The sequence below is a fragment of the Pempheris klunzingeri genome, chromosome 16, assembly GCF_042242105.1.
Source record: "Pempheris klunzingeri isolate RE-2024b chromosome 16, fPemKlu1.hap1, whole genome shotgun sequence".
Taxonomy (NCBI): domain Eukaryota; kingdom Metazoa; phylum Chordata; class Actinopteri; order Acropomatiformes; family Pempheridae; genus Pempheris; species Pempheris klunzingeri.
In genome coordinates this window covers 10,631,867-10,740,799 of record NC_092027.1, presented here as the reverse complement: position 1 = coordinate 10,740,799, position 108,933 = coordinate 10,631,867, and the positions used below count along the sequence as shown (strand labels likewise).

The 108,933-nt window shown below is 40.5% G+C and overlaps 2 protein-coding genes across 2 annotated transcripts; one reads left to right on the top strand and one right to left on the bottom strand.

The window, feature by feature from the left end:
• Positions 1-14,292: 14,292 nt before the first annotated feature.
• On the top strand, positions 14,293-20,041 carry LOC139216058 (zinc finger protein 516-like). Its single transcript, XM_070847116.1, has 4 exons — positions 14,293-15,631; positions 16,491-17,777; positions 18,067-18,131; positions 19,907-20,041. The coding sequence occupies exons 1-4, from the start codon at positions 14,293-14,295 to the stop codon at positions 19,955-19,957; spliced, it is 2,742 nt and encodes a 913-aa protein (XP_070703217.1). The 3' UTR covers positions 19,958-20,041.
• Positions 20,042-66,028: 45,987 nt separating this feature from the next.
• On the bottom strand, positions 66,029-95,242 carry tshz1 (teashirt zinc finger homeobox 1). The gene is made up of 2 exons (XM_070846341.1): positions 95,099-95,242; positions 66,029-70,618 (listed from the first exon to the last, which is right to left on the bottom strand). Exons 1-2 carry the CDS (start codon positions 95,136-95,138, stop codon positions 67,269-67,271), a joined length of 3,390 nt encoding a protein of 1,129 aa, XP_070702442.1. The 5' UTR covers positions 95,139-95,242; the 3' UTR covers positions 66,029-67,268.
• Positions 95,243-108,933: the final 13,691 nt, after the last annotated feature.

Genomic DNA, 108,933 nt, shown 5'->3' with positions numbered 1-108,933 from the left:
CGATTCATACACTTTTTTGGGAAACACCGTAACATTTCTGAACATCACCACCTCCACCAGATGTCTGTTTGCTTACTTGATTTCTCAGCTGTTTGAGAAATTGTTTTATTTTGTTTGAAACTGAGTCAGATGTTTGGTGTTCTTTATTAAGACTTATAGATGTTGATGAAATCTTTTATCAATCCTTAAATTCAACTGTAAATAATTTCATAGGTGCTGGGTCAAAAATGTACCAGGATGCTTTCTAATAAATGTTAAAACTGTTACCTTATAGAGGAGCTCTTTTCTGGGAACTAGCCAAAGATAAGATGTTAATTTTGGGAAATGTTCTCATTAAAATCTACTAGTATACATTTACAGTAAAATACAAATCAGCTGGCCAGGATTTTTTTTGGGTGCTTGTTTAATAAATGAATTATACTGGTTTACCATCAGTGTTTTAAAGTAACTATGAACATTTATCAAGAACTCTACTTATTTAAGTACAAATTTGAGGTGCTTGTAGTTTGCACATTTCCATTTTATGCAGCTTCATACTCCACCTCAAGGAAATGTTAGTTTTTTACTTAACTGCATTTGTCTGACAGCTTTAGTTTCTTTGTTAGATTAAGATTTTTTGGTCCACTGAAAACATGAAAATTGCCAAATTTGGCAATTTTTAATGTTTGCGATAAACTGAACTAAAAGGAAGAAATTCTTCTACTTCTTGAGCTTTATAAACTATTTTAAACCGTCTTAGATTTGCTGGAAAATGAACAAAGCTTAAAACAACAAATATTTCACTGCACAATGAGTACTTTGAGTGTACTTTTCATACTTGAAGCACATTTTGCTAATAATATTTTTCTTAAGTTATAGGTTTTGAATGCAGGACTATTTTACTTGGAGTGGAGTATTTCACAGTGTAGTATTAGTACTTTTACTTAAGTAAAGGGTTTGAATATTTCCTCCATTGCTGCTGAACATTCCCAGTGTGTGAGGAGAGTGAATGAACGGCAGCGACGTGGCTTTGTCGCCACCTTTTGAGAGATGAGAATAACACTTCACTGTGTCAAGAAGAGGAGGAGGCCTGGAAACGGCTCCCTCCAGCACGTTCCCTTTGCCCTATCTCAGAGTGAGCCCTCTGGTGACAAACGTCTGACCTAACAACAAGCAGCATGAGCCCATTTGCTCTATGATGGATTGAGAAGTAGTTAAGGGAAGGAACATATCATACATAAAAAAAATTACAAACACGAAGCCTTCCCTTGTGAAATAAGATTACGAGCACATGTAAAAACACATCTAAAAACAGCAACAGCATCCACAACCAGCCACCTGCTGTGCAACAGATTGCTAACCGAGGCTTTGTTTGCCACTATTGTACACTCTGTAAATGAATACTTTTGTTGTTGCCACATACGTTATTGTTGTAAATCTTGCTGTTGGACCTTGTAATATGAAAACAGATAATCCTAATCCTGATGACGCATATTCAGATGGGTGAACCATACCAAACAAAAATCCATCTAAAAACTGTATTTGTGCTATTGTAATGATTTTTGCACCATTAAAATGAACATACAGCCCAGCGGACTGACTGAATACACGTGTGTTGATTTCATGACTTGGAAAGCACACCTACAATGACAATACAATAGGATCAGCTCAGAGAGGTGAAATCATCTCGGTCTATTTCAAGCGTTTGGCTGCAAATTAAAACCGAGCTGCAAAAACATACAGAAATACACTGAATTCTACACACACTTATTAGATACATCTATATGCAATCTAATACAACTTATTAGAGTTGCTTTTAAGGTATGTTTTTATTAACACCGTGGTTTTTAATGGTTTGATATTTTGTGTACAATGCCAGAATATTAAAAACACCTCTCAGTATGACACAATGCAATTCAACAGCACCATAAATCTCAAAAATTGACTATTAAGTTCAATCACTTTTCCAACACAGTAAGGGTTCTTTCTTAAAACAGCCAGATGTCCACGAGGCCAATTAAAAGGTTTTGCTTGGTGTGGAGTTTTTTTTTACATTCACACTATATTTTAAGGCAAGATTTAATATCATGCAGTGGGTTGTGCATCTGCTGTGTATCATTTCTCTGTTCTGGTGGCTTTGTAATGTTCCTATAGTGTTATCTGTCTGCTGTCTCCTAAAGGGATCCCTGGCCTTCGTTTTGCTTTGCTCTTTTGTTGGACTGGGTAATCTGGTCTTTTAAATTGAGGTTTAAAACACTGAGTGAAAAGATTTTTCAAAAATGCTTAGTGTTTGATATTTGTCAGTCAGTTATATAAGTATATAAGTAAAAACAAATCTGGAGCACAGATGCGTTAAGTCAGAGAAGCTTTTTCTTTGAGTCTTGTTGTGTGCTCTGCTAATCGTTGGCAGGTTTGTCTGCATGAAACACAGAAGGATAGACATCTAAAGGTGGGCATCAACTACTATTTAGTTTGTTGTTTCAGAAACATGCAGAGTAAGTAAGTAAAAGCCATACACTGGTTGTAGTTGTAGGTATTGTAGTGGCTGTAAACTGTTGTGCTGATAGTGTAGGGATCAACCAAGAGCACTGCTGACCTTCTTCATCGTGTCTAAACCTGGTGACAGCGAGGATGATGTTTTGTTGCTGGTTTTACAGAGTGAAATCTTGTTCAGCGATCAAGTCAGATCCGTGGCGTGCACCCTCCTTGATGCTGCAGCGATGCAGTGATGATGTTGTCGTTTGACAGATTACTGTGTGGATTACTGCCTTGCACGACCTCTTGTTTCTCTGTGGTAAACGAGTATTAAAGGCCAGTAACACCGGGAGGCTGGGTGTATTGTGCTGATGTGGGTGTTTTATGACTATTCTGCTAACGCACCTCTTCCCTGCTGTCAGGAGAGACTCTGGACAGGATGCACTGCCTAATATAATATACCGATATCTGAGTAGCTACAAAAGAACATACATTACTACATCCTATGATAAAATTCATAATTGGGTAATGTTAGGTACGCCATGTATGACAGACATATACAAGGCTATATGATTTTTTTTGTGAAATTAGAAAGGAAAGTACAGGTTAGATTGTGGCCTTATATTACTCTATAACATTTTCAGCTCATTGTATGTTACTAAACCATAACGACATGTCCAGACAGATACAATAGGAATACTATAGTAATATTATACAGGGCTTTAAAAGTTACTAGTTGTCTGATTTTTCTGTGATTCAGTGGGCAATTTCTATACAGTGTTTTTGGACAATGTGACTGATTCTATTATTTAGAGACTGGGGAGGAGGGCCCACAAACAAAGCTGATTACACCCATGATTAGACTGCATTAGTTGTCTCTAGGTGTTACTGGCAATTGATTATATTTTAAAGTGGATTTCTCCCTTTAAAATACAAGGTTGTTAAGGTCAAGGGTGCAAAACATTTATCCCTTTGTTATAATAATGTTGAATTATCTAAAATGTACTATCTTTAAAAAGGCACTGAAGCAATCTATGCGATCTAAAACCATAAGTTCAGTTAACATTATGTGGATGTTATATAATGTATCTCAGTGGCTGAAGGGCACTGAGTCTTGTTGTTGTTGGGTTGCCTTCACCTTTTCATTCACACCTAATCAGATAAATGCTCCGCGCGCGCCCGCCGGTCACTTCTTGGGCTCGGTCGCGTTGAACGGGGGCAGAGGCGCGCGCACGCAGAGATCACTCGCCCTTGTTATTAACGTTAATAACGTTATCTCTCGCGTCACTCATGTGCCCAGCAGCGACGGCCACTGCTGCGGAGGGAGAGGAGGAGGACTGCGGGGACTGCGGTTCAGGTGCACCGCTGTGATTGAAAGACGAAGTTTCTTTTTTGGGGTTTTTTTTTTTTTTTTTTCGTACCGCTGCGGAGAGAGAGACGCGCCCGCCGTGCAGGAAGAGCGTCCTGATTTTGAAGTGTCTCTTCGCTCCTTTATTATTGTTCATTTGTCTTCATCTGCGGCGGGATTCCTCCAGGAGCGACCTGCCGCCTGACATCTCCGAGGTAAGGAGTGAAGCTGGACGACGGTCAACTAACAAAAGACAGTGAGCCACACGGGAGCGGAGATGCTGTAGTGGGGCTGCTGTGTGGGTCTAGTGGAGTTTGCGTGGGTTTAAAGTTAATTTCAACATCGTTTGGTTTGTCAGTAAAATGGATGTCAGTTAACAGTAAAACACTAGTGTGTCCGCGGGGTCTCGTGCTGCGACCACACGAGCCCCCCCCACACACACACACACACACACACACACTATCTCACCCCCTCACTGGGATATTATTATAATTATTATTGTTATTATCATCTTTACGTGTGGTTTGGCGCAGCTGTTAGCCGGCTATCAGGGGACATTGTCAGCACACGCAAACTTGTGGTAAGTGAGTGCAAACGGGACAGACAACAAGGCTGCCATTGTACCGGATCAGCAGCGGATTAACGGAATTCCTTTTCTCTGCACTGTCTGAATGGCCTCCAGTTTCTCTCTCTCTCTCTCTCTCTCTCTCTCTCTCTCTCTCTCTCTGCCTGCCTCAGTGGGTATAACATCTTGATTTCTAGCTGCTTCAACCTCTGGCACAAACAGTAAACTAAAAACACCTCAGAGCCAGCATGGTGTCCAGCTGAGCTGTTGTGAAACATGTGGATGGGCCTGTGCTGGACAGTTGTTGTTGTTGTTGTTGTTGTTGTTGCTGCTATCTTCAGGGCTTGTGGCTTGAAAAAGGTGATTAGTGAGTCCTAGGGCTGCACCTGATAGTTATGTACATTACTGATTAACCATTTAGTCTGTAAAAAGTTAGAAAACGCAACATTGGTAAGGTGACTTTCAGTTGCTGGAAAACAGTGGAAAACAAAAAGTCATTCAGTTTACAATGCCGTAACATAGAGAAGATCAGCAAGTTCCTCACATTTAGCCACAATTACTAAATGTTTAGTTTACATTTAACCAGTTATCTAAAGTGCTGCAGATTAAGTTTCTCTCAATAGATTATTTGCCTTATTGTTTCATCTCTAGTAATCAGGGTGATGCCTTTAAACCTGAAGTTTGTGTAGAGTTAATGAGCACGAGAGGACAAATATGTGTCAAATAGGTCTTCGGGGTGTTGTTTGTCTGCCATACTGGTAAAAAAAAACTGTCCTCCTGTGACTGATCATCAATGTTAGCATTTAAGGATGGAGACCGTTATGTAGGCTGGATAAAAGTCTAATTACATCCCACAGACAGTCAGGCATGATGGAGCTTTACGGTTGTAGCACTCAAAGACAACAAACCCAGATTTTACATTTCTTACTCCTCCCCTCCCACCCTCCTCCCATACACTTGCACATCATGCACAACATGCACCATGCTCCCCTCCTCCCTCCCTCCCTCCCCCCGTATGTGGCCAACCAACATGTGGGGAGGTAATCCCAGCTATTAGGGTAATCTCCTCAGTATGACGATCAATAGGGGAGGGTGTGCGACGACTACCAGACAAGAGTAGCAGGGGGACAAAATTTGTGCTAAAGAAAAATGATTTAATCATCCAGATTAGGTCAGGAGGCTGGGGTCTGGACAGGGGCTTGTTGCTGAAAAGGGGGGAGGGGAGCAGACAGAGCAGACAGGAAGATGTGAGGGGTAAGGCCATCTCCACTTTGGGCAGCTCCCTTGTGTGACAATGGGCTGAAACATTTTGTTTTCCTTAATCTCGAGTAAATACGGCTTCACAGTTAGAAAAAAAAAAATCAAATGGTCAGTGCTAAACCCATGTGAGTGCTGGTGTAATGAGGAAGAGAGTAATAAACTGGTGTAAACATATTCTGTAACAAGAAGCCAGACTAATGCAAAAACATGCCTTGCATGGTAAAGCTGAGGCTATAGAAACGTAAAAATCCCTGACAAAAATGACCCTGTTTGGCTTTGTTAAAACCCCAGGAGAAATAGGTGGATCAAAACAGGTCAAAGTCATTATGCTGTTGTTCCTGTGAATGCATCGTGAAGTAGTTACAAACACAGCATGTGTCTGTGGCTCACGTCCAGAATATCTTGTATATCAACTTCTTTTTAACAGCCGCACGAGTTTGACCAACATTTTTAAGACTCACTCACATGACAGTGAATTATAGCAATTATGTCAATTTAATGCCAATTCCTTAAAAACAATTTTTTTTCAAATTTAACATTTAACTGTTTAATACATTCTCATTACATTTATATCTTAAGGTAAAACTGTTTAGGCCATATTTTCTCCAATCCAGCTCACTGTAGTTTTTTTTTAATCAAAATAAAAGTTTCAAAAAAAGCACGAGAGCACGTTCATCACGTCATAGATCATCTTTCAAGCACTGACAATTACATTTAAATGAAACTGCTCAGGGTCTGCAAAATGTGTGCATCTGCTTCTAAAACAGTATGTGCGCATACATGTGCACATTCTTGCTGAGTGTACTTCCTGTCTTCTGATGTTATAACCTAACAGCAGAGCATACAGATGGACCACATACTGCATTCAGTGCAATGTTAACATATGCTAGCCGTCTCGCCCATGTTGTCTTTGTCTGTATGGGGTGTGTTGTTCAAGCTACCTGACCTTGGCGTCCGAAATATTAAACAACCTGAAGTGACAACATGTAAACAGATGGGAACGGAAGCCCTCCTACAAAATAGCTTTTGAGATAATAAAAGATTTACCTAGCTGCTGTGTCAAGAAAAGTTACTAAATAATCCAGTTGATCTGTCCACACTAGTTTTAGATTTTTAAATACGAATATTTGCATTTTTCTGGGTTATGTCATTGTGAACTGAATACTGAATGGTTTGTTGGCAAAACAAGACATTTATGTAAACTTAGGCGTTTTTCACTACTTTTGTACATTTTGTAGACCAAGCTACTACTCAGGAAAATCACAGATAGTTTCGCTCCAGCCATACTTTTAATCATGCTAAGACATGTTGTTAAAATAGAACTCATCAGGGCATATTTCAAGTATGTTTTTAAAGAAGGAAAATTAGCATTTACTGCAGGAATTACCTCAATTTCCCTGCCATAAAGACAGAGTGCAAAGTGTCATGCTCTGAAAAGCACACCCAGAAAGGAAAGCTAAAAACATGAGTTTTCAGCATGTTGAAGGATTATTTTACACCCTAACCCTACCAGAGACGAAAAGGTATATTTGCATTCTTAATATTGTCAGAGTCCCTTGTCTTTTCTTGGGGAAATGCCCTCACTGTGAATGGCCAGAAGTGATGTAGCTTATAATTTTCTCCTTTGGGTGTCCACTCTGTCACCATGAACAGACTTTAGCCTGTTGTAACATTATTGTTTTCAATGTATGTCGTCTTAAAAAGGCAAAGAAAAATGTCCCCAATGTGGAACGAATAAAGGTTTAATCTTATCTTAAAACAAAACTAGCATTAACAAGCTAGCTCACAGCAAAACTATTTTAATGTCCGTAATCAAAATGGCAGAATTTACCTTCGAATCAGAGCAGAAATGAGCAAGATAGCTAACGTTAGCTAACAGGCTAAGTAGTTGATAAAGCCTCCTATAATTATACTACTATACATACATATGATTTATATTGACTTAAGTTAATACACGGCACCTTATGTTTAAGGTAACTCTTTACTTTGATATATTAGTATGATGATCTGATTAGCAATGTTTCACATTGGCAGCATATATAAACTTAATTTTGGCGTCTTTTGGTAGTACATTTCACCACAAAGCAGGTTTTAGGCTGACTGAAGCGACAAGGAGGCACCTTCACGTGATACAAAGTCAATGGAGAGCAATGAATGTTTTCCCCTCCGGTGTGGGCATGGCTTAAAAGAGCTCCGTCTCTGTTGTTTATTGAAATGCTGCTTGTTTTTATCAAGAGTATTGTAGACTAATGCAGGTTTAATGCAGTGCACAAAGCAACGCATCGCCCACTAAAACAAAATATTAGTGTAAGTGGTTATTGAATGGGTTTTGTGATGACTCAAATAGGTTACTGAGAACTTGCCCTTTAAGTCTCCAGCGGAGGAACTAGAGTGCAAACACCGGCAAAATGTCCAGATGGAAGATGGGAGGGATGAGTAAGGCGTTCACAGATCCCTTCTGCTTGGCCCCATTGAGACAGAGGGAGACGAGATTGGATGGGTCTGAGGGAGTCAGGTTACTATCGGCCCATTCTACTCCAGAGAGGCGGTGGTGTAAAAGATGCAATACCCCTATGGGAAACCTAATCCAGACCCTGCTGCCAGCTGTCATTCTGTTGCTCCAGGGTAAAATCGCTAAGCAGGTATTGCCTTACCCTTCAATCCTTACCTTAATTATAGCAGGAAATAGGAAATTACACATGTTGTTCTGTACTACAAATAAACACTGTCTGTGCAATTTGAGAATTTTGATTTTATGTTTTGATAAAGATCAAGAGATCCCAAAAGAGCAACCCCATTGCTAAACCTGCACATTTGACTCATACTCAGATTTTGAAGGAGGCTTATTGCAATGATCAAGTTCAATTCTAAAACAGCAATTGTTAAGCTTTGGCATTTGGCTGTTCTTCTTATTCTGATTCTCAGAATACACACTCAAATCACTGACTATAATATTATTGCACAGAGGGACATAATACTGCGCTTTATGTCTGAATAAATTCTTTTTGACCCTGCGCTTTGAGAGGATTTCAGCATAATAATTTTATTTAACCGTTTGAGACCACAGCCAGTTGAAAGATAACTACTGGGTATCACAATAGATGATGCTGGTTAAAATAAAATTACCCATTGTGGTTTGATGTATAACCATGCAGGGTTGCACGGTTCAATGCTATAATATATAATTGGTGTGTATAGCTGAAACAATTGCTAGATCAAGATCAATTTGCAACAGTTTGGATAATTGAATAACTGTCAAAAAAGTAATTTGTCTTCACATGTTGCAGCCTCTTAAAGAGGCTTAAATGTAAATATGTGTGGATGTTCAAACTTTTCTGTGATGGTAAACTGACTGCTTTTGGTTTTTGGACTGTTAGCTAGACAGAAACCTTAACCAAATCATTAACTGCGTTAGTGAGAAAAGAATCAGCTGATTAATAGATCATGAAAACCGTCATCAGCTGCAGCTCTATTGCCAAGTCAGCCGAATTGACAGGAATTCATTTTTAAATGTAAAATTATAGACAAATCTCTTTCAAAGCCAAAATCAAGGCATTTGACTCGTGTCATCAAGGTTTTAGGTTTTTGACTCCATTGGGAATAAATCAAATACGATTATCACAGTCTCATTTTCCAGGTCAAACCATATGAGCAAGACTGTTTCATGCTCTAATCTAATCTCACTTAAATCTAACAAACATGGTGTGGATAAAGTCAGTTTCCCAGTTTTCAGTGTGCAGTGTACCATAACATCCTGTATATTTAATCTGTGTTAATCTGCTATGGTTTAATTTTATTGACAGATCTACTGTACATTCAGTTGGGCTGAAATGAATGACGGCGTTACACTTCACACCTGACAAAGGGTAGCAGGCAGATCAAAAGATGACAGGAAACCTGATCAAGTAAAATACAGAAAGCAGAGTGTTAGAGACATAAAGGGAGACAGTCAGAGCGAGTCTGAGCTGACCTTGCCATGATAATCTAATCCCTGTCGAGAGTGCTTTTTTTAGAGAGCAAGTTAATGCCAGCAGATTATACTCCAGTGTCTCCCACACTAGCCAATCCACACTGAAAAGAGAGTGGGTCCATAGTGGATTCTTAGACCTACCACAGCTGATAAATTAATGTCAATAATAGAAGGCAAAAGTAAGTAGAGTCATTTGAAAAGGTCTCTAGAAATCACATCTCTTCATCTTTACCTTTCTGGTTTCGTGCCATTGTTCAATTAATTTTTGATGTCTGCGTTTGAGCTCCTGCATGACATATCTTGTGTATTTTTATTTAAATAACTGTTCATATTGCCACAACAGGTAAAATCTCTGCCAAGAATCTCTTTCTCTCAATTCCCTTTGTGCGCATCATAGCACTAAGGGGCATCCATGATAAAAGGCCACTCATCAAGCAGCTCATCTAATGCTATGAAGAGTAATCCCTGTATATGTTGTGTAACCGAGTGGGGAGTAGGACCAGGAGGGGGATGGGCACGAATGTGCGCAAGTTTGTCCGTGCTTGTGACTGTTGAGCTCATGTCTGTCTAATCTCCTAGGTACATTAGGCTGTTCGCCCACAGCACTGTGCTGCTTCACTGTTTTTCATGCAGTTAAGTCACTCTAGGAACATGTGGGTCTTGATTCCAATCTTTGAGTTTTACATTGGCTTTAGGTTGTGTTGAGGTGTATTAGTGTGTGCCAATCACTTCTTATTGTTTTCAGTATATTGCACAGCACAGAGCAGTGTGATTTGGGTCATATTGTGATTTTTGTGAGCGTGAAACAGGCGTTTATTTTGCTCACTGTAAGGTGCATCAGACCTGGATGTGTTGAGCCTGCGAACTCGTGTTGGATATTCATTAAACATGTCTTCTCATGCAAGCACCTGGGAGCGCGTGTTTACTCCCCTACATCTGGAAGCAGTCATCTTCGACTGCATCAGCGGTGAATCAACAGCTAATACATTTTCCGCATACTTGCTCCAAAATACAAGTAAAGAGATAAGACTAAGGACTATTCTCCCGTGTCAGAGCACTTTTACTTCATAAAGAGAACGACAGCCATTATGATTTAATGGAAAATGTAGTCTTAATGTATGTAATTTAGGTTAATTAGCAGGTTAGGGCTAAACAAATGCAGCTTTCTGTCAAAACATTTCAATAAAAAGTTTTTTTAAAGAGCATTTTAGAGCAATTCACCTGTAATGCAATTACAATTTATAATTTCCAAAATATTCTACTTTAATATTATGAACCAGTAAAAGTCTAGTCTCTTTTGCAGTGACTTTACCTTTAATATGCAGTTAAAGGAACACGACTTTGCCATTTTTATTACAATATTTTCTATAATTACCGAACAGCTGAAAGCTTTCTTTTTTAAATGAAAAACATACTAACACATTGATTATATTTTGCGTATGACAGCATTTGCCCTCAGCAGACAGGTTTCTGAGTTTTAGGAAAGCTAAACTTGAAGATAAAAGGGGGAAAAAATCTTTGTATTTGGACCACATTTACTCAGTTTGTGTATTAGTTTTGTTTTATGCCTCCGTTGTGTTCGCATCACTAGAAACAGACAGGATTATTGGACACAAAACAGTAGATGGGAGCTGAGGCTTAGCGAGTGACTATGGCTTTGAACACTAGCATAAGGACAGTCACATGCTATCTCCAGTCAGGGGTATGTTGGCACAGGCCTTGTTGCTGGTTGAGGAGAATATTTGGATGACTTCAGCACACACAAACACACACACACACACACACACACACAGGCGTGCACACAAACACTTACTCCCACAGCCACATATTCATGCACAGTCATGGGGTTCATAGATTTGCTTCTACCACACTTACAGTTGCAGAATTTTGCAGATATTAGCTATAAGTGGACATTTCTTACTTACAAAAAATAGGTATTGGATTATTTTGATGTGTTATACGATGTTTTAGGATCTTGCAAGGTAAATGAAGGAGGAATGCTATTTCCAGATCCCGGCAGGAAATTACACCCACAGTTTTGGTGCAGCAACCAGGCACACGGGCAGTGCACACACACACACACACACACACACACAAAACAGTGGATATTTTCATGTAAGTATACACACATCAGAGCACACAGGCTCTCAGCATCAGTGCCCTGACCATAGGCAGTTTGTGCTGAGCTGGTTGGGACGTCAGGATGAATCAATGCGAGGACAGCTGACTGGACATGCCTATTCATCTGCCAAAGAAAAGAGAGAGAAAAAAAGGCGAGGGATTCTAAAAGAAATGAGTTAAGCCCCGGAGCAACATGTTTGGCTATCTGCATTACTTTACAGATCCTCCAAAGGGCTCTTGGTTTTTATGGGATGAAAGCAGAAGAGGTGGAAAAGATAATGACGTAAAAAAAACTGGACGGTTCAAATTATTTTATGAGATTGATTTTTGTTGCAGTAAACAAACTCCTTGTTTGATACTATCATGAAACAAATTTTCTTGTATGAGTGAGCAAAAGTAGATATTGCAGATGCAAATGTAGAACTAACACTAAGTAGGCTGCTCCGACAAAAGCATAAGCTCATACTGTAGAGGCGGCTCACTCCATACTGATGGCCCGTTTATTCCCATCTGTTGCCCTCAGCTCTCTGACTTTATCCCCATTGTGTTAACTCATTACATTCGCCTTAACCTTAACCCCGTAATTGCCACCCTCCAGTTTCTCTTGCACATCCTCCCCCTCTTGGAGACAGTGTGCCACATTGCCCATGCACTAATCTGATGGCGTCTGCCTACCAAACACCTGCCATGTCCGGAAAACCTCCCAAACTCCTCCCATATTCCAGCTACAGCACCCATTCCAGCGTGAGCGGATCAGCACACATGACCGCAAGCAGGCAAGCAGGCATGCATGCAGACAGATGCGACCGTGGATGCAGATACAGATAATTAGACAGACAACCTTATCCCCTGAAGATCATACCAGAGTCAATCTCTTTTTCTAGCCCTAATGTGTATGTGCACCTAGTTCATCCTCACATTTAAAGACAGATGAGACAAACAAGAGTTGTCTTTTGTCCTGCCTCTTTGCCCAGACATGTATTCGAAGACAGTGACGTGTAGGCCCAGGCCTCTTTACTTTAACAATACCTCTGTCGACCCCCCAATGAGGGGTGGAGGGCCAGACATGAGGCGATGTGACAGTTCTGGTGCGGCCAACACAATAGCAGGTTTTTCTTTTGACTGCCTGGCTGGCTATATGCTACAGAGTAGTTTCTTTCACTATTAACAAATAGTCTGTTTTGCCTGAGGAACATGTTAACCACATCAGAACATGCCTGTTCTGTTCCTCAATGGTTTTATTCTAGTTTCAATCAAATGTCTCAGAACTATCAGAGTCTTCCATATCAAAGTTATCTTTCTGGCTGCTGAGATAATTTGCCTCACATTTGTGAAGGTTTAAGTTGCTTTTTATGAAGGTTTTTGATTTTAACAGCCATATTTAGACATGTACCTTGTTACCTTGACCCATAATCTTACATCAGCACTAACCCCCGAAATCAGGGCTTTCTGTGTGCCTGTATGTGAGCTTCTAAAATGAAGTTTGTTGATAATGGATTATTGATCGTGAATTAGAGTGGACGGCCCCTAAGGGCTCATCCTGGTTGGCCAGGAATGAATACATCTCTTCATGCTTCACCTCACACACTCAATTCAGGCATAGGAAACCAAAGGGGAGACACACACACATGCATGTTGAGACACTGACCCGCGCTCTAATACACACAGACAGGCGTCGCTCATCCACCGTGAGGACAAAGGTTATTCTGAAATCTGTGTGATGCAAATTGCCCCAGTGAGCTCACTCTGTTAACATGATTTGCAGTTTTCAGACATCCCGAGTGAAACTACCTCGCATGCAAGCAACCTCTGCTTTCATTGTTGGTGCATTCATAGCAGAAAGTTCTGTGTGCTTTCATACAAGGAAGCAAAGAAATGTAATTTTGTTGCTTTTTGAATAGAATAAACTGCACCAGTCTTTTGACACTTTGGGGGAACAAGACGGCACAAAAACATGCTACAGTTTTTACAGGTATTGTGGCATATAGTGCGCAAAGGATTCTTGGGGTTTTAATAGTTTCATCAGTTTCATTGGTCTTGTGTTTGTCTTGATTTGATTTGTTTTGAGTATTTCAATATACAGTGCTAAGTATGTGAGGAGATGAATGCTCTGTGATGCAGTGAAGCCCAAGACAAGGGGGACAAAGCAACATATCTTACTCTTCATACATGGAAATGTGTTTTAATTATTCATCTGTTGGAGTTACATTATCATTATTACCATTTTCCACTTCTCTTAATAAGGATTATATTATACAATTATACAACAATTTTATATACTGCTATGATATTTGATTGACCTATCTTGATGTTTGTTTTATCAGTGTTAATATGCTAATAATAATAATAATTTTGATTTCTTTTTCTATTTTCAGGTATTCTTGCCAAAACAGTATGTGACTTGATAAAGAACACCTCTTTGAAAATCAGGATGGACACTGAAGCTGTGATGTTTTGCAAGTTTTTGATGCCTGTTCTGAGAACTCACTAACTTTTGGAAGATAAAAACCTGCATAATTAGAGGATTTATTACACAGCTGTGGTTTTTGACGTACTCAGGCGCCAGGAAAAGAAATGGAGACGGAAGAGAGGGAGGATGTACCACAAAAACCCTCAGTTAATATAAAGGCAGAGGCTGAGGAGGAAGTGACCTCTGGCCATACCTGTGGGGTATGCGGCCGCAGCTTTCCTCTGCTCAGCTCTCTGTCCCAGCACATGAGAAGACACACACGGGAGAAGCCGTACAAGTGTCCCTACTGTGAGCACAGGACGGCTCAGAAGGGCAGTCTGAAAGCCCACATTCGAAGCCATAAGCTCGGTCTTTTCAGCCACAACCTCAGTGACAAGGAGGGGAATGGAGATCAAGAGCAGAAAGACGCAGAGACACCTGTCCCTCCTGAAATCGTCAGCAAACCTGACAAAGCTCATAACGTTAATGGGAAGGTGAAGAAGAAAGGAACCAAGAAAAAAGTTAAGGGTAAAGATGGCCTTGAGGTCGATGATGAGGGTGACGGTTCCTGTTCGTGTACCATCTGTGGCCAGGTTTTCCCTCAGGTACTACTCCTTAAATCCCACATGAAAAGGCACCGCAGCTCCCAGGATCACGGCTGCCGGATTTGTGGACGCCGTTTCCGCCAGGCATGGTTCCTCCAGAGTCACATGCGCATTCACCGGGTTAAAGCCCAGCTAAGAGGTGGAAAAAGCAATGAGCCGCCTGCCACCATCAATGGAGTTCCTCAGGATCCAGCATCGCTCATAAATGAAGAGTGCCTCTATGAGCTCTGTGCTGGCTGTGGTAACTTTTTCGCAGATCGCAAAACATTGCGAATACATGAAAAGTTACATAAACTGAACCACATTCACACTCAGACACAAAGTCCACCACAGGAGGACATTGAAAACTCAGAGCTTCACGTTGCTAAGAGGGATTTTTTGGAAAGCCTGAACCTCACATGTGTTGGACAAAACGAGACTTCTGAGGAAAACAGCCTGGGCAGGCGAATTCCAGAGCTGGATCCAGTTTGTAGTTACCAAGCGTGGCAGCTGGCCACAAGGGGACGCCTAGCGGAGGTCACCGAGAAATGTCTGGGATGGGAGGAGAGGCTAGCAGATGCTGAGGTGGCATATGACACAGAAAAAGGGGAGTATGTTCCCCTGAAGCAGGAGAAAAAGAGGAAGCAAATCGACACCTCCAGCTCCGGCGTTAAGAAGGTGAAGGGTGATACAGGCCTTAATCAGACATCAAACAGCTTGCCTCACGCTAAAGGTGGTGACAAGAAGGTTTGCCAGAAGGACCGTATTCTGTTGAACGGACTGGGTCATGCGTTTTATGAAGCGCTGCAGACTAAGAAAGTCAAAGATGTTCACTGCACACCTAAACAGACCAACAGCATCAGAAACCATGACAAGGAGGGTAAGAAACACACACACACCTCACTCTACAAATGGGAAGGTCTGGAGGACATTCATTTTGTGTGTAATATCATCAAATATCAAATGTTACATTAATAGACATGCAGATGTGTCACTTTTTCTGATAAAACTGGCTTTGACTTATACTCCCTTATAATGCTGTAAAGGACGTTAAAGTTAGTATGCCACTTGTGTGGTAATTAAATACTCAGAAAACTCTGTATTGGGTGTAAAAACGAGTTAGAGTTGTACTGTGGAAAAGGGAGACCTCTAGTGAATTTATACCTGAATTACAACAACTGTAATTGTACTTGTTACTACCCATTATCCTTTCCTTACCTAAGCTTCAGAAGATTTTTAGGGGACATGCAAAGCTTAATTCCAAAATGTTTTAATTAGTTATATATCTTTTAATACTTTCTTGGCTGTACAGTAATATATGAATACACAACAATATGAAATACCTGTAACACGTGAAGTAAATGAAGAAGCAGCTTTACTGAGAGAGCATGTGCCATTTTTTTTTTTACCATTTTTATTTTTGAAAAGATAAAGAAGAGTTTATTGTGTTTGTGGAGAGTATAAATCCTGCTTTTTGGCAGGTAATACATGCTACAGCTTACTGCTGAATAAACACCTAAAATCTTATTTGTTCAACTAGATTTAGAGCTCTGCTTGGAAGAAAGGGCACCTACCTGGTTTTCCTACCCAATTCACAACTTTGTGTTTAATCAGCATAAGATAGTTAAGCAGCACTACCAGCACTGCTGGTGGTCCTGAGTTGTGTACATACACATACTGACACAGCACTTAAATGTTGTGCATTACCTTGACATTTCTACTTCTGCTCTTGCTTACAGATAAAAAACCATACTTCTGCGAGCACTGTGATTTCCACACCGTCGACGTGTCACTACTCAGGTCTCACCTGCACAGGCAGCACCAGGACTTCCTTAGTCCCTTCAACAAACATAGCACCATTTTGGACAACATTAGCCAAAGTGGTTCCAAAGCCTCAAGATACATGGACTACCTCAGAAACAGGAGCGCGCTGCTCAGTCAGCCATACTGGAATCCTTACACGTGTCTGCCTGGCCAGGGCTCAGCAGAGTCAAATATTAAAACAGAAAAGTCAAATGGTACTGAGGTCAAAGGGCAGGTACATACTACTAATGACGCAGGAAGCCTCCTTAATCTGTCTGCATTACCTGCAAGCGAAGGAGATGTAAACTTTCCAATAAAAACAGAGGGCCTGGTGAAACATCAGTGCCCATACTGCGCCCACACTACCAACTACCCAGAGGTTCTGTGGATCCATCAGCGGGTTGCACACAGAGTGGACGGCAGCAGCTCCATGGCACCCAAGTGGGCACCTTGCACTAACACCCCTAAGAGTTTAAAGGCAAGCGCTTCACAGTGGAGACGTACAGGGCCTCCGCCGTTCCTGGAAGGCAAGGACTGCCCTGCTTTACCTGCTCCAAGAACTCAGCGCACACAGGCCCCAGGATCAACAACCCACAGCAGCAGCAGCAGCAGCAGCAGCAGCAAGAACTCAGCCCCCAAGACTCAGTCAGGTGTCCCTAAGTCCAAGCACCAGCCAAAGGACTCACGCTCTTCAGATGGGACACAGCCCAGTGGGAGGATGGGACTCCTACCTCAAAAGAAGTCTGGTGAACATAACCGGGCAGTGGAGGGGGGAACTAAAAGCTCCAGCGCCCCAGCTACTTCATCGAGCGGTGTCGTGCACAGCAAGAGTTCCCCCAGTTTCCAGCCTACAAGCAGCCCCAAACACAGAAGCCACAGAGCTGCAGTGGAAGCAAACTTCCCACAGGAGGGTTTGGGTTTCATGTTAGCCAGGACTCATGGTGGGACTTCATCCCACACAACTGCGGATAGAGCCCATTCCCGCAGGCAGTCATGTGACTCCTCTTCAGGTCCTAAAGGTCCTGATCTGTGGGCTGCCATGAACATGTGGGGTCACAAGGCATATTTAGAACCACTCCGTTTTGCTCAGGGAAAGAATGAATCGACAGGAGAAATGCCAATGGACATTGATATTTTAAGTCTCCTGAAAAACTACAGTCCCCACGATCTGGCTGCTCTCTACCAGCAATGGGGATTTGTTGATCCCAGGCTTGATCCACAAGGTAAGAGGGAGCTTTTTGAGAGTAATTTAGTGTAAATGGACAAATTCATATTGGAATATTGATTTGTTGACAATAGGGAACTGATTGAACGCTGATTGCTAAAATTATAATTTTAATGGATTAAACAAAAGTGTCTTTCTGCCCTGTGAGAGTTTCCTCTAATGTTACGATGTCTTACACTGAAGGATGAGTGATGGTCACTAGTAGGCCTTTAAAACATGAAAATCTGAACGAGACGTTACCAGGATATTTATATTTACATGCTCTTTTTACATCCCTGTTTTTACAGCAATGTTGCAGTTAAATGGAAATTTTGGAAAAGAAGTCCATTCCACCTCTGAAGCTTCCAAACAAGTATGTTTTTTTTTTCTGCAGAAGCCACTGATATTGTAGTTTTGGATTTAATTAACAAATAAGATGGATAAAGAATGTGTCCTGGTCTTCAGGCGACATGTGAATCACCTGACACATCTATCCATTGTCTATACCGCTTGTCCTTAAGGGTCGCAGGGGGGCTGGAGACAATCCCAGCTGACATTGGGCGAGAGGCAGGGCACACCCTGGACTGGTCGCCAGTCAATCACAGGGCGAACACTTAGAGACAGACAACTATTCACACTCACACGTACAGGCAATTTAGAGTCACCAATTAAACTAATCTGCATGTCTTCGGACTGTGGGAGGAGGCCGAAGTACCCAGAGAAAACCCACACGAGCAACATGAAAACATGCAAACTCCACAGGGAAAGGCCCGAGGTTCAAACTTGATTTCAACCTGGAACCTTCTTGCTGTCAGGCAATTATTAAATCAAAAGGCACCATATGATTTTGTATTATTTACATCCTTTTAATAGCAACATAAAAAGCAGCAAAAAGCAAAACATCTTACATTTACTAACTTGGTGAGATGCGTAAGGATCTGGGTGGTCTACCACCTCTACTATTCAATATCCTGGGGGAGACCCTGTTCTGTGTGTACAAACATCACTAATGTAAACAAACCTGTATCCCCGTAAGAAAGCCATATATCTTAAATTAGTACATGTACTACAGAAACTGCTGCCAGCTAGTGGTGGGGCCATGCTTTTGTCTTAATTAAAGTTAAACTTAAATACATACCTCTCAAACTTTCCAAAATTAAGAACAGCATAAAAGTCCTTCTGTCCCTCAAAAGCATGCACTGTATGTCTTCACCAACTGTGCGCGCCTGTTCTCGAGTCTGTGTCTCAACACAGTATGCCATTTCTGTGCACACGTGCGTCTGCGCATTTTCATGTGTTTGCGTGCTTGGCTGTCAACTTCCACAACCTGGCTGTCTCTTCCTTCTTGTTTTTGTAAGAGAGGCTGACAGGGAGGAGGCAAACACATAATAAAAAAACATTGTTGTCCCCCTCAGGGTAAAACTCGCCCAACATCTCCATATGGTGTGTCATCAGCCTGTCAGTCAGGCCTACCCTGATGCTACCTACAACTGTTCTCGCTTTCCCCTCTTTCCCCTAGCCTAGAGTAATATGTGGGCAACTTTTTAAACACCGGGCCAATATCTCAGTCTGTAGGGTTGAGGAGTTAGAAATTAGATAAAACCAATATGGATAACACTGTGGGGGATGTTAAACAGTAATACTGAATATTATATTTGCTATGATAGCTGAGAAATTATGAATTTTATTTTCTCTTTTGCCTTTTTATGTATGAATTTACAGTGAGACCTTGTAGGTCAATTAATACATTAGCATAAAATATAGCATAGTGTGACAGGTCCTGCACTACATAACATGTCATCATTATTCTGTTCTCACCAAAGTGTAGAGGTATTAACACACAGTGCACCCTAATACTGGTTAGCTATATTTATATTGTATTTCATTAAGGACATTAACACTAAATGGACAAAAGAGATTTAAAATATTTTCACTGTACAAAAACATTTGTCAATGTAAATATCTCAGCATATATTTAATTGAAATTATGATGTCAGATAACATAGTTGCCCTCTAAGTGTGTATGATTTTGAACAGTTATTCATAGTTTGACAGTGTGAGTATACATTATTTACTCACAAATGTACACATCATTCCCTCTCAGTGTTGTCAGATCTAACGGGTATGCTTCGCATTTGTCTCCTGCAGGTGAACAGCCGCTCCACTTCATCCTCAGGGTCTCTTCATAAAGGAACGTGAGACACTTGGTGTTCCTGTTGGTCTCCAGCCTTCACGGCACTGCTGAACAGAGAGGCCTGCTGTTCTTTAAAGGAACCAGCCATTACTCTTGAAAAAGGACAGAGGCACTGGAAAATGCACAATATATGCAAAGCAACGAGGTGGACTCTTATTATTTCGTAACATGGTTGTTTAATTTGAAGTGTTATGCATGCTTTTTGTTTGTTAAGAGTGTAGATATGTTAGTAACCAAAACACACATGAAGATATGTTCTATGGAAATGAGGTAGGACTGTTTAAGCTTCTTGTAGAAAATAGCACGGCGGACCATAGTCTGGGTGGAAAGTAAATGTGAAGCTACTGTTGCAAGGATAAAGAGGACATAATGTCGGCTAAAGGCCCACTGATAAGTGAAAAATTAGCTCTATCTAGTGAGATAAAGCAAAACAATAAAGCACCAAAATCTTAAAAACCAGAATGCCACTAGAAACACATCGAAAGATATAAGCTGTGACCTGAACATTTTACTTCTTTTACCTTCTCTTTATGTTCTTTTTAATGGAGCCCACAAGCTTGTAAAATGTACTTTTTAGATTAGAAGATTAGCATTAACATACACAACATGCAACGGGGCCACTTAAATATAAATTGTAGGTAAAATATTGTCTTATATTGACTTTTCAGTTTTAAGCCCACATTCACATACAGAGGCTTGTCGGTGTAGTGCTGGTACATTCAGAGGAGTCAAGCAAAGCACTCAGTCACAGTCACTTTCTTTTCAGTTACAGTGAAAAACCAGCAATGGTTTGTTCATTTTTAGTTGAGAACTGTGGAAAGGCAATTAGGGATAGTTTAATTAGACATAAAATCTGACCAGAATTGAGGCTTTAGCACCATTAGCTGATCATCCTACACACATTTAGAGAATCTTACTCCAGGCAATTGGAATTTCTTTATGTAAATTCAGCCTTGATCAGTATATACTCAAATACACCCACATGAGTTAGTGCTGAAGGACATCATCAGTGCATCCGCCATCTTTTCTCTCCTTCCATAAGTGACCAAGTTAACTTAACAGCTCACATCTGCTTTACAGCCGCAAATCATACCACTGTAAAACAACTACAGCAGCATTTAATTCTTGTCTTTTTGACTGGGTTTAAAATCAGGCGACCGTGTCAAACAGTGGCACCATGATCTCTTTAACTCAACATTTATCTCATAAATCCATAGCTAATGCCAAACCTAAGATCCAGAGTGGACAATCAATTCACCTAAGAAAACCAGAGAAATACACCTGAATTGGTGGCCATTGTTGTAGCCAGTCTGTGAAACAAGCTTATGTGTCAAAATGCCCAATTAACAATGAAATGTGGTGTCCAGCTTTATAATTGAAATTTAAATGCTATCATTTGTCCCTTTTTTCTCCCATCAGAGAGATAGTGTAAACATCTGCACATCATGCTAGTGATGTAGCAATTTAATTCTGTGATTTTTATTTTAGAAGTAGAAACTGTAGCGATAACAATTTCTACTGATGTGGCCCGGACTTACATCTGCCAGTCAAGCTACTAAGATGACTGCGAAATATTGGTTTTTGATTATTATTTTGAAATACACCTCATTCTCTTTTTGTTTTCATGTGTTTTCTGTTTGCAGATTTGTTTAGTATGGTTGTATTTTAGTTCGGATTCAGTGTATTCATCTCCCATAGAGAAATAGTCTATGCATTTGACAAAAAGCCATCAACTTATGGATTCTTGGGAGATCTCGAGAATACATAATTTATTGTTGGAGTATTGATCTGTACGTGCTTTTTGATAAATATTGTAAATGATTGTTTTATTTAATGGTCTTTTTTTTGTTTGCTAAGAGTGGGATTTTAACACTCCTAAGTACTTGATATTTGTAGTAACAACAGAAAATTATTTTTTAAGTGTTTTTTTTGTCAGCGACACACTTGCGGTGAGAGTGCAGGAGGTGTTATTGAGCCTGTGAACTAACTGCTGTCTGTAAAGATGCTGCTGCAGACAGATTAGCAGGAGGAGGAGGTGTGACAGTGGAGAAAACAGTGAGGCAGTGATTTTTATGCAAGCCTGAACTTTTATGCAAACCTAAAGCTTAAAGTTGAGCTCTCACTGGGCTCATTTTTGTGACTATGTAAACATGTTTCATAGTTGATAATTAAGTTGGTATCAGAATTTCTATTTTCACCAGTTCCACATTTTGTCTGACTGTAAAAATACACAAATAAAGTTGGTCAATGTAGATTTATATGTTGATAGCGCTGTTGTCATTATCACACTCACATATTATCATTCTTTTTTCTAATAAATGCTCTGTTTATGTTTTAATGGGTAATTTTACATCTTGAAAGGTGCCCAAGTTCTCAAATTATCCAATATGTGAAGGCAATATCCACTCTTATAGAATATGTGAGGATCATTTGCCCAAATTTTGATTTAGTACAAATAGTTTGTATCTTCTGACCATGGTTTCTGCAGTTTGCCATTTCTACCAGTAGATGGCAGGCAATGTCAAGAAATAAAGGAGCTACAATGGAGAAGATGAATTTCAATCCCTCTTAATTATTTGCTTGGCTACATGACTTCTTTATGTGGTAATATACAGCCATTAGTTAATCTTTTTAACCATGAACCATAACCATAAAATATTTGCCCTCAAACTTCCTCGAGAAGCTGTCCCCACATACAACTTGATTCAGAACAAAACAAAGCTTCGAATTATGAGGCGAGGCCTTTTTCCAGTCTGAGGCAGTTATTTGTCTGCAAGCATGAGTTAGACATTATCACATGTGGTAAATCCCAACTTTTAGCATTTTAACATTTAAATGTGTCAAGTGGCTAAGGTTTAGCAGATGGAACAACAAAATATGCCATAAAGTCACGAACAGCATTTGAAGTCTTATATTTTTGTGACTGTCAACATATGTGCAGCTGACCTCGTCTGGTTGCTAAAACCCGGAGGAGGAAATAAATACTGAATAAAGGTAGTACTTGCAGCAACTGTTGTCTAGCACATCAACGAGGCATGAGCACTTGCATGTGAGTGTGTATGTGTGCACACAGCATGTCCTTGTCACAGTGTGTTTGTCAGTGGGTCGTGTTATATCTTGGTGCAGTGACAGCATCAGTTAGCTGCCTGAGAGACATCAGAGATCATGTTCGCAGTGCCACCAGCAAGAGGGCTGAGAGTCGGTGCCGGCCACAGGGTCCGGGAGTGGATACTGTCAGGCAGCTCGGAGCAGGAAAAATGCAGTGGCATATGTTGTCTGACAGGGAAACGCCTGACTGTTGTTGAGCAGGGAGGAGAGACGGACTGGTGGCCGATTGGAGTGACAGCTGTCAGGACAGACGCTGTGTGTGTGCTTTGCTGTTGTACTGCTGTACTTATGAGAACCAGTGTACGCTCTATACCTCTCAAGTACAGACAGTATTGTAAAGAGACTTCACTTCAGGAGGGGTTCCTTACTTTTTTAACTGGCCGGTTATTGTATAGTAAATCAGGGTTTAAGAGATAAGTCAGAATTTGACTAAATGTCAAAGTAAAAAGGAAATTTGGAGGTAAGGCTTGGATTAAGGTTTACAATTAGACTTGACGACAATGAAGTCACACACTTAGTAACAGTACTGAAACTTTGGGGGGGTTTATTGTTATATAAACAGGAGTTTAAATTCTACATTCATAACTATTGCTTTTTCAAAGCGGATTCTTTTATATATTTTTTAGACTAAGTTAAACTGTTATTTAGCTGTAAATAAATAATCTATGGACATTAGAGTAAATAAAATCAAACAAAAAATTATATAAATTAAATTTAGAATCAATATAAATTTCTTTAGAAAGTTTTACAGAGTTTGGCGAATGATTTGTCAAAACCTGGCACCTACACACACAAAAAATGTGTGTAGGTGGGGTTCTGCGAGGCGGATTATTTCTAAAATTCTGGCTGCAGCTCTGCTGCAGGATGTGAAAACTTAAAATTAGTTGATTTAGGATTTGGGTGAAAAGTAATTAGACATGACCACCACAGTGGTGAAAATTCAGATGAAAGGGACATTAATATAGTCAGTATATCATAGATGTAAATTATTTCTGTAACATATTTCTTAGATTAAGGAGGCAGTGCATGTGTCACATAATCTAGAGCTGTGGCTCCCAACCTGTGGTCGGAATCCCATCAGGCGTCACTTGGGCAGAATTTTGCTTCTGTACACCAGCAGTTTTGTTTGTATATAGCAAACACTCAGTTCAGATAAAGAAAAACAAAAAACCTGCTGCACAAAACTGTAAATTTTTCAGTTTTCTTTTCTTCTTGTGGAATCCCATATAGTTAAGCCTCCCCATGTCTCTTAAATGTATTACAGTAAACATTTAAGAAGATAAGAGGGTAAAATCATCCTCAACTCTCTCCATCATGTTTTTCATTACGGTGTCACAAGCAAAAAATGTGGGGGACCAATGATTTCGAGCCTCTGCGTCAAACAGCAGACCTTCTGTGTGTACCTCTGACCTCTTAAACATTTTAACCTCTTCAACATCTTAAACTTTTCTTCCAAACACCAGTTCCATATTTTTCCTCATTAAATCAGGTATCTGTAAAGATTTGAATACATTTCATTAAGTCATACATGTAACTATATTTTGATATGAAATTTTATTAATTTCAGGCCCTTAAAGTGTATTGCAGTGTATCCGTTTTAGATAGCGAGGCCCCACTGAGACAGTAATGACAAGACAGCAGGCTAAAATACTGAGCGCCGCCTCAGACAGGTGGACTCTGGTGATAAGGAGATTTCTCAGCAGTCACAGTAGGTGACTGGAAATGTTGTTCTGTATACCTCCATTGTTAGAGCAAGGCATTTAAGTTGCCAGGGTCAAAGATTTTATTCCTACCTACACCAGGGTACTGTACAGTGCTATAGGATGCTTTGAATGCAAGCAACCACTAAAAGCCAGGTACATTTTTATTTTATATTTTTATTTAGAAATATTTGGAAAAACCACAAATTCAGGATTGTTATGAACTTAAGAGGTGATATTCTCTCCTACATATATTCTCTTCTAGTTGCCTTTGTTTACCCTCTTTTTCCAAACACTGAAAATTAATTAAAACGAGTTTCAAGTTCTTAATCAATAAGTCAATCCTAAATTCACAACCAAGAGTGAGACCTTAAATACAATGAAGAGAATGTGTGTCAAACCACCATTATGAACCTGCTTTAAAACACAGTAAAAGATGAAGTGTGACACTCCAGGTAGAGATGTGCAGGAAGGGAAAGGCATATCCATCAGATTAACACACAGTAATGTCTTCCTGGTCTGGCTCCCAGCATCAGTGATTTATCAATGCAAAGCTAATAGCATCAATATGAATCTAACTAAAGATCAATATTTCATTACCTAATTGTTAGTGGGAATGAAGAAGGATGATTGTAGGAGACAGCGTTTGAGAGCATCTGGAGTTCACAGAGACATCTGGAGGACAAACTCAAACATTATCTGCACACTCTGTTACATGTACAGCACACTTTTAAAGAGGAGGAAGAAAAATCAATGAGCGCGGCTTTAATATGGTAAAACACTAACAACAAACAGACAAAATCCAGTGATTTGTTGCATAATGCTTCTGCGGGGGTAAAACCATGTTACAACCTTACATACTTACACTGACATTTTATCAAATAGATCGCCACCAATAAATTCAAATTTAATCCCCTCAGCTACTTGAAGTTGAGTCATTGAATCTTAAAGTAAATCATACTGATAATCACGCTCTTACTTCCTCAAACCTTTACCGAAAATGAATGTTTTCAGTAAATATTACGTCTTGTAAAAGCTGAAGTTTGACGTAAATGTATACTATCATTAGTACATCCACCAGTGCTGTATGGTTTATCCTGCGGCCTTCTGGTTTCTACAAATCAGGTATGGTTTGCACCCAAGATACAAGGTGAATACAAGTTACTATGGTAATTCACTTGTTGGATGCAGAACCAGCATTCAGGTTCCCTTAAAGGCCTGCGTCACGTTACATTTATGGTTCAATTATTGGGACCATTTTCGGACGCAGATTAATACATGTGGTGCTGCAGGGTGGTGCATGTGAGATTAATTCAAATCAAACTACTGTGGCCTTTGTTCATGTCAAAGAACAAACATATCAGCTTGTGTAACCTGTGGATTAATTCATTATTGGCTTTAGTTTCCATGGGAATGTATCATACATATCTGGTGATATCATAGAATTCAGACGTATATGAGTCGTTAACATTTTCCATATACACTGAGATAGTCAGGGTAGCATTTTATTATTTTTCAAGCAACATTTTCTGTGTATTTTTCCTTATTTCATAGTTGACAGTGGAGATACTGTAAGAAAAGATGTGCAAGTGAGACTAAAGTGAAATACAAGACAATGTACGCTTTTGATTTTATTTAGCAGGGGAAATCCTGCTGCAGAAAACTAGAAACACAAGTGTATATACACATCATGTACATAATGTGTTGTGTTTTCCTTGAATGAGACATGTCTCGAGTTAGTTGTTTCTGCCCTGCAGCTCGTCTTTACATTTTATATCCCCCTTTGCCAACATGGGAAAGAAATACAATTTAACCAGAGGAATCACTTAAGGTTTTATTCTGAGCTATAATTATTTCTCCTTCTCGTTGTAAAGACCACTAAAAACTACGTATTTAGTCATAAGAATGGTAACTTTCTACAAATTACAGCCCCTTTCAACTCTCTAGAGTTCCACTTATTTTGAGCTAAAGATACATTACATGGAGTGTATCAAGGATATAGTTATCTACAATGCATCCTTCACATGAGAAGGTTAACAGTTGTATAAAATGTAATTTAAAAAAAAAATGAAAAGCATGATGAATGTTTACAGTATGATTACTGTGGTTCGACGAAGCACCTGAATATTTGTTTTCCTTTCATAAGACGCCACCATATCTGAAAATAATTATGCAGGCAGCATTAATGGTAAGACTGTATAAACTGTATAAACATGGTATAATTAAAGTGTGTGGTTACGTAAACCTGCCTGAGCCTCAGCAACCTGAGGTGAGCATAGACTGGTCCGGAAATTAATTTCAGCGTGCTCTTTAACTGTGATGTTGTGTAATTCACCATCTTTCTACACGTCACTTATTGAGCTTCCTTCAGCAGTTCCTGCAAATGTCAGACATTAGACCAGTTGCAATAAGTCAACAACAGATAATTGACGGAGTGTGACATTGAAGACAGGGTATCATTTCTGTGTCAGTTTCTGGCACATATGCAAATGCAATGAAAGGAATAGAGTTTACATTTTTATACAATATCTGTGTAAGAACAACTGATTTTAAATTTTCAGTTCATCTATAAGTTTTGCATACAAACGCTGGTGGGACTAAACATAATGGAGCCAACTCCAACTTAACTCTGTTAACTTTTTGTTAACTGTGACTTTTTGTTGTGGTGCGTCTCCATTTTTATCAATTATTATTTAGTCCACTCTACATTCTCCAATATACTGTTTTTTTTAAATGACCATTTCAGGTCAGTTTATATTGTAGTTTGTACTTCTGAGTCAATTGGAAGCTGTATTTTTTTTAAATATTGAGGACGTGCCCAATTTGGAGCCATCACATAGGGCAAGTAGAAACCTTTAAGGTTTCATTCATGCTTGTTCCACCAGAGACGCATTGGTTATATGGCATTTGGCACTTGAAAGGAGCAATGCGAGGAGAAACAGAATCTATGGCAAAATAAAGAGCAATCTGACTACGGGTATGAATATGGGAGATTGCATTATCCAAGACCTTGAGGATATCTCACTCAACTCCAGTTATTAAGAACACAGAGGATATTATCTTGATGGTGCCAAAATAAATCTCTCAGAAAAAAGTATTATTTGTTATGGCAAAGATCTTACTGTTCGCCCACACTTGTTAATGCTTTTGAAATTTATGAAATGGTTATTTACAAGCTCTGAATCTGTAGTGCAGAGTGGGAAGAGGGGTTTTGGTTTAATTGCTGTGGAGCAAAGTACACGACAAGGCCCGGGAACTGGAAAGAAGCCAGATCCCTCCACTGTCGGGCACTAATAACACATCACAGTGACAGAGATGCGCCTCCTCTCTACCTTGCTGTATCGATCTCCCATCTTGCTGTTAATAGTGCTGTTAAACACCAGCTCTTTACTGTGTCCAAGCCCACTTAACAATAAAACTCCCCCTTCGTTCACCTTTTAGAGTGCTTGAGAGGTAGGCAGACAGCCATGGGCAAAACTGCTGGCGGTGGTGTTATGGATTCACCTGCCTGCATGATAAGAGGTTCATATTTGTAGCCCCCAAAATGTGTCTAAATAAGAATAAGGCCAAAATGTGTATTGATTTGTTATGAGGAGAATCTACTCCTGTTTAATTTATCTGCGTAATGCCATATGTTGAGAGGCAGGATAATTCACATGATAAATGTGCCCTTTTGACAGCCACATGGCAGGACATTCAGATCTGTTTTTGACTTTTGTAACTAATCTGAATTACATGACATGAAATTAAACAGACAGTTGAGCAGCTAAAGAACTGACCTGATGCACTGATCACATCTACAGATAAGCCTGTGCATCTGGCATATCTAAACGGTTGCACCATGCTAGACGAGAGAATCCCTATAATGCAGGCTTATGCATAATGTGTGTGAGTGACCTTGACCTACGGTCAAACGTTTTAGCCATGTTAGCAGCAAAGCTAAATGGGAATGTTGGTCGGTCTGTCCACCGTTTTTATCCAGACTGAAATATCTCATTGGATGGATTGCATACTTGGAAAAAAAAACAATTGATTGTCCCATCTGCCTCAGTATTGCACCTTGTGTTAAGTCCTAATTAGCAGATGCTAGCGTATAAACATTCTTAAAGACGGTGAGCATGGTAAGCATTATGCCTGCTTAAGATAAGCATTGTTGTTGTGAGCATATTAGCATGCTGACGTTAGCATGCTAGCTCCAATGACCCTTAACAGAACCTTACAGCTGTAAACTCTTAGCCTTGATAATAAAAATTGATAATAAAAAAGAAATCATCCATGTTGGAAATTTCCTCAGCTCGTCTTCCGCTTTTTCTGAGCTTATCCTAGCACCATCCTACGTCAACTCTAATTTGCTAAAAAGACACAAAGAACCACATGTGGTGCAACACTCCTTTAAATGAAAAAAAACAAAACAAAACAAAATTTTTTTTTACAAATTTTATTATGGTGAGATCTAAAATTAGCATTCATATGAGCTTCTGATATTCCTACATATGGTAAATGAACATGTTCGGCAGTAAACAGTGCATTAAGTAATTGCCGATTTGGGAGGAGATGGAGGAGTACGTTTAAGGCAAACAATTGCTGCCCATGTAGCAGACGTCCAGAGGGAGTCCAAGTCTTTAGTCAAGGACTTGTGTTTTATTAGTTGAACGTTATAAAACATGACAAAATGCCTACTCAAAGAGAATCAAGGATTCTCAACCCTTTCCCACGGGGACTTCTATATAGGGCAAGAGCTCCTCGCATCTCTCTCTCCGTCTCTCTCTCTCTCTCTCTGGTGGTGTGTAGGCATTGTCAGAAACAGGCTTTAAAAACCTCCCCCATCGACAAACAACTATCATGAGTATTTGTAACAACATGGTAACAACATTCTCTTCTGTCACTGAAACAAACTCCAGTCCGCACGGCCTGTGTTGCTCGACACATTTAAAAAAAAAATTGTGAACTGTGGTCTATATTCTATCGTGGTTATTCTCAAAACAAGTTCGACATGGCTTTAATCGAAATTTTGCAACGCAGCATGGCATAAAATTATTGCAGTACATTAGCTAAAGCTAACCCAAAGCCTTTCTTTGTGGTGCAACAAGACAGAGATGGGGTAAATTCAAGGTAAAATAATTTTCCACAGTTTGCCAACCTTTCGTCACAAATCCACAAAGCAGAAACAACATGCTCTGCATGTGTCTGCCTTGAGCATGCTGAGATTAGAAAGGCAAAAACTGATACACTCTTACAGGGGGGTGTACGTGTGTTTGTGGTTTGAAACTCTTTTGATAGTGTCTTCTCTCTCCTGCTGGAGGAGCATTGCTCCTTTTTAGCAGAAAAAAAAACATTTGAGTAACTAAACAGGAGCATAAGTGCGACGTTTGTTGTTTTTGATTTCACTGATGCCTCAGGAAGGAATTTCTAGCTTTGCTGGTGAGGCTTTGAAGAGAGTTTTCATAAAGGTATGCAGTGTTTTTCTTGTTTAAAAACACCATTTGATTTTTGTTTATCCTGCTAATGCCACGCATCAGGCACGCACACACAAAATACACACACCCACTCAGTCATACATAGATCAGAGAACTGTTAAGACAGATATATACTGTAACACTGGGCCAGAGTATGAGACCAGAAACACTCATACGTGAGCCTGAAGGAGATTTTCTCTGCTTTTTGGGTTTTCCAATCAACTTTACATGATTTATATTCATTGTTATTTATATTGCTCTTTCTCATAGCATTACATCTTAAAAATGTAAACACTGGAGTTGAGAGCTGAGGCAGTGATATGAACTATTATTTGAGTCCTTTGGGACCTTTGGTGCACGTCATCCCTGCACCTCTCTCCCCTCATTTCCTGTTATCTCCCTGCTGTCAGCTACAGAACGACACAAAATGATCCTGTGTATTCCACCTGAATCTAAAGACTCAGTTTTTGTTGTCTAAAAAGACTCTTGAGAAAAAAAAAAGGCAACTCAAGGGCCACTTACTGTGTTTTTAATGAGCTTTAACTGTATCTCACATTTAGGCATTTAGACACAGAGGATAGGATTTCCTGACTAAGCAAACTCAATCTGTTGACCAAAAACTATGCAATGTGGTTGAAAGCTCCATAAAAACATATGGTAAGTAAACTTAAATCTTTTGTCTGACCACTAGCTCAATGGTCGAGAGTTAACCTCATTTAATGATACATGTGTTCTGCACATGTACAAGTGAATCTTTAACAATGAATCTTTAAACTTAAATGACTTCACTGAATCATCATCATCACAAAATATTCCAGTTTCTGCCCTTACTTTGAATAAGTTTGTAACCTGTTAACCTGTTTGACTGTTCGTACACAGCCTTCCTCTTTCATTCCCTAAACTACCTTCTTGATAAGGTTGGTGTTGTGATACTTCCACATATCCAAAAACCTGTTAATATCTCTCAGAACGCTGAAAAGTAGGTGTGTTTCTCCTTCATACCAGAAATGTGGGCTTTAATTTTGGGCATACATCTCAACCCGACCCTCGCAAACTGTTGGCTAGCAGAGTAGATTAGAATACACGTTAACATAGTCATTGACAGAATAAGTAGCTTTTGGCAGTAGAGCTCCTCAGTGGTGACTCAGAACAATGTTTTCATCTCAGCCTTGATGGCATTCTGGTTAAAAACGCACCAAAAGTCAGAGAAAACCACTGAAACAATCATGATATGATAACTTTGTTGCAAATAGTTCTCTGCTGAATTATTAACCATAAATCTATGCTTGTATAGACCTAGTTTTGCACTGAACTGAATGAAACAGCATGAACCACCACCAGGCTGACTGTATGCTGAACTGAATGTGTTCACACATACTGAAGTGAATTTGAACTGCGATGTGATCGCTTAGCTTGGGTCAAAAAAAGCTCATTTTAAAAGTCATTAACTACAAATCTTTGAAAAGAACTGAACCAAGTGAATTAAATCAGCAAAGTCATTCATCTTTTCCAGTTCTGTTTTGTGATTTGAGAAGAATATTGTGGAAACAGATGGCTTGAGGTCAGCCTGCAGCATGTCCATCAAACCAACTAAGCAGTGAATTATGCTGAGAAGTGCTTGCAGGCATCACATGTTGCACAATCAATCATACGATCTACATTTATTTGTTCACTTTTTATCAAAATGACACAAAACTGTGTATTTACTGTACAGTCCCTTCAAATATGTCCTTTTGACCGAGCTGTGAAATGCTACTGAACACACCGTTTCGAGGTATTGCACAATAAACTGACATTTTCCCCCTGATGTGTGTTATTCATCACTGCGGTGAGTTCCGGCTGTAAAACTCAGGTGCTCTGACTGTGTTCATGTAGTGTTACCAAATGATTCATAAACTCTGCTGAGTCTGCACTTTGCCTGAATGTGGGCATTTTTCTCCGGAAATGTTCGCCATAATTGCTCCGTTCTGAATTGCAGTGTTGCTGAAGGTGGCAATCATGTTGCCAAATTAGTCATCCTGATTTGACAAAGAAGGAGAAAGGAAAGGGAATGACAACACGAGTCTCTCTTTAACAGAAAAGAGCTTCGGTTGTGGCTTGCATGCATTTCCTTTATGAATGTAGTTGCACTCAAAGTAAAAGACGCCCTTCACATTTCTCTCTTTGTCGAATTGAGATACACACACACACACACACACACTCACTGCAAATCAATAGAACTGGTCTTAAACTGTATTTCTATCAATACCGAAGCTGTTGCAGCTGTAGTTTAGCTTTGTTTCTTTATCGACTCCTTTGAAACGACTCGACTGAGAGATGAAAGATAGAGCGAGAGAAGCGTTTCTCACAGCGAGGCCCCTGAGGCTGGCTCTCGGATCCCTCACCACTACACAGGGCTCGTCATGCTTGTCATTTCAATGTTCCTGAAGGTCGCTTCCTCTGAGAGGCCGGGAGGGAGAGAGGTGAAGAAATATTCACTGACGTCACGAGTGTAAAACACATAAGATGGAGCCATTCGCATATGATCATCATTATGCCCTTGTAAACAAACACAGTTCGTTTTGAGGAGAGAGTAACTATGATTTACTTGCAGTATCAAAAATAATGACTAACGCTTCAAAAACAATACGCCTGAAAGAGGACAAAAGCTGTTCAGAAAGAGAAAGTTTGGTGAAATCAATTCAGATGAAGATGAAATAAATAGGGAATGCTAAGTAGAGGTTTCAGATTAAAATTGATCTACTGTCAAGCGATTAATAAGTAACGGTTTCATCAACAAAGCCACCTTTATCGCCAGCTAATAAACAGCACCCTCTCAGAGCAGTGATGTGTGATTTATCCGTCCTCATTATAAAGACTGCGGCCTGTTCACATGATTTCACAGCCTGTGCCCATGTCGCACAAGTTATGAAGAATATGGAAACTAATAAACTTGTTTAATTTCTTGTCTCACATATTAGATTTGAGTCAGAGGAAAACAAGCATGAAAGAAGTTCAAAGCAGCGACCTTTGTTCATTTTCAGCTGATAAATATCTTTTGCAGTAAATTATTAATGTCATCCGAGTCATGCAGCCGTTACTCAGAGACAGTGATGCTGACAAGTCAAGGATTAATGTTGAACAGTCAAACACTGTTACTGTTGTCTCCTCTGTGTGTGCTGTTGCCGTTTTGCCGTCTTGCACGACTCGTATTACAAAGTGTGCTCTATCCACCTCAGCCCGAGAGTCTTTACCTTTATTGCTATTATTTATTTACTGGCCCTTCCAGCTCAGTATAGAATATATACATCAAGGCATGTTGCTTCAGTGTTTTTCTTTTCCCAGCAGCAGGAACTATTGCATGTCATGGTGCTTTAAACATTTTGTCTGAAAAAAGATTTTGTCCAGTGAGTCGATTTCAGGCTTTCAGTACATCAGAGTAGCACAACAGTAAACATGATGGCAACACTGTGCTTTCCTTGAGTGAGAAACGTTTCAAATGTTGCATTTCTTTGGACTAATTTACTTAATCTGCGTGGTTCTTCAAATGTGGTAAAAACAGAATTATGTAAAACAGAATTTAGTTCCTAATTTAATTCCTGAGTTTGGGTCAAACCAGTGGGATGCGAAAAGGGCGACGACTCTTGTTTTAGAGCAAACTACAGGAATTTCAGGTCACTGACTGACTGGGACCCCAGTTGATGTCTCACCATTATTCAAGATTCACTGCACAAATGTATAACATCTATTCAGTGTACTATCAGTTTCTGTAGGTCCATTAATGCCGGAGTGAGACAAACTACCAATGTACTCAAAATCAAAACTAGTCTGGTATGTTTGCACTTAAAAAGTAGCAGTTTTCTTGCAAATAACCAAGACTTGATTATGTGCTTGGATCACTGTGCAGCAATACACCAGTGGTCAACAGTGTCATGAGTTACATTTCTAATTTGTTTGTTAGCTTGTTTTGAGGAGCTTGTGAGTTATGTTATTAATTTATGACTCACAAACAAACACATCTAGTGCCACTGTTGGCGTACTGGCATTTGCTTTCAAGGCGGTATTAGACTACATTTGGAAGATCTTCTTGTTTGGAGCTGTTCCTCCGGTGATATTCGAGGGTGTGTGTCAGGCCCTTTATAGGAGGAGACAAGTACGTCTAAATGTTGTTGCAGTTCCTGCTGGTCACCAACAGAGGTTGATAAAAGTCATGGATGACCTCATGTCCTGTGGAGCACATAGTGATACAGTGCTGAACGTATCACAGTAATGTGATATTTACAGTCTGTTGTGTGTCCTGCGCTGGTTCCAATCTCTCTCCAGCTTTCCTTCAATTGTCTCCAGTTTAATTACTTTAGTGCCCCCTGAATACCCTTCTCTCTTTACTGCTTCTCTATCCTCTCTCTCTTTGTCTTTGTTTCCTTTTCCTCAGCCCTCTCTCTCTCTCCCTCTCCCTCTCCCTCTCTCTCTCACACACACACACACACACACACACAAATACACTCGTACATTTGCTCTGGCCCCGAGTCAGGGAGGGCAGCTGCAAAAGGCCTCACCAATGCAGGCTGACGAGAAGTGACAGCTCTCTGTATCGCTCCCTGGCACTGACAACTGACAGATGGATACCACTCACACACACTGCTGGGGGAGAGAGAGAGAGAGACAGAGAGAGAGAGGCAGACAGAGAGAGAGAGAGAGAGAGACAGGGCAGGAGAGAGAGAGAAATCAGAGGTCGAGGAGGAGTAAAGCGCCAAGGAGGATGATTCTCCAGTGTTATTCTCTTTCCATGGGGCTGTTGTGTGATTGAGCGCTGCGTAGAACAACAAGCTTGTGTCATGCCAACCTTGAGCTCTTTTCTCTTCCATGACATAAACATGAACACACACGCATATACAGAGTAAAGAATACCCACACTAGAGTTATGACAAGCAGATGATCAAAAGTAGAAACAACATTTAACATTTAAATTACAGACATAATTGTCTTATTTACTTTTTAAAGGTACACCAATTACTTCTTATTACCAACAATCTCAAAATATTGAAAAAAGCTTTCTAGTCATATTTAATGATCCATCTGTGTTCAGATTTCTGAGCCAGGTGATTTAAAAGTAACTGAGTGTTGACTTTACTGTCCTCCAGCCATGAGATGAGGTTGAGAGCAACATTCCTGCTCCTCAGTATTTATTCTATCGGGACATGATGTATATTCAGAGAGACACTGTTTTCTTGATCACTCATGTGCCAGATGTTTTAACATGTTGTCACTGATGTGAATACGTTGCCTGATTGATGCCAACACATCAACAATTTGTGAACGTGGAGATGTTTACAGTTCTCAGCACAGACACACTGGATCTATCAGAGCGTAGTGTCTGTTTCCCGCTTACCAACAGTATCAAGTTGCATGACTAGATGTTGATCTTTCTGACATGAGAGGCTACATCTGTCATTTTCTCAAAAGGTTTTTGGTCGTCATGACATCACTACGACTTCACTTGAAATATACAAATTATTTTTCAGTTATTGGGTTTTGGACTATTGGACGAAACAATGCATTTCATCTCAGACTCTGGGAAACTGGGATGGATGGCTTTAACTGTTTTCTGACATTTTATAGATGAAACGATAAATTGAGGAAATACTCAGCATATCAATCAATAATCAAGACAATTGGTAGTTGCAGCCCTTTGTTGGTGTGCCCTTATTTTGTCCATCACACCTACAGGGCGTAGACAAAAAACTGGGAACACAAGAAGCATCAAGACATTGGGACACACTTTGCTGTGAAAGCGGCAAAAGTCTTCCTTCTATTTCTGTCAAATAAATCCAGTATAAATATCCCAGTTATTTGAAACATTTAAAACTTTGAAGCAAATGGTGCATGACGTAAATCATTTCACAGGTATTCTGTAAGTCTGTAAAAAAACGTATTAACTATGGCATGGACATTGCTAGAAAAAAATAACAGCAGGTTGTATCTTATTGCCAGAGTCACAAAACAAATATATTTTCACCTCGGTTGTTTGGCTTGATCATATTCACATGAGAATCGATAGCCAGGTGGCGACTGTGGTGGTGACGGACTCGACTGTAGAGAAAAGTGAAGAGTGAGAAATAAGGCAGATGAAAGGAAATATTGTGGCAGTAAAGGGAATCCCAGTGGAGTGACGCAAAGTAGACAGAAGTAAAAATCAAAATGGCTACTGTGACTGCACATGACAGCAGCAGACACTTGTTCCTCAGAAATACGAAAATTGTCTTCTGCATCCCTTCTCCTGATGGTAAAATCTACCTAAATGTGCAACACTTTCCTCCGAAACAGAGAACATCAAATTAAAAGTCTCCTCTCAAATCCGTCACCGTAACTGCTGTAAACTACCTTCTACTTTGAGAAATCAAATTTTATGCTTAACTGTAAGAGCCACACAGGGAGAAGTTGGCATTTACGTGAAACACGCTCAGATTTGATTTTAAGTTGGCACACACTAAGCATCCGCACTGAGTCTGATTGAACTAATAAGCTCATGCCTGAAACCTTAAGTGACACTCTAAAATAGCAGCAGTGTCAAGTCTCAAATGTGCGACGCCACACCAAGGCGATGATGACATGAGTATTGTGTATATGAGGTGAAGAGTATGGTAATGTTGTCAGTGCACCCCGAGGCCTCTCAGCCATCATACAGCAAAACAAGAACCCCAGCAATACGCTGTCTCGTTACTGGCTGGCACATATTCTGTCAGTCTTCCTAATGCCAGACTGCTGCTCTGATTACTTCCTCTCCACTTCCTGCATCCCTCGGAGGCTGCTTGACCTTTTGTAATTACATAAAATGATATTTATTTTGCTCTTTCTGGAGGGTAAATCTCCCAAACATGAAAACTTGTGATCATGATAGCTCAAGTCTCATGTGATCACCATAACTACGGTCTCTCATGACCATGATTGCTAGTGTAGTGATAGCTAAAGGCAGCTTTTTTTTCTTGGAGAGTCTGATGAGTTTGATTCTCAGCCAGGAGGAGTGGACTTGGAGGCATGGGACTCTGTTACTGTCTGGAAACCCTGAGAATATTTCAGGCATAGTCAAATTACCTCTTGTGTTTGTGCTCTTATATCATTGCTGTCCTTCATGCCATTCTCCACTTTCTAGTGTAGCAGAAATGTCAAAACGTATAATCTCTGAAAGAAAAGAAATGCTAAAACAACATAACTCAACATTAGCAGGAATTTAAATAACAACAATGTGAACACATGGCTGCACTGTAGTCCAACAGCAGCTCATGATGAATATTGTGCCTCAAACTAGTGCACAAATCCAACTTTCTCTCCCGCGACAAGGATCTGATACCAGACTTCTCTTTTTTCCCCCAAATAAAACATTTGTAACATAATAATGCTGCCTCGCTGTGTGGAAATTATTGGGATCATCAGTATGTAAGGTAATATGAAGCTGTACTGTAGATAGTCATAACCTAACACATCATTTTTTAACCAAACAAAACCGATGAGCTAAACAATATAAATCCTCCATGGTTTTTGTTTTTCACTCCTAACATCAATCCTCATCATTCTTCGAGACTCTCTCCTTTACGAAGCTTGTTGACCACGTAATGAAATCAATTTACTCCATGAAACATTTCAAAACGACTTATTGAAAAAAAGAGCATCAAATAAACCTGTCACTTAAGTGATTAAAAACTTGAATAAATAAGGGCCAGTGCATTAGAAATAAGGCCTATATAGAATGAAACTGTGTTGGTGTTTTGCTCGATGTTGTGTCTAGATTTGGATTTTCAAAGACATGCTCTGCCCACTGCCAGTTCTACCTAACATTTGTTGGTGAAGCCCATGCTGCTGTGATGAGACTGCATCAGCTGTAGTTTCAGTACTTTACCAGTCAGTGGCCCACAAAGACAGAACAAATGTAAGTGATAGCGGAAACACTGAATTTTATGACACCGATGGAAAAAAAACTGCATTTATTGTATATCAGTTAATATGACCAACACCTGACCTGTTTAATAAGGTCAGAGTCTGTGTGGATACAGATGCAGTGAGTCATATCGGTGCTCTTACACTAATCCACTATTAGATTAATGTAGCACTCAGTGGAGGAGATTATATTGAATGTACAGTAAAATTCAGCTACTTCATTTCCCACTCTACAAAATCTGTTTTTTTCAATTTATGTTGTAATAAAGTGAAATCTGTACATTTTAGTCTTTGAAAGAAATCCCCCCCCACACACACAGACACTCTAACACACCCTCACACACACAGGAGCACAGAAGAAATCTGCCATGAAACTTAATCACAAAAGGTCATGTTGGTGAGTGAGGAACAGATTAAATTAGCATAGCATTAGATATGGAAAATGATTTCTGTCAACTCAAACTGTAGCACAATTATAATATGTTAATTACTTATTTCATTAAGGAAGTTGATTGCAGTTCACAGATGAAATCATGCGGGCAGAGACACCTGGAAAGAGGTGATGAAGCTTGAAACCCGTCTCTCTTTCGGTCTTCTGTCCCTCCACTGTGGCTCCTCTTGTTTCCTCACCGCGCCCCTCGTCATCGTTTCTCATCTATCCTCACTCTGGCTTTTCACGTACGCATTAATTGCCTAAACGTGCCACACAAAAAAATTCTTCAAAGGGCGCAGGACTCCTCATTTGTTCATCAAAGGGGAGATGATGAGTAGTGTGAGATCATATGACCTACCCACAATGATCCTCAAGGGAGTCGAGAAGCAGAATCAGTGCGTGAGGCAGCCAAAGAAAATGGAAAAAATGTCAGCAAAGGAAAACATTGACAAATTTTTGATAGAACAGGCTAGATAAACAAGATCAAATTTTTACCAATTAGTGTTATAATAACATGGAATTGTTTGTAATAGTTGAAAATATGATCTGTGGCTGTGTGCTTATTGTTGAAAGTGAAAAAAAAAATGGAGTTTAAAGCCTGACGGAACAGTTTGTGTTTTGTGAGGTTTAATCTGGGGATGTGACCAAAATTTCAGCAATTTTGTGACAACATTTAAACAGTTAAAAGGCAGCTGCCAACTGCTTTTGTTTTCAAAAGATTGATGAAAAATGAATCAGAGTGAAAATGTGAGGATTGTTGACAACTACATTGTTTGGTTTGTTTATTGAAGCAACACATGGAACATTTATGAATTTCAGTTTTCGTGAGTAGATCTCTGTGGTTAGAATGTATGAGATTGGTTGAATTTACAAATATAAATAATTTGTAAATAAGTAAAGGAAGCAAAGCTAAGAAAACAGATAGCTTCAGCATAAAGTTACTTTGGTTTTACAACATGAGACAGCTCATACGTACATGTGCCTCATAATTCACCACAAATACAGCAAGCTCAGCGCAGCAGTTTGTACAGAGCGACCATAACAAAGAACCGAATACCACATTATACACACATCCCAATATTAACTGTTATGTGTAATCTACTATCTCTGTAGCCACCATGGGTCTATTTCTCCAGCCATCGGAGGGAATATTGTGTCTAGTAAGCCGTGATGGGAAGATCTTAAGCCAGCAGTCTACCTGATACAGCACGCAGCAGCAGGCTAAAGCATGATCTTAATAAAGTATAAATAGACAGCAGATGACTGATTTACTGCATGTTCTGCAACTTTAAGACTTGAGGAAATGAGTGTGAGTGGGTTTAGCAGCAGCATGAAGAAAAGATCAGGAGCTCATCAGTCAGATGCAGCTATGAGATGAGGAATAATAAAGCGCGCTGACATAAGATTCATGCTTTGAGTTCAAACATTTACCAAAGGCTTCACTAAGCAGGAGGTGTAGAATATGGGTAGAATCTAGTTGGTAGAAAGTGACAAAAGTTGCCCATGAATCTAGGAACGTGAAAACAGGAGAAAAAAATGCTCCAAACCAGTATTTGTTTGTATGCACCTAAATCCAACATACAATTTTAACCTCTACTAGAGACGCAAGTTTGCATTGAGCCAACAGGAAACTCCAAAACAACCACAGCCACCAAGCAGGTACGTCACACACCACTTCCACCCATGTAATATGAATACTGAATACTCAAATGTGCGTATTCGTTTTCACGACAACAAATCAAGAGCGTGAAGGCAACATAATGCAGGTGCCAAACAGCGACCGAAGGCAAAGAACTTCAGTCACCAAAGAAATAATCAATACCAAAACAAGTGGCACACGGACAGCAGCTGCGTGAGAGCAGAAATAATCAGACAGCAGACACCAAGACAGCACAATCAAGCAGGTCAGCAGCCTCATTGCTTCAAGGTAATACACACAAACACAAACTGAATGAAGCTAAAACAGCAGCTCACAATCTGCATGTGAGCGCAAGCAGCAGGACCTTACTTTCATGAGGGGAAACCTGTGGAGTGAATCCCACAATCTGATGGACTGTAGCCCCAGTTTGCATCAACAGACCAACCAACCGTGAGGTGACAGGATGACACTGTTAACAGGCAATATTTCTTTCGAGCAGCAGTGTAAGAGCAGAGCTCACCTGCAGCCCTGCAGGTAACCAGCATGGCAAAAGAGTGGGTGTGGCTTCAAAGGGTTTAAATAGACCGCCTTCAGCAGAGGGTGCGCTGGATTTATGCAGCAGCAGGGAGGGTGTGTCATGTTATCTGCCTGAACCGGCTCACAGGACTCATACCACTGAATGTATTTATTCTAATTTGCTGGTGTTTTTTTCCACTGATGCAGCTGCACGTTTCGTATGGTGGGATAACATGGAGAGATCTGTCTGGATGTTTTAAATGTGGACAGTGTCAGGAATTAGGGATGATGTCACATTAGTCCTTGTGTTTATGTTTCACAGTGTGTTTCATGTTGCTTGGCTGCCGGGATATTTTTGGGTCGAATGTGCTGTACATTATTCTTTCTCACCTGCATCCCTGGAGCTGCTGAGCTCTATAATAAGTGTCATGATGGGGATAAAAAGCAGGTGTAGGTGTGATGTTGGATCAGCACAACACAGATCCATGATGTTGTCATGGCTGGAGTGAACAACCACTCAAGGTGCCAAAACAAGGTCCACTTTGATAGCTGTTCTTGAGCTTTTATACCACATCACATGATCTTGCCAGTTGCCAGTTGTCATAAAATTATAAATGCGACCTAAGGACTGCTCATCTGTGTTGGCTTGTGAGCTCAGTCTCATTAAAAAGTGAATTCTTGACCTTAAAAACAGAAGTTGACAAAACAGTCTCACATCAGTGTCTATTTAGTAGCTGTTCTGGAGCTTTCAGTGAGTGGAGATTTTCCTCCACTGCAGTCCAGCGACGTGGTAATGCACATTTTCAACAGTATTAGCCAGTGGGGACACATGATACTCAGTTACATGGCTGTATGCGTTCTCTTTATTATGTTTGTGTGGACAAGTCAACCAGTGCTTGAAGATTTGTAAACTACATCCACACTCCACCAACTTTTGAGCTGTAAATCACTCTACAAAGCCTTCATATTTTGCCAAATTGGATACATTTCTGGCATTATTTATTATTTAATCAGTGGCCAGAAAAGTTTAAGCTGATCTGAAACCTCTTTGCCTGATTGAAAGACTGACACGTCTTGTGTGAGTTACTGAAAGGGTGAAACACTGTGCGATGATGGCAACGCTAAATGACACTTGCCTCTGACAAGTGGCAAATGGAGAGGATTAACATGAGCCAATGAGCTACAGAATGAATATATGTTCAAACCTCATTTGAAGTGGCATCTGTGACATTGCCATGCCAATTTAGAGAGAATTCAATCTGCCGGCATCAACTCTCTAAAACTGTGATTGGACTTGTGAGGAGACCAATTTGTTTCGAAATGTCTGCAGTCAGGCCTCTTTGTGATTATGATACGATATCTGTATTTATTCTTGAGCTTCAGCTGTATTCTCAACTCCATCAGCACTCAAATTAGCCTTTCTTATCAAGTATTGGAGGGGAGATTAGAACATAATACAGTCTATCATTTTGAGAGGCAGGGTTAATGTTTGCTAGGATGTTTGAGAGGTTATCATCTGTCAGTACAAATTGCTAGAAAGTTGATGAAGTCTGTGTTTCATTTGTGACCAGCAGTTAATCCAATGTGCCAGATTTGTATTCTGGGATGAATTATTTTTGATGAGCCTGCCATGCCTTTTTTTTTGTCATTTTCATGCATGTTTATACGCTCCATAAATGTAACTGTCGCCGTCAGGCTTTTGCCATTTTTTCTCGATGCTGCTACTCTCAAGTTTTGTTCCGAAAATATAAAGTAAATGCTGGTAGTCTTGTTCTAAATATACCGAGAGGGTGCATCCTTAAAAGAATAGTTCAACATTTTTAAAAAGATACACTGATTGCTGTCTTGCCAAGAATTTAATGAGAAGTTTGATACCACTCTCATGTCTGTGCAGTGAATATGAAGCTACAGCCAGCAGACAGTTAGCTTAGCTTAGCATAAGGACTGGTAACAGGTGGAAAAAAACTAGCTAACCCGTCTAAACCTTCCTAGTTTAAATGTTTTATGATGATTGTTTAATCTGAGTGAAAAGTGTTAAAATGACAAGTTGTGGTTTTACGGGGACGTTTTTAGCCATGTTAACTCTGTCTCCCTTTCGCTAGCATTTATGCTGCGCTAAGCTAACTGCTGGCTGTGACCTGAAAGTGGTATCTTCCCATCCAACTTTCAGGAACAACACAAATAGTTGCATTTCCAAAAATGTTGAATTATCTAATTGTCAAAATGCCTTTGTACATTAAGAAAGATTATGTGAATGGCTGCTAGAAGGCATGCCATGTAAATGCTATAAAAGACACAAGAAAGAGAAGCTTACAAACTAAGGAATATGAAAATATTTACTGGTTAAGTTCTATACTAAAATCAATATAGTATTTTATTCATCCACAGGCAAACCACAACTTGCTGTTATTTGCATTCTTAACTTAAAAGGACCAATTTTATTAGTCTGATGTTGCAGGAAGCTGCATGAAATCCTGCGTGCGTCTCATTTTGTGATTATTGTGATGAATGATTATCATCTTTCTTGTTCTCGCAGGGCAGCAGAGTATAGGAATGACCAGTTTCTTAGACTATTATCTCTCATCTGTTTGTGCAAACGGCACTTTAATGCTTCAGGGGAGATGTGTCTGAATAAAATTAGAATAACTGGATGTGAAAGAGGAGGTTCACTCTGGTGGGGCCTGGTGTTAAAACAAATTGTGTGTGCATGTGCGTGTGTGTGTGTGTGTGTGTGTGGCAGGAGACAGGAGTCCTGTGTATGTGTCTGCTTGTGTGTTATGTGTGCAGGAGAGCCTGTGTATGCACTGTCATATGATAAATGTTCTCTCTCTTATAATCTATGTGCTTCAAAATATGATGTATGTGAGGATGAACTTTGAATTATAACCTAAAGAGTGACTCATTAATCTTCTGACTTTGGTGGGGAGTGGACCAGTGGAATCCATTTTACGTGTTTATGTTTTATGAATAATGCAATATTGTGACTGGCCAGCTGGATCTGGGCAGTGGAGTTCAGCTATATAGAAGTCGACATACAAACAAACAGCTCTGTTTGCTGGAATGAAAAGGAGGTGAAAGCATGTTAGCATTCATGAGGAAGGTCAACGGATCCTATTAGGGTTTCACTAAACCTGACCTCAGTGTTATGGCTCAGTGACGCAGTTATGGCCATGTTGATGCTCCATTTGATGATCTATTCTGTCACTCTAGTCTATTCTGAACAATAAAATAACATAAAATCACACTTAAAGTAAATGTACAGACAGCATTTAATTAGTATTCATCCAATTACGAAGTTGAAAAAGGAAACATATTGTAGAGTCCCCATCTACCTAAAATCTATGCAGCCAAAATTATGCATTCAAGAGCTTTAATGGCGTTTAAATGAATGTTGGTTGGAGATGTCTCAGAAACTGTAGGATGGATTGCCATGAAATCATTATGGTTTCTTGTAAAGCCACAATGTCAAAGATCTCTTTTATGTTTTAAGGTGTTTATCATGAAGCAACTATCCAGCATCTTGTCAATGCTCAAAATGATTTTGTGTTTTTTTTTTTGTATGTGAGTGAGTAACATTTAAGTTTCTCTTGATCACCTAATCGATTAATTCTATTCCTTACAGATGTAACTCTAATTCTGTTTATTTTGCTCAGTGAGAATCAGCAGTGAAATAAGACAGTGAAATACAGTACATCCATTCAGATCATTTCTAACGTTACAATTTTACAGTCACTCTGCATCTTCTCTATCAATTACTGTTTTCCACAGGGAGCACAAAAAATGATGCACTGCAATTTCAAATAGTCATTTAGGCTCTAAGGTCCCAGTGGTGTCCTCAACCTGAGGACACCACAAAAATCCTTTTGAAAGGGAAATGTAAAAACCTACCACGCTATCAGGTGAGCCCAGACACAATGTAAGAGGTGATTTACTCTGAGCAGGCTTCGTGTCACCAGGGCTTTCTTTGTTTCCCTGTGGTCTGATTTGAACTTAAATTGCTTCAGTGAAGACTCGGCTTGACTTCTCATTATGTTGCCCCTCCTACTGCTGGAACATTAAGGAGCCTTGTGTACTGTGCTGTACTGTATCCTCAAATGGTAATGCCCTCATTCTTTACCACCATGTAACCTGTCAACCTGCTGAGGAGGTTTTATAAGTCTTATAATCCAGGTAATCAAAAAGCAGACCAGAAGCAAAAGCTGAGAACCTTTATTAATTTGATAAAATCTACTTTACTATTGAACTGTGTTTTATACTGCACAGTTTGATATAATTATTGCAACACTGCAACACTGAATTTCTAAAATTTCAAAATGCTGATTTTTTTGTCACAATTAAACTGAGCAAATTAAATCAGATCCGATCAAATTTCAAGAGAATATCATCATCAGCATGCAGGAGACAAATTATTTATATTGAATAAACTATATCATTAATGACGTATAACTTATTACATTAGTGTTAACGCACTAAGATTTACCATTTTATTGGATGTAAATAATGAATTTCACAGAAACTCTCCGAAACTTGTAGGTGCTATCATTTGAAATGCTAGTAAAAAATGCTAGTAAAATGGCAGACAATAGGTATAATACACTATATGGCCAAGTGATTGACACAACCCCAGTCCTGCACACAAAATCCCATAAAGCTGCAACTTGTTTTTACAAGGTTTTTTTAACTTGGTTTTTGTACAGATTACACAAATGTGATTTAATGTGTTAAAGAGAGAGCTTTTGAGGTGTTGGTGGGCAAATTTTGTTACCTTTAGTCAGAGCTAAGTTAGCTGTTTCCCCCTGTTTCCAGTCTTTATTGCAGCTGCTGGCTGGACTTAGTGGACATATCATCAGAGTGGTATTGATGTTGTCTTAGGTCTAACGTACGTCCTAGGCAAGAGAATTAAATTTTTTAGAGCATATTTCATTAAAAGCAAACTAAATGGGGTTTTTTTTGTGCATTTTATCAACATGGGCAGAAGAATATAATAAAAAAAATAATAAAATAACAGTAAGAAAAAGCAAAAATACCAGTTCACTGTCTAATGCTGATTCTTGGTTGGGCATTATAATTGTATGCACATGTGCTGTATGTCACTCGCTATTTGACCTTTTTTTCCCATTAATGATGTTTTCCTATAATTTAATGAGAACGAATGTAAAAACTGGCATCTTAATCAACTACATCACAAGCTTATCTCTCAAAATGACTTTAATTTCATTCATCATCATCATCCAGCTGCTCTGTCAATTATTACGTATTCCCGCTATTCAGTAAAAGGAGATTACACACACACACACACACACACACAAACACACACTATCACCACTGTGCAGCTGGTCGAGCCACCAGAATCACCTGAAACAAGATAGAGAAGGATATGGCAGGCAGGAAAGTATGCATTAACAAACTTGTAACTGCTGGCGGAGTGCCTCTCACACTTCCTGTGTGCAGCCAGGCAGCCATAACCAGATGCATCAAACACACATTACATCCCTATACCCTGAGTATTTACTCTGCCATCCAGCCAGAAAGATTAGTTTAGCTGGAGAGTTGATTTATGGACGACAGAAAGTAATCCCTTCTTGTCCTGCGTGCTGTAGTCGTGCCTCCTCCTTTGCCACCGCGCCGAGCTCACACAGTCTGAAAGCCCTTGATACCGTGTTCGCCCTAAGGTGTAATGTTTGATAATATAACTACTGCTTCTGTCACCAGGACCCCCCACCCCATCTGCACCCACAGCAGAGCCTCCACCCCCACAAATACATTACAGCCCCACAATGCTTTGAGATTTATGAGGGAGTAGTGGCATAGGAGAGAGAGGGAGAGACAGAATATGCATTGATTGAAAGCCCCAGATAGTCCCATCCAATCCCGCCCCAAAGAACATCAGTTATTTTGCATCCTGACACAGCGATTGATAACTCGTAAATGTGTGTGGGGATGACAAATGCAGATGGAAACTGACTCTGACAAAAATGATAACAGCATCGGTCTCGAGGGGGTGACGGAGGTGGAGGCGGGATGCTGCTTAAAATATTTAATAATTGATACGGAGGCAGTGAGATTTTGTTTGACCCTGGAGGAGTGTGAATGTCATCAGAAAATTGCCAAGACTTTGAAGTGAAATACATTAATGATGCGTGTGTGAGTGTGTGCATTTGTACGTGTGTGTATTTGCAGAGCGGGGCAAGAGGTTATGGCCTGTAACGGTTACTAAATTATTGCAGCACTACAGTCATTATTTATCCTCAGGTTATAAAATTTTAGATCTTTGACTTCTCAGGGCAGGAAGCATTGTAAAACCATTATTCTAACAAGTTTATCATGCAGTATTAAAGGCCCCAAATCAGTTGTGTTCTCTACAAGGAAGGAAACACTAACAGATAAACTATTATGCGCATAAATGCTCACAGAACTTTGATTTTAAGTATGTGCACATTCTTAAAGGGTAGGATTTACTGGTTAGAAATATATCTGCCAAACTAGAACACAAAAACACACATTGTTCCTGACTCGGACTCTCATGTGCTGTAAGTGACCAACATTAGATCGGCCAGAGAGAAATGAATGATGAGGGAAAAAAATGCTTGCTATATATGATACTAATACTTAATACTATGAACATCTTAATAATTTTTTGTATTTATTAATATTTATGACTCTCGATATGACACTGAAAAAGGCTGTAATGTGTGTTGATTGGGATTGTTATTTTCACCTTTATAAAGTGAGGAAAACCATCCGTATGTGCTGCCCAGGTCAGAACTGATGAGGAACAAATACAAGTGGCTGACTGGCTGCTGCGGAAAGCTGCTCTAATCTGCAGCGATTTGATGTCTACAAGCACAAAACACTCCTCCCAGTAATGTCGTTGCTGTGTGTATGACTGAGGCTCCAGAGTAATGACTCTAGTTGTAGCCGCTCTCTGACTCCGTTTTCCTCCAACATGATATTTGTATTGATTAAAGAAACAACAAAACACAAAACAAGCTATCAAGTTAACAGCCCTGATAACATGTTGTGCTTGTGTGTCATTCCTGTCTCCTAGAAAATTATATTTATATACATTTAATTTATCAACATTTAAATGAATAATCTCATTCACTAACTTTAACCAAAGTGCTTTCGCTGCCTTAATCTAACCACTGACAGGGTTGTGGGTGTGAACCACGAAGTCCTGTGCTTTGTACCCCAACCATTTCGCTGCAACTCTTGTACAGTTCATAAATGTAGCGCTTCTTTCACTAAACAAAATGTTGCTTCACAATATAATACAAGCAGCGATTATGGTTTTCATCACAACATAAATAGGAAAACAGTTTAGTGATATATAAGTGTACTTAATAGGAGACAAGGTTGCCTGATTTCCTGTGTAGTTTACAGGAAATAACTTTGTGATTCGACACTAATAATAAGGATATAGTTGTGCCGCTTAAATGCAAGTAAATATTAACTAATTTTAAATTATATTTATTGATATTAAAATACTCATCCAGTACAGCGTAAAATAGTTAAAGCAGCATCCAAATGTCTCAGGTTAAAACATCTGAATTCGTCCTCTCCAGATGGTAAGTTGTGCACCCCTGTGGTGGACACAGTGGGACACTGGACAGTTTCAGCCCCTCATAGCTTCAGATAAGCAGCCCTCAAAATCTTTATGCTGTCTACTTTGGTATTAAGACAAATCAGTTTCAAAAGTACAGTGTGAAGCATTTCAATCCTCTTACACAAGTCTGATGTCTGAAAAGAAACAGACAATTAAGTAGCTTGAGATTAAGGGTCGCTGTTAAAGAAGTCCATTATGTAGCTGTAGAGAGGAAACAGACAGGTAAATACTTTTTAGCTTTATCAGTGCAAGAGAAGATAAAATCTTGAAACTTTTGTTTTAGTTGTAGTTTAATCGTAGAACAAGCTGATCCTCTTCATAGCGTCTTACTGGGCTGAGTCTTTCAATAAAGTATAACTGGAAACAGACAGAAGATTGTGACGGCCAAACAAAAGCCATTATCACACCCCTACATGATGAGTCTCTTGGATTGATACATGGTAGAAATGGAAATTGTGATGAATCTTTGGCTGCGTTGCATCAAAGCAATGCCAGGCCTGCATTTAGAAATGAGATTGTACATCATAAAAACCTCCAGTCTCCTGACCCTCAGCCACATGGATGGATTACAGAACAGGCCGACTGGGCGCAAACCCAGACCCACGGGCCCAAAGGGTCGGGGGCCCCTCTGGGGCTTCACCTGCAAAGTGTCACTCAAAGACACATACAGATGACGAAGAGAAGCAAAATAACCACAAAGTGACACAAAAAGACCACAAAGAACCACAAACGGACACACACAAAAAACTACAAAGAGAAGCAAAGCAGCTACATAGAAACTCAAAATGACTTTCATACACAAATAGAACACACAATAACTACGGAGACCAAATCAGCTACAATGATTTACACAAAGACTAAAAACTACAACAGAGACCCAAAACGACTTAGAAGAGACACAAAATTATCACAAAGTGAAAGAAAACTACCACAAAGATGCAACTTTGTACTGAACTTTGTAAAGCACTGTGAGACAACTCTGTTGTGATATTGGGCTATACAAATAAATTGAATTGAATCGAATTGAAAGCAACCACAAAGAGACAACAAGGAGAAACAACTACAGAGGTGCTAAACTACCTGAAAAAAGGCCAAAAAGAGATGCAAAACAACCACAAAAAGAGGTAAAACAACCACAAGGTCTTTATGTCTTGCGCCTATGTAGGAGAGGAGAGGAGCCCATTGTCTATTGGATATTAGTGCATACAGCTCACATACACGGCAGCTTCCAACGGATGAGAACTGGGAATGACTGGGTTTGTCCTCACTTGGGAATGGATGAACAGGTGCAGGTGCAGGATGTTACAAATGCCATCACTTTAATAAATGAACTTCTCCAGAAAGCTGCACTAAAATTCTGATTAAAGCTGGACTGATGTTCCTCAGAAGTTAGTTCAAGCTTCCTTTTTTTTTTTTAATATGTTTGACAACGCCTACCTCCAGAAAGAGGGGTGAGGGGACTGAAGAAGCAAAGGAGAGGGAGACGACAGGAGCAGAATGTGAAAAGACATTAAAACATTTCAAATGAAAGGTGCGTCAGAAGAGCTTGTCAGTGCATTACCGCCAAGATTAAAGGGGTCTCGGTGTCTTCTGTCGGGTTCAAGGGAGACTGCATGAGGATTTGGCTCAGACTCTTAAATACCTCTGTCGACTAAGATTCAAACAAACACTTCCACAATAATTACAAGTTGACTTTTCTTCATTGCTAGAGGAGAAGGTAAAACATTTTCAAATGAAACTCTTACATTGTCAGCATAAGAACCCAGTGCTGTTTATTCAGGTTGAAATTTGCTTGGGACCATTATTCACTGATTAGGATACATGGCATAGAAAACATAATGCCAGCACATTTACACGCCTTTGGAGTTCAAGAGGAATAAGGTATTTAGTTCAGGTATTAGTTAGGAAATGAATGTGCCATTGGTTGTCATCAAGAAATAGGCAGCCATGCCAAAGTTGTCTCTTGAAGGTATCCTGCTTATAGCGCTGACATTTTGTGCTCAACTTGCAGTTTTAGGACTTAACACACACGGAAAAAGCACTAAAAGTTACTTATACTGCACCGTATCTGAAGGAGCTGTCATGCTGCTGTGTCTCTTCTTCTTTTTCTTGCTGCGGCGTCTTTCAGCAAAACACTAAAACAAAACCCCTCGTTTAGTTATGAACCATGACCTCCCAGCTGATAGAAAACATCCCCATAATGATCAATAAACCAAAACATCATTATTGCTGCACTCAAGTTTCACGTTTAAGACGTTTAAGAAGGAGTTTAGAAGGAAAACACTCACACACTGTGTTCTCTAAACCAGCCAGTGGCTCAGTGGGAAGCCGGGGACTGCTGGTGTCTTGAGTAGCAGAAGCTGTCAACACAGACAGGGTGGCTGAACTCGAGACGGGCCTGTCAGACGTCCAAGCAGCTGTGACCGCTGCTGCTGAATGCAAACATGATTGGCCATTTGTATGAACTTGGCAGGCTGAGAGGTGACTGTCAAAACCTGGTTTGAGGACAGAGATGCAACATACGGTACCTTTCCTGCCAGTGTAGAAAAGTTCTTCAGGGGAAAATACTGACAAGCACTGATGGCATTTAATGGTATTTTGGCAGTGTCTTGACTTTTGAAAAAGCAGTCTGACAAAACAATCTCAACTCAAGGTCCACTTAAGCTTGTTGTAGAGTGTTTCAGCGTATCTCACGGTCTGAGCAGCCTCCACCTGAGGATGAAGTGAGTGGACCTTGAGCTTCTGTCAGACGTAACATGAAAGCATTAGCTATGTCCAAACAATCCGTGCATATGCTACTATCTGCAATAGAGCCGTGTTTATGATTATCAGAATAATTCAAAAGATGCCATTATCACATAAAAACTCTTGATAACACTATTTTTTTAGGTGTATTTTGGTGATAATTTCTCAATAATTTATTTAGACATTTCCTTGAAATAAGTCATTTGATACTAATTACAGACAAGACAGAAACACTGTTCAGTGAGTACATTACCTATCAATTAATCCAAACTAAATAACCTAATCCAGAGAGTCTTAGAAATCAGTGCACAGCAGGTTTGCTAAATAGACAAAATATTTGCTTACAGGCAAACATACAATTCAACATATATGAAGAATAATAATTCTCAAAATAATGAAGAAATTCTGACTTGAAGATGATCCTTTACTTTCTTAAGGCATATTTTATCAGGGAAACTAAAAAATATGCATACATTTGATGTTAAAGAAATTTGACCTTGTTGTCTGTCTTATATTATGGAAAAAATGTCCTCTGACGGGATTGTTGCTATGAGATATGAGCGGTATCTACAGTATGCATATTCATACATTTCAGATAACAAATTTGAATACTTTGCACACATACTAAAATTGTACGCCTCTAATATGAAGCATACACAGTGACTGACTGAGACTGCGTGGCATAAGTAGTGGATTTATAGTCTGTTGGTTCAAAAATATAAATTATTACTCCGCCATCATTACAAAATGGTTTATTCCTACCTCTAATGTATAGTGATGGGAAGCAGCTGAATTATATTTGGTTTGACTTTCGTGTCAGCCACAAGTACACAACACATTCCTGTTATGTTTGATGATAAAAAAGCAGAGTGCATCATGTGGATAAAAACACCACAACATTTCACTGAAGAGACATTAATTCAAATGCTTTAATGAGAGAGACAACAGAATATTCCAAATGTCAGTGTTGGGAAAACCTTCCAAAACAAATGAACGTATCTTTCCCACAGTAATGAAAAATAGCAGCATATAATAACCCTGAGTGATGCTAAGCTACTTAATGTAAATTCTGCCCTGGAGAAGGAAGCTGCACTCTCTTTAGTTGACCGGTACAAGGACATACACTCATCACAACAATGAAGACACAAAGGAGCAGGAATTAGCTGAAAAACTGTGTAGACTGAAACAGAAGTGGCTGAAAATTGATTTCAAGTTCTGTCAGTGACGGTGAAGAAAACACTGCACACAAAAAAACAACATTTCTCACAGACTGCCGCGAGAAAACAAAACTGTGCCATTAGAAATATAATAGGATTATCGTTTCTGTTTGTTTGTCACGGTGGATCAAGAAAATTACAGTTAAGAGAAGAGCTTAGAGCCACATTGTTATCACCACTTCAGAATACGAGGCGCAGGCACAGGCCATTTACATATTCATTTACTGCTTTTGAAATTCACCTTTTTAATTACTCTGTGTGTAACAATCAGTTAATATCTGCAAACACCTTGACATCGAGAGCCGCCACAAACACGTCCTCAGCTGCCGCGCACTTAACGCGGGTTCATCAAAACAGCGGGGAAGTTACACAACGCTGATGTGTGTCAGAGTGATGTCTGAGTGGGAGGAAAAGAGCTGAAAACACAAAAAAGAAACACGATGAAGGCTAACAGTCACTCACAGGGTTGTGGGAGCTGTGTTTGTTTGTTTGTTTGTTTAGTTGTTAGTGTTGGGAACAAAAGCAAGAGGAAGACAAAAGCTTCAGGACAGGAACCTGTGGCAAGAGCCCTGATTTAGATCATCCTGGTGTGTTGTCTTGTTTGTTACTCTTTGTTTGTTTTCTACTGGTGGCTTCGGAGTGTGACAGGGAAGACTTCCCTATTGGTCCTCACCTGCCACAGCACCAGACCATCCCTTCTTGTTCCCCTGTTTCTCTTGTCATAATTATCCTGGAGGACAACGGACAACTCAGTAAACTTTGTGGGATGGGGGTGTATGGATAGAAAAAAAAGTGATTCGGGACACTGCCGTTCGTGTGTGTGGAGCTTCGGGCTGAGGCGCCTCATGGCTCCCAGGAAAAGATGTTTCTAATTATGTGAAGTTGGCAGGAAGAGTTCGTTTTTTCTTCCGCCACCTTGAATTCAAGCCAAATTTTCCACTATATAGCATCAGCAGCTTGAAGAGGACAACAAATAAGCAAACATGTATGTCTGTGGGATTAAACACTGTTTTGGAGCATATACATATAATCTTATCTATAATGTAATATGAGTTTAATAGGTGGTAATGGTTTTTCACGGCAGGTCAGCCACATAGAATATATTTTAAAGGACAGACGTATACCTGAATTTACAGCAGATCCTTGGGTGTAAACCTACAATTATACACATACAATAAAATCTCCTTTACCCAATCTGAACCTGTTCTTTACCTCTTCTGTCAGATATGTCTACAGTATAACACACTTTAGCTCAAACCACGAGTGGTCCGGTGCAGTGCAGCTTTAATATTCTACTGAAATAGTCTAATTGCTAACTCATTAGTGCAATTTGCTTTCATTTTCTTTCAGTTGCGTTCAGCTGTTAACCTCTTGGGGGAAATCTATTTAAACTCCATTAAGTATTCCACATCTTATAGGCTGAGAAACTAAAGACTAAAATTGCCAGTTTATAAAAGGTCCGTGTTTGAATCTAAACCAGGTTGAGGACATGCAAATGACAAAATCAGCAGGGGAATAACATCGGACACAAAAGAATAAATATGCAAGAAGGGCTGAAAGGAAAAGGTGTGGTACAATATCTAACAAAAGATGCAGGATGGTTTACAAAACAAAGAAAATGAGAGAAGTTAAAAAGAAAATAAAGGCTAAAGACTGGGTTATAGGTTTAGTTCACACAAACTGCTGCTGATCAATAAGCACATTACATTAACTACCACAACTTACTTCTTTATCATGTAACATAAACATGTAAAGCAATACATTTTTGTCGCGTCATTGTTTCCAAAAACTCACACCATATTATTTATACTATACTATATTCGTATAAGTGTTTTATCCAAATGATTTTGTTGAAGATTTGATTTCTGGGTTAACTTTAGTTTGAGGTTTTACATGCATTAAATTAAAGATTGAAACTCAGCCTGCACTTGATTTTTTGCACTGTATGTGCAGTTAAAGTGTACCTTACATTTTAATGACTGCAAATCATTAAAGTTCAAGTTTAAGCTGCAGTTTAATTCAAATGTCATGCCAGTCATAAAAAGTAAAGAGGTAATGACAGATAAAAGACTACTCTGGATTTAAAAAAACACTTTCATGTGTTTTATGCATTCACTAAATCACTTTATAATTATATGACTGGTGTGTCACTATTGTTTAACTTCAGAAGTCACTTGGGGTAAGCTGACAGCTGCCACTCAAGCCTCTCTGATGTCTCTCAGCGCTGCAGAGTAATTTCCCAGCTGTAGTGGCCGTTAGTGTTTTATTGATGATCAGCAGTGACAGAAGTACAGAGCGGTCGGACAGAAACAGCAGCAGCACACAAATAAATGTACAACACGCAGCATACTAAGGCCTCCCTTGATGTCCTCGTTGGTTTCAATAAAGCCCTGTCATGTGATGATGGACTCTTCAGATGTGAATATCAACAGCACAAAGACGGCAAATTATATAATGCCACATACACTGTCTTACAGCTCAACATAGACTGTAAGACAGAGTGTCTTGCTTTATGTATGATGTCCCACAGGAGATGAGAAGTATTAAGTAAGTACAGCTGAAAGAGTGTTGAGGCTTCCTGTTGTTATTTATACACACTGAACTTTTGTCTTCCACCCAACCAATCTTGCAAAACTTTTCTAGCTTTAAGATACAAGGTACAGTGCTGTAAATACCTGAGTTAAAGTCATAAATGATAACAAAGCACATCTGTCCCATGTTGTAATTATTGTTTTTATGTGTGTTTATCATGGATTTGTGCACCCATTGTTCGTTTTTTTAACCCCGCTGTTAGGTGAGCTTGTAATATTTGTAAAGTAACATTCAGGTGAGCCATGTTTTGGGTCCTTGCCTAATTTTGTACAGAAAATCATCTGTGATTAAATCTGTGAACTTCAAACAGAAAATTTAGGTCACAGTAGACTTTACATGCAGCAGCTGGGTAATATTAGATAAAACAAAAGCAGATTAAAGCTTAAAAGCTTATCAAAAACAATATTACTCCAAAATCCAGTTGATTTTTCTTTAAAAATGTTGAAGCAAGTAAGACAATGTCCTCCCACCACTTTGTGCCTTTAAATAATTCAAATAAATAATGCTTTAGAGATCCCTTTTTATTTCTATTATTCACGCAGATGGCAGCTTGGCTCCTCTGACTGGCAGTTAGACTCAGATGAAATGACAGATGTTATTTAATTTCTCTGTTTCTCTGTTTTCTTCTGTTTGGACAGAGAATAATAATTGGATCTATTGAATGTAATTTTCTACGACTCAGTTTTCCTCTCATAGTCTGTTTTAGCTCCATTTTGTTTTCAAACTACTGCAGCTTTGTGGTTACTCTTTGGATTTTCAGAATATTAGTCTTGTCGTTGTGGATAAGACAAGGCACAATAGCAAGAGTGTTTAAATGTGACACACTCTCAGTACTAAATTTTCTCAGAGCAGCACATAAATCGAGCTCAATGCTGAAATTATTTTTCCAATTGCACCGAAAATACTTGTCTTCCATTCTTTGTCACTTTGCGAAGCCACTGCGAGCTGCTGTTTTGGGTTTATTCGGGATATCCCTGCAGCACCAGCTTTCACAGCCAATTCACTGTGTACTGTGTAGCTAAACCTGTTTGATTGTTAGGGTCGGTTCGTAGCATTTTCTGACACGTTTGATGCGTTCGCACGTCTCGGTGTGATGTGTGTGTACATCAATAACACAACTCTGAATATCCGTGTGTGTGTACAGTGAGGAGGGGGGCATCTTTCTGCAGCGCTGTCTTGTTGCCGCATTTCTTGCTGACAGGTCTGATCAGAAAGTGATGACAGCCTATGATTGTCAAAACGCCTGTCAGTGAGTGGCAGCTCGGCTTTGGCTATGCCTTATTTTCCACTTCCCTTCCCCCTGGTTTTGTCACATCTCTTTCCCAGCAGTGGGGTTGGCTTAACTCAGAGTGAAGGTAAGAAGAAACTGGTATAGGCAGCATGAGGGACTCAATCTCAGCGTGTTGTGTTAAGGCCGTTGTAGATGTCATGCGTTAATACTCCCACGGCGGTGGAGAAGCAAGCCAGATAGTGACAGTGTGGGAGTTAAACCAGGAGTTGGAGAGCTGAGTTTGGTGAGTGTCTTGACAAACAAAGAGCTGCTCCTCGCATTGTGTGCTGGACAGGTATGACAAGAGCAATATGTGTAGTTTCACCAGAAGGATGCTCAAACCAAGTGCTTCGAAAGGTGCACCAACACATATATTTCACAATAAAGTTCTGCTTTTATTTAGAGAGTTGAGTGGTTTTAAGACTCGTGGATCTAGTGATGTTAGATTCACCAACAAATTGTTTTTTGGAATGACTCTTAAAGGGCTGGTTCATTTGATTCACACACTGAAATGAATCCAAAAACCCACTTCTATGTGGTGCATTCACTCTGCAGGCGTCCCGAAGAACGAGCCACCCAAAGAGCTGTTCACGAGTCAGTTCGCTAGTGCACGTGAACGAAGCGAACTGGAAACGACTGGTCTTCTCATCGTTAAGTGTATTCTCTCCAATTCAATAAAGGATTTTAACAGGTGATCTCTGTTTTTTCTGCAATTTTGCAATGTATTTAGTTTTGTGAATTAGTCAACTACTACCCTTTTCTCCAACATAGTTTTGAACATAACTTGGAATCAATGTGCATTTGGTGGGTCTGCATTTGGTTTTCTTAAATTACTTTGATCAAAGTTGTTTGAAGAGCGGCAAATGAAGCCTTTATTGCCCATCCAACAAAGATGACTGCAATACCTCGTTATTTGAACTATAGATGACTTCTTTCATTCATCAAACAATATAGTGCGGGGATACATGGAGTCGTGAGTTACAGATGTTGTGATTTAAGAAACTAAGTGAATGTCATTGACCTGAGTCCTAACAAACTTGCAGTTTATTAGCTTGTTACAATGTGGTGTTACTGTACCCAGGTTTCCATTGAAATGAAGCAACAACTTTACTTGCATTTCAAAAAAAAAAAACAGCTAAAAAAATACGATTTGATGTGCGTTTCCATCCACTACTGTTATGAGAATATTAGGAGTTGAACACATCAAAATGAACAGCCAGTGGGCTTAATTATCCAGTCGGAGACACAATTGCAGAGGAAGAGGTCACAATAACATATGCAATGAAAACAGTGCAAGTCAAGCCCCAGACACTGGAAAACAATGTAAAAAACATGATGAAAATGTGACATTTATATGGTTGCATCAGTCCACAAGGATCTGATGTTTTTGTTTGCTGCCATTTTTTGTCTCTCAGATGAAGCAGAAACTTCAGTGGACGTTTGAATCACATGCTTCATATATGAAAATGGTTTATGTATTTGTTTCCATTTAACTTTGTCAAATTTTGTTTTTATGAACAAATTGAGAATGTGGATAAAAACAGAAACGCATGTATTGCAGGTTTGCTCACATGGTGGACAGCTATGCAGTGAGCTAAAACATACATTAATTAACAAATTAGTAACAATTCAATTCAGTTAAATGGGCATTGTTCAATTGGCATGAAAGTTTCAAGAACAATGTTGCCAAAGCATCAAATCCAGTTACAACATTATCTGGACACACAGTTTATATCAGTTAAACTGTAGCTGCTGAAGAACTGTGTCCATACTGGTTAACACCAGCAACTGAATGTTCAACTGAAACCAAGAGCTGGTGGCAAAGTAATAATGTCGTGCACACCAAATTTCTTAGATAAATGAACAAGCCAATAAATGAGCAAGTCATTGCTAAAAAGAAGTCCAGCAGGGCAAACAGACGGGTTGTAAATGAGCAAAAAGTTTAGCCAGATTATCTAAACCACTTTATTTGGAGGTTAAACCGAAACCATGGTTGTCTGACTGCTCGCGTTTCTTGCTCCATTTTTTTTTTTTTTTTTTACAGTGTCACTGTAGCATCCTAGTTAAATGAAGCAAAGCCTTTACTGATGGTCTAACGCTTCAATAAATATCAGTGTATTTTCATGTGTAAAGAAATAATGAAAATAAGATCCAAGCTGTAATAAAGCGGAGTTATCCTGAGTCTCGTAGCTGAGTTGTAGCTGTGTCAGATTAGATTTTACCAGATGCAGGCAGGCCTCCGTAAGAAAACAGCTGTTCGGGCGTGTTTGGCTCATCAAACTAACTCATCATATTAATACAGTTTAGTGCAAAGTCCACACTTGTCACCATGCAGACACTCCTCCACCGCCCTCCTGTCATTTTTCTGTCACTCTATTCTGATTGTGATCATGATTGTTGGATAACTGTTAATTAAAGGGATGTCAAACTCGCGCTAATGATAGCGACTTAATTTGCGGCTACAAAATAAATCAGAGACATATGCTGTACCTTTAACACAAGTAGAGAGAAAGAGACTTTGCAGGAAGCTGCTTGTGTTGTGGATCCAGGACACAACTTACTCTCAGCGGAGATGTTAGCCAAGGCAAAAGTGACAGGCCAACATCCATCCGCCTCCTCAACTTGTCTATTTATATGTATATTCATATTCATGAGCTATTGGACCATGCTCTGTTGCCGATGCATTTTGCGTTATTGGAAAAACTGAATCTCAGTCCTCCCCCTGGCAACTGACAGAGAAAGATTGCAGTGCCCAAGTGACAAAGGACTGGCAGGGCCTGGTACTAAATCATTATACTGACGTGGGCAATGAAAGAGGAATCTCATCTCTGGACTTGTAAAAATGACTCTACCCTTCACTTTGGGCATTAAGTGGATTGTTGGTTCTTCTATTAACACATCTCTTAAAGAACTGTACGTCTTTGAGCAGCTGTTTGAAGCCAGAAGAAGGCAAACACAGATGACGTGATCATTTATGACTCCCTTGCTTCATGATTCTTTCAAACTTTTAGCTCAGTGTCTGCACAGACGGGAGCATCTTGGCCTGAGAGCAGAGTGCGCATGCATCAGATGGGATGGCAGTTAACCTTTAAGTCAGCCAATAATTTAAAAAGCTCAGCAAAACTGAAGAGACTTTGAAATTATCAGTGTCTCCAGCAACAAAGAGAGTCTCACCTCTGTAGCACTGAGCACTTACTTATGTTCTTTTACAAACGCACTCATTGGCTAGATGATATTTCAGTAAGAAATGTCCTTTGTGAGCCAATAATTAATTTGTACAAAGTAAACAGAACAGGAGAAAAATAACCACAAATAGTTATTTCCTTTAAAGTGACGTGCAAACTTCAAAAGAGAGATTTTTTTTTTGTGTGTGTGAATTAGTTGGGAACAGTGCAAAGTGCAGTCCATAGTCCATAGTCCACAGGGTGCACTAGGACCTGCATGTGTGTGATGAGAAAAGAATGCCTTGAAACAGTTCAATGGGATTCCTTTCATGCATGTACCACTCAAATCCATGGAAATAGCAAATAATCACAAAAGTGTGCACTTTTCACTGGTCTGAGCAGGCAGGTGTCACACAGTTCATGACACTCATGTTGCTGCACTGCAGCACTTGATCATTACTGACACATGTCCTACTGTGCCTCTAACTTGAACACAGTCCAATTCAGAGTGATTCATCAAAATGCCAGAGGGCACAGGTGAGAAAAAAATGCCTCTTCACCGCCGCTAAGCCTCTCACTGCAACACTATAAAACACAGACCTCAGTATAATATCAAGTCAAAAAGAAAACAAGAATGCATTTGACACAATGAGGATTACGCTGTCATTTCTTTTGAAGATCACCTTCTAATAAGGTATCGTTTTTGTTTTACTGGATTCAAAAATGTTGTTTAATTTATTTCAGTCAGCAAAAAGTCAAATGATCTCATCCAATTTTTATTTATTTAAAAAAAAATAACATTGCAGTGCATAATTATTACTTAAAACAGATTCCTCCACTTGATTTTCAGCTTCTGTCTCCACGTCTGTTCCTCCCCTCTTTCTCCCCCCAGGCTCCTGCACTTCCTTCCTCAGTTCCTCCTTCAAGCCTCTGACAGTAGTGCTGCACATAAAGACACTGCTACCTTTGCATAATGCGGATGCACCTTCTGTAGGTCGAATGAAGCTCCTTCGACATGTGTCAGAAGCTTGCCGTGTAGGCTTGGACTAATGATGGCACAACGGCCAGCCCACTGCCCCTCAGCATATGCCCACTCTCACATATGTGTGCGTATGTGTGCGCAGGGGGTGGCAGGGTTCGTCATGCTGATTAAAAGCACCCCCCCCCCCACAAAGCCCCTCAGAAAAAGACAGCAGGGAACATGAACCACTGTCAGGTTGGCCCAGATGAGGACACAGGATCCGTGTCACCTGAATTTACCGGCCTAATATGACAGCCAAGTTGTGATCCCTTGTCTGGGACGTGTCACGTTTGCAGAGTTTGGGCTTATTCTCATGCAAATGATGTCAGGTTTGGACAGAATGTGAATGAGACTCGTCACACTGTCCAAGGGTCTAAACCCAACCACATGACAGTGGTTTCTCGCACAGCTCAAGATGAAATGAAGACGACATTTGACATTCAAACCTGGCAACCAATACCAGGAATAGTTCAAAATAATGAGGAATTTGCGAGAGCAACCACAGCACCACTAGTGTAACCTATTTACCTTTCCTTAGGTCCCAAATAGCACATATCCAAACTCCAAGACCACGCAGGGTCTGTTATTAAACACACAGACACACACACCCTGCTGCCCCAAGACTTTCCTGTGATTTTTTTCCTTCCAGTTTAGAGAGGTTTACCCTCTTTTCGCAAGAGCTGATCCAGGATGAAACTGTTAATTACACAAAAATTAAAAGCAGTTCTATAACTTTGGCTCATCTGAAAAATGAAGCCTACCTATATTTTCTGATCATGAAGAGATCCTTAAAGCTGAAAACAGGGGATCTTTGAATAAATCTGTTTATTCCTGCAGGGGAACCCGCACAACGCTTTCTTATTCTGCCCATTTTTTGCAGTGGATCCACTCCATCGATTAAATAAATGAAATAATACAATGGTGAAATTATGGTACCTGCAAACAAAATGACATGCTCACTCGACATACTACATATATATAAATGTCTCAATATTTCAGATGCTTTGACACATCACACCTGTGGGCTTTACAGCAATGGAAAAAGCCTTTGATAGATCCTAAAAGACACTCCATCCATTCAGCACGCTGGCAGCCGTCATTATTCTCGAAAGAATCGACTTTGTCACTTCTCCATTCTTCAAGAGCCTCTCCCTTGGCCTGATGAATTATGTCGTCTGTATCTTCCAAAACAAGGCTCAGTCCTGACAGGTACACAACACTTTACAAGATGGTTTTGACTGCCTGCAGATCTCAGCAGGGACACATGTGTCAACAAGCGATCGGATTGAACTCTCTGTCCATGATGAGACGTCTCAGGTGATTTTAAACCTTCAGCTTCTCTTCAAATCCTGTATTGAGGCTTAATTTCTTATTTTTTTTTACAAAAATGTAAGGTGCTGTATTGTTTTGCTGTCAGAATGGCTGCAGCAGAGAGAAATGAGTCTGCCACCTCAGGTATATTTATTTGGTATGTGAGAAACGTGAGAAAAGTGGGTTCACCTTTGAATTACAACTTCAGATACCATCAGCAGAGTCACCATTTGGGATGAAGTGATTATTCATGCCAGTAGTCACAGGTATGAATGTTCAGCAACACCTCAGTACTGTTTAACACTTAACTTGACCATCAGACTATTGGCTTGAGTTTGAACAATGAACACTGACAATAAAATAAAGTATGTGTTATGAAGATAAATGCCTATTTAGAATGAAATCTGTCAAGTATTTTTATAGCTGAATGGACTAATCCAGTAAACATCCAGGTCAGATGTGAAGAATAGCTACTTCTCACCACTTTATAACCTTGTACGGAATACTGTTGGGTTTTGGATCGTTGGTTGATCAAAACAAAACATTTGAAGGTGTAACTTTGGGCTCTTCACTTCTCCATCTGACTTTAAATTCGGCCAATACCCCCCCATTACAACCTCATTACACATTGTGACCAATTGGTTGATAATTTTTTCGAGCTTTCAATAAACTAATGATAAGAACAACTTTGGGGTTTTCAAAAATCTCTTAGATTGAATGGACTTCCAAATCTTGACAAAAATCCATTCATTAACAACTTATTTTTAAAGAAATGGCAGCCAAAGAGATTTTTCACAACCTGGCAACCATTTTCCCTTATTTCTGGCCAACTAATTTACAAAACATTAGAAATGATCTTTAACCACTAATAAAGCCATTATCTACAACTTCTAAACACTAACACTAAAAAGTACCCTCTTAGAAAAAGGCACTAATCATTTTTCTGTTCCAGTTTGATTTACTAAAGTCTCTCCAAACAACATCCTGCCACAGTCCAGGTGAGTGAAGCTCTGAGTTGAAGTCACCTTCAAAGATTACTGTGCACTCACAACAATACGATGTGGGACAGCAGTGAGCTGACTTTGTAACACTGTCTTTTTATTCCTCCACTCAGGCAACACACAGGCAGCCCTGATCCATTTTGATTGGTGGAGCTTGCTTAAAAAAACCACTGCCCCATCATATTTTTTTTCAAAACTATAACTATATGAATATATATCGTATCTAAAGTTCATATTCTCCTAAGACTACAGCGATTTACACAACACTTTTTTTTATTATTGATCGACCATTATTTACTTATTTTTTAAATCCGGCCTACACTCTTGTATATAGCCAGAAATATGCTTCCAGTAACAGTCGTTCTAAAGCAGCTTGTTCAGCAGCACGTTCTCCAGCTCAGTCACAGAACTGTAGAGGAGAAGGGATTTTTCTAGATATTCTCCCTGCTAGAAAGCGAGGTCCTGTCATACAGAGCTGCAATCAACAGAAGGTTGCCCAGAGAACTGTGAGGGTGGCCAAGAGAGCACGAGGTTAACTCACCGAATCCTTGCTGTCGGCATGACTACACCTGATATGCATGTCACAAGGATTCAAACACAGCCTGCACCATCGTGCGCATCTCGCTGACGTGTAATACTTCATGGATGTACAGATGTTACTACTCAGTAGCAGAACAGCTTACAGCGACTCAAAGCTTTCCATTTTGATTATTATAAATGGATAACAGGCTGCATCACGACACCTCTTGTCATAAACACCCTTTTGTTTAACATCAGATTTGTGCTGCTGTCTCGTGAGCCTCTGCTCACCTGGTAATGGTGATGACATGTAGCCAATTTATTTTGTGTTTGCTTTAAAGCAAACAAGAGTCGCGAGAGAACAAACAAAACATCGACTGCCTGACAAAGTCATATGTGGAGCTTTTGTATCTGTTGTGACAAGCCAAAGATGGCTTGTTTTAGAGGCCATGTATGAAACAGCCACGTCTGTGCTGCATGATTAAATCATTAAAAATGTATTGACTGAATGATCCTAAATGGGACAACTCAATGTAGTTAGTCCACAAACAGCAGTTTTAAGGTAGATCCTGTATGTAATGGTGTTATAAGTTTATGTCTTCAGAATTTGACTTCACAAATCATCTAATTACATTCTTTTGCCTGATTAAAAAGGAAAGAGCGGTGTCAATCAAGGCCTAAGGGTGCTACTGGTGATTCTTTTCAACGCTGCTCAATCTATTATATCCCTTCAGAGACGACCTACGCTAAAAGGTTGAGATTTCGTATAGAACCTGACCACCAGCCCACACAGACGTCAAGTATTCATTTGCAATGATATAAAATCAAAAAAGCATTTTTCCAAACTGTAAGCAGGAAATACTGCACATGTATTTGCCAATTTTAATTGATTAAAAAGTTAAAAAAGAAAATATTTTGGTGAATAGACAGCTTAGAGGCTCAAGATACTTGGGAAACGTATATCATGTATGGATTGTTATGTGTCATTGGACAGACACAAATAAAAATGTTTAGTGTTTTGAAACAAACTTGCATGTGCACGTTTGACTGATAAAGATCAGCCACCTGGTTAATAAACGTCTTGATAAAATGAAACTTTCTCAATTTAAAAGTGTCTTGATAGAGACAGTTATTCATAAAAAAGAAGTTGATGGTTCTTCCAAAGTGTTTCATGCCCTGTTTATTACGTGTTCTCCTTGCTGCACACATTAGTTAACTTTCTGTACATTCGCTCCTGCATGTTGCCGTCTATCATATGTGACTTTTATTCTATGTGACTCTTTGCATTTCCCACCGCTGCTCCTTATGTTTCATGCTGTGAGGCACTGGAACTCTATTGTTTCTTGGGAAAAATGCCTCAGGCTAGTGTTCAAGAGCTGCGTGGGGTGGGAGCATGTCGACTTAAATACCTTCAGTGGAGACATGCCATGGCCTCTTTTATCAGGTGTCTCACTAGCTGAACTATAAAAGCTTAGCTCTATGTTAAACCTTAAAGTCAAATCCGTTTTTTTTATGACAATGTTTTATTCACTTTTTTCCCCTAAAAGGGATTATGTCACTGTTTGAAATTGCTCATACACATTCACTGATTCGGGGAGTCTAAAACCTCACATTCATTTAACACTATATAAAAACACATCATACTTATGAGTCGCCATGTAGTAAAAGAAATATGCACAACATGTTTAAAGTTTAAAGTAGAAAATTCAGCAGGAGTAAATGCTAATGCTAATGCACGTTAATTACTAAGAAATATACTGTACTGCATACTATTAGTATATGTAAATTATTTGGAAAGTTAATTGGAAGATACTTTTATCAGATTCATCAAAAATCTGTCACTCTAAACTGTCTGTCTGTCAGCCAAGGGCCACAAAGTCAGTTCTGAGGTGGCTCACCTCCTTCCCTCCTCAGCTTTGATTCAGTGGCACAGCAGTAGACTGAGAACCTGCAGCCTGTACAGCCTCCTGCTATCCCTTACAAAGCACCGAGGGAGTCCAGTCTGGAAGGAGCTGCTATCATCCTCACCCATGGGACTCAGGCTCGGCCTGGCACCTGAAGAGACTCAGCTTGTAGCCATGTCAGAGTCAGAGCTCATGGCCCTTTGAGTGGGGAGGCTCTTTGAAATCTGTTGCAGGGGACACCGTTTCAAACACTTCAGTTCTCATGGAAGTTGTGCAGATTAAGAAGAGCTGTGGCTTATAGTTGGAAAGCTGCTGTTACACACATCCAGAAAAAGTCAGACCAGCTGTTTGTCTTCTCAAAGTCGGAGTAGCGCAGCTGTCAGAGAGCTGTCACAATCCAGGCTGTCACACTGGATCGTATTTATGATCCTGACAGCACAGTCGATGGTTGGATGGACATTTCAGTACAACCGGGTATAAGGTTGCACTCTACTTGTGGTATGGTGACCACTTAAGTGGGATACTTGCAGTAGGATTTACTTCCTTCTCTACCTCCACAGTAGTGGTATTTCCCCAATTTTGGTGCTGTGCCAACCTCTTCCTAATCCAAATGTAACTGCAATGCTGCAAAACTATTAATTTGTTAACTGCCAGGTGGGATTAAGCCCCTGTTCATATTGAAAATACAAGTAGATGATTGTTTGAATGTGGAGCATCTGCAACTATTAAATTAACTATCTTTTCTAAAAAAATAATTCAGTGTTCAGAAAACCTGAAAATAAACATTTAAAAGAAAACCAAACCAACCAAACAAAAATTCCTGAAAAAATATTGGCAAGAGTTTGTAGTATAATTGTGTTTCAAGTTCAGTCTTTGGCACATCTGTCTGGATTTCACACTTTCCTAAATCATTCAAACAACACCAGTTTAATCCAGGACATGGAGTTTATTTTACAACTGAGGATAAAAGAATGCCATTCTGAATAATTGGGTTGATGATAAAACCTGGAAAACTATCACTGGGTGAGAACTTTTTTTTTTTTTTTCAATATTATGTACAGTACCATGCATCGGAGAAGATGCCAGTAAAATTCTGTCATTTTATGTAAACCACATTGAAGGACCTACTTTTCACTGAAAAAGGACATTGTGGTCCGACAATATTCTGTAGTTTTATACATTTCCCCCCACATTTGTCTAGAAAATAACATTATAAAAATGCACACAGTACAAATAATGTTGAACTGTAAAGAGCAAGATATGCTGACATACATGTATACATACTTGCTGATTATTCATACAATAAGTTTTAAACTTAATTCATTTTACAACTGTAGCTTCACAATAATAAAATTGGTAGCCTACTTAAGCAAATACTGTACATGTTGAAACAACCAGGAAATTGTGTTTTACTAGAGAAACAAATATTCTAAACATTTCGTAAGAATTTCTGTGATTTAATTCCAAATACAAAACAATATTATAGTTAGTCTCCCAAATTGTCATGTTGATCAAGGGAATTAAAACCAAAAGCGTGATGTCATTGTTACCGATACATGTCTTCATAAATTTACACTTCTTTAAAGTGCTGAAATCATTTTAACATTTTAGAACATTATTTTTGATATGGTTACATGTATAACCATATACCTTCATATAAACATCTATATCCGCAATTTGCTTGATAGGGATAATCAGTTCTGTCACTGTGGTTGAAATTTCATTAAACATAATATGCTCACTGTTTTACATAAAACATGCACAAACTGTCTCATAAATAATATGCAAGTTGTGTTGAAATATATTTATCTTTAAAAAAAAAAATTATCCAAAAACAGTGATCAAAATAAGAGCATTTTTAAAACAACAGATGGACTTTTCCCAAAGGCTCAGATAAGATGCAGTGCATTAGGAAAGCAACAATCAGTCAGTGACTACATAGTGCCATGGCTGCTGCACCAATTTGGTACGTTTATGTCACCAAAAATTCAACTTTTACAATGTAGCTTTGAGCCTCTGCAATGCAAGGTCCTTTCATTAATGGATAACTGAATAATTAAAGTATCTGGTATTAAAGCTACCATGTTTTCATAACAATATGTGTCGAAACAATGCTCAATAAAGTTGTGGCACTATCTGTTATGACAGATTGTAGCTAAGGGTTATAGTGCAACAGTAATCTGTCATGCTATCACTTTTATCTTCATTGTTTGTCAAACTTTTCTAACTCTTTCACAAAGATAAGATGGTCCTCGGGTGACTTTCCATGTGTTTTGCAAAGGTGCAATTTGATTGCATGTTTGCTCACAAATGTCCGATTGCACAGTTTGCACTGATGTATTGAGCCAGTGTCTTCTTCTGTAAGTCCAGAGGAACGGAAAGTCTTGTCCTCTATTCTGCTGACTGCTTGCTGCTCTATTAAATCTATGGAGAGCTTTGAAAGGTCCTTCAGGGTAAACCCGAGGTGAGACTCCAAATGGTGAATATAGGAGGAGGGAGTCCTAAACTGGGAAGCACAGTCACTACACAAAAACAGAGGTTGACCAGACTCAATATTTTTTAGGAACTTCGTGCTCCCTGTCCGCTTTAACTGGTATTTTACATTGGCCAGCCAATGTGAGATAGTAGTCATGGAGAGACCAGTGAATTTACAGATGTGGACCCGTTCCTGGGGTCCCAAGTCACTTATCACAAGCTTTCCCTCAGGAGTCTCCCTAAGACTCGAGACAAACTGAGCCTGGAGAATAAGGAGGTGCTGGGGATTCCAGTTCGACTGTCGGCCTTTCCGTCTTTGAATGGGAGACAGTTCCTCCAAGCTGTCCTCAAAAGTACAGCCATCGATGTCTGATTTTTCAGAGATGGAAGAAGGGGTTGTAGACTTTGGTGTCAAACGGCCCGTAAGATTTTTTACCATGTCTGAAATATCCATCAAAGCATTCTCCCGCAGAGGCGGAGATGAAGATTGTGAGAAATTTTTGAAAACTGGTTTGCTGTTTACGCTGTCATTTTTGCTTGGTGTAGAAGTACCTATTGGTGTACTTCCATTGGTGTTTTTGGATTTTGTCAAGTCCATGGGCTGGTCATCATCATCATCAGGGTACTGACTCACAGGCTCTGCTGACTTAATCTGAGAAGTGTTGCTGTTCATCTTATAAAGCACTGCAAATGGGTCTATGAAGGGGGTGGGCACTTTTGCAGCTTTCCCCAAATGGTTGTTCATGATAGACTGCAAAGCACTGAGAGGGTTGACAAGTGGTTGTTCAGGCGAGTGATCTGTGATGATACTCAGGTTATTGCAGCCATTGCTTACAGGCCTTTTTGGTGACTCGACTTCACTTTTTATCTGTGTCTCTACTTTACTTTCTGTTTGTTCGCCTTCTTTGCCTCTCAACTCAGGCTGGTCTTCTTCTGCAGTATTTTTCACTGCTTTTGAGAGGTTGTCTGGATTGGGTGAAGCCTGTTTCTCCTTGGGATTTGGCAAAGGAGACTTTGTATACCTGCACTTGTTGTCTACAGGCTTTTGCTCTTTTTCATTCTTCACTGAAGTTTTCCCTGTCACTTTCTCCACTAGCTCCTCCATGGCCAGCACATTGTTCTTGTGACTTGGAGGTGGAGAGGGGCTATTTGGTGAATGGATCAGAGTGCCTAAATCAGAGGACAATACCTTCAAACTGTTGTTGCTGAACAAAGGTTGAACCTGTGGACATGAAGGCATGGTAGACTTCAAGGATCCATGGAGCTGATAGGCAGCATGAATGCTGGGGTAGCCACCCCAGGTTGGTGTGCCTGTTTGCGCCTTGCTGATTGCACTTGAAACTGTATTTTCTAAAGACTTCAATATGTCCAAGCCACCTTTAGGTGTCTCTTCCAAGTCTTCTTCTCTCAAATATTGGTAAGATCTGACCTTTCCAAGTTTATCAGCTTTTTCAGGGGGATCTTCTTTCTCCTCTTTTATTTTCTTCTCTGGCTCTCTAGCTTCCATTTTCTCTTCCTCTGTCTCTTCATCTTTCTTCCCTTCATTTTCCTCCTCAGGGCTCGTGGGCTGCAACGGGGAGTCAGGATGTGACTTCCCATTGGGTGCTGGAAGTCGTGTGGAAGTCGGTGGCAGAGGAATTGACTGAATTTTCTCCTCAACGACAGGATCAAAAACTAACTGCTTACCCTTTTTAGAGGCTGAATTTGTTACTTTGAGAAAGTGCCCTGTGACCATCATATGAGCCGTCAGTTGCTGCAAGGTATCATGTGAACTGCCACATTCCATGCATTTGAGAATTTGTGCCTTTCGTGCCTCAAACTGCCAAGTGTAACTGGCACCGTTTTGGTAACCGTATCGATTGTTTGGAGTGACGTAAGGATTCGCCACTTTTTGGTCTTTGGGAGTCTCTCCCAGGAGTATGCCAGATGAGACAGACTCTGGTGAGCTTGGGGACAGCAAGTCTTGAAATGCTCTTTTTTTGGTTGGGGGTACCAGCTTTGAGGTGAGGGCTGGCATTGGCTCTTTTAGAGGCACTTTTTGATAGTGTTTTGTTTTGATCATGTGAACACTAAGGTCTTGCAAAGATTCAAAAGAGTGGCCACAGTACATGCATTTAAGAACTTTCTGGGCATCTTCTTTGCCCTCCATCTCCATCAGAGAACGCTTACGTGGCTTGGACCACTTCTTGCTTCGATCATCCTCTGCATCTTTATTGTCATCACGATAGTGGCCCGTCTCGTTCATATGCACTGTCAGGCCAACCAAAGTGTCATAGGCTGCACTACAGTCCTTGCATCTGAACTTGCTTGCACCCGTAAACACAGGGCCATAGAGCTTATTGTTTTGCCTGTAAAGCTGCACGGTGCTGAAAAGGCTCGGCTCGGGAAGGAGTTGGTACGGGTTATGCTGCAGAGTTTTGGCCAAAGCTGCCTGGTGCCAGTCATACGTTAATCCTCCTGTGCTGCCAGAGCTTACACTGGTGCCACTGTTGCTGTTGCTTGACGCTGTTCTGGTGGTAGTACTGCTGGTGGTAATATTAGTAGTGGCTGAGGCATTGCTAGTGCTACATCTGCTCTTCGCGTGGATGTTGCCTGAGCTGTAACTGTTCAGGAACCCATTGCTCCCTTTGTGGTTGCTCCCATTGCCATTGCTAGCTGCATAATTGTTCCCTTGTTTATTTTTAAGCATGTCCAGAGCCAGGCTGGACCAGGAGGCATCAGAGATCAGGTTTGCATAGACGGCTTTCATTTGTGCCAGACTGTCCTGTAGTGAGAGGCCATTGATGGACTCTGTGCACTCCCCCTGCTTCTCCTTTACCTTGTCCTGATCATTGAAGGAGGACATGGTCTTAAGATCCACCAGATGGTCACTGGTGGCACTGAGTGGAGAGGCGTACCCAGCATCTGGGTTAGTACCATTGCTGAGTGGAGAGTTTTGGCAGCTGTAACGATCTGTTGCATCCTCCTCATCATTGAAAAGATAGTCTGCATCTTGACCATCCAGGGAAAGGCCGTCATCTTGCAGATGTTCCTCATCACCAATCTTATCCGGTTTGAATTCGTCCTCAGGTCCATAAGCTGAAAAAAAGAGGGGAAACATGGCATTAGATACTTTTTATACATACATCTTTTGATACAGGAGAATGAAACCAATTATGTATCTACTACCCTTACTATATGCAGGTAGTGTGTGCAATAATCCTAAAGAGATTTTTGGCAATAGCCCCCGCAGGGGACACAGGTTTGTGATAATAAAGTGGCAAACATCCATATCTTGACAATGACAGATAGTCCTCTTCACTGCACTGCCTAATGAAGCTATTGAACACTACAGCTCAGCAAGGGTAGGGAGCAGAGATGAGCTACAGAAATGTTTCTGCTTAGTTTAAAAACTAAAAAACAAGCAAAATTTCAAATTACACAGAGAACAAATCCTCAGAGTAGACGATTCTTATTAACCATGTGGCAAGATCTGTTACTTCACAATAGAAGTAAAGGTATTTTTGTCTCTTCACACTTGAAAAAAAAAGACAGGAAAAAGGGAATACACCACATTGATTACCCTGTTAAAGATTCACTTTGAAGTTAGCTTTGCAACATATACTGAAGTGTAACAATGAATTAATCAGATGAATTTACTGAATATGCACAAACATTGTAGTATATTCTTTTTCCTTATCAGCAAATTGAAATGCCAGGGCAGCTCACAGCCACATAGTCTATGCAGAGTATTACATTGTGTATTTTGCTGTTCTATAGTCATCATAGATCCGTTTCTCACTTTGATTTGCTCTATTCGTCCAACATGCCACACATACTATGGATTCGCAAATAAGAGATAGTGGAGGAAAATGCCAGCTGCATCAGCCTTGCCAAGCCATGGTTGGCTGGAGTCAACTTGGCATCGGTTGTGGAAGTCCTCACAGCGTGATGCTAGGAAACGGCCAGTGGACATGACAAGCTGTGTTGTTACTGCCTATGCTCCCTGAGTACTCACAGCTTCAAGTGTGCCATTTTAAAAGAACAGAGAAAGATTTATGGTATCAATGGAAAATGGCTGCCCACTCTCTGTAACTGTCTAGAATTTTTACAAACCATTTGTTTTGAAAACGATAAAATTAGCATTATAATTTGGTTTTAATCTCCAGGTGACAGATATAAAAGAAATAAGACATTAAAAGGAATAATTTCCTACAATAGTAGAAATGTGAAAAGGTGTAAATATGATCCTTGAAGTAGATTAAGAGAGAAATATTACAGTGAGGCAGTGAGAAGGAAAACTAGAGGGTTAAATATGCTAAGGCAGCTCCCCCAATCCATTCCTTGTAAGATGCTTGTCTGAGGTGCCAGAATCAGTCTCCAGTGAGGAGGCAGATGTGCTGTCAGCTTCAAACAGCATGTAGCTCTCTATCCCATAATCGGAATGGACATAATACCTGATGTTTGTGAGGTGCCAGTTACTGCTGCCTGGGAAAAGCTGGAGGTCCAACAACTGCTACTCTTAGCCTTATATTTGTGTAAAAGCATATATGTGTGTGTGTGTGTGTCTGCGAGAAAACATACATGCGGGGAACATACATGCTCATATTTTGTGCTAGTTTCACTTTTAACTGTACACTTTTAATTATGCACAGGCTACACTGAAATCATTCACTAGAGTTTTTCACTTATTCACTAAATTAGAAGATTTTAACCTTTTGTCTATGCAGCTGCACAGCTTTCTTTCAACCTGTCTCCTCCACCCTATCAAGATGCAGACCACTGTATTGAAATAAATGCAAAACTGGACCTATTCAAAGTCAATGTGGTGAGGGTAGTTAAAGACAAAGCAGCTAAGCTGACAAAGTGAGAGAAATCTGTCAGCAGTACAAACACACACACACATTCACACACGGAAAGCACACTGACACTAAATTCAAGTCTTTCCCTGCCATCCTCCGTATGTTGCCTTGACAGGCATCAGTGTCAGGAGTGTGTCAGTGTCAGCCCGAGGTGTCAGTGTCCACGCAAACAAGCCTGAGAAGAGGTGGGAGGGGATAGTAACAACAACAAACACAAGTCAGCCATTTTTCCCCCCCTACTCGAGCCTCCTCCTTCACCATCTGTGTCAGAAAAGCTGCGGGTGCCACCGCCGGCTAATAAGGCAATCAGAGATGGAAAAGATGCTGACACGGCGGCTTTCGAGCGTCACTCAGAACAAAAGAGGAAGAGGAGAGGGAGGGAAAGAAGGATAGGGAGGGGATTAAAATGGGGGTGGAGGGGAGGAATGGGGGAGAGGTGTCTGTTGTGGTTGTCAGTCAAAAACGTAAGCCCACTTTGTGCTGTCAGGGAGGATAGGGAAAAGAGGGGAAGTTTTGAAAAGAGAGGAGAAAAGATGTGTTTAGGCCAGTGAACATGAGGTGTGTGTGTGTGTGTGTGTGTGTGTGTGTGTGTGTGAGTGTGTGTGAGTGTGCACATATCTCACAGAAAAAACATGACAGGGAAACAAGTGTAACAGCATTCAAACAAACTAAGTCTGAGATATCAGGAGAGAGAAAGCAGTGAAATTTCTGCTGTGTGTGCGAGTTTGTAGGTCTGTGTAAGATAGGTGTGGCTGATCACTTGTGTGTGTGCGTGTGTGTGTCAAGTGTCACAGTGTGTCAGGTGCATGCAGGGATGCAATGTGGCTGGCGGGGGGAAAGCGAAGCCATCTGCGTCTGGAGAGGAGCCTGTCACTATTGTTGTGCCCAGAGTCCAGGATTTCCTGCTGCAGACAGGTGACACCACAGTAGGACATCCCTCCAGTCTCTCTCTCTCTCTCTCTCTCACACACACACACACACACACACACACACACACACACACACACACACACACACACACACACACACACACACACACACACACACACACACACACACACACACACACACACACACACACACACACACACACACACACACACACACTCCCAAAACTACATCCCTCCCCCAAGGCAGGAAGCTGTGTGAGGTCCACACATCCAAACACACATACACACAGAACACCTTGTTTTTTGTGCACATTTGAAAGAAAAAAATACACCAGAACAGTAAAGAATATTATTGTCTTGCAGCCAAAAAATGTGCAACAAGCATGTATTTGTAATGTAAACATGTACATATGCCGGGACTATGTTTGGGTATCGTACCTCAATATTTGTTGCTGACTGAAATGTGTCTATACCAGCAGCGATCGATAACTGTTGAGTACCGAAGTTGGCACTGAATGTAAGATTCATAATTTGTTTTATTCTCTAATCAGGTATTTACAATTTGAAACTGATCCTTATCGATGAAAGATTTGTGTATGGCTGCTTTTGTTAAGACCTTAAACAACAACAACGCCCTGGCCTGACTTAGTCTGGACATGCACGAGTGTTACAAGAGTGCAACAAAATATTAAAACTGAGAATTCTGAATTTGTTTTCAACTTACAGTTACATTAAGTATTGAGTACTTTGCCTTCAAATAGCACAAAATATTACAATACGTTTTTATTATCATGACAAATCCAGCAACACTTGGGTGGTGTCACACATCCTGACCAGTTCTATGAGATAACACGAGACAGGGTGAGATAACTTGAGTATGACATGGCACTGATACAATCTGTTTTCCCCTTTCTTTCATACAGTACACACCCACACAAAACACACACTTTCCCCTCTAAACCTTCTTCATTTATTCATGTTGTCTTGGAGAAGAGGGCAATCCTGGCTCTCATTTGCAGTGCTAATGTCCAATTCCGCCAGCTTTCACCCTGCTGATTTACCCTGCGTGGCCGAGTGCTGCATTCGGAGCGGCACGGCCAGCGAGGCTCCCTCACACCGTTTAGCGGCCCTTCAAAATGGGAGCTCTGGCGTGGCAGTCTTATTTCTCTCTCCCGTTTCGCTTTGTCACCGGCCCCTCCATTCCCTGCCACTCACCTCTGATGACTTTGGACAGGCCTGATCAGTGTGTGTCATTGACCTGTACGCCGTGCATGAGTGTGTGTGTGTTTCAGCAGAGAGAAGGCTGTAAATAAAATGACATTATTATTTCCTCTGTCCTATCATGTAGAAAAGCCAATTATGGTAATGCATAGTATGTCAGGCAATCTCTGTCTCTCTCTGCTCTCTCCCGTCCTCTTCATTCTTGCTCTTTTTTTCTCTCTGGGATACTCCTGGCTGTGGTTTCATAGGACCTGACACTCTCTTTGGACTCCTCTGTGGACAACGCACACTGAGGCAAACTGGCACAGACCAACAGACTACTCTCAGCCTCAAGACAGCTACCAAACTAGGAGAGCTTTTCATACAATTCTGCAAAAGAGCTGAAATTGAGGAGAGCAACTTTGCAAGGATTAAATCAAGTCCGCAGATTTTATCGAGGGCAAAGTGACAACCACCACAACGCAAAGCTACATAGATAACCAAAATGTAACCCGCAACTAGCTTGACCAGACATGCAAAAGCCTACCTAACAGCCTCCCGGCCCCACCCTCCCCTGACCCACATGGAACAGTCCACCATATGGCACAATAGCCCTGGGGCTTCTAATAGCTCGTGTGTCGAACAAATCCACCTTCTCAGCTTCCACGACTCTTCCGGTTTGGGAAAACAAAACAGCGGCTACAGTCTGATCTTCACGCTGGTTGTTACATGTGCAGACAACACTTCAAATTGGACTTTTGTCTCGGTTACTGCAAACAGTTTGCGTCACTGCTTTGGATTCTTTGCACAAGATAAATTAAGATAAATTACCTTTTCCTAAACTTTTTTGACAGTCCTAAGGGCTTCCGCATACGTTCCAAGTAATTTGCAATTACTTGAACTCATATTATGCTAATAGCCTTTTTAAATAGGTCACAAAGACAGTTCATTTTACCTCTGGCTTGGCTTCATTAGGCCACTACGACTACAGTATTTGGTAATCACAGAGACCAAATGATGTAAGCTGCTCACTGAATAGATCAGAGATAAAAGAAAGAACCAAATCTGAAGAGCTGCATCTATTTTTTTCTGTAGTGAAGAATTTCCAGTTGTTTCTTGGATTGCCTTGCGAGTTTCTCCTCCTCTTGTTTCTTTCGTTTTCTGCCCCTGCTTTGTTTAGATCTCTCGTGAGCCAGTTTTGACACGCCATGACAGTGACTGTGGTCTATAAATCACCTTTTCCCTGAAATGTCAGTGCCTGCTTGTTCTGAGATGAAACAACAGCCATTAGATCATCAGCACCGCAGATTCCAGCCCTTTCTGCTTGAATTTTCTGCCAAACCCCCCACACCCAACAATCGAGCATTGCTCTGGCGCTGCACAGACATTTCAAACCATCTGGTTTGTTTTCAGGCAAAGTACAGATAAAGCATTACTAATGCTAATTAAAGATGATGTGAATGAGATTTACTCAACTGATGCCAAGCACTGATTCAATGTAGGCTGCATCAGACAGATGTCATTTGTTAAACAGATTCTTTTGGAACAAATATTTTCACTTTCTTTACTATCCATAAATTTTTAGTCACGGACATGCTGCAATGTTTGTAATATAGTTAAATGATAGCCTTGTCAAAATTCAGACTTAATTATGTGTATTGTCTTAATTATCTGTACACATCTTTAAATATCTAAATGAAAGAAGGAATTTCAATGCTAACAAGCTAACAAAATAACACGGTTCCATCCTTTCTTCATAGATGCCGTCTTTTGAATTCACCTGCATTGCCCCTGACAGTGGAGCTTCCTCCGACTAAACAACAGCTGCTCCCATCGCCTAGCAACAACCAGTTGATGGATGACCCCAAAGATGGATAATTACCATAAATCACTATGGTTGTGTGGAGAATAGAAGCAGAAAATCATTGTGGGGAAAAACAAGCTGAACCATAGTTTAAACTAGTGTGCCTGGTGTTTAGGCTAACTTGGTTGGTCGATGACCCCTAAATTCAGCAAAATCAAGGGGAGCATTAGATTTGTCTATTCTGGTTGTTTTTTGCAGCGTTTCTTGAGAGTGGTCAGTGTTTCAGACTGTATGAATAGAGGGTGTAAAATGAAACCTGATGAACTGACTCATGGGACAAAACCTGCCCTGAAGGAGCGGTGACAAAGAAAACAAAGTAGGCAGAGGAAGGAAGAAAGGAAACAGCGAAGAATGAATGATGGCAACATTGATGAGTTTAGTGCAGCAAAGAAGAGGAAGGGGTGAGGGGGTGGAGGACAAGAAGCATAAAGGGGAAGTGTGTTTACAAACTGAACATGCATGTATATTTATGGGCTGTGTTTGTCTGAGTGCATGTGTGTGTGTGAGAGAGAGAGAGACAGACAGAGGGAGATACACTGAGAAGGAGAGAAAAAGAATAAAAAATGAGGAAAATGAGAGGGCGCAGGGCTAAAACAGGGTCACAACCTAACCAGTTCGGTCTAGCCAAGTCCGGTTGCACAATAAGCCATCAATCAACCTTCTCCATGCTGTCAGACCTCCCCTAAATTCGCAGAGGCCATCCACTTTGTACACTGCTGAGGAACAAAACATAAAGAAGGAAAAGACAGACAGAGAGAGAGAAAAAAATATACACACACATGCAGGCACACACACACAGTTTCACGAATCAGATCCTTCATTCTCTGTGGGAAAGAAGCTCTGTAAAGACCCACTCACACTAGAACCTGACACAGTGAAATTCATCCAGGTTTCTTTGCTAAATATTTGGGTCTGGAAGCTTGGTGAAAAGCTCAAGACTTTAACGGTTAATTGGTGATCTGCTGTAGCTGGTGAACTAACCTCTCACAAGCCAACTAGTCTGGAGCATGCGTGTGTTACTCAGCCATAATAGCTCTCAAGGCTTCTTTCTACTCTCTCTGCAATCAGCCATTTACTCACTGTGGCATTTTGTTTTTACATTATTTCATTCAATGAAGGGTTTTACTGACAAGGGGGGAAAAAAACAAGCTAGCAAGCTTGTTAGCTGGGTCGTTTTACATAGTTTATTCAAAACATAATAATTGTACCATCAACATCTGTCTCATAACTGTCAAAAAAGCATTCCTCTTTCATGGAGCAATTTTGACTCCAACAGTGGAGGTTAAATAAAAGTGAATAATGCAACATAGCTGTAACACTGTTTAGATGTAGTGCCTTTGGAGTGCACTCATTCATTACTTTCAATGGATAGCCGAAATGCCTTCACCGTGAGCATTAGCTGCAGCGCACCAGTTTGTCGGATGTGTCCGTGGTGCACCGAGACGGTAAAATCTCAGTTTTTTATATGCAGCACGTGTGAATTAACCTATCAGCTCCACAGGACTTGCTTCTCATCACTGTAAGATATTATTCCTTTTTCCACAGACAAATCGAACAGTAAAGCTACTGTGAGGAATTAACTGTGCTAAAAATCCATTTATCTTTGTTCACATTTTTTTCAGCCTCAACTTTCTGCATGAAATGGCCAAATCAACAGACTGCAGAATTAACATGTCAAAGTTCACAAAAGTTGAACTTTGACAAAAAAGAACGAGTGAATCCATTGAGAAGAACTGATTCTACTGCAAAAGTTTGCTGTTCTAAAAGCTGGTATGACAAGGCCTTTAAACTATTCAATAGTCTCATTTAAGACAGTGGGGTGGCACACACTCATCCTATTTTTTCTTTCTTTATCAAAACATTTCATCAGCTCCATTCTATCCTTATCTACGTCTCGGCAAGATTTTCAAAAACAAACCAAACACCAGATATGCAACACAAGCCTGAACAGAAGAATGCAGATGACTTTGTGAGAACAGGACCTCAGAGACCTGACTTACATCCCTTTCCCAACATAAACACAGACAGACAAAGAAATCATGACTTTAAAAACCATAAAGTCACTTCAGGGAAATTAATTAGAACCGCAAACCCTCAGGGCAGGAGGCTGCTCAGGACAACCACACGTCCCCAAACATTTTAGTGCTTTTAACTGCATGTGTCACCGGGGAAATTCCAGCAATTGTGCACCATCAAAACCGTCATCCTTTATGCATCGCCACATTTTCTTTTTTATTCTGCCCGCTCAAGTGACGAGCTACTGCTGAAGTCTGGCACTCCATTAAACAAAGTTCTACTGTTTCATTTCAACACTAGTTTAGGATTTAAAGCGTGATGAATAGCATGGGGCATAACAAAAAAAAATATAACAAAAGCATAAGCTAAACCACACGCCAGTTCGGAGTGTGTATGTGTGCTTTTGTGGAGTTTTTCCCCCCCTATCTGATGACCATGGCAATAAAGTGACAAAAGAAGAAGTGATAGGAGGGAGGAGGATTAGGGGCCAAAAAAGGGTCCCTGGAGAAAGTCAGTAAATTATGTACTAGGTTCTCAAAGTGGACTAATATCAGTAGCCATCTCAGCCTAATTGCGTCTGTGTGCGACTTTGCATCTGTGTGTGTGTGTGTGTGTGTGCATGTGTGTGTGAGCATACAATGGCTATGAACAGCTTCACAGTGAGAGAGAGAGAGGCAGGAAGGGAGGAAGCAATCCTTCAACAGAGCACAATATCAGACTGCGGACAGACAACGAACGGCTGGAAGGTTCTGGAAACAAGAGAAAAGCCTGCCTCCCTCACATTTCAGCTCCCAACGCCGCCTCCCAAAGTGCCCTCCATCTAACACACACACACACACATAAATGGCACTATAACTCCATATCCGCAATCAATCTCCGCTATGAAGACACATCCATCTTCAGTAATGTTAATGGGAGGGTTTTGATGCTTGGGGAGGGTGGAGGACAGGGGTAAAACAGAGGGTATGTGACTGCAGAGCTGACCTCAGAGCAGTGTGAGGTAATACAGGCTATGTGCAAATGTGTGTGTGTGTGTGTAATTGAGACAGAGTAAATGAATAAAAAGCGAGAAAAGAGCTATGTGCATTTGTGCGTACATGTTATGGCATTTGTCTGCATGTCGGGAGGTCAGGTGTGTGTGCGTCAGTGTGTGTGGGAGAGAGACTGATGGCTGTCAGCTTGCATCTGGCAGAGAAAATAAATTAGGCTTATGAAGACAAATGAACAGGCTATGGGAAGAGTAAACGGGGGTGGAGGGGGATCACGACGGAGAGAGGGAAGAGGAGGGAGTCATAATGAAGGAGAGAAGAGGGATATTGTGAGTATGTGGTGGGATGGATATGAAAGGAAGGAGATGGAATGGTGTTGCCAAGTAAGAGAGTTCCTTTCGGCAGCCAGTGACCGTTCATTAAGAAGGACGGGCACACAGACAGGCCTGCTGCTGGCAACAGGAGAAGCGTTGGCTGCGGCTTCTTTGGCTGCAAGGGAAACATATATGTGGGTGTATGTGTGGGTATGTGTGTCTGTAGCTCCGGTGCCAGCACGTTAAAATCCAGAAAATATATTTTTTTTGCTTTAGTTAAGCGCTTTGCAAGAGTTTTTTTGTTGCTTAAACAGTAAAACAAACTGCTCTTAAAGCCACAACGTAGCTCTGATATAATGTATGACCAATGGGTTTGTATCTGTGCTGGAAGTGCTCTCTGTGTGTGTTTCCTCTGCTTGTGTGTTGATGTCAGCGTGTATCCATGTGTGTTCTATCTCTGCAGATTTGTCAGTGTCTATCCCATGACACACTCCCCTCCTTGCGAGTGGAGGAGAGCTCTCGGGGGGCTTTGTCACGCGGCGGTTTGTTCTTTTCCTGAGGCCTGGCGCCCCTCGTTTGATAAATGACACATGTCATTCTGTCAGCCCCTGCCATCCGGGCTGGGAGGCCCCAAGCTGATGTATGGCCGCCCAGGCTAAAGGAAATCAGAGTGTTTTGGCAGCACCCTGAGAACATGGCCTCTTCAGAGGGGTATGTGTCTACGATTGTGTGTGTGTGTGTGTGTGTGTCTGTCTGTGATACTGAGTGCATGTTTAATTGTGTGTGTATGTGCCTCAGTCAGTGTCTGTGTCTTCCTGAGTGAGTGTGTGTAAATGTGCGTGTGTGCGTGTGTGTATGCATGCTCTCAACCTGTCAGGCAGACGGGCAGAGGGAGACAAATCATCGTCATGGCCGCCCCAGCTGTTCCCCAAATTTGGTGCGAGGACGAGAGCGAGAGAAAAAATCCTGCCGTTTAAGTTTTAAACGGCTGATGCTTCCCAGAAACAGGAATGAGTGAGAGGACAAGTGGAGCTGAGCGCACACACACACACACACACACACACACACACACACAAACTGAATCAAAACTCCAGTGCTGGAACAGGAATCGGGCCAATCCCAGAAGGAGGCAACAGACAGCCGGAGTGGTTTTCTTGAAAACAAACATGCGCACACACACACACACACATAAACACACATGCTTTAAACATACACATATGTAAACACGTGAACACAAACTTTAGAGAAGGCATTTGCACCTTAACCAAACTAAAAAGGCTGACAAGCAGTCAAAACAAAATCTTAACCATGTTTACAGAACAGTCAGACATTAAAAAAACCTGTTTCAGCTTTAAAATCAGAATGGAGTATTTTTCTTCCACTCTGCTTTTTGCAGTTTGTTAACACCAACTTTCGTCCCAAACCTCGTCATCCTCGCTAAACTATCTCTGGATGATCCTTACAGCTACACACATACACAAACATTTCCCTGGTGGAGGACAGTCCCACCTGGAGGTTGTGAACTCTGTATGACCCTGTTTGATTGGGCGCCGGCCGAACTCCCTCCCCCCCTCTGCCACGGAAAAGAAGCGGGAGAAGAAAAAAAAACCCAGCATCATTAAGCTGTGAGTGATGAGTGGCAGCCATGGGTGACATCCTCCCCTCTCTCTTTCTCTCTCCTCCACTATCCAACTGCTTCCACTCTCCCTCTCTCTCCCTTTTTCTTCTCCATTGCCTTGATACTTTTCTCTCTCGCTTTATTCACCTCTCTCTCCATCCCTCAACCCCTCAAGTCATTTCTCTTTCACTCCTCTGTTGCTTTGCCTCCTCTTTTTCCACTCCCTCCCTCCCCCGGCCCCCTCTCCTCCCTGGTTCTTTTTTGTCTCCTGTCACTCTCTTTTTCTCCTCTTTTTTTCACTCCTTTAAGCCCCTCCTCACACACACACACACACACACACACAGACAGACACACAGACACACACACACACACACACACACACACAATAGTGCCTCACTCAGTCTTGTCTAGCTCTCTGGCCCCAGTCATGTAGACACTCAGCTCCTCCATACATAATAGACCCCAAATATCGAGAGGAGGGGGTGCACATTTTCACCCTCTCAGGATTGTGCCATCAGCACTGCTTCCACAGTAGCTCCAGTGTCTGCCACTGCAAGGCTAAAAATGTCCTACTGTAGCTTTAAAATAGTTTAAGGCTTCCTATGAATATGTGAAGAAGTCTTTTTAACCAACTTCTATTCAGAGAGGCCTGTCCAGTCATGTGGTTAATTTTCTGTCCCAAGGAGAGCTCTTATGCCAGATCTTCAAGCTTTTATATGTGCTAAACTTTTAATTGAACCTCACAACACAATGTCCTATCTTTTTGGAAATAAAATGATTGATTTGCAGCTTCTGTTCTACTTCCGAAATAGCTTAAGATGCAAGTGTCCTGTAATATCACTCAGACAATACATGCACCAAACTGTTTTTTGTGTTCTATGCAGATTGCTATAAACAAGGGCAGAGAAGAATATCAACTCCTATAGTGATTTTATCTTTACAATTCAGCTTCAATGCTAAAATGTCATTTAAAAACATTTAGAAATTGGAATTTAGAGTATTCTCACCTTTCGCTGACTTGCTAATGTTATATACCGCAGTGAAGTCACTGGAGGAGAGTTTAACAAGGTAATTTACTCAACTTGATAAAGCTGATGTTAATCAGCGCGAGTCACTCTGCTCCTTGATCTTGTTTAGTTTGACCAAGTTTAATTAACCCATCCTGACATGCGCATTCTCCCTACTGACATAAGCTTTGCTCTACTCAAACTAAATGAACTTAACGCTATGGATATCGTCTAGCTCTTCCTATGAAGTAAAGTAACTAGATAAATCAATGTGGTTGTTAATTATGGTGTTGTCAAACAATTCCAGGCCTGCAATGCACGCCCTACTGTCAGTGGACTCTGACGCTATGCCTGTTTTTTCACACTGATAAGACAATATGAGAAGTTCTCAAGCAAGTTATCAAGAGAAAATGCTTTATGATGTATCAGGTCTCTCAAATATACATTTTTAAAAAGAAAAAATGCCGAACCTTTATAGTTCCTGCTTTCATATTGTTAGGATTTCCTGCTTTTCTTAATCTTGTGTGACATCAAACTGAATATTTTTGCTCATCTAACAAAACAATTTGATGACATCACATTGGCTTTTAGTACATTGTGATGGCCATTTTCCACCATTTTCCAACATTTTATAGACCAAACAATTAGTTCAATATTCAAGAAAAAATCTGAAGTCAATTTAATAACCTTTAATTGTGATACAAACAGATTTACGCCCCTATTTAACATTATCAGCGATCAAAACATAGTATGTTTTTGGTAAATGTAAAGCATATTTTTAGCTCATGGTTGCCGTCAATATTCTTCTAATTCAATGTGTGTGGCATAACTTTCTGTTGCTCATTTTGTTTCCTAAAATGACAGAAGTTATTATTAAACCAGAGAAGTTGAAGAAAGAGGCTCCAGCTATGAGGCAAGGCAGAGATAGAGAGCAAAAACAGATTAGTTTAGTAAAAAAAATGTCACACTCACCTAGAAATGACTCATACACACTGGGAACGTGGCCATTCTTGGACTTTAAATTTAAGGCCAGACAGATTCCAAATGTACAGTAAGATTGATGACACATATATTACAGAGACCTTTGCAAAGGTGAAACAGCAAGTGGTACCCAAAACTTAAGGTAAGGTGGTAGGAGGAGGAAGCAAATATCACTAAATGAACTTTTGGTGCATCGGCAAGGACATAAGACATTACTGTCGTTTCATAAGCATCAGACTTATCGTAATAACAGAAAAGACAGAAACCTATATATTCCTTTATTTAAGGTGCTGTGGTGTGACAGTCTGACAGTCTGCTGTCAGGAAACAGTGTGAGCTGGGGAAACACGATTGGCTCTCTGCTGTGGAGGCTGATACATCCTGCTGAACCACTACGTACCAACAGCTACATTACGATCTCAGCGCTGCTGCAAAAGTGTGTGTATGCTGTTAGTGAAACACACTGTGTGAGGGTCCACACCAAAAAGCAAACAGCCCTGATTGACAGTATTATTTTCAGCTAGAGGAGCTCACGTTAAGCACCTCAGTTCTCTTGTGATCTCCTGCCTGTAGGGCTTAACGTTAGCCATTTCTGTTAGCCTGGACACAGGCATGTCGATCTATGCACCTGATGTCAATCAGCCAATAGGCAAAGAGTTGAACCCATGACACAACAAGCCCCTAATTTGCATATTGAGGCAGAAATGCATAAAAAAAAATTACAAAGGAAAGACGAGAAATTCTAAAATGCGGATTCTTCACATAAGTTTTCAATCCAGCAGCACAGAGGATCTATTCAGTCTCCACAATTTCATGGTGGGCACCATAGTGTCACCAGTTTTCGACCAAATGTGAAATATGGTCACAGTCTGGTCACACTTCTGTTCTTGAGTTATAAATAATGGCCAGAACAATATGATGTCACAGTAAAGTTGACCTTTCACCTTTTGAATATAAAATATCATCACTTTTTTATCCTATTGGACATTTGTGTTAGATTTGATCATGATGAGCGTATGAATTCTTGAGTTATTGCCAAAAAATATATTTTGTGAGGTCACCTTGACCTCTGACCTTTGACCATCAAAATCTAATCAGTTCATCTTTGAGTCCAAGTGGACATTTGTGCCAGATTTGAAGAAATTCCCTCAAGACGTTCTTGAGAGATCAACGGACGCCGTCTCTCACTGGCACACAGGCATAAAAACAACAATTGTCTACAACATTGTCTTCTTAAAGCGGATTATATCTAACACTTTTGATGGTTGCCTGGCAACCTCACAGTGACAACAAGAGTCCAGTTAAGTAAAGTAACTTTACTCCAGTTGTCATATAAATATACTCACATTCAACAAGTGGCTACCCCAGATATCACGTCATTCACTCTTGTATTTACATCCAAGTTCAGTGTTGATGCAGAACAGCATATGAACATTATTCAATGCCAAAATGTTTTCAGGGTAGTTAGTCCTGTCATTATGTACCATTGGGGAGGCAGATGGACCAGAGATAGACAAGTAAACAGGCCAACAGTTGGGTCAACAGAGACACAAACAGAGACAGGTGATAAGAAACAGATGCTTAGGTGGACAGTGAGTTAGACAGACCGAGTCAGTTTGTTGTGTGAGGGGCTGAGTGATGAGAGAGACGCACTGACAGAGGAGACATTTGGGTGCACAAGAGGCCTCCCGCTGTTCTCTTCGAGACATACGACTTAGAGGGACAGCTTATACCCCCCTGTGATTGTCACTGTCTGAGACAACATGGAGGCTCAGAAAAGATTTGGGAGGAATGTCTGGGGGAGGGTGAGGGAGGTAGCATGTGGTGTTGTTAAATTGATTGGGATCCTGGGACATTACATCCCTTTTCAACTGCCCATCAAACCGATGGCTGCTAAGTCATTACTTTGTGTAACCCTGAGCAAATTGTGGTCAATAGGCATCTTTTTCATGAACGGCTCAAACAAAACTGAAGAGCACCACCAACAAAATGTGCTTTGATTCTTTTCCTGCCAAGTATTCTTTATGGATAACTGTCTGCTTAATGGGAATGAAAACAGCTCTTGGAAAATATGTGACAGTCATGTGTTTAGACTTCAAAGAAGATGACACAAGACTTAACTGCCCTGTGACCTTTCAGAAGTGTGACTACAGAATCTCACTGAAATCAGACTATTGATAAAAGAGATTCTTGAAATATGAGAGCGAGGCCAGTGGGCCTGAAAGGGTATTACACTCTTCTTTTCAGATGTCGAGTTCATGTTCTTGTATCCAGTTCACTGGCTCTTGAGCATCCGGTGAGAGAGCGATGGATGAGGCCGAGAGACAGGGAGGAAGATGAAAGAAAATATGAGCAGGGTAGAGGAGAATTGAGTCAGTAAGATAGAGATTGATGACAGATAGGAAGATGAGAAAAGGCTTACAGGGAGAGAGAGAGTGGGGGCCAGTAATCCCAAAAAAAAAAACGAGGGAGAGAGAGAGAGAGAGAGAGAGAGTAGGCTGAGATAAAGATGAAGAGGTGAGGGGAGGAAAGAGAGATGGCAGTGGCACTACACCAGGCTGCAGCATGACCTTCCCCAGCGTCCGCTCTCAAGGACAAAGTGTCATCTGTTAACTGTATCCATTCCCAGATGGCTTATCTGCAGTAAACTAGTGTCCAAAAAAATGATATTCATTGCTTCTCAACCCAGCTTATCAGTTAAATAAACACCCCTTTGAGGATAGAAATTTCCACCCCCTGACTTTCGTCCACTTGCACCGACTGCCGTTTGGATGTGCTGAGGCCAGCTTTTATCAGTCTCTCCATGTAATAAAAACAAGTACCTTTCTTCTCATGATTTACAGTACCGGTTTTTACCAACATGCTGTTGGTAAAGGGAAAAGGAAACTTTACCACTAGTACGGTTTAATTTGCATACATTTAAATAATGCTAACTATTATATTCAAAACACCACCAGTGCACTGTTATCATGTATTTGAGCCCCTATGCGGCCTTTACCTTGGCAACCACAATAAAGCATAAACAAAATACACTAATCCTATTTCAAAGCCTCCAGCCTTTTTAGGGATGCTGTTTAGTTTGGCGTGAAGAATTGATGCAACTCTCCAATACAACGCGTTCATTTTCCTGTTCAGAACTTAAATTGAATTTCTGCGGAGATGCAATACTCAGCCAAAAAGCACAACAGCGGTGAGTGCCTGAAAGTGACTCATATCTCTTCACTGGAAACTTTCTACAGTTGTTTCAAGCCTTCCTGCAAATCATAAATAGTGTTAGCATGTCAGCATTCGCTTTTGAAATCAATCAATCAAAAACTTTCCAATTCGTTCATTTAGAGGAAAATAGCTGAAAAATAAATGCGTCTGACATTGATGAGGAAACCGTATCGGATTAATTAGGTCAGTGTAGGCCCATGTATGGATTGGAGTGGTCCTTCTGTAGCCAAAACATTATATGTCCTTTTATGTAAGGGCCTATAAGTTCTTTTTAAACCACAAGGTGACAAGTAGGTGGTTTCTAAAATTCTAAAATTGCTGGCAGGTTTGTTTGTTTGGAATTATGGGAGGCCAACAGGGAGCCTGGCGCACAAGAACAAAGTGTGGCAAATTATTTCATACTAGAAAACATGAATTACACATGCCTTCAGTGAGAGTGCTTCACCTGAGTGATGTTTCATTTTGAGAGAAGTGGGTTCTATAACCAGTATAATTTAAACCACGTTATTTAATTGTCCCAAAAAAAGAACAAAATTATGGCCATATTTAACTGTTCTACATTAACTGGGGAACTCCTGCAACAAGTTTAAGGACCTAACTTTGACAATCAAGAGGGAAATATGTGGAAAGTGTGTTCTTTTTGTCCGTGCATGTGTACTTACTCCAAAGATGAAATATATCTACCTGGCAACAGTGAAGCAAGTGTGTGTGTTGGTGTGCGTGTCTGCAGTATAGCACTGGCACATATAATCAGCGGCTAATAACAACACAGTGGGAGTCGCTGCCCCAGCGTAAATCAATGGGCAAAATAATTGCTAATACACTGGTTATCGATTAGTGTGCCCGCCATGCACTCATTTTCTGGGGCGAGCATGGCTTAGCGCTAAAGCAGTGACAAGGGTAAAGTGTTATTTCTCAAAAAGGCACACAGACAGACAGCTGGGCAGGAAAAAATGACTACAGGGCCTCGGCAGTAATTCTTAATTGACACCTGTCAGAGCGATGGCAGCAGTCACAGCTGCTGCAGGAGAACATCTACACAAGTCCTGTTCATCTGTCACTTTCAATAGCTTTTCCTCACAGCCCCTCTTTCTCTCCCCGTTGTCTTCTTCCCCCTCACCGACACCTTCTTACCCAACCTGCTTCAACCCAGATGTTCAAAGCTGGTTAACAGCAGCAACACAACTTCAGGGCAGCCTAGTGCACAGCCTCCAACAGCAACTCACTCACCTAAATACTTTTTTTTTAAATGCTTACTTTGTGAATCAAAGACGGTTTTTCAGTCTTGTCGCTGACTGAGCTCTTGACTCAAGTATCAGCAATATGAGAGAGCAAGAGATTCAATAAAAACAGGGTACTGAGAGCAATTTAAACTTCACTGTGCCTGCTGTGGGGGCCATGTATCTTCAGCCTTATCACTAGCATGATCACCATGATTACTGCAACAAGCACCGCCTCAGTGGCAATTTCTAATACATCAAGTGAAGCACTAAAATAAAAAAAAACGGATGCTGAGTAATTTCTGAGATCATCCAAGCAAAATGCAGACACAAATATCTGACTCAGAGCAGAGTCTTCTTGGCTTTGGACAAATCCAATCACAGCAGCCAACGCTGGCTAACGGCATCTGTCTGGCATGCAGTGCATCAATCATGCCAGGACACACACACACACTACCTACAGATACTGATGTAACATTACAGTGGAATTGAAAAACATAAAGTGCATTTAACATACTCCGACGACACAGGCATACAAGACTGCGGTATGCTAAGGGAACAAAATATGACAGCGCAACAAAACACACAGAGAAAAACACACTCCAGACTAGAGGCGGTAGAGACAGGGACTCCCCTGAGTACACACTGACCTCTGAGTGTACTCTGGACCTCCCATCTTCTTGGCTTAAATCATAACATGCATACCTCGTTTCTGCATCTTCCTTTCCTTTGTCCACACTTACCCTTATTCCCCCTTGTCTTTGTCTGGTTCTTAAACTGCTTGAATTACTAGAGAAACTGTCAGTCCATGTGTGCGTGAAGAATCAAATGCAGCTGGCCTACTTTGAGTGTCTGATTGCCCACAATTCTTTGCTGTTTTGTGAGAGCCTAAATGAGTAGCTAGAACATTGATAATAAGGTTTGCAGCGTCAAGCAGTGTTTCATTTCCCTCAAGTTGATCCTAATAACTCACTTTCAGCACATGTGGAAAATAAAGAACTGGTTATGTTAAATTCTTAAATAGAGCAGCAAAACTTAGTTGATCAGAAAATCAATCTATAACTATTTTGATCATAAATCAATCATGAATCATTTCTAAAGCAAAAACGTTTTGTTGTTTTCAGCTTTGGAAGCATTTGATGCCTTTCTTTGTCAAACATGATTGTAAACTGAGTATCTTTGGGTTTTGGATTGTTAGACAAAACAATAGTTTTGAAGACATCACCTCTGGTTTTGTGATACTTTAACCTGCAGTTTTATAGACAAAATGATTAGTCAAGAAAGTAATTGGCAGATTGATTGATAAATAAAAAAAATGTTCATTGTAGCCCGATCCATAAATCCTGATTGCCAGGATAAAGGTGCACAATCTCATATGTTTAATGAAATCCATATGTTTGTACTGGAAACATGGGTGACAGAGAGTGTACACATATAAAGCAATCAATGGAATTTACTTTATAAACCATTCCTGTGATTATACCCTTGTCTCCTTTCACTCAACTGGCTATTTTACAAAATCAGCAGGAGAGAGTTACCAATACAGTGTGTATGCTTCACAATAATCAGCCTTAAAGCCCTTAAGGGCAGTCATGTGGATGATTTCAACGTCTTGTTATTATTCCTGTTATTCTTTTACATCCCCAATGTACATTGTGGCTTTTGTTGTGCAGCTGTTTTGAATCGAAGCCAAGATATCGTTGTGAATGGAAAACAGACACACTGAAATTCAGAGACAATAAATACGTGCAGGATGTACTTAAGAGAGAGGATGCTAGTGAGTTTTATTCCCGTAAAAATGACCTTGTTTTCTTTACTTCTTTGTCAAGGCCCCTTTTGTCATGCTTGAGTGAAAATCCAGGTTTTCCTGCTTCCTCTGAACCTCATTAAGCTCTGGGATAGTTTTACCTCGCGGCTGCAGTGCTGAATGCCTTTACATCGTCACCCTGCTGGCGAGCCTAATTCCCACATATTTTCAATTCGACCCTCTCTTTTCCATAAGAGCAGTCATCGATCTTCATTTGTCACTTAACCTCCACGAAGATGAGGACAGAGAGCGTAGTGGTGCTGGTGTGCGTATTAGTGTGTGTCTTTGATTTCCTGAAGGCCTACTGGCTCTGACATTACATGCAAATGAAACTGTGGGTGTAGCGGAGTGTGGGATAGCAAATATATCCACTGACTCCTTCAGTCAATGTCACCTGTTAATGACACTTTACATACACTGCCTTATCATGGGATCAGAATATTTCACATTCACACACGCAGGGTTGCACAAACTCCTCATCTTGCTCAGTGATGCAGACTCGTGCGCGCACACACACACACACACACACACACACGCGCGCACACACGCGCACACACACACACACACACAGTTCTCATCTACAGACTTTTCACTTCAAATAATATAATTTTTTTCTCCCAGCTTCAACTCCTGACAAATGTCATTAAATACTTTATCAGAAGCATCCCGATAAAACCAACACAAGGTTCCAAGATGCTGGCTTCTTAGTTGACAGGTGCCGTGAGCTAAATTTCCGCAGGAGAAATACAATGCAAAGTAACAACAACAAAATGTATTAACGCTGCTCGGCTTAGAACTTTGTTCCTGTTCTGTCAAACAAACCAAAAAGCTGTTACCAGAAAGATCAGAGGGAAAGTTTTAAGAAAATCTTTCACATTCAATGGAAGCCACATTTATTCAGCTACGCCTGCATACTAAACTATCTGCATTGCATATACTGTCTGACTATTTACAGTGTTCATGTTCTAAGCTTCAGCATACATCCAAGTTTGAGACTACAACCATTCATAACCTCGTTACAGGGATGTTTGTGTCCAGCACAGTGCTGGCCTCACATTTGTCACGTCACATTGCAAGCAACCTCTGCTGTTGAGTTTCCACTGGAACAACTGGAGGTGGGTATATGAGAAGTGGCTAACACCCAGTTGATTATATCAAGGCAGCTTGCAGACTTGACACCTTGCTGAATTTGTAAGCATTAATCGGTGGGGCCCTGTCACTGATCCGTCAGCTACCTGGATAATTAGGAACCGCGGCTAACGATGCCGTCGGGAAGAAGGGAAGCTCAACTTCTCCCCCACCCACCCATCCTCAAGTCATAATTAAGAGACTCCTTTTGCATTGAGGTAGTGATAGCGGCAATGAGAAGGGGGGATATGTTTAGGAGAAACTGATGTCAGTGGAGAAGCTCACAAGGCAAAGCACGGTCTGTGCATCCTGTTCAGTCAGCCTGCACCTCATTGTGGCTCCAACCTGGACATGTTGCAGAGCTCTTTAATTAAACATGTGCTGAGCTAAGCAATACAGACAGATCATTAAAATGTAGCACTGAAGTTCGTTTATTGCAGACACTGAATCATACATATTAAAGATATTAACAGCATCCACAGCCTCTGACTGTAACCCGAACACTTGATTTATGTTTAGAGTGCTAAACTTTTTAATTAGTGGCATCAGTGTGAGAGTGGCCGAACCCAGCCAGTTACCTTACATTTCTATCAAGAGAGTCGACAAAGGCAAACTAATTACCGCCTTCAGCTATGAAGGAACACATTTCCACACGGTCATGTTTGACAGTATCACAGCATGTCACTTTCTCTCCCTTCATGACCTGCACTAATTCTGTCAGAGCAGAAACTGCTCTCTCTGCTGTCAGCGGAGATGAGAATCCAGCACACGATCAAATATTTCTAAACTTTAACATCTGAGAGTGAAAGGGAACTGAGTGGATTTCAGATTCGCTGCCTAATTCAACCTAAGAGCAACACATGAGTATGAGAGACTGTGAATCCCATACGCTTGTATCATTGTATCGTGGTTCATCCCACCGTGGATTGGCCACCACACTTTGCTCCACCTCTTCCTGTCTCAGCCAGTAAAGGAAAATGTGTAGGACAGGTAATAAAAGAAAATGGTATTTTTTTTGCAACTAGAACCTTTTAACTCCTGTGGAATAAATTCAACACAGTGTCACACTGTAATCACACTGACATGTTGAATGATTAGTTGACAGATTCATTACTTAGAGTGACAGTGTTTGATTTAAGATATTGTGGCTGGCAAACTAAAAGCACGAGTAGAAGTGCAGCAATGCCATTAATTTTCAGACAGCAATCAAAACTGTGCCCTCAGTATTAAGGCAAATACAGAATTACGACTTCTTTGTATATCTTACATATAAATATCACATCCACTAATTGAATTAAATACTGGTTTACTCGCTGTAATGTGAACAGCATGTTGCCATATTTAAACAGTGACAAAAATAGCCTCTGATTACTGCAAACTCTTAATTGACCCCTTTTTTCTAGGTATTAAGTCGATTCTGTGAGATTAAACCATCTATCATAGCGTTTCAATTAGGACTGTAACTAACGATTGTTTTTGATTGATCAATCAGTCCATGAACCGTCAGAAAATACTGAAAATGTAGCCTTTTAAAAGCTCAATTATGCTTGCTTTGTTCGACCAAATTTTAATAAGAAACACAGAAAATATGATGGCGTTGAACTAAAAACACCTGAGAAGCCAGAAACTGAGATTGTTTGTGCGATAAATGATGTGAACAATTCACTGATTATCAAAATGGTTAGCAATACATTTTCTGTCGATTAACTTATTGTTCCAGCACTAATTATAATCGCATTTGATCAAAGGAAAGACTGGCACAATATCATTGGTGTTACACACTTTGCTGTTGTCTTTGTCTTAACCTGGTCAAGGTATAAAATTCAACAGAAAGAAAGAAATAAAAACTCACTCAAAGCCGCTGTCCTAATATTGTTTATGTATTTTTTTATTCAGTTGTCACCTGCTCCTACATGCCCATTCTCGTCTAAATTAATATTACTGTGTTGTTTACCTTCCATTTATTAATTGAGGTCTTGTGAGAAATAGCTCACAACTGCAGAACTTCAGTGAGAGGAGACAAAAAAGAAAAGAAAAAATGAAAATGACGACAAATGACTGCAGCAAAAGTCTCTGCTGCTCAAATTGCACTGCACTGAACTCAACTGCCAAAACTAACAGATGCAGTAATGCGGTTCCAAATGAAAGAACACTGATGTATTGTCACTGGTCATAAACTAGATAGGGTACAGCGCCATTACAGGGTCTAAAATCATCACTGTGACTGATGAAACAGAGCCCATTTGAAATGGCATACAAAGAGCCATTGAAGCCTCACTCTCTCTCTCTTTCTCTCTCTGAGGAGCGTATGAAACATTTTGTCTTAGTGCAACTCCAAAGTGACAAATCGAGGTTGTGGAAATATCTGCTAATGCATTGTAAAAATAGCCTGCATTTATAGGTGTGTGCACCATTTCATAAAGGAAGCAGTCACACACACACTTCGGCAGAGGTGTTAAAGTTTCTGAAATGACCATATGTCGTGCACTGGAAATAACGCAGAGACAAAGCCTGCCAAGCTGGGATTGACCATTACGGTCTGTGATGTATGTGTCCGTCACGAAAACAGACAATTAAATCAATATTCAAAAGCTGGGCTGGAATGGGGCCACTTCAGAGCTCAGCTGTACGACCAGAAGAGGCTGAAAAACAGGAAACACTTTTCTTATTCTCACTTTTTGGGATTTCACCGCTGTTTGTAGCAGAGGTATAAACCAACACTGTTCATTTTCACCGTGCAGCCTTGCTCTTCAAACACATTTCTCCCTATCCATCACTAAAGCCTCGCGTCAATTAGAAATTACAGCCCCACCGAGTTCAAAGTCTTTCTGTCACAACCTTGATTAAGTCTGCTTAACCTCACATTTCCACCGCCTGCTTAACATTCTACAGCTGTTTTATTCGGCTTTGGTCATTACTGCACCAACTTCAAAGGCTTCTCTTTCCCCGTCATTTGAAAATGCATGTCAATCACACACATCTCCCAGGGACATCAAATGGATTCAGGCAAACATGCCATTCTCTCGCAGAGGAGTCCATGTCTGGTCAACTTAACGACAACATGTAGGCATGACTGTCAGGAGGCGGTGTGTGGCTGCTGAAATGGCAAAGAATCTCTCTGAGAATATGCAATGATTTACTTTTACTGAGGCCCTTTTTCTGAAAAAAACAAAAGCAAAACAAAACAAAAAACGCCTGTTAAACATGAATTTAACACTATTATTATTAAAGAACCATCTGAAACACTACTAGATACTGTAATTCACGTCATTTACAATGTTCTTTTCACATTTATTATTAACAGGTTTGTAATAAAAGTTCCTAAACTGGATTTTTGTATCACGTGACATCAGTACTCTCCCTAAGGTGATTTACAGAGCAGGTTTGTGATCCCCTGTGGCGATTCTACAAGCTTCATCTGCTCATTTATCATTCTTCTATTCATATTTCATGCGATTTTTGCCGAACATTCACGATTCCCAACACTTCCTTTCTCTCAGAGATGAACACAGAGGTTAGGTCAAGAGCTTGAAGTGACCATTAGAGGCAACCTGCCCACTTCACCCTGCAGTGTTTTGGGCCTATTTCTGTACGAGATGCTTCCCTGTGATCTCGCTACGCCCCAGCACCCCTCATCCCCTCCTCCCTTGTTCCCTCCCCCTCGGGTATTAATCGCAAAGTATTTATCCCGCTTGAGAACTTTTCTTTCAATTTGTCTTTTCTTTGCTCCTCGGCGGGGGCAAAAAGTTATCCTTTGAGGGAGTCCAGCTGCCGGGCGCATGCGTGTCTCTATGGTGAATGATTTACTGATGTTGATCAGGAATGAATAGATCAAAGGCAGTCGCATGACAGGCGATCAATCAAGCATCAAATCAAGGATGGCAATCCTAGAGCGGAACACAAGCTGAAAATACGCCACTATTCTTCTTCTTCTTGTTGTTTTATTGCTTTCTTTCTCTCTCTCTCTCTCTTTTTCTTTTTTTTTTTACTGGCACCAACACATCAAACACGTTAGCCTGTAAAAATGAGATAAGATGAGCTTTGTTTGGAGAACTTGGATGCTGGCAACCTACGGTGGAGGATCAGCTTTGCAGCGTTGAAAGTGAAGCGCAGCTGAGCGCATTCATTACTCAGAGGCGGAATTGGCATCGAAGTATGGCTGCGTAAATGAAACAATACCGCTGCCAGTCAAACATGCCTTAGATCAGAAGAAATAAACTTATTATGGGCTGCTGAGATGTTGTAAAACTATGCTTTGCTGCACATAGCGACCATACAGTGATATAAGAGGTCCTGTTGTCCTTGCATTGTGTCCTGCATCAGGCCTGCACGCTGCTGTGTAAACTTGTCTGCATATGTGAGTGTGATCCTCGGCTATTTTACCGGAGAATAAAGTGTGTGTGTGTGTGTGTGTGTGTGTGTGTGTTTCTGGTGTTGGGGGGTGTTTGTTTGAAGAGCCGGGGCTTACCTGCTGACCGCCGCGGTGCTTGCTGCTTTCTCCTCGGCATGCTGCTGCAAGACTTTCCGCTTGACTTTTCATGCAGAGATCAAAATAGCGGACAAGCTGGAGAGGAAACCGGTTGCAACGGGAGGAAATCAAAGCCAGCAGCGTTTCCTCAGTTCTTCTGCGGGAGTGAAAGAAATAAAGTGTAGATCCCTCGAAGGGTGGAAAAAGTCTTTTTTTTTCGTTATCGATGCAAGTGGAGGTTTAATCTCTACGCGTCTCTGATCATTAGATAATCGGTATGTCCGGTGAGAAAACGGGGATTACATATATTTTAGAGCAAAAGGGAGCTCGTCCGTTAACTTCTGCTGATCACAGAAACTCATCGCAGGCTGGGTCGGTGAAAAACTGGCGGAAAAGCTCCGTGCGGATCTCAGTCTATCGAAGGGGGGATACGGACAGCTGTGGGAGCCCTTCGCCGCGTTTCCATCAAAATAGGTTTACACCCTTAACCTGACTATTTCATACCTCTATTCACAGCAAATGCGAGCAGAGGGGAGCTCCTCTTCTTGCGATTTAACTCACTCGGCGGACACGAGTCCAAACTGCGGTGTGGTGTCGCTCTCCTCCGTCCGTCCGTCCGTCCAGGTGCCAGCTCCGGTCTCCAGCCTCCGCTACGGTCTTTGGGAGGAAATCGGGGAAAGGAGAGGAAAGAGTGACACGTTAGCCGAGCTGGGTGTGTGTCAATCAGTCAAGTGTGTGTGCGGAGAAACCCCGCAGCGATCAGCTCACACCCCGTCTCCCCTGAAAACACCCCCCGGATAATGAAATACTCACATATAGGCTACGCTGTCCGTCCGATTGTCAACATGGACACTTGACGAATTTCTCAGAAACTCATCACAAAAACACAACGAGCGGGCCCGCCCTCTGAGCCGCAGGCTGTGGTTTGTTATTCCTGTTTTTTGTTTTTTTTTTAATAAGTATTATTATTTATTCTAAAGAGCGCAACCAGCGTCCCTGGGTATTCTCCGCAGTGAAATGTGCGCACATTGGTGATGCGCGGTGCGTTCAGACAGCTCCCACTGATAGACAGACACATCCAGCTGCCTTTCCGGCCTCTCCTTTACTCCACCCCTCCACAAGCGTCACCCTGACAGTCAAAGCCCACCTGTCAATCTGCTGCTCTAATTGTTCACTGGGATGGCTTTCATTTCAACGCCTTCCTGTCCCCGCACACGTACAGGAGAGGCTGCTCATCAACATACGGGTGGCCGATTAGTAAACTTCCTCTAAAACAACACAATGAGACATGCCTCAGAAAGTTGACTTGCAGCCAAGGGAGAGTAAGAGAAATATTTCTAAAATCTGTATGAGGCTTGGTTTGGTAGTCGCTGCTACAGTATTACACAGTCATAGTAAGTCAGTGAGGATATAGTATTAGGTGAGGATTGCAGTTATATGTTTTTCTCGACACTACAATAGGTTTATCCTGCCATTTAATTTGTAAAAAAAAAAAATATACAAATAAAAAAAAAAAAAAAGAAAAGATCTCCATATAAAATCTCCAAATTCAACCAATAAACCTATTAGACTTTGTTGATCCTACACAAGGAGGATAATCTTTGCTACGAGCTCAGCAAAATCAGGCTTGACTGATTATTGGGATTATACCCTGAAACATCACTCACTAATAATTCAGATAAACAGTATTACTTAAAGCTCAACACAAATGACATTGTGTCACGTTTTTCCTTAAATTAAACTTGCATTTTATGACACCCATTGCTCATTTTTTTTCCCTCACTCCTGCACAGATTTGAAGAAAAATAAGGGAGTTTCACTTGCTCAGACAGTCTTCAGTGTGCAGAGCAGATGAGCCCTTTGCTCCGTTTCCAAGTTTGCTAAAATGGGGATATTTTGGGTGACCTCTTTCGTGGGACAAAGGAGGCTGCAGATCGATTCGTTACACCTTTTTAGTGAGGCTTCTGGTGAAGGGGAGGGGCTCTGGATGCACAAGAGGCTCCATTAATAGCCTACACTCCATCCTAACTATTATCCACCATAAAGTGTTTATAAAAGGCACACAACTAGGCTAATGTTATCTCAAATGACACAGCATGATATATCGGTTTACTGCAGCATCTGCCGGAGAGGAGAGCGAAGAGGAAAAAAGCCTAAAGTTTGGCTTTATTTCTGAGTGATAGAGGGTGTGCTGATAATCACAACAGAACTTGGACGGCATGAGAAGTGGCTCAGTTCAGACTGGATGCGCTCTTGTTGCTTTCCGCGGCCAGCCACAGGACTCCAGGACAGGGTTCATCCAGCTCCACTCCGGGCTACGGCCGGATCATTTACAGCGAACTGGATTACAAACTTTCTGCAAACCATCGAGGCACTTCTGGTTTCACTGATTCTGGTGAGTTTCTGAATTTTCCGCCAATGTCACGTTTCTACAGTGAACAGGTAATAAACACAAAGCGCTGCCGGGTGTCTCCTCCTCATTACGCACAGCAGTGGAGCTCCTCAGAGGATTTCTGCGTCTTTACGCTCGGTGTTTTTGAGCCACTGTCTGTCTGGAGGGGGGGGAAGCGATAATCTGAGCGGAGAAGGTGTCTGGGGTCGCCTATTATATGGTAAAAGAAATACGAAGTACCGCCCCAACATCTGTCCGTCCCTGTCTGTCACAGCGACCTGCCCACTGATTGATGGAGCAGACTTACGTCACTGATATTTCCATCCCAAAGTCTGCAGACAGACAGACAGTCAGACAGACGGACAGGGGAGCTGCTGAGGTGCTTTACATACAAAAAGTATGTCCACTTATTCAGACTGATTACACTTAAGTTCCATTTCTTAAAATGTTAAATAAACACTAAACATGTCACATGAACTCCAACGTTTAGCTTTAAGTTTAAGGAGTCATTTTGTCGCCTGTGCTGGCTCACTTCAAATAACACTGAATACTGATGTTGGATATGAAGTTAACTGTTTGAATTTGCCCTCCTGGCAGGTAAATCTGGTAGGACTGTACAGTGCAGGACTGTGTTTAGAAATGTATTTATTACCGCAGTACTTCACCCCCAAAACCAAACAGTGAAATAGCTGTAATTACAACATGGATGCAAATGTAAACTTATTCACACCTTCCAAGTTACACAATTAGTTTTACTAGCGTTAGTGATGCAGATCAGTATCCCTGATTTAAAGCTGAATAAGAAAAATAAGGTGTTTGATCATTCATTTGAATAAAATGGTATTTTCTGATGTGAAAACTGTTGCCAACCTTCAGTGCTCATGAAGTGATCTTTATTCAGGAAAATGTTGAGGTCAGTGACTAAAAATTAAGTATAAAATGGACCCACCTTCTGTCAAAATATACAATATAAACTTTACTATATTGATGTTGTAAATTCTTACTGGTTTAGTGAGTAAAGCGTCCTGTCTTGCTCTGAAAGTTGTGAGTTTTTAGGGGGCAGAGACACAGGAGAGGAAAAGGTGCAGGATCTGATCGTGGGCCAGCAGGGGGTGACATGTGGTTCAAGAGGCGGGGGTCATAACCACCTCTGCACTGACACTGAGACAAGTGTACATTTGCAGGACTTATTCAAACTGAGCCCACGCTCACATTTTCATTTCTGCATGACAAAGTTTTCTGTTATTACAATCAGTTTTCTGTTTTTGTGATAAGTTTCTGCCAGAATCTTCATTCAGTTTCTTTCTCTTTTCTTCTTTGTCCCAAATCCCTTTAGATGACATAAACACAGCCACTGTGAAAGGACACTAACTGTATTTACATGTGTGTCGTTTGAAGTGAATTTTGTGACCTCAGAGCTAAACTGTAGCAGTCTGTTAGAATCTGTCACACACACACACACACACACACACACACACACACACACACACACACACACACACACACACACACAAAATAGATAACAGATAAGAAATATGCTCTTTGGGAATTTGCACTACTCTCTATATACATATATATACATAAATATGTGTGTGTGTGTGTGTAAATTGTCTCATAAAAGCCTCACATGATCAGCAGGACATATGATCCAAATTGCTTGCTACAGTAGTTAAACTACCCATGATGCAACCACCCGTGTCCGTGTGCGTGCATGACAAAAGCCGAACACACAAACAGTTGTTACCCACCACCCTCAACTTGTTTACTGTGGCCCCTCTTCCACATACTGTGGCACAGTGACAGCGTGATGACACGCCGTCCTGTTTCGCTCTCCTCTGTGTGAAGATGCTCTCTGAGTGGGTGAGAACATCCATGTAGTTGTCATGTTTATTAACATACATTATTCTCTTCATTGCCTTTCCTCTGTCTGTTTTTTCAGGCTCGACACAAGAGAAGATGTCTGAATGATCCACCAGATCACAATGCAGAGGAGTCCTGCAGGTTGTCAAATCAGGTGAGGGACCTTGTTTGAAAAAGTTGATGCTCTCAGACTCATCAGATCAAAAAGTACTTTTTAAAATAAATGTAAATACTATAACTTTGCAGAACATTGTGTGGGTCCCACATGGGAATAAAACAAAATATTGACCATGATACGCCACCTATATACATTTATTGCAAGCTTATAAATGTGATTAAATAATTCTATAGTGAGTGAGAAACTATTAATAACATGTAAAATACAAATGTTGTTCATGATAGGATGTCTTGTATGTTTATCAGCTGTAACACTGACATCAGGACATTCTTCACATGAATTACAATTTTACCATTTTTACTGAGCTATATTTTAATTAGGACCACTGTCTCTATGCCACATGACAAGATTTTTTTTTTGTAAAATCTAATGAACAGGTTTAAAAATAATAAATAAAGTCATGCTTTGAGGTTTGTGTGTTCACATTTTGTTGAAATCCTTCACACAAGTTACGGCGTGTTAAACTTACGTAGCTTTAACAATATCCAGAACCACAACCACTATAATTATTACAGTCTCCTTCTCCTCCCCTAGTTTTATCATCATCATCATCATCAATACCACAGAGAGCATCACATGGTCCTCTTACATGATTCGTTTTTGAAAAGGAACAGATTCTGCACTAAAATGACTGTGAATGTGTGCCGGAGCCACAAACTGTAGCATGGTTGTGTGATGTTTGACACCAGTACAGAACCTGAAAACCAGTTTTACTGGAACTGTTTGCTCTGCAGTTAAGACACGTTTTTGTACTGCCAGTTTATACAGATGACTATAAATATGATTCTTTAAAATTTTGCCCCTCAACGAACATATTTTATTTGCTAAAACTGCTGCATTCCAGTTAAATTTAAGGATACAGTTTGTATTATCATGCTTACGGCAAAGAACATCAACAAAAATCATAATGACATAAACCGAAACCTACCTCTTAATATTCATAAATAATTGATATTGTATTGCAGATTTTGGCCTGTGGCTAACCATCCGAGCTATTTTTACAGCCTTAAACGTCTGATGTCTAAAGGTACGGGCTCCTCTGGCACGCGAGTACAAGCAGTGCACCACAAATTTGCTGTCAGGAGTCTGTGGTGTTTAAGGTCTCTGCGATATGCTTTTTGACAAACCACCTCTTTTATATTTTAATGTTAGCTGTATAGAGATGTGCCACAGCGCCGGACTTTCAAACTTATCCCTGGTGGACTGAAACAGAGTGTAATCTTTTCCCTTAGTGTCATTCAAATAAGTTAACATTTGGAATAATGAAGGCTTACAGCCAATGGTAATGCCTCTCTTCATAAGCTTGAGTAATCTTCAATCAATGATGGGTCCTATCAGATTCCAGACACTCATTGACAGCCTGAATATAAGAATATATAATAAAAAATTAATAAAGAAGAGGCTCTAACTTTGACGTGAGCTATATCGCCACATCTATCAGATAAGACTGCATAATTAAAATGCCAAGTATGAGTATGGAGAGGGGGGGGGGGGGGGTGATATTTTATTTGATAGATTTACTTTTCCACGACTTGTTTAATGTGTAGACTTAAAAACGATATGTTGCTGTACTTTTGACAATGCAATTAAAGGTTTGTAATCCCTACCAGAGCTTTTTTGATTTTGTCACTTTGGACGAAGAATGTGATGAAATGCTGCGCAGTGATGACAGATGCAAGTTTATTAAAGGATCTGAGTCTCGCTGGGATTCAAGGTGTTATTTTATAGCAACAAGGAAGCTCAGAAACTGAAAGGAGAGGAGGCAACTTCAGTTTGTTTACATGAACTATGAAATAATTGTTCAGCAGAATATATACAGAGCATCAGAAAGCACTGCAGTGTTTTTCCTTCCTCTGAACATGAGCTACATTACATTACCACCACAGACAGAACTTTATCTGAGATTTCCCGCTTCCTGGAACAGCCTAAAAATCCTCACCAACTCGGCTAAATAAAGTGACACATTTCACGTTTCAAAATACCAGCCTTTCTGACATGCACACTCCTTCCCTCTCCTCCTCCCTTTTCCTTTTGTTTTCTTTGACACGTGCACTCCAATTAGCATTTTTCAGCCATTAAGGAGGAGAGAGAAGCAGCCAAATGTTTGTCTCACCAAGCTCCTTCTCCGACAACACTCTTTGAGCTGCTGTGAAAAAAAAAAAAATGCATTCAGACAGACTCAATATTATCCTCAATGTTAACATGATCTTCTTCACATAACAATTACCAATAGCTTTGTCTGGGAAACTGATGTGACAATGCAACCACTAGCGTTCCTGAGAGCCTTTGTCAGTCTGCATTTGGAGCAATTAACATGATTAAAATGACTTTTTATGAGAGAACACAAGCAATGAGGATTATTTTCTTCCTCAGTGACATCCTGTAATCAGTTAAACATTTTCATTTTGTAAATATTTCCATTTCTTGGCTAGAGGAATATGTTTCCATGCACAGAGTGACTTCCTCAAGACGAGGAGCTCCGTGCAACCTTTTGCGATAAAACACACAAGAGTCTCTTGAGGATTACATGCAAAAACCATATCGTATGGTTCAGCTATACTGTAAGATCACAGTTAGCAGTCGAGCTATTTTACTATCAGTCCTCTTACATGTCATATTAGTGCATCCTAATCTTCAGCTTTATTCCTATATTTAAATCAGCGAATCTTAAATTGCACAGATCCCTTGCTGCGGGCTCTGGCTGCAAAAATCTGTCACTGCTGCTGGTGTGCTGTACATTAAGGGAGAAAACGCTCTTAAAAAGGTGCTTTCCTGACATTAAAATGACTTGTGTGCACAGCGCATGTTGATCCGTGTAGTTGGAGGCATATATTTATGAATAGGAACCTTTAATTAGGGCTTGTGTTTCCTCCCTAGTCACATTGAGGGATGGTCCTCGCCGACATTCATTAATGATAATCACCAAGAGCGATGGCATAGCTACAGGCCAAGTCTCAGGGGACCCGACACTTGAAAAGAAGCATTAAATTACACAGAGGGACTCTTTAATTGCAAAAAGGAAAATATATAGCCATCATTGTTAAATATGATCTTTTGTAAGCCTTTACTGGTTCACGGATTTGTCTAAGGGTTTCTTATCCTCAAACTCTTTCAAAGGAATCTAGAACCACATTTCTGCAATAGTAAACCACTTTTTATTTTTATTTTTTAGAAACACTTCCTCGGTTTTCTTTACTGCAAACCAAGCAAAAGCTGAGTGAGACAATTTTATAAATTAGCATTTTGTTGTAAAATGGAATCCAACTGTAATCCGCAGATCAAACTGGTCGTATATTCACACTTGGAAAAAGTTGAAGAAGTTATGATTGATCAAATCTCAGATGTGTTTGAGCCTATGATAATACAGCCCACTCATCCTCAGTCTGTCTTAAACATGCAGCCGCTCAGTTCAAAACTCTACATCAGCTTCGTCAAGATTGTGTAAGATTAGAGCCTGATATAAACAGGAAGCAGCTACGCGACGTTTGAAAAATCCATCTTTAACACTTACATAAATATACAAAAAACGATTAGAATAATCACATTCATCACACTGTTTGGGGCTGCCCCATGGGATGTTCGCATGTGTGGGTCTCAGCCCAATATGACAGTTCTGTCCACTCCAGTATACAGACACCGGGTTAAGGGGGTCATGAGTTCCATTTAATTAGAAAAGATTCAACATTTGATTAAGGGATCAATTCAGAAATGCTGTGTCTAAACCAATGAAGCAGATAAGCTGGACTTGTAACATAACTTTTATGTTTTACGAGCTATTCATTTATTGTTGTTGCTATTTTGTCTTCATTAGCTCTGTTATTTATTCCATTATTTATGTTAAATTATGAATATCTTTATTTACTGCTATTCGTCTCCTTGTCTGGCTGAATTGTTCGTGCCCTTGTGGAGACGGACAAGGAAATTAGTTTCATAGGATGTATATACTGCTGTTTGTTAATGAAAGGATCTTGGTCAAAAAAAGTGTGTATGAACACACACACACACACACACACACACACACACACACACCCACACACCAAACTCCTGACCTAATTGCTCAGTCTCACTCAACTAATTAATCACAGCTGACTTAACATGGTGACAAGGTTAGGTAGGTGACATTCTCCAAAAATCTGTCTTTCTGTCTCCTCTTCCTCTCTTTGCTTTTCCCTCTCCAGCCTTCCCAATTCTGTTCTTTGATTTGTTCCTTCTTTACCTCCTCTTATGTTCTTTCTTTGCCTATTTTCATTTCTCTTGTTTTCTGTCATTTCTTCATCTATATCTTTTTTATTTTTCTTCCATTTCTTTTCCCATTCTTTCATTCTTTTTTTTCATTCTCTCCTACTTTCTTTCTTTCCTTAAATCCATGTCTTTCTTTCTGTTTTTGCTCAATTCCACATATTTCAATCTTTCATTCCGTAATTCCAAATTCTCTCTCTTTCCTTCCACATTTCTTTCTTTCTACATTTCTTTCCTTCATTCCACATTTCTTTCTTTCTTTCCTTCCTATCTCTTTACCCATGAGATGATGTCTAGTTTGAATCCAAATGGAGAGCATAACTTGGCCCACATCTATTTTTACCTGTTATGGGGAGGGGGGGCTTTGCAGAGGTGAGAGTGGGCATGCTGGGAAAGAAGGAGGGTTAGGGGCGGGGTCACAATGCTCCATTAATCAAAAAGAATGACACACATGTCGTCCCTGACAACCATCCTGCCACCCGTACGTCTGTTCCCCTCCTCCTTCATCCTACTCAAACAGGACAAGTTTAGTGATGGGGAGGGGGAAGAGAGAAGAAGGAGGGGGGGGCGAACTTTATTAATCAAGCATCTCAGATTAATTGTTATGAAGTGTCACCCATAAATTCTCCATTTGGATTTAATAATCTTGGAGGTAGATTTAACAATCTCTGTCGTGATTTGAGTTTTATTGAAGAGGCTGTAGAGAGAGAGAGAGCGAGAGACAGAGAGGGAGAGAGATGCAGTGACACAAATAGCTTCTCAGCGGACAGTCCCTCTCCGCATGACAGTTATGAAATACAATTATCAGTGAGATCTGCTTAAGAATTCATCAACTGCACCCCTGCCTTCCAAGGAGAAAAGGGAAAAAAATCCTACATACAAAGCAAGTCTTAACTGATAAGACTTCTCTTTTCCCCGCAGCCCTTAAACTATCATTTCAATTTTTCTCTGTCTCCGACATGTTAAGTCACTGTAAAGCTATGGTACGCATATTGCTTTGAAAGGCCCCTGTACATTATATTAAAGCATAAATCATTAGGTAATCAGGGAATATGGTAAATGACACACCACATGCAAATCAGTGAGATAGTGAGTAGTTTGTTTGAAATGTATTACCCGTTGGTTTGCATCAGGGTCAATAATAGCAGTTAATCTCCTCGTGCAGTGAAAATATACTGTCACTGGATTGTACAACACCCTGTCAGCTCTCAAAAGTAACAGAATCATAAAACGCAAATGATTTCAATCAATTGTCGTCTAATTGCAGTCACATCTTTTGAAATGAATGAAGAACGGCCACTATGTAGGTTGACAGTATGCATAAAATTAGCATAGCTTTGCATATTGCAATGCCATTAATGTTAGTTTTATTGGAGGCTTAGGTTTTCCTGCTTTTTTGCATGCTGCCGTTGTCTTAAAGGAGCAAGGACAAAACAATCCATTTAATCGTTACAGAAACGGTTTAACTAAACCATCATTAAGATACTTCAACAAAATGGGGCTAATTTCTACCTCAAAGTGCAGCATCTGGCCTGGTTTCTATCTGAGAACCATATTTTGTCTGATCCAGGGAAGCTATTTCCCAAGAAAAGTAATCTGCCCAGTGAGGATGGGCTGAAAAAAGACAGATCTCAGGGATAGAAAACGACTCTGTCTTTGTTCAGAATAATAATGGAAAGTCTTTATGTGACAATTTTTGGGAAATGTTGGAGAAGCTTGTTAAACATGTGCCTTTAACGACGCGTTCCCCTCCACCAGATATCATCCTGATCAATGACGCCCCAGCTCTGTGAAAAATTACGATAGCTGGAGCCGCTGTAAATGTTTTAGCTATCAACACTGTTTCATCCCCCGTCACCCAACACCATGGCCAATCCTTCACTGACACTACATCGTGGCCTCGCCCTGGTTAAATCCAAGCCCATCTTCTCCCATCAGTAATTGCGGCTGTCTTCTCGTGATGTGTGACTTCTGAACGATTCCTTCACTTCAAGCTCATCAGTTTTACAGAGTCGAGAGCACTAATTCATTGAGATGGTGGAGAAATTTTCAAATAATGTTGTGACACTTGAACACCGCAGGAGGCCGGACCACTCACAACCCCTCGGTGTGTTTACATGCACTGTAATAATGTGATTAAGACCAGAGGAAAGCAACACAAATTGCTACATCTATCATGTTAACTCTTAAAAAGTTGTATTATATGAATTATGGTCGTAATCAGAGTAAGTAAACTTAATAAACAGAGCACAATTACACATCTCTCTTTCAAATAACTATTGTCATTTAAATGTTTTATCAAGACTGTGAATGCAAATTGGTTTGTTGCAAGTGATGCGTTTGAAGGAAGGGAATCAACTAACAATGCAATTAATACGCTGCATTCAGGAGTTCTTTAAATACATCAATTACGTCCCTGCATTTTCTTTTATATTGCTTTTTCTATCAGTCTTTTCTGCTATATCACATCACTTCAGGACATTAACCTTCATCATCATCCATCCACCTGTTTTCATTAACGTTTTCATTTTAAGCATAAAAAAAACAATGAGTGGAAAAGCCAGAAGTCTAAAAAAAGAACATCCAAAATATCGGACAACAGTATTTATGCTGAGGTGAGGTGGAAAACAGACGATGTAATAAAAGCTGATGGAAACAAATTTTCTGAAATACACTTAAACATTGCCTCAACGTTACAAAAACTAAAGAATAACGAGTGGTAGTAGCAGTTGGAGTGCACATAACTGAATCGTCCCTGGGTTGAGGGCTGATAAAAACACCTCAGGATACATGTAGAAGTGTCTAATCTAGGAAGCACAGATGAATGAGGCGCCATGATGCTGTATACTGCATTGCGCCTTTCACAGGAATGCTAACATTATTTTTCTTATATCAAATTCTGGTTCTTGGATGAATTCTGCAGGTTGCTGCTGAGTTGTGCTTCATGTTGCTTATTGTATTATTTTGCTGCTGCCTGTGTGGTCTGAGACCATCTATGGCTCACCAGTATTGGATGTCTGCCATGTGGAGTCTGTCCCATAAGAAACTAACTACAGAATCAGAGTCTTTTCAGCAACAGCCCCAAAACGCCATAGTGACAAAGTCCTCCAACGAGCACGGTAATTACGTCGGAAGCAAAGAAGGAGGTCAGGTGACGTTAGTATTGAGCAACAAAGTAAAAAAAAAAAAAGGTTGGATTTTAATACAGGACACAGCGGTTTGTTTCCCGTTTTCTACTGACAGTCAGTGTTGGTGTCTTAAGCATGAAAATGTTCGTTAACTAAACTAAACCGCGTCAGATCAGAAAACACCTCTGTCGTTCTGGAGGGTAGCTACAAATTAAGTTTTTTTAGTGGACTTGTTGGCCATGTGAGGTCTATGTCTTTGAATGTTTTATTCTATGTATATTATCTCATGGCCGCACTGCAAACCAGCATGGGATAATAATGTTTAACAATTTAGCAAAGATGGAATCCTGTGTTGGAAACACACTTTCTAATTCATATTTTAGAAATTAGCTTTTTTTCAAAACTATTTTCTGCCGCAGGTCTGCCTCATCAGTGCAAATCATTGTTTCTACTGAATAGAAAAATAGAAGATCCAACTCTCCACCCCACTGCCCCCTCCGTTCATTGCGTCTGCCCCAGTGGTCAAGGACACCCATATCAGTGGACGTCAGGGTAGGCCCCATCCATCAGAGGGCTATGGGTAATGGAATCAACCGGTGACAATGATCATCAGCACTGCAAACAATGGCCCATAAACATCCCTTGACAAGTGGTCAAATGCGAGAAAGGCAAGATGGGGGCTGGGCGAGGGTTTGAGGGATTGTATGTGAGCATGTGTGTGTGTTTATGTGTGTGCGTCCACATGTGTGAGTCAGTCAGACAGAGAGAGAGCCTGTAACACGAGGTGAAACGATGCTGCAGAGTAGCAGAGAAATGGGGAGGAAGATATCTCCCTGGGGATGATGTGGTGGGCCAGCACGCTACCTCTGAAAACAAATGTCCCCTGTGGGTCGGAGTTCAGACATGCCTCAGCTCATTTTAAGAGTTTGCCTCCCCTATTTTCCCTCTATCTTCCTTTTTCTTGTTCCTTTAAGATGAGTTTTTATCAGAGTTTTGTTTTATCAGATCACTTGCAGCAGTGAGGGCCAAGGATAACTGGGGGAGGATTTATATATACACCTTTGCCTGCTTTTTAATGGAAATCCAGGAAATTGAAAAAAATTTAACTTCTAACCAGGATAAAACACTTCTAATACAGGCCAAAAATTGCTTGCTCCTGCCAAAGCAGTCTAAGTAAAATGTGTCCAATCATTGTTTCCCATTCCCTCTCAGTCAGCCCTGAATGAAACCCAATTAGAGCGAAGCTGAGGATTTCAAAGAAAGCAGAAAGTAGATTTTATTCCCTCTTCGTTCTAAGTTTCCATCGCAGTAGTAGTTGTTGCTTTTGTCAAGCTGGGTGTTTCGTCACTCCATTTTTTTGTCAGCTGGTTTCCGTCTCTGCAACACCACACACACACACACACACACAAACACGCACACATACACACACCAGTTTAATTAGCCATCATTTGTCTCAGCTTTCCCTCTTTTCCACTGTTTATCCAAACGTCAGGAATGACACTGGCCAATTAGTGCAATGAAATAGTTTAACCCTCTCTAACACTTGGAACAGTACAAACCATGTGGGATATTCACTCTGAGTCGAACGTCAGTGTGTGTGCGCGTGTGTGTGCGCACGTGTGTGTGTGTTGAGGTGTAGGGGCGGGGGGGGTCCAAGCAAATGAAAACTGTGCATCACAGCGGGTGTTTGGTAAAGATATTTGCGTTGTTTTAGTCTATTATTAGGTAAATGTTATTTGTATCATTTTAATTCAGCCTCATCACACAAAAGAGTGCGCTGTTACAGAACATGTGTGATAGTGTGATAGAGAGAATCATTATTCTAAGTTTTGTCATTAGTGGCAGACTAAATTGACCCTTAGATTGGCTCGCATTTCAAAAATCCAGAAATCCAGGGCAACAGCTTGATAATGGCTGCCGCAGTGATTTACTAATTGTCTTCAGGATTCAAATTAATAATTGGCAAAGCTTTAGCTGAAGTGCAGATCTAAGTACTCTTTGTCGTTCACTTGTACCTTCAGAAAAAAACTGCAAGACG

What these genes read in the sequence shown, in the direction of transcription:
- tshz1 (XM_070846341.1), bottom strand. Translation starts at nt 95,138, where the DNA reads ATGCCGAGGAGAAAGCAGCAAGCACCGCGGCGGTCAGCAG. An exon ending in AGCACCGCGGCGGTCAGCAG is followed by an intron (nt 70,619 to 95,098) that starts GTAAGCCCCGGC and finishes TCTTTTTTTCAG; the next exon opens with CTTATGGACCTGAGGACGAA.
- LOC139216058 (XM_070847116.1), top strand. Translation starts at nt 14,293, where the DNA reads ATGGAGACGGAAGAGAGGGAGGATGTACCACAAAAACCCTCAGTTAAT. An exon ending in TCCCAGGCTTGATCCACAAG is followed by an intron (nt 17,778 to 18,066) that starts GTAAGAGGGAGC and finishes CTGTTTTTACAG; the next exon opens with CAATGTTGCAGTTAAATGGA. An exon ending in CCTCTGAAGCTTCCAAACAA is followed by an intron (nt 18,132 to 19,906) that starts GTATGTTTTTTT and finishes TGTCTCCTGCAG; the next exon opens with GTGAACAGCCGCTCCACTTC.